At 42.4% G+C, this 137,532-nt stretch overlaps 4 protein-coding genes and 4 long non-coding RNA genes across 18 annotated transcripts; 1 reads left to right on the top strand and 7 right to left on the bottom strand.

Moving 5' to 3' along the window:
- The first annotated feature begins 10,133 nt into the window (after positions 1-10,133).
- On the top strand, positions 10,134-17,292 carry LOC115182741 (NF-kappa-B inhibitor delta). Of its 3 annotated transcripts, none has more exons than XM_029744203.1 (11): positions 10,134-10,278; positions 13,732-13,893; positions 14,023-14,264; positions 14,402-14,619; positions 14,790-14,895; positions 15,043-15,189; positions 15,302-15,353; positions 15,480-15,646; positions 15,943-16,059; positions 16,298-16,462; positions 16,552-17,292. In XM_029744203.1, exons 1-11 carry the CDS (start codon positions 10,263-10,265, stop codon positions 16,621-16,623), a joined length of 1,464 nt encoding a protein of 487 aa, XP_029600063.1. In that variant the 5' UTR covers positions 10,134-10,262; the 3' UTR covers positions 16,624-17,292. The 3 variants fall into 3 exon arrangements, with proteins under 3 accessions (XP_029600063.1, XP_029600064.1, XP_029600069.1); XM_029744204.1 differs by having other exon boundaries at positions 14,029-14,264; XM_029744209.1 differs by lacking the exon at positions 10,134-10,278 and having other exon boundaries at positions 13,828-13,893; positions 13,998-14,264.
- A 1,772-nt stretch (positions 17,293-19,064) lies between these two features.
- On the bottom strand, positions 19,065-21,400 carry LOC115182838 (uncharacterized). Its single transcript, XR_003873893.1, has 2 exons — positions 20,533-21,400; positions 19,065-20,359 (listed from the first exon to the last, which is right to left on the bottom strand). It is a non-coding gene; the product is annotated as an uncharacterized LOC115182838 (long non-coding RNA).
- Positions 21,401-24,165: 2,765 nt separating this feature from the next.
- Positions 24,166-42,982, bottom strand: LOC115182769 (FXYD domain-containing ion transport regulator 6). Of its 7 annotated transcripts, none has more exons than XM_029744236.1 (10): positions 42,931-42,982; positions 32,345-32,401; positions 32,149-32,175; positions 31,221-31,247; positions 29,474-29,494; positions 28,978-29,001; positions 28,322-28,396; positions 24,972-25,008; positions 24,639-24,679; positions 24,166-24,509 (listed from the first exon to the last, which is right to left on the bottom strand). In XM_029744236.1, the coding sequence occupies exons 1-10, from the start codon at positions 42,965-42,967 to the stop codon at positions 24,499-24,501; spliced, it is 357 nt and encodes a 118-aa protein (XP_029600096.1). In that variant the 5' UTR covers positions 42,968-42,982; the 3' UTR covers positions 24,166-24,498. The 7 variants fall into 7 exon arrangements, with proteins under 7 accessions (XP_029600096.1, XP_029600107.1, XP_029600079.1 ...); XM_029744247.1 differs by lacking the exon at positions 42,931-42,982 and adding an exon at positions 42,567-42,856; XM_029744219.1 differs by lacking the exon at positions 42,931-42,982 and adding an exon at positions 32,625-32,768.
- Positions 25,255-28,315, bottom strand: LOC115182828 (uncharacterized). The gene is made up of 2 exons (XR_003873891.1): positions 27,612-28,315; positions 25,255-27,579 (listed from the first exon to the last, which is right to left on the bottom strand). It is a non-coding gene; the product is annotated as an uncharacterized LOC115182828 (long non-coding RNA).
- An 8,438-nt stretch (positions 42,983-51,420) lies between the features above and the next one.
- On the bottom strand, positions 51,421-52,372 carry LOC115182858 (uncharacterized). Its single transcript, XR_003873902.1, has 2 exons — positions 52,322-52,372; positions 51,421-51,745 (listed from the first exon to the last, which is right to left on the bottom strand). It is a non-coding gene; the product is annotated as an uncharacterized LOC115182858 (long non-coding RNA).
- Positions 52,373-54,806: 2,434 nt separating this feature from the next.
- On the bottom strand, positions 54,807-57,588 carry LOC115182846 (uncharacterized). Of its 2 annotated transcripts, XR_003873897.1 has the most exons (5): positions 57,326-57,588; positions 56,637-57,182; positions 55,866-56,503; positions 55,459-55,755; positions 54,807-55,306 (listed from the first exon to the last, which is right to left on the bottom strand). It is a non-coding gene; the product is annotated as an uncharacterized LOC115182846 (long non-coding RNA). The 2 variants fall into 2 exon arrangements; XR_003873895.1 differs by having other exon boundaries at positions 55,866-57,182.
- A 496-nt stretch (positions 57,589-58,084) lies between these two features.
- On the bottom strand, positions 58,085-68,754 carry LOC115165024 (zonadhesin-like). 2 transcript variants are annotated; one of them, XM_029718041.1, is made up of 3 exons: positions 68,623-68,754; positions 58,509-58,715; positions 58,085-58,326 (listed from the first exon to the last, which is right to left on the bottom strand). In XM_029718041.1, the coding sequence occupies exons 1-3, from the start codon at positions 68,704-68,706 to the stop codon at positions 58,222-58,224; spliced, it is 396 nt and encodes a 131-aa protein (XP_029573901.1). In that variant the 5' UTR covers positions 68,707-68,754; the 3' UTR covers positions 58,085-58,221. The 2 variants fall into 2 exon arrangements, 1 of the variants encoding a protein (XP_029573901.1); XR_003870046.1 differs by lacking the exons at positions 58,085-58,326; positions 68,623-68,754 and adding an exon at positions 68,043-68,503 and having other exon boundaries at positions 58,513-58,715.
- Positions 68,755-109,266: 40,512 nt separating this feature from the next.
- LOC115182867 (intercellular adhesion molecule 1) lies at positions 109,267-124,077 on the bottom strand. Its single transcript, XM_029744270.1, is given in 10 exon segments — positions 109,267-109,822; positions 110,473-110,518; positions 110,661-110,735; positions 110,884-110,913; positions 111,941-111,991; positions 115,147-115,473; positions 115,560-115,659; positions 115,661-115,836; positions 121,284-121,329; positions 123,535-124,077. Coding segments are annotated over 10 exon segments (888 nt in total). The 5' UTR covers positions 123,547-124,077; the 3' UTR covers positions 109,267-109,797.
- Between the last annotated feature and the right edge of the window lie 13,455 nt (positions 124,078-137,532).

Here is a 137,532-nt window from a genome sequence, read left to right on the forward strand (position 1 = left end):
GTCCACCTTGTCTATAAACAGAAGGCATATTCAGACCCATTTTTCCATATGTTGCTACTTTAAAGCCGTATTCTAAAATGGATTACATTTTTTTTTAAACTCATCAATCTACACACAATAACCCATAACGACAAAGCAACAACAGTTTTTTAGAAATTAGTGCAAATTTATTACAAGTAAAGAACTGAAAAATCACATTTACATAAGTATTCAGACCCTTAAATCAGTACTTTGTTGAAGCACATTTGGCAGCAATTACAGCCTCTAGACTTCTTGGGTATGACACTACAAGCTTGGCACAACTGTATTTGGGGAGTTTCTCTCATTCTTCTCTGCAGATCCTCTGAAGCTCTGTCAGGTTGGATGGGGAGTGTCGCTATTTTCAGGTCTCTCCAGAGATGTTAGATCGGGTTCAAGTCCGGGCTCTGGCTGGGCCACTCAAGGACATTCAGAGACTTGTCCCGAAGCCACTCCTGCGTTGTCTTGGCTGTGTGTGTAACCGATGTGAAATGGCTAGTTAGTTAGCGGTGGTGCGCGCTAATAGCGTTTCAATCGGGTGACGTCACTCGCTCTGAGACCTGAAGTAGTTGTTCCCCTTGCTCTGCAAGGGCCATGGCTTTTGTGGCGTGATGGGTAACGATGCGTCGTGGGTGTCAGTTGTTGATGTGTGCAGAGGGTCCCTGGTTCAAGCCCAGGTTGGGGCGAGGAGAGGGACGGAAGTTATACTTTTACATGTGCTTAGGGTCATTTTCCTATTAGAAGGTGAACCTACGGCCCAGTCTGAGGTCCTGAGCGCTCTGGAGCAGGTTTTCATCAAGGATCTCTCTGTACTTTGCTCTGCTCATTTTCCCTCGATCCTGACTAGTCTCCCAGTCCCTGCCACTGAAAAACATCCCGACAGCATGATGCTGCCCACCACCATGATTCACCGTAGGGATGGTGCCAGATTTCCTCAAGACGTGACACTTGGCATTCAGGCCAAAGACTTTAATCTTGGTTTTATCAGACCAGAGAATCTTGTTTCTCATGGTCTGAGAGTCTTTAGGTGCCTTTTGGCGAACTCCAAGCAGGCTGTCATGTACCTTTTACTGAGGAGTGGCTTCCGTCTGGCCACTCTACCATAAAGGCCTGATTGGTGGAGTGCTGCAGAGATGGTTGTCCTTCTGGAAGGTTATCTCATCTCCACAGAGGAGCTCTGGAGCTCTGTCAGAGTGACCATCGGGGTCTTCGTCAGCTCCCCGACCAAGGCCCTTCTCCCCCGATTCCTCAGTTTGGCCAGGCGGCCAGCTCTAGGAAGAGTCTTGGTGGCTTCAAACTTCTTCCATTTAAGAATGATGGAAGCCACTGTGTTCTTGGGGACCTTCAATGCTGCAGACATTTTGTACCCTTCCCCAGATCTGTGCCTCGACACAATCCTGCACTGTCAACTGTGGGACCTTATATAGGCAGGTGGGTGCCTTTCTAAATCATGTCCAATCAATTGAATTTCCCACAGGTGGACTCCAATCAAGTTGTAGAAACATCTCAAGGATGATCAATGGAAACAGGATGCACCTGAGCTCAAATTCGAGTCTCATAGCAAAGGGTCTGAATAGTTATGTAAATAAGGTATTTCAGGTTTTTTTTTATACATTTGCAAAAATTTCTAAAAGCATGTTTATTCGCTTTGTCATTATGGGGTATTGTGTGTAGATAGATGAGGATTTTTTTAATTGAATCCATGTTTGAATAAGTTTGTAACATAACTAAATGTGAAAAAAGTCAAGGTTCTGAATACTTTCCGAATGCACTTTACACATCTGATTGCCATTTCAGTGGAACAGAAGTAGAACAGCTTGACTCTAAACTTTTTCTACAGAAAATGTACTTCGTAAAGGTCACCTACTTAAGAATGAGTCACATGGTTGTGGGCGAATTTGCAATTGTGAAGATAGGACTGGCTAATAAAAAGTTGTATATAAAAAGAAAATAACAGTTGGATATGCTACACAGATGGCAAATAATTTTTTATAATGTAGTTGAACTAAAGAAATAAACATTCAATTCAAAAATCTGAATTTACCGAGTTGAAATGTAACACATATCAATCAAATTATCTGAATTGAGACAAACATTTCAACATATGTCTTTTAGTGGAGTGCAATGGAAACAACACTCTAAGTTAAAAAAAAGTTAACCAGAAAAAACAAAATAATACATTGTAAACAAAATGATCTTACCTCAATGTAAACTTATCTACAGGACCTTCTACGATGATCAGTTACTGTCTTTCACTCAGGCTTGCTAAGAGTTTTCCCTTTTGAAAAGTAACAGGTTTCTCTGCTCCTCCCACTCCTCCTCCTCTGTTTCCTTTATATGTCTGATGCACTCCATTGCCTGTTTGTAGGCCTTTACAATTCTGAAAGTTATTTTGTAGTTTTTCCAGCCTGCACATTTTGAAGTTGGTTTGATGTTTATAGTTACAAAGCAAACAATAAGCATGCAAGAGCACAGTATTATTCATGGTGAACCAAGCACACTAATTATAAGTATTCAGAGAAGAGTATAACTGCAGAAATCTATGACCCTTGTACTGCTATTTTTTATAGCTCCACCCCTGACTCACCTGAGCAAGAGAGATCCAAGTAAAATGGATTAAAGAACAGAACAGCACTGTGACATTCAGCTATTCACCAATCAACTAACTTATATTGTATGACTTATTCATGGGCTTTGAAAATAATCAAGATTCCAAGCAACAATTGAAAACCAAAGGAGGACAACACGGTCAATACATCAAAATTGTGACATTTTATGTCTTCGATAATTCAATGTTTTACACCCAACTTCTATGTTTTTTCATTTCAGGAGAAGCTGAATGTCTTCAATGGCGTTAAACTGACCTGGGATCAAACAGCAGAGCACATTAAGGTAAGAATGCAGAATGATCACAGCCACATTTCCACCCTGTGGAATTATGGATGATAGACTGGTGACTGATGTTACTATCAGATACATTCTTATTTGCTAACTCCAGAGCCAGGCTCAGCACACAGAGAGGCAAATCAAGGAGGAGTTTGAGAAGCTTCATCTGTACCTACAAGAGGAAGAGGTCAGGATAGTTGCACTAAGGGAGGAAGAGAAGCAGAAGAGTCAGAAGATGGAGAAGAATGAGGAGATGATCAGAGAGAGATCATCACTTTCATCACGGCTAGCTAATTTGACACCCACCAAGTTTGGGACAACCTAAACTCAGAATTACTATTAGAAAAATTGGATTACCTTTGCTGTTCTTCGTCAGAATGCACTCCCAGGACTTCTACTTCAACAACAAATGTTGTTTTGGTTCCAAATAATCCATAGTTATATTCAAATAGCTCCGTTTTGTTTGTGCGTTCAGGTCACTATCCGAAGGGTGATGCGCGAGCGCATTTCGTGACAAAAAAATTCAAAATATTCCATTACTGTACTTAGAAGCATGTCAAACGCTGTTTAAAATCAATTTTTATGCGATTTTTCTCGTAAAATAGCGATTATATTCCAACCGGGCAACGTTGTATTCATTCAAAGGCTGAAAGAAAAAAATGGAGTAGTCTCATGAACGCGCATCTCAGTCTCACTGTCCCCAGGCTGACCACTAACAAATTCTGCTGCTGTTCTTTGCCCAGAGACAGCAGACACCCCATTCCACTTTCTGGTGGCTTTAGAGAGCCAATTGAAGCCTTAGAAAATGTCACGTTACAGCACAGATGCTGTATTTTCGATAGAGATGCAACAGAAGGACAACAAATTGTCAGACAAGGCACTTCCTGTATGGAATCTTCTCAGGTTTTGGCCTGCCATATGAGTTCTGTTATACTCACAGACACCATTCAAACAGTTTTAGAAACTTTAGAGTGTTTTCTATGCAAATCTACTAATTATATGCATATTCTAGTTTCCGGGCTGGAGTAGTAACCAGATTAAATCGGGTACGTTTTTTATCCGGGCGTGAAAATACTGCCCCCTATCCCAAAGAAGTTAACTCAGGAACACACGATGAGGTTGGGAACAGTACAGGACGGATTGTGGGTGTGATCACAGAGTCTTGCCGGAGGAAGGGAGACTTCAGCATGTGTAGAGGATCCTGCGGTGTGTGGTTTTTAAAGGATAGGTATTTAACATATGTTCTAATAGTGCCACGTGTTTACAGACTCGATCGCCTAACCATGAGACAGAAACCCAAGAGGGTCAGAGTGCAGCTGGACTGGTACAGAGGAAAGCTGTCATTCTCTGACCCAGAGAATAACACACATATACACAGATTCACGCACACTTTCACTGAGAGAGTCTTTCCATACATCAGGAATCACTGCATTCTCCATCCTCTGAAGGTGTTAACAGTGAAGGTCTCTGTAACAGTGGATACAGCCTCCATCTGAATTAGGGATTAGCATGTTGAATGAATCAGTAACACTCACCGATGCCCTTCACCTGCTGTAACACTCTCATCAGTCAAAGAATGATAACTCATCATTGTGTCCACATTGTCTATAAACAGCAGGTATACACATCTGGCTGATATTACAGTAGTGCAGAAATGGACCAGCTTGATTGGAAACTTTTCCCTTCAGACTATTTAGTGAAAAAGGTCACCTATAAAATAATCATTCACAGGAGGTTGTGGGTGTTCATTTAAAAAAACTGTATTTGCCATTGTGTACATAGATCACTTGCTGATAAAAAGTTATATATTCTTTAAAAAAGTCTGAGTTGGGATAGGCTACACAGATGCCACCTTATTTTCAAATCATACAGTTCAAACCTTCCAATGATAATTATCATGTCTTAATTAAGACTTCAATTCATGAAGTTAAAAAGACTCCATGGGCTGTCCTTGTCAAGAACGCTCCTCAGCCCTCCTAACACAGAGGAAAATGGTAGTTGAGCTTGCATTACACTAGATGGGGCGAGTGTATCAAAGTGTATCAAACAGACGCTAGAGGGCTTCATAGCCTTTCCACCCTGACAAAGAAACACTGAATCAGCTGTATAAAAAGATTCTCAAATCCTATGCCGGAGGCTCTGTCCTGTCCTGCAAAGCTAACAAGAGCTGCTAGTAGGCTCCAAGGTCTGGGTTGAATTACCCTTTGATTTTGTCAATCTAGGATAAATTGCCATTAAAAGTTCAAATAAATTACTGACTTAATTATTTTCCAATGGACTTGATCTCAACCATGAATGAGAAATGCTAAACATGTCAATATAAACCCATTGTGCTATAATAAGACAAGCCAGATTCATGTCTTTCCTAGCATGCATGTAGACGCTTATCAGTTTGATAAGGAATAGTGGGTGTATGCTTTGATGCTGGATTCCCCTCCTCTCATTGGTTTGAGACCAAAGCAGCCAATGAGATTGCTCAGTTAGATTTCCTCCTCATGCAGATACCAACCGCTGCAGTGGAGAGGAAGAGGAACTAAAGGTTTCTAAATAATACAGTAGTCCGTGATGATGGTATATAGGAAGATTCCTACTACATCAAGGAAATCTCTCTTTCTTATTCTCCCTCTCTTTCGCTCTCTCTCACTCTGTCTCTGCCAGCGTCGTCCCGGTTTGGCCGGTGTAGGCTGCCATTGTAAATAAGAATTTGTTCTTAACTGACTTGCCTGGTTAAATACAAATAAAATAAACACTTTCAAAATCTAAGCTAGCAGTCATCATCATGAATCAAGTCGGCAATCTACTGTCAAATTCTTTTTAATCCTTGTCATATGAAGAGAAATAATGAAGAGAAATTATAGATAAAACGTATCGTAATTCCCAAATTCAACAATGAGTGGTTTGGAAGGAATCAGTGACAGTGGCTAACTGCAACCATTGCAAAGCAATCACTTGCCTGCTATTCAGGGGAGTGGCTGTCTGGTCCCAAGTCTGGGATTAAGGAGCTCTTTTCCAAGTTTAAAATGATAAACACTCAACATTGGCCATGCTGTCAATGAAGCATGATGTGTGCCGTGCTCAAAACAACTGTTAACTTGGAACTGCGAAAACTTGACTTCGGTGAGTTCAAGACAACTGGGAATTCATGAATAAACGAGCTCCGACTGGGAAAACACCTTTTGAATGGTCATCCAACTCAGAATTGTAAATCTGACCTCTTTCTAGAGCTATGACCTTAAGATCAATGACATCATGATTCAACCTTGTTTTTTTCTGAGTTCCCAGTTGTTTTGAAAGCATCATAAATTCAGAGAATGCCAGACTTTGATGTCAAAATGTGTACATGAAGGACCGTCGCGCCACCTTTCTGTTCAAGTGAGCACAGCACAACAAGGTGAGTCCAAATATGTATTGTATGTTGCTGTATAAATGATGTCATATGCCAGGGAGATGTTTATACTGTAGCTAAGAAAGTAATACTAAGTGTATGTTGTGTAGTAAGATGTTAGTAGCCCATGTACCTCACTCTAATCATTTAGTCTATTTACCCCTCTTAATTTTGCCTACTGTTCTGCCTTGGTGGTGCACATGTAGCCTATAAGCTGTTTTAGAGAAATGTTATCATTGAATATTGTAAGAGCTTCCATTGTCTGCTTATATGCCCCCTTTATTTATCTTACGGTTCCGACTTGGGGTACAGGAAGAACACTAAGAACGACCCATGTTCTGATTTCTGTTGCTGTAGATTTCAAAAGTGCTAAACAAATAGTTATATTGACTACGTCCAGTGGCGGATTTAGGTACAAGCAACATGGACAAACGCCCGGCGGCATCTTGCCCTCACAACATTTTTTGGAATGGTGACATTTGCATGATCGGTTTTCTTTCGCTCATTTGCACATCACGTTAATGATATCATGTCACCCTGTGGGACTGTGGGTCAATTAACCATTGCGGAGTGGGCACCATAATTCTAGTTTGTAAACTAGGCAGGCTACTGCCTGGGAAGGTCTACCCACTCAGAAGTACAAGATGGGGAGGGGGGTGGGGGTAGGTTGACCTCAGGAGACCAGAGGTAAGGGGAGCAGGGGAAGCTATCAAATAGCGCAACTCTAACTTTGTACAGTACTAATGCAATTAGTCAAATCAGTCACACTACGAAATGCTACCAAATAAACAACAATTCCTTCATAATACTGTGAATATATTAGGTTGGAGTCATTTAAAACGTGTTTTTCAACCACTCTACAAATTTCTTGTTAACAAACTATAGTTTTGGCAAGTCGGTTAGGACATCTACTTTGTGCATGTAATGAGCGTCGTATAAAGGGGACCAAGGCGCAGCGTGTTGAGTGCTCATCTTTACTTTTAATGAAAACACTTAAACAAAGAAAACAAAATGACAGCCAACAGTTCTGTCAGGTTATACTAACAAAACAGAAAACAACTACCCACGAAAACCAAGGGGGAAAAAGGCTGCCTAAGTATGGCTTCCAATCAGAGACAACGATAGACAGCTGCCTCTGATTGGAAACCATACCCGGCCAAAACATAGAAACAAAACAACATAGAATGCACACCCCCTATCACCCCTTGACCTAACTAAACAGAGAAAAAACAGCTCTCTTAGGTCAGAGCGTGACAGTGCATGACAAGTAATTTTTCCAACAATTGTTTACAGACAGATTATTTCACTTATTATTCACTGTACCACAATTCCAGTGGGTCAGAAGTTTACATACACTAAGTTGACTGTGTAATTTAAACAGCTTGGAAAATTCCAGAAAATTATGTCATGCTTTAGAAGCTTCTGATAGGCTAATTGACATAATTTGAGTCAATTGGAGGTGTACCTGTCGATGTATTTCAAGGCCTACCTTCAAACGTAGTGCCTCTTTGCATGACATCATGGGAAAATCAAAAGAAATCAGCCAAGACCTCAGAAAAAAAATTGTAGACCTCCAAACGTCTGGTTCATCCTTGGGAGCAATTTCCAAATGCCTGAAGGTACCACGTTCATCTGTACAAACAATAGTACGAAGGTATAAACACCATGGGACCATGCAGCCGTCATACCACTCAAGAAGGAGAAGCGTTCTGTCTCCTAGAGATGAACGTACTTTGGTGCGAAAAGTGCAAATCAATCCCAGAGCAACAGCAAAGGAAATTGTGAAGATGCTGGAGGAAACAGGTACAAAAGTATCTATATCCACAGTAAAACGAGTCCTATATCGACATAACCTGAAAGTCCGCTCAGCAAAGAAGAAGCCACTGCTCCAAAACCACCATAAAAAAGCCAGACTACGGTTTACAACTGCACATGGGGACAAAGATCGTACTTGTTGGAGAAATGTCCTCTGGTCTGATGAAACAAAAGTAGAACTGTTTGGCCATAATGACCATCCTTATGTTTGGAGGAAAAAGGGGGAGGCTTGCAAGCCGAAGAACACCATCCCAACCGTGAAGCATGGGGGTGGCAGCATCGTGTTGTGGGGGTGCTTTGCTGCAGGAGGGACCAGTGCACTTCACAAAATAGATAGCATCACGAGGAAGGAAAATGATGTGGATATATTGGATAATGTATTGATGCTCGAATGCCAAATCAACACAAATGGATAAGAAAAGGTCTAAGGCGTCAGATGCCCAGTTTAGGAAAAAGAGGAAAGAAGAAGAGGAGAAACGCGCAAAAGATAAAGGTATGCAGCTATGTCATCTCTTTATGAGTATAATATTATGCATGTAATGAAATAGGCTAGTATAACACTTATGTTTGTTAGCCTATGTTGCTATGTTGCTTGCTAAGCTATTACACATAGGGGGACAATATTCAGTTTTCTGTCCAACTAACTTAAATAACATTGGATATAATTACACACAGTTTCATCATGATAATGTGTGTAGCCCAGTGGTGGTTTTAGACCATTTCAACTGGGGGGGCCAAGCTGGGGCCAGTTGTACTGTTAGAGGGGCCAGTTACATTAGATGTTATTGTTGTCGTATCGTTTTCTTCACTGCATTGCAGGCATTAGCAGGCAAAAGACCATGTTCATAATCATTAGTGTTCCGCGTTGCCACTGTCTAATAACGGATGTAAAAAAAGAACGATAGCAAAAATGTGTTATGTAAAAATTATTTCATACTCCACATTTAGGGGGGCCACAAGGGGGTCCAAAACTGTTGTCACAGGGGCACTGCCCCCCCCCCCCCCCGCCCCTGGTGTAGCCTGCAGGGAAACGATTACAACCGAACTAGCACATTATTGACTTGGTTAAATGTCAGATGACTTCATAAAGGTTTTCTGTGATTGTATTGACTAAGTCCTGAGTTCAGTAAGGGGAATTTCCAATGCTGTAAGGCTAAATTAAAAGAAGTCCATATTATGCTGATATTTTTTTTATCTTTAGTGATATATAGAGTCTTTTGGGGTGAATAAAAATTACAGTTAGTGCAGAATGGTGCCTTTTGGGGGGGGGGGGGGGGCGCTGAAGGGGGGTTCACCCAGGGAGCCATACAAGATGGAACCGCCACTGACTACGTCTGTCCTAGCTCGCTCTTTAATATCCTAATCGAAATTACGGATTGGCTCTCATCCGCTCTTATTGTTTAAGCAAGTCAGCCATATCAGCTGTGTGTTTTTAAAGGCAGTAAAAGAGGCTGACTGGACTGTTTCGCTGCCAGACAAGGCTTTACTGATAGCCAGGTGTAGCAGTGGTAAGATGTTGGGACTGCTGTTGGGACAGCTTTATGTAGGCCGTTTGTGATCACAGTTTGTCACCGTTATACTGCAATGAATGTATTGTTTAGTGTTGTGTTGTGTAGTGGCTTTGCTGGCATGCATCCCACTTTTTAGTTTTTGCCCCACCAAGATTTACATGCTAAAATCGCCACTGACACACACAAAACACATACAAACAAACTAGAATGTAACCTGGTCGCCAAAATCATCTCCACTCTTTGAATCAGAACATGCATTGTTAATTCAGAAAATATTCAGGAAAGTTAGTTGTCTAACATAACAAATATTATCTCTGTCTACACCCTCCTCTTCCCTCCCTCCCTCCCTCACCCTCCATCTCTGAGCAAGTGGAGTGTTGCGCAGCGCATTGATGTTGGGCTCTTTCGCCCCCAATTTTCACAGACTATAGTGGGCGTGGTGTTGGCAATGGGGATGGCGTCACCGGGAACGTGTTCTGTGTGTACATAGTAGCAAGACAACAACGTGCCTTTGACAGAAGAGACACAGGAGTCAGATCATCTAAGTCTGACACTTAGAGAAAGGACCAGGAACCGCTGCGAATTCAAACACCGAAGAAGAGACCAGAGGAGCTGACAAGGTGTTACAAAGAAAAAGGGATTCTGACATGCACTGGCAGAAATGTGAGTGTTTATTATGTTGATGATGAATATGACATTGACTCGCAGGCTACTAATAAGCCTAGATACGAATATTGTGATCATATAGCGGATGTTGTGACATTGACAATCAAATGCTATGTTTTGCATTCTCTTGCTGCTCAGTTTTGAACATCCATTCCTAATGTCTAAGTTACATTATTGTTTTGATGAATAAGTGACAAGTAGCCTACAAGTGAGGACTAACATTCAAAATAAATGAGGGTTGTTATAAAGTGGGTAGGCCTATATCATATCATACAACTGACTGCATCAAACTAATGTGAGATTATTAAAACGTTAATTCTAAGAAGTTAAGTCAACATTTACAGGCAATGATGAGAACAATAGCCTACTTTTGCGTATTGAAAACAGACAGCGGGGAAACCCTCTCAACCCTCGCCCTTGTTTGCGACATCTCAGTTCCCCTTTTAATGCTGGGTTTTGAAGGGGGAATCCGGATAGGCTATTTTACACAGGCAATAATGAACGTGATTTGCCAGTGCCGGCGATAGGCATAGTGTAGCAGTCAACTCTATGCAATATGTTAGTATACATAGTGCCACAGTCATTGAGGAAGTTCACTTAGTTTTCTCTGCTCGGCACCGCAGCATATTGAGCCAGCAAATAGAAAGGTCGTCGGAATCCCCGCCGCCCACGCGTATGACTAAATGGCCAGGGGTTTCCGCGATTGAAATATTACATTGCAACAACGTTCAGACAGAGTATCCCAGGCAGCACTGTCTCCTTGTCATGAATCGTTTAACTAACGTCCCAACTTTGACAACTGTAAAAATCGACCTTTGAAGATGTTTAGTTTAATAGGCTGATGTAAAGAACTTTCTGCACTGATATAACTATTTGTCTGCCTAATTATGTACTGTAACTCTAGGTTCAAATGGACTTGTAGAGTACTACATGTATTATTCTATACCCAAACTCAAGTAGCAATATGCTTTATAGAGCACTACATCACTGTGTAGGTGATATTACAGAATACATCTGGGACCTTTATTGCTTGCTTGGTGACAAAGAACATTGAGGACAGTTCTCCCTCTCTGTGGGTGTTTTAAAAGAAAGACTGATTTTGGACATGGACAGTAGACTGCCTTTAAGGGTTAATACCCGACTGTAGCCTATCCTGTATATGTAGGAGGGTTATTCTATCACCCAACATGCACTACTAGTCAAATATTTGCATGAGATTATTTTTGGGGAGGCACACCTGCTGTCTACAGTATGCACCAGTGGCCAGAGCTGCCCTTCCGTGTGTAGATGCCCTTTCTTTCTCACCCCTGTGAGGCATCCCCTCTATCAGTATTCATCCCTCCTACACTGTGGTGGAGGTTGAGCAATGACGTAAGGGGATTCACTAATGACTTTACAGTATCTGATGATGTATTGTATGAAGATGAACTCATTAGATACATTGGAATAAAGTCTTGAGATGGCCACAAGCCATTTTCAGTTTCATTTTACCAATATGTCATAGTTTGGCAAGTTGATTCTTATTTGGCCTATAACAGTAGTAGCAATACATTTTGAATAATATAATACAATAGGAGTCTCTTACAGTAATGTTTAAAATCTTTGTTATAAGGTATGAAAATTGCACATGTAATTGATGTAATTTTAGTTTAGCTAAAATTCCTTGGAATCTCCTCTTATTTTTAGTTGTGCAAGTGACAGTAGTCTGTTTTTTATTCCTTACTCAGCAAGACAGTAAACTGAGGAAAGAGAAAATAAATGAGGGAAAAAATTGAGAGACAAGTAAAACTCAAGTCCAAGAGAAGAGAGAGACTAGGAACAGTATGTTGATAACTTCTGGAGTTTCCACAACTGCAGAACAGAAAGGCAGTTCCTCCTTTGTATCCATTTGAGTGGCTTCAAGTGATACCAAACGTTCCTCGTTGTGAGAGGGATACGTAAAGTGATACCAAACGTTCCTCGTTGTGAGAGGGATACGTAAAGTGATACCAAGCGTTCCTCGTTGTGAGAGGGATACGTAAAGTGATACCAAACGTTCCTCGTTGTGAGAGGGATACGTAAAGTGATACCAAACGTTCCTCGTTGTGAGAGGGATACGTAAAGTGATACCAAACGTTCCTCGTTGTGAGAGGGATACGTAAAGTGATACCAAACGTTCCTCGTTGTGAGAGGGATACGTAAAGTGATACCAAACGTTCCTCGTTGTGAGAGGGATACGTAAAGTGATACCAAACGTTCCTCGTTGTGAGAGGGATACGTAAAGTGATACCAAACGTTCCTCGTTGTGAGAGGGATACGTAAAGTGATACCAAACGTTCCTCGTTGTGAGAGGGATACGTAAAGTGAAAACGCAACACACCCCTCACCCAGGCATTCACTATACTCTCGCTCTCAAGTCAGAGATTTCCACTGAAACTGTGTTGATGGCACTACAAAAGTATGTTTTTATCACTCCTTCCTATGTTCACCAAACCCCCTTGGGGAATAGATGAGACACCTGTAGCATTCAAATATGTTATTGCAACTAGACCAAAAACTCAGGCTCACACCCCAAAAAGCCCCCTTTCTATGGCTTGATTGTCTTCTAAGAAAAGGACAGGTGAAGTGAGATATCTGTGCGAAACTATCTACTCCATGACCACATTTATGAATCATCATGATAATAGTCAGACACTATGTTATGGGTACCAGCCCAGTCACACAGCAGAGCAGACATGGCCCACGTTTATATGTTCTCTCTTCACATCTGGCTTTGTAACGTGCTCTCGGCACACACAGCAGCGACAGGAAGGTGCTGTGGTTTACCACAGCCAGCGTAACGGAGCTAGACAGGAAAGAGTCACAGAAAATGTGCAGTGGCAAGCCTCCACATGGTAGGGGTTCTATTGAATCTATCTGTTAGTTCTGACCTCACAGCCTGTTTTCCTAATGGAATAGGTTCCTCAGAGCTCTCTCTCTACCTGTTTATGCTCCTCGGTGGAAATGTCGCTTTGTCTTTCACGTGCGGGGTGATGACTTCGAGGAAAAACTACCCTGCTTTGCCGCACACAAGCAATATCAAGCTGGAAACCTCAGATACCTATATTTTTCACCACTATCTCTCTTTCCTCTGGCTGCTGAATGGAACAGAAAGTGATGGGGAAAAGAGTAAAGATGATATCATAGATGAATCATGGGAAATCACAGAGCTGGAGGAGAATGGCCTCTTTTTGCCAATCCTTTCAATCCAAAAACTAAAGAATGAAGCGTTATCCAAAATTACCACATTACTTCATATTATGTCATAACACTATACCAAGAGCTTCAGCTGTGTCGCTTTGTAGTAATACATGTCTGATAAGAATAGTAGACCATTGTAGAAAAGCACCCCAATAGAGAACAAATGTCATGGTCGACTTCATGACTATCCACCAAAGATCATTCATTGTAACATTAACTCTGTCTCCACAGCACCGAAGGAGAAGCCGTGTTACACTCTTCCCACAGTGAAGAAACTCCTGGAGCAGAAGAGGAAGAGGGAGACCTCCTCGACGGCAACAACCAGTACCGGTGTCCCCACTGCCACTGTCCTCTCCCAACAGGTGTCAACACCAGAGAAGCCTACCTCAACAGGTGAGTACTGCTTGAAGCACCCATGTAAGCCCTTTGCAACCCAACCAGACCTGGGTCAAATACATTGTCAAATTATTCAAATACTTTTCCATTGACATTGACAGATGGGTTAACTTGTGACCCTCCCAGGTGTAGCCAGCAGCTACTCAGACATGGCAGTGGGGTATGAGAGATGGGGTCCTATGGATGAACACCAAGCCCTCTCGGCCATACATGAAGGTCCATTCTCCCCTATGGGGAACAATTACTTCTCCAGCCCATCCTCCTCAATGGACTACAGCCATACTCCAGCCTACAGCCCTCAGATGGCCTCCAGCTACAACACACAGCAGATTCAGGACTACCCAGACACCAGGATGCCTCAGCATTATGTAAGGAGGACTGGTTTCTCCAACAGAAGCATTTTGACATTACATCATTCTTTTGACTACTTGTTGTTCACGTGCTATTTAGTACATGAACAGTATGTGCTATAGCGTTTATGATGATACCAATTTTACCTTTACAGACGGAGTGTCCAGTGACCGAGGCTGTGTCTAGTTTGGTTCCTTCAGGGCCCCTGCAGACCGCTGTCTTCTCCTGGTCGTCGGGGGCCCTGGGCCCCACAGAGCCTGTCCAGCAGGTGTTTAGTGGCCAGATGGATGTCATTAAGCTGGAGGAAGCCAGGATGTTCCTCAGAGGGATGGACTACAGCAGAACCACCTGGCAGGATGACGACGGAGACACGTAAGTGTGTGTGACATCAGCTTGTGACCTGATGTTGAGAAAGTAGACATGACTAAGTTTAAGAAAATGTTAAGAGAAACCTGGCAAATGTCTTAGGTCTCATGACACTTGACATTTTCGACTGTAGGTGTCACCTGAAACCAGTTTCTCACGTTGTATTGTCTTGTCAGGATTCTGCATATCTACACAGCCAAGGGCCTGAGGGAGTATGCATTCGCTGCAGCAGAGAGACTTGCTGAGCTGGGCAGGCTAGACTCCAAGGAACACAAGGGGAAGGTATGCACCAAGAAGACACTTCTTTAGAGAACACAGGATTGAGTTCAACACAAATGAGATGCTTCCTCTAAAATAAATGTGTGGATGCCACACATAGTGAGCCTTAGTGTAATTGCATTAACCCCCCCCACCACTCCTGTATACCAGACTGCTTTGCTGGTGGCGGTGACTGCTAACCATCCGGAAATCGTCCAGGATCTGTTGACTTTAGGAGCGGATATAAATGCCTGTGATGTCAAAGGTCAAACAGCACTTCATCTTGCTGCCACCTATGGCTTCCCCAGGGTTATGCAGGTAAACCAGCAGCACTGCCTTCAACCAAATGTATCATCTGTTAGGGCTCAATCTAGATAAATAACAGAATGATGAGAATAACCAATTTCAATCTTTGGATCTGTATTTGTAGGTTATTCTCTCCATTGGGCCTGGAGTGAACCTGGAGGCTCGCAATTTTGAAGGTAACATCCAGCTTATGTCAAATGAGAACAACACATCCATTACTCAAAAGACATGACAAACGATATAATAAGACAACAGAATAAGTAATAACAATAGAATAAACTATTTTCCCACTCCTGTCTCAGGTCTGACTCCTCTGCACTGTGCAGCCATCTCCCACAGTAGCACCATGAAGACTCTCTCCTCCCTCTCCTCCACGGGGCTGGGTGATGCCAGCCTCCATGCCCTGGCAGAGGAGAAGCTCTCCTGGCTGCAGATGCTACTCAACACCGGAGCCTCTCTGACCAGCCAGGTACTGAATGAACTACTTAAATGTAACCTACAAGAGTTAGTATTTTAGAGCCAGTGATCAACAAGTGGTGCCAGTACTCAATAAGTAGAAAACACCATCTATACCTCCGTCCTCCCAAGACAATGGCATGGTTCATTTTGGTAGAAAATAAATCAACTCTGGAGCTATTAGTCAGATTTTTGTCTACCCAACCTCACACCTGCAAAAATCTTGAATGGGTTTTGAATATTTTCCTCACTTTCGGCGCGTTGCGGTTTCATTTCGAGGCTTCATACAGTGTTTTCCTCTGTTTCCAGGAAATCAAAAGTAACAAGACTGTTCTTCACCTGGCTGTGAAGGAGGGGAACATCCAGCTGGTTCGCCATCTGCTGAAGACCCCCCTGGACAACATGAGGGACTTTGTCAACATGAAGGTCAGTGCTGCTGTGAGATTGTCTGCTCTTCAAAGGTGTAGAGAAACTGACCTGTGTCCTGAGAGACTCCATGAAAAGAGAAAGGAGAGGTAGAACATCTTCAGCAGTGTGTGAAAAGGTGAAAGGAAAAGAGTGAAAAGAAAGGGAGACTCATCGACAGTGTGTGCATATCTAATTATTGCCATAGTGTTGGTCTATACTCACAGCTTCATGATTCCCTTTACCTCCTCACCGGCAGGCACATGGTCATACTGCGCTGCATATGGCTGCTGGTCTCCATGGCAGCCCACACCAAGAGGAGATGCTGAGGCTGCTGCTGGGCCGAGGGGCCGACCCCAGCATCCGCAACCTGGAGAACGACCAGCCTGCACACCTGCTGCAGAGTGGACCCCACGGGGAACAGGTGAGCAGTCAGACAGACAGACAGCAAATGGCCATTTTGTTTCATTCATGTAATCTCAGCTCACCTATCCCTGTCCCATCTGTTTTCAGCTCAAGCTCATACTGAAAAAGCGAAGTGCTTCCTCTCGTCGACGTGTAATGTCCTTACAGGACCAAGAGTGACCCGGACTAGTTTTTATGTCCCTGTGTATCCCTCCACCTCTTTTCAGAGGAAGTACTGAAGGTCTGTACTGTAGGTTGAATCCAGACATCTGTACTTCCAAGAGGGAGGGATTCTAGCGTATCTTCATGTGAGGATTTTTAAACACCACAAATCTCTAATATATACTAGGGCATTCACTTTGAAACTATATGTTTGATTGACATGATTTTGGTCACTATCTGAATTCAGTTCTGAATTTAATGGCTAGCTAGTAATGAGCAATGGTAACTGATATTACTGTCACTCAGTACAACCTTGATTTCTATGAAATCGTTTACATTATATTCAAAGCTGCACAGACTCATTGTGTGAGTACTCCCCAGCCCGGAAGCCCTCTTTAGAGGTATATCTGAGGAGGGTTTCTAGGCCACCACCCCCACTCATTCTCTTGTCAAAACTTCCCACCATGGTCAGAAATCATATTGGTTTGTTGAAAGGTGGTTGTTGTTTCACTAAGCATGTGACACAGTGTACCATTGTGCTCATGCTTTCAATGTCTTTTATAACTTAACTAGGTCTTTTCTTTTTATATTTGATATGCTCACAGTGCTCATTGAATAGCTAATGTATTGTCAGTGGTGGAAAAAGTGCTCAAAAGTCATACTTGAATAAAAGTCAAGATACCTTAATAGAAAATGACTCAAGTAAAAGTGAAAGTCACCCAGTAAAATACTACTTGAGTAAAAGTAAATATACTTAGGTATCAAAAGTAAATTGAATTGCTAAAATTTACTTTTTTTAAATTTACAGATAACCAGGGGCACACTACAGCACTCTGACATTAATTTACAAACAAATCATTTGTGTTTAGCGAGTTCTTCAGATCAGAGGCAGTAGGGATGACCAGGGATGTTCTCTGTTTAGTGAGTCCGCCAGATCAGAGGCAGTAGGGATGACCAGGGATGTTCTCTGTTTAGTGAGTCCGCCAGATCAGAGGCAGTAGGGATGACCAGGGATGTTCTCTGTTTAGTGGGTCCGCCAGATCAGAGGCAGTAGGGATGACCAGGGATGTTCTCTGTTTAGTGAGTCCGCCAGATCAGAGGCAGTAGGGATGACCAGGGATGTTCTCTGTTTAGTGGGTCCGCCAGATCAGAGGCAGTAGGGATGACCAGGGATGTTCTCTGTTTAGTGGGTCCGCCAGATCAGAGGCAGTAGGGATGACCAGGGATGTTCTCTGTTTAGTGGGTCCGCCAGATCAGAGGCAGTAGGGATGACCAGGGATGTTCTCTGTTTAGTGAGTCCGCCAGATCAGAGGCAGTAGGGATGACCAGGGATGTTCTCTTGATAAGTGCATGAATTGGACCATTTCTCTGTCAAAATATAACAAGTTCTTTTGGTTGTCAGAAAAAAAGTATGGAGTAAAAATAACATTATTTTCTTTAGGAATATAGTGAAGTAAAAGTAAAAGTAGTCAAAAATATAAATAGTAAAGTACAGATACCCCCCAAAACGACTTAAGCAGTACTTTAAAGTATTTTTACTTAATTACTTTACACCACTGTATATTGTCTCATTCATACTATGACTTATGGAAAGAACATTTTATATTTACTGTGTAAAGGGAATATGGTGATATTGACAACACATGCTATATAAAATTATATAACATATCAGTGTATACAATGTAGTACCAGTAGTATTTATTTCTTAAAGGGCATTATAGGAGGAGTATTTCAGTTATGACTTATTTCACCTTCAACCAATCAGGTATTTTCAAACATGACTCATGATTGAAAATACCACAACATGTTTTGTGGTGACAAGAAAACATCCATCACTTACTCATCTACCTTTTATGACTGTTTTTTTCCTTCTTTTTAATCTCCAATGAGGTAGCATGCATGTGCCCTTTGAAATAATGTTGTAGTGAATATACCACTTCATCACTGTCAGTGGCATTAAAAATGTAATAAAAAAAACATCTCATTGGAGATATGACACAACATTTCCCCAGACTTATAGAAGAAATGATTTTCAAATGTGATTTCCCCTAGTTTTGGTACCTGGGCAGTCAGTCTAGGAACATACAGAGATGTCTTTATGTGTTCCTAGGTCTAAATCATAGGTGAGTTAACATGAGGGAGAATAACTAATGTTATCATTTAAAATTGGTACTAGAGAATCTGTTGATTTTGGCTGCATGGTTCCATTTTGTTCAAAGTTTCTGGACTATATAGTACTTGGACAGTTTGTAACAGTGTAATACTGCTGTTACTATTCACTGAATGTATCCTTCTGATTTACTGAATTGCCTGATTTTCTGAACTTAACGCTGGCATTAAATCTGTTCTTCAAATATCTTTATTTGTCATCTATTTTATACTCCATTTTACATCACATGTATGTATTGATAAATGTTCAGATTAAAAAATATGGGAAATAACTGTAAACAATACATCAATAAGACCTGTGCATACAGGGTGATTTTTATTGCAGCAGCTGTCTTATTGGTTAGCTCTGGTGAGAATCACTCATTTCCTTTTGGTTAACTGTTACGCCATTGGCTCAGTATCAGGGATTACTAGTGCTACATACAGGTAAATAAAAATAGCTGAAGAAAACAGACATTGTACTTTCAGCAAGTTAGAAACAGCTCTAAATAATGATAATACAGACATTTTATTTGCAGGTAGTTACTGTGCCTTCTTATCTTAATGTATTGACCTTTTCATTATGCTTAAACTCATACACTTTTAAAATGCCCGCTCCGTCAACCCAAGGTAATACCTTTTTAGTGCTTTGAATGATTCTACTCGTGCAATGTAACTTAAAATGCAATAGAAGAAAGAAAAAGGCCATTGACATACAATACTATACTGGTAGCACCCTCTTACAGACCCCAGAGAATAACAGGAGACTTCATTCCTGCTTCTGTTTCAAATTGCTGTAAAATTAACATTTGACATGGGGTTGACATTCTTCTCATTGTTACCTAGAACACAACCACCCACGACAATCCACTTAATGCCATCACAAATGACAGCAGATCGATCCTGAGCCAACCGTCAGTAAAACACAGTGGGATAATGGGGTTGGGTTGATATCTTAATTCATGCTTGAGGTTATTAATAGGTCCAACGTGAAATCCTAAATGTAAAAGACCTGTCTCACACGACTGGATAATAAAATTGTAGATTTCTAAAGTGCATTGAGAGTACTATGAAGTAAAATGAGACATGCAATCAACTTTCTTGGGTGTGCATGAAGTCAAAAGCAAGGAACAGAGAGAGCACAGCATTCAGTTCTGTTTCAACACTACCCACATCATGATATACATTTACAGTGCACCTGAAAGCTGATCTTGGGCTAGGTATGTTTTTTTGCTTTTAGTGCAGATTGGGGTAAGGATTAACCCCAAAATCAGCACTGAAGGCTACTTTACATTCTCTCCTAGGCAAGGTAGATTGATAGCACCTAATACACAAGTAACAAAGACGGTTAAGAGTCACATCTTCATCTTGGCTTGATATACATTTTATTTAAATCAAGAATGACAATTCCGTCATTCTTCTGGTCAGCTTGGGCTGGGTGTGCACCATTACTTGATGTTCCAATGGGCGCTGGTGTGTGTCAGCCATAAACAAGTGAGTGTGTGTTATTGTGTGTGTTGGCCTCTCTCTGGCCTCTCTGCGGCACCTCCCATGATGACTCTCCCTCGCCTCCATGCACACTTTGTCTATACTGTTGGAGGTGGCACTGCAACACAAGAACACAAGAACACAAGATAGAGGACAGTGTGTTATTTTTCTCTCTCACTAAATATCACTAATATTTTGTATGTAAGAAAATGTTTGAGAACTCTAATGGGTTAGGGCTCTCTCTTTCTCTCTCTCTCTTTCTCTCTCTCTCTCTCTCTCTCTCTCTCTCACCATCTGTCTTTGGTATTTGGGTGCCTGCTGTATTAGAGCTGAAGATGAGAAGACAAGAGAAGACAGTTATTCACTCTGACACAAGGAGAGAAAGGGAATTAAAGGAAGCAATCCTGGATAGTTCTGACAGTTCAGTTCTCCTCAAAGCTTTGTGGAGACAACCACAACGTAACCAAGATCATGTGTGTTCTGACCAAAGAGAAGGTATTTTAGACGGATTAGGTCAACTGTATCCATGCACAGAAGGGGCTGTGGCCACAAAGCTTTGACAATCACAGGATTCAATTTGGGGCAAAATGCAGTGATCTGTCAGGATCTTCCCAATCAGTGTCCTCTCTCAAAGGGTAGGGGAGAGGGAGAGACTGGGTCGGCATGCCATTGGCTGTAAACATACACTCTTTGAGGCCATCCACCCACACTGCCAACCCATGCAACAACAACCTCCATTTTCAACCAGAGCCCCCCAAAAAGCCCTAATGCAGGACATTTCCTTAATATTGTTTGTTTGACAGGAACACTTGATTTTCAAAAATGCCAAAGATGGCATAGAGTTAGACTACTAGACTATCTTGAGACATTTGACTGTAATATGATGCTCTGTATAAGGGTGACTGCTTAATTAGTTGAATGGCTGGGCAGTGTTGTTGGATTTAGGGAGGGAGGGCGGGACTGTAATATCTTAACCAATAGGCAGCATTCAGACATAAGATCCACTGTGGGAGGGGAGAGAGGAGGAAAGGACAGACATGGTAACAGTAAAATAGTATTAGTAAAGCCATCCTGTATTTGGTGGGGACTCCTCTTCCAAAGTCTGATGCATTCCACATGCACAGGCGGAGCAACTGCCAAGCCATGTACAAACTCTTACTTGGAAGACGATTTTGAGCATGTGAGTTTTTTACCTGTTGAAGAGATGAAAAGTTACAGTAACCTTCAGAGAGTTACGGGTGAGCATGTGACGGACTAGGCGGAGTGTGTGGAAGTATACTTACTAAGAGCTATTAGGATACCAGACACAAACAAGATCACACCAATGATGACCCCTGTAGTTCGAAGTGTCTCATAATCTGAAACCACAAAAAAAATCTATAATCATGACCATTAGTAGTAGTAACATGGTACAACTCACATGCCATATATGGTGTGACTCAAATAACAAATGAATCCATTCAGATGAATTCACTCACCATATTCAAAGTCACTCTGATCATGAAGCATCGATTCTGTACAGAAAACACAAATTATTAATCAGAATCATCCACATTAGGCCTAATAACAAGGTTCTAACATTATGTAATATAAGTTATAAAAAATGTCAGAATCTTGCAGTGCTGGAGTAGTAAACAGCCAATAGACCGAGTCCAAACTCATGGGCACGCCCTTTTTGGGATGGGAGTCGGTTCAGCACCATGGACAGCAGAACTCGAACAGTTTTGGGAAAACGTCGGGATATGAGTAGCCTAATGTGGACAGATTTTGCTCTCGTATTTATTACTGATTCTAAATTGGCATACTCATGATAGCGATGAAAGCAATTGCAATTTGAGTTAGTGCGTTATTTTTTCTTAATGTGATCACACGAATAGACCAACTGCAAATAAAATCAACGCGCTACACCAACAGGAATATCTTATGCGTAAATCTTCCAGTTTACTAGGCGTTATCTAAAAGACGACAACAGCTGTCTCCGTGCTGCTTGACTGCGGAGCGCTGATCAATGCAGGGTCTTTGCTCAGCAGAAAAGACCGCCCACAGAAAGTGGGTTAGAAGCGCACGAGAGGCGTTCAATACAATGCGATTTACAAGACAATCAATCAAGTTGCATGTACCGATTATACATATCCGATGAGTTCAAAAATAGAACAATCCTAATAATTGTTAATACAATATTTTATTTTATACACTAAAGTGCTGTCCGCACCCCAGGTGTTGAACTATGCTAACATCTTCAGATGAGAGCTCCCAGCCACAGAACTAGTAAATATGCTAAATCTTGACTTTAACGAGCAGTAGGCTATAAAATCATCTTGGCAGCACTTAAACAGAGCGTCGACAATGCGGCTTTATGTTGCTGAACCCCCACTTTATGTAATGGCTTAGTTGGCGCTTTCAACTTCTCCCCAGCGCACTACCCCTCCCCTCTTGCACCCTGATGGGCAAGCCAACACACCATTCACAAATTATAAGAAAACCATACATTTACAAAAAATACAGTGAGTATTAGGTAATTTGAAAAATAATAAGCAATAGGTCCATAGATTAAATGGAAAGGGATCCAAAACATAGGAAAAGTAGCCTAGACTGTAATGGCGCTCTAGCAGCAATGCACCAATTGTTCATCAATTCCATGAAATAGAAATTGATGGAATGAGTCTAGGAGCAAGCTTAGCCTAAATAATTGATGTGCAAGAACAGCCTGAGCAAAAAACCTGTACATAAAACACTGAACTGAAGAACAAACAAAACATTATGAAACTCACTAGTAGTTTCAATTGTTTTGGTCTTTTTAAATGTAAAGATCCCTTAGCATAGGCTACATTCAGAAAAAGACAAACCTCCTTGAGTTGACATGACTGCAGTGTGGATATACTGTGTCTTTGTCTGCTGAGTCTCTCTTGCGCCCCGATGCAGGTTTTCAGGTCAGCGGACAGAAAATGGGAAGACGCGCACTTTTGAGGTGTGGAGTAGGATAGGAAGAAAAGAAAGAAAACTGCGGCTCAATAAAGTAAATTGCAAACACTTAGAACGCACGAGGGTCCTCTGGTGGTGACGCACAGACACTGCATTTGGTTATAGGCTATTCAATGCTGCAGCCTCAGTCTATTGAGGTATCCCCCAAAGACTGTGAAGAATAAAAATGTGCCTGCCAATGCCGATGGTTTTCTACTGCACTCGAGTAGCCTGCTATCATTATGCCCTGAGGAGGCGTGGGAAACTGCGAGGGGAGGAATGCGCTAACAGGTCTCTCCTCCTGTAATGCGGCACGAGGAGGGAAGATACCCCTAGCAACAGAGCAACAAGGGAGAGGCTGTGCACAAAGGAATTCCCATCTTCTCATCTATATAAAAATACACAGAGTAAATGTATAGTAAAGAAGAAAACATCTGCAAGTCCCTGATGGTGTAGGCAGAAAATGCATGTGATATTTTGATCATTTTGCCTCCAGTTTAATAAGCTACATTATTTCACAAGGTATGCCGTAGCCTATATTTGAGTGACCAAGATCATTTAGGGAAATTCTTAATTTCAAATATTTTTCTAATGGCATGATAAAAAGGTTTTTTATGCAGTCAACCCCCCTCTTCTTTTGAACGTGGCCACTTTCCGAGATAAAAATAAATCTAACACTATTGAAAAACTGTCTTTGAAAGGTCCCCTCCCTCATCCATTCTGCAGCTAGACCTCCTTTGGCCAAGAATATATCAATAACAGTTATTTTCATTATAAAATGATAGGCTACAGCATGTTTGATGTTGCTGCACTATTGCCTGCAGAAAGGTGCAACATCAGCAAAACGGGTGTGCTGCATACCCATTAGAACTGCGCTACTGGGACAAGACCGTGCCAGTGATTGACAGGGAGACTGTCTACGCCAGTGACTGACAGTGGGAAAAGTTGGAACACAACACACAATTACCCATGTACATCACTTTATTTCAGCGTGGAAATATTACAATTTAAAATAGCCATAGTCAAGTTATAACTTACAAAAATCGCTTGTGTCTATCACGTATGACAGGTGTAATATATAGCCTACAATTAAACAACCCTACTGCACCAACCAATTATGTCGTCAAAATACTGTCGCTGTAGATTAATTCATATAGAAAAAAAGAGAAAAGCAAAAAAAGATGTCAAGAGAACATATCAGCAGGATGGAATTTAAAAAAGGAGCCTTGTGCTCTGGGAGACGGCCATAGTAGCACTCTACTGTCCGATGCTGCCGCCTGGTGGCGAGACTTCACATCACTTGGGACCTGAGAGCAGATAGGTGTCATGAGGTGTCATGAGATGTATTGGTTTCATAAATAAAAATGATACATACAAATCAGACATTTGATAAAGACCAATATGGCAATGAAAACAAAGATATAGATGATTTTTACTTGTCACAGCCCCTGCCTCTGCCTCAGGTACTCCAGCAGGCCTAAGAGAGGAAAATTGAAAACAAACTAACAGGTAAACCACTAGAGCAAAATCACTACTTGGACAGTGATTAAAAAGTTTCCAGTACCTAACCAAGCCATCTAAACACTAAAACATATGGGGGAAATGTATTAAAAATCAAACTGAGTACTGAAGCTTCTAACTGTTAAGAAACTTCTAAAAAAGATCCTCTTAAGAGTCTAGAGATGACACTTTAATAGCCTTACAATGAATTCAGTCAAGGTCTTCTCTGCCATGTTATCAACACTGTATCTCTTCTTTGCCCAACTTACCGTGACTTCGGACTTGATTTGCATGGGCATTTCCGGCCTGCAGAGAGAGAGAGAAATTAGTGTGAAAAAGAGCTACTATGATGGAAAGCTGATATACTCTGATGATAGCCTGAGCTGACAGGACTCTCTCCATCCTAGATGTCAAAGACACATGCCTGCTAAACTAACACTAGAATCTGGAATGAAGATACTGCCTGCTAAACTAACACTAGAATGAAGATACCGCCTGCTAAACTAACACTAGAATGAAGATACCGCCTGCTAAACTAACACTAGAATGAAGATACCGCCTGCTAAACTAACACTGGAATGAAGATACCGCCTGCTAAACTAACACTAGAATGAAGATACCGCCTGCTAAACTAACACTGGAATGAAGATACCGCCTGCTAAACTAACACTGGAATGAAGATACCGCCTGCTAAACTAACACTGGAATGAAGATACCGCCTGCTAAACTAACACTGGAATGAAGATACCGCCTGCTAAACTAACACTGGAATGAAGATACCGCCTGCTAAACTAACACTAGAATGAAGATACCGCCTGCTAAACTAACACTGGAATGAAGATACCTCCTGCTAAACTAACACTAGAATCTGGAATGAAGATACCTCCTGCTAAACTAACACTAGAATCTGGAATGAAGATACCGCCTGCTAAACTAACACTAGAATGAAGATACCGCCTGCTAAACTAACACTAGAATCTGGAATGAAGATACCGCCTGCTAAACTAACACTAGAATGAAGATACCGCCTGCTAAACTAACACTAGAATGAAGATACCGCCTGCTAAACTAACACTAGAATGAAGATACCGCCTGCTAAACTAACACTAGAATGAAGATACCGCCTGCTAAACTAACACTAGAATGAAGATACCGCCTGCTAAACTAACACTAGAATGAAGATACCGCCTGCTAAACTAACACTGGAATGAAGATACCGCCTGCTAAACTAACACTGGAATGAAGATACCGCCTGCTAAACTAACACTGGAATGAAGATACCGCCTGCTAAACTAACACTAGAATGAAGATACCGCCTGCTAAACTAACACTAGAATGAAGATACCGCCTGCTAAACTAACACTGGAATGAAGATACCGCCTGCTAAACTAACACTAGAATGAAGATACCGCCTGCTAAACTAACACTGGAATGAAGATACCGCCTGCTAAACTAACACTAGAATGAAGATACCACCTGCTAAACTAACACTGGAATGAAGATACCGCCTGCTAAACTAACACTGGAATGAAGATACCGCCTGCTAAACTAACACTGGAATGAAGATACCTCCTGCTAAACTAACACTAGAATCTGGAATGAAGATACCTCCTGCTAAACTAACACTAGAATCTGGAATGAAGATACCGCCTGCTAAACTAACACTAGAATGAAGATACCGCCTGCTAAACTAACACTAGAATCTGGAATGAAGATACCGCCTGCTAAACTAACACTAGAATGAAGATACCGCCTGCTAAACTAACACTAGAATGAAGATACCGCCTGCTAAACTAACACTAGAATGAAGATACCGCCTGCTAAACTAACACTAGAATGAAGATACCGCCTGCTAAACTAACACTAGAATGAAGATACCGCCTGCTAAACTAACACTGGAATGAAGATACCGCCTGCTAAACTAACACTGGAATGAAGATACCGCCTGCTAAACTAACACTGGAATGAAGATACCGCCTGCTAAACTAACACTAGAATGAAGATACCGCCTGCTAAACTAACACTAGAATGAAGATACCGCCTGCTAAACTAACACTGGAATGAAGATACCGCCTGCTAAACTAACACTAGAATGAAGATACCGCCTGCTAAACTAACACTGGAATGAAGATACCGCCTGCTAAACTAACACTAGAATGAAGATACCACCTGCTAAACTAACACTGGAATGAAGATACCGCCTGCTAAACTAACACTGGAATGAAGATACCGCCTGCTAAACTAACACTGGAATGAAGATACCGCCTGCTAAACTAACACTGGAATGAAGATACCGCCTGCTAAACTAACACTGGAATGAAGATACCGCCTGCTAAACTAACACTGGAATGAAGATACCGCCTGCTAAACTAACACTGGAATGAAGATACCGCCTGCTAAACTAACACTAGAATGAAGATACCGCCTGCTAAACTAACACTAGAATGAAGATACCGCCTGCTAAACTAACACTAGAATGAAGATACCGCCTGCTAAACTAACACTAGAATCTGGAATGAAGATACCGCCTGCTAAACTAACACTAGAATGAAGATACCGCCTGCTAAACTAACACTAGAATGAAGATACCGCCTGCTAAACTAACACTAGAATGAAGATACCGCCTGCTAAACTAACACTGGAATGAAGATACCGCCTGCTAAACTAACACTAGAATGAAGATACCGCCTGCTAAACTAACACTGGAATGAAGATACCGCCTGCTAAACTAACACTAGAATGAAGATACCGCCTGCTAAACTAACACTAGAATGAAGATACCGCCTGCTAAACTAACACTAGAATGAAGATACCGCCTGCTAAACTAACACTGGAATGAAGATACCGCCTGCTAAACTAACACTGGAATGAAGATACCTCCTGCTAAACTAACACTAGAATGAAGATACCGCCTGCTAAACTAACACTAGAATGAAGATACTTCAGCAACTGATGTGTATAGAAGTTGGAATATTACAAGACCCTATCCTATCCAGTAAAAAATATCCAAACTAACTGCTTGATTATTCTAAATGATTATTTGGACAGAACACTAAAGACCCAAAGCCTTCTCTTTGCACATGTGCAGTAGCAGGAGAGAGGGCACTCCCTCTGTCCCCTGTGATGTCTATGACTAATGTATGGGCTGATTAATGTAATGGATGCCTGGAGTAAGAGTTAGGGTGGGTGGAGGTCTCCAGCTATGCCTGGGATGGGGTGGATGAGGTCAAGGGCAGGAGATGAGGAGGGAGGGGACAAGGCTGCATAGTGTCCAGGCCAGTTTTAGTCAGTGCCCTAGATGTGAAGATGTCTACAGGGTAGAGAGGTGTAGGGTGTCCTGGGGGTCTGGGCGTTGTGCAAGGCATGTTGGCCTGCATCCCAGCCCCCAGCAAGTAACTGATCCCAGGCTTGTTTATAAGGACTGGACTGGTAAAGAGGGGCTGTCCAATGGATCAGCATGTTGAACAGTGCAGAACTACAATAATTATGGAATGAGATTGGTACAGTAGAAATAAACGTATGGGACTAATCACATTTTATTTCAATGGGTAATTTCAATAGAAGTGTAATACTTCAAATGGTATTTTAAGTATAACCGTAGTTGGGCCGACAGACTTACTGACGATGAGGACAATGCCCATGACAAACAGTACCACAGCGAAGATCAGTCCACCGATCCTCAGAGATTCATAGTCTGAAACAGAAACACATTTTTATCCCTACACACTAAGGCCCATTACTACAGAACATGTGCAAAGCACAGTGTAACTTAAAACATCTTATTCAGTACATACGCAAAGCTATGCAATTATGACACCATCAATCACATTCCTGAGACAATTCAAACATACACTCCTACTGTATATGCCACGATTGATAAATCCATCAGGTTCACATCTATAGATATCTATATTCTGATTGATATTACTGCCTCAAACATAGAAGGATATTCACTGTAAGAGCTGATATCATATAATGTGTCTGTGAATGCATAGACCTACTGAAGACAGGATAGAGCAATGAACGGGTTTGATGGCAGAATCTCTATTATGGTTGTGATGTGTTTAGAAATGAGACTACTACAGCAGAGTGCGAGGGACTAGAACTGTTTGCCAGTTGAACTCCGGAAGCGTGGCCCGATGGGTCAATGTTTTCCGACGCTCCTGGAAAAATGGAGGGAAAACGCGAGCCCGTCTTGACCTCCCAGATATTTCCTGAGAAGTGTCACGTTCGCCCCCAGTGGAGTTAGTCCATGTTGATCCATCCCCCACTCACCGTAGTGAAACGCAGCATCATAGTCTGGGGCGGGGAATACATGAAAACCAGATACATTTAGTGAGTGACCGCATTTTGTAGAATGTTATTATTCACAGTTATTCAATCTACATTGAAATTGCAGCTATAGTATTAAAAAAGGGACATTAGACCACTTGTCCCCTCGCCAGCCAAAGCAGATTGAAGACAGAGCTGCGCATGAGGCCAGATGGAATGCATTGTAAAGGATCCACTGGGAGACTTCTAAAACATTGTGTCCCTAGTGGGAATTACATCTCCTTTAAAATCACACGCATTCATAGTGGTCCCTTTCAATAGAAACTTACACACCATGTTCGGAGCTAAACTAATTCAAACCTCAACTGAGTTGAGTGCAACTGGTGTGAAAAAGGCAAGTAACCAAAAAGTATGTGATTTAACTCTTTGCCAACATGCTCTTTAAAGTGAAATACAATTGGTACAATAATGTTCATTTGAAACAACAAGAAACCTTTACCTTTTTCATCCATCGTCAATGCTGGAAAACAAAAGACAGAAAGCATTAGTGATTGACAGACATTAACTCTGTGTGCTTGGTGTGAACTACGAAGCTTTTATAACTGGTTTTAGGCTCTATTTACTTTCAGAACTGTAGTCAAGTGTTCCAGAGGTTTACATTGAATGTAAATAATGACTACTATACACATGATAATAAAGACTGGTTGTACTTTTCTATGCCTTAAAAAAAAAAATGGTCCACTTGTACTGAAGGTTAAGGAATGGGGCATGCACTTACAGATTACACCACTGGGTGATGTGATACACAGTGCATGCTTTTAAATACAATCTGGCAACACTCAGGTGGCTCTCTCCTCATAAGAGTAAAGGGGAAGCAGCAAAATGCAGTGTACAATAAGCAGCTCTGTTGAAAGCAGTGGAAATGCTAATGCTACAATGATGCAGGACACCACAGAGTCCTGATGCATTAATAACCATACCCACTCTGCAGTCATTTCCTAAGGCGAGTGACCCATGTCAGCTCAAGTAGGTGCTGTAATAAAGCAGACTTCACTGTGTGTGTGTGTGCGCGCGCACACGCACGTTGGCTTGTGCAGAGCGAGTAACCACATCTTTCCTCACAATACCATTAAGAATCTAAATCACATGGATGTCACGTTATCTGGATCACCAAACAACAAATAAATGACTCCTGCTTCGTTGAGTACAGAGGTAATAGAACCACTTCTTGAAGATTCCAAGGTGTAGTACAATAATCACTGCTCAGCTCTAACAAGGAAATGCTCCTCTGATTGGCTCATCTCGTATCTGCTGACATTTTCATTTTTTCTTCTAAAGGATGTCATAGAACGACAACCCGAGCCAGCAGGGCTTTTTATGGTGCAGTAGATAAGCCTAATGTCCGACAAACACTTCCGTTTGGTGTCATTCCTCTCCATTACCAGGGGAACTCATATCCTGCCCAAATCACCCTGTTGACTGTGGAGAAAAACTACTAATGTAGGGCAATCTGCTCAGGAACAAGTCAGCACAACACAACCCAAAGTGCAGTGTAGGACTGCCTAGCGCCACATGCTACTACAATATGGGAGGCTTGGCTGCACACCAAATGACCGATTACTAAAATCCCTCACATGAGAAAAAGGCTAATCCTGGCCAGGAAAGCAAAGGCTCTTTCTTACACCAGTCTAGATGAGCCCATTTCAAATGAACTGGATTTAATCATAACTTGAAATCCTTACACAATAGTATGTAAATATAGTTGCGCAATATGTAAGTACAGACAGAGCAAAGCTAGTTACTCTGCAGAGAGCCATACTCTAGGGCAGGGGTATCAAACTCATTCTATGGAGGGCCTAGTGTCTGCTGGTCTTTGCTTTTTCCTTTCAATTAAGACCTAGACAACCAGGCGAGGGGAGTTCTTTACTAATTCGGGCGGAGTGAAAACCCAGACACTCGGCCCTGAGAAAAAGGCTAATCCTGATTGAAATGAGTTCGACACGTGTGCTCTATGGCAGAGTTTCCCAAACTCTGTCCTGATACCCCGATGATGAGATATTTCAATCAAAAACCAAAATGTGCACCCAGAGGAGACCCCAGGACTGAGTTTGATGAAACCCTGCTCTAGGGCAACTGACCAGCCAATAACAAATATGTCTATGCATTCTCAGTGCCCATTCCAAAACAGACAGCATGTTTCTCATTCCTTTATGACAACACTGAGGCATCCAATAAAACAAACTTACCTGGCATGTCCCTGCCTATAGATGACCCTGTTAGTATAGACAGACCAGCTCATTCTTTAAATCACTGGCACTCTTAAGACACTACAAGTTTGCTAAAATATGACACTACACACTTTCCTTTATCACACTGCAGTGTCTCCCCTACATGCATTGGCTGACACTGTAAAATAATAAATACATTATATATGCCCCAGGAACCACCCCCTCCCTCACTAACTCTGCCACCACTGCTGAAAAACACCACACTGTGAATGACCTCTCCAGTTTCTCTACAGACAGCCATACTCTAGGACAGGGTTTCCCAACCCCACCCACCCCCAGACATTTCACACTTTTGTTTTAACCCTAAATGGACACACCTGGTTCAATTAGTCAACTAATCAACAACTAATCAACAACTAATCATCAACTAATCATCAACTAATCATCAACTAATCATCAAGTAATCATCAAGTAATCATCAACTAATCACCAACTAATCATCAACTAATCATCAACTAATCATCAACTAATCATCAACTAATCATCAACTAATCATCAAGCCTTTGACTAATTGAATCAGGTGTGCCCATTTAGGGTTAAAACAAAAGTGTGAAATGTCTGGGGGGGCTAGAGGAAAGGGTTGAGAAACCCTGTTCTAGAGTATGGCTGTCTTGAAGCCCCGGACAAAAACACCAAGTTCAACTCATCGAGGATTCAATGTTTAGTTGACAAGTTGAATCCGGTTTGTTAGTCCAGGGCTACAATAAAAATGTGTAGTGTAAAAAACAAGGGTTATTAGAGGACTGGAGCTGGGAAACACTGCTCTTGGGCAACTGATAAGCCAACAACAAAGATGGCCATGCATTCTGTGTCCATTCCAAGGCTGACTGACTGCATTTCTCATTCCTTTGGCACAACTGAGGAATCCAATGCACTGCAAACTTACCTGGCATCTCCCTGCCAAATCCTGACCCTGTTAGTACAGACAGACCAGTTCATTCTTTAATCACTGGCACTCTGAATAAACATTACACTTCCCTCAACGACAATGTGAACGCTCCTCAGTCACCATTCAAGTGCTGGGGTCAAGTATTTTGAGAGAGAAGCTCAAACAAAAAAAACAGTGAGAGGGAAAAGCTCACCCAAAGCAGCAGGAACACAGGAGCAGAAGGCCACCAACAGAGAGAGATCCATGTCACCTGGAGACAAAGGGAAACAACCACCAGAAACATGAAGGACCTCCCAAAGACAAGAGACTGAAAGTGTAGGAGAAAAATGGCAAAACAGAAAGCAAATACTTTAGTTGAGAACCAAGTTCAATCCCCTGGGGGGACTCAAGTTGATACATGACAATTACATATTTCAAGCATAATGTAATGGAAAGACTTCTGGGCTCATAATGAGGAAACATAACAGGCTTACACAGTTGTCCTGACCAGAAGAGTGTTGAAGTTCTCCCACCACCAGTGTCTGACAGGTCTGGTTGTGGGGGGAATAGGTGCAGATCCCAGTGGTTTAACATCAGCCTTGTTGCTGAACACATACAGCTTTGTATCTGAGGGGACCAGCAGAGCTAGTCACAAAATCCTGCAACTTTAACACGTCACTATCAAAGAAAGGACTGTTCTTGAAATCACGCCAATCTCTCTCAAGAAATGAAACTACAGGGAAAAGGTACATCTATAGAATTATTCTTGACTTCACATTCCTTGTTTGTGCCCCTGACCGTGGGGAGGAATTAAACATTTAGGTGACGCTTTCAAACAACCCCAACATCTTGTGATCTTATAGCTGACCTGTTATGGAGGCCATGGTCTGTTGCTGCTGGACTTAAACAGTTCTCCCATGATCTCTTTATGTTATTAGCTCCTGACTCGGGGTAAGGGAAGAGGGGGCTATTTCAGTCTCTGCACCGTAGAACACGGGTGTCCTGTCCTGGCAGTTAGGGGTGCAGGGAGGAGAGACCCGGGTTGAGTTGCACTTGATATTTGGTCAGTGGGTTAAAGACATACAGTGCCTTCAGAAAGTATTCACACCCCTTTACTTTTTCTACGTTTTGTTGAGTTACAAAGTGGGGTTAACATTTATTTAATTGTAATTTGTTAACGATCTACACAAAATACTCTGTAATGTCAAAGTGGAAGACAAATTCTAACATTTGTAAAAAATATATATATAAAAAAATATTGTGAAATAAATTAATATCTTGATTAGGTAAGTATTCAACCCCCTAAGTCAATAAATGTTAGAATCACCTTTCGCAGCAATTACAGCTGAGTGTCTTTCTGGGTAAAAAGCTAAGAGTTTCCACACCTGGACTGTACAACATTTGCCCAATATTCTTCTCAAAATTCTTCAAGCTCTGTCCAATTGGTTGTTGATTATGGCTAGACAACCATTTTCAGGTCTTGCCATAGATTTTCAAGTAGATTTAAGTCAAAACTGTAACTTACTTGGCCACTCAGGAACATTCACTTTCTTCTAGGTAAGCAACTCCAGTGTAGATTTGGCCTTGTGTTTTAGGTTACGGTCTTGCTGAAAGCTGAATTAATCTCCCAGTGTCTGGTGTAAAGCAGACAACCAGGTTTTCCTCTAGAATTTTGCCTGTGCTTAGCTCCATTCCATTTCTTTTTTATCCTGAAAAGCTCCCTAGTCCTAAACGATTACAAGCATACCCATAACATGATACAGCCACCACTATGCTTGAAAATATGGAGAGTGGTACTCAGTAATGCACTGTATTGGATTTGCCCCAAACATAACATGTTGTATTCATGACAAAAAGTGAATTGCTTTGCCACATTTTTTGCAGTATTACTTTAGTGCCTTGTTGCAAACAGGATTATGTTTTGTAATATATTTATTCTGTACAGGCTTCCTTCTTTTTACTGTCAATTAGGTTAATATTGTGGAATAACCACAATGTTGTTGATCCATCCCCAGTTCTCTCCTACTGTATCACAGCCATTAAACTCTGTAACGGTTTTAAAGTCACTACTGGCCTCATGGTGAAATCCCTGAGCGGTTTCCTTCCTGAGTTAGGAACGACGCCTGTATCTTTGTAGTGACTGGGTGTATTGATACACCATCCAAAGTGTAATAAATAACTTCACCATGCTCAAAGAGATATTCATTGTCTGCTTTTTAAACATTTTATAAATGTTTTGACCCATCTACCAATAGGTGCCCATCTTTGCGAGGCATTGGAAAACTTCCCTGGTCTTTGTGTTTGAAATTCACTCTGAGGGACCTTACAGATAATTGTATGTGTAGGTTAGAGATATGAGGTTGTCATAAAAAAAATTATGTTAAACACTATTATTACACACAGAGTGAGTCCATGCAACCTGTTAAGCACATTTGTTACTCCTGAACTTATTTAGGCTTGCCATAACAAAGCAGTTGAATAATAATTGACATTTCCGCTTTTCATTTTTTATTAATTTGTAAAAAAAATAAATAGAAAAACAATTCCACTTTGACATTATATCTAGATATCATTACATCTAAGTTTCAACCATTTGAAATTCAGGCTGTAACAACAACATTTGGAAAATGTCAAGGGGTGTGAATACTTTTTGAAGGCACTGTAACTCAGCTGTTTTTTTTTTCTCAGCTGGAATGTGCAGTCACTGCTCACGACGGCATGCCGCATACCGCTACAGTCTGTTTTTCACACATAGGCCATTCTTTCTACAGATGTTCGTCCAAGCCCTTCTAGATTTTCACATCAAGTGTTAACTGGCCGTGGCTCTTAAACCAAACTCCCACACTGGAGTTTTGTTTGTGGAGGCATTGGCACCTTAGGCAGAAAGTGTCCTGAGTTTTGTTACAGACAGCAGATAAGCCTAAATGTTTCTTTAAACAAAATCTTGTTTGTTGGAGAGCTGCAGAAAAATGTACTCACCTGACACTAATCTCTAGGGAACTGTGAGCATATTTGATTCATGTGCAGAACATGATTGTGGGATTGTGGGATAATTGAACAGTGAACATACAAATTAGCCATATTATATATCTAATTATGTATTCATTGCATCACCTGTCAAATTAAGTCACTGTCCTCAGGACTTCTGTACAACTTCTGTACAACTGAAATATGATAATTAAGAACTACTCTGGCAGCAGATGAGGTGGCAGAACTCATACTATACATTATGTAGATTTCCATATGAAGAAATACCATACTGTGATGGGCATCAGATGGCCTGTAGTTAACATCATAATTTGACATAGCCATTAAAACGATTAGCCCCAATGACTCTGATCAGAGCCCGTCTTTTGGCACAGACCCTATCTGTTCCATCCCTAGCCCAAGGCATAGAGAAGCTGTTCCATACGGCGACTATAACTATTCATACTTTTGGTTTCTGAGTTGGAGCAGTGCGGCATGGTTTAGAGAGAAACAGGGATTTAAACACTCAAACCAGGGCTTAAGAACAGGACTAACAACAAAGGACTGCCAATCAATATCTTAATCTGCCAAATGCTGCAAGAGTTATAGCAAAGGCCAATAATCGTGTTTGTTACAGCATTCTACTATAAAGAAGACTAGGCTCACCTATGTGGACACATGCTCGTTGAACATCTCATTCCAAAATCATGGGCATTAATATGGAGTTTGTTCCCCCTTTGCTGCTATAACAGCCTCCACTCTTCTGGGAAGGCTTTCCACTACATGTTGGAACATTGCTGCATGGACCTACTTCCATTCAGCCACAAAAGCATTAGTGAGGTCGGGCATTGATGTTGGGCAATTAGGCCTGGCTCGCAGTCAGAGTTTAAATTCATCCCAAAAGTGTTCGATGGGGTTGAGGTCAGGGCTCTGCAGGCCAGTCAAGATCTTCCACACTGATCTCAACAAACAACTTCTGTATGGACTTCGCTTTGTGCATGGGGGCATTGTCATGCTGAAACAGGAAAGGGCGTTCCCCAAAAATGGTGAAGCGGGATTCATCACTCCAGAGAACTGCCAACTAGCAAGTGTATTCACTGATATTTTCAACCTCTCCCTGACAGAGTCTGTAATGCCTACATGTTTGCTCTTTAATTAACCATCTTATATATAAAACCTTATTTGTTCATCGAAAATTGTCAATATCTCACCACTGGTTAATGAGAAGGGTGTGCTTGAAAGGATGCACATAATTCTGCAATGTTGGGTTGTATTGGAGAGAGTTTCAGTCTTAAATCATTTTCCACACACAGTGCCTGTATTTAGTTTTCATGCTTGGTAGGGCTGAGAATCCACTCTCACATAGGTACATGTTTGCAAAGGCCATCAGTGTCTTAACAGCGCGATTTGCCAAGGTAAGATACTCTGAGCGCAGCCCAATCCAGAAATCTGGCAGTGGCTTCTGATTAAATTCAATTTTCACAGAACCACTTGTTGCATAAACGTAATGGACAAATACCAAAAGCTGTGCCAGGCCCGCCACGTCTGTTGACTCATACAGCAGTAACGCGGACGCTGCCACGGATATGGCTTGTATGCGAAGCAGTAATTGTTTTAAAACATCTCCTGCCATGTCACTGATGCATCGTGAAACAGTGTTGTTTGATGAAGGAATTGTCTGTATAGTTTTTTGGGCCTTTCCCCCAGCATTGTCCCAGCCATATCCGCAGCAGCAGGAAGAATTAAGTCCTCCACAATAGTATGGGGCTTGCCTGTCCTAGCCACTCGGTAGCTCACCATATACGACACTTCTAGCCCCTTCATATTAATGGTATCTGTTGCTTTTATACATGTCTTACTAATTGAAAGTCATCTTTATTCTCGCTCAAAAAACTCCCTTGGCTTATTTTTCAAATTGGCATGTTTTGTTTCTAAATGCCTGCGCAAGAGTGAAGGTTTCATTGAGTTGTGAGGTAGTACTTTTACACATATAACACACTGTGGCTGAGGAAAGGCACTACTCCCAATATAAGTGAACCCCAAATCAATGTAGTTCTTATCATATTTAATATTTGCACCTCTTTGATGGTCCAACGTCCCTGTCTGTTGTCCGGTGCTTTTCCGGGCTGCATCAGATTCACAACTGTCAGTGTCCATGGTAGCTGGGTTAACATCAAATGTAGAATTACTGGTGTTATCATCGGATGTGCTCGTGGAAGCAGAACAACTTGTGTCGTCGACAGGTGCAGGTGTAGTACTGCTGGTAGTACTACCAGTAGAGCTGGTATGCGTCTCTATGGACGCGGCCTTACTTTTTTTAACCATTTATCCATTTTCGAGCAAACGGAATGAGCAGCAGCTACGTTTAGCTACATACGGACCGTTAGTGGAATTCCCATGAGAGAGTAACGGTTAATGTGATTGGATGTTAATTATTTGACTAGGCTACCTGTATTTGACCTTGTGTTGTTATTTTGCTGAACACTAGATGGTTTCATTTTATTTTTTGGCAGTAAAACGAGGCTACTCAGGTGAGAAAAAAAACTCAACAAAATGTATAACCCATTGGAAAATATAAATGGACTGTTTGAATATGTGAAGATTTTAAATGTTTTTATTTGCATACCACCCCAACAGATCCACAGATGATGCAATCTCAATCGTATGCCACACTGCCCTTTCCCACCTGGACAAAAGGAACACCTATGTGAAAATGCTGTTCATTGACTACAGCTCAGCATTCAACACCATAGTGCCCACAAAGCTCATCACTAAGCTAAGGACCCTGGGACTAAACACCTCCCTCTGCAACTGGATCCTGGACTTCCTGACAGGCCGCCCCCAGGTGGTCAGGGTAGACAATAGAGGTCGACCGATTAATCTGAATGGCCGATTAATTAGGGCCGATTACAAGTTTTCCTAACAATCGGTAATTGGTATTTTTGGCCACCGATTTGCCGATTTGTATTTATTTTTTAAATATTTTTTTTTACACCTTTATTTAACTAGGCAAGTCAGATTAAGAACACATTCTTATTTTCAATGACGGCTTAGGAACGGGGGTTAACTGCCTTGTTCAGGGGGGATTCGGGGATTCGTTTTTGCAACTTTCTGGTTACTAGTCCAACGCTCTAACCACCTGCCTTACATTGCACTCCACGAGGAGCCTGCATGGCAGGCTGACTACCTGTTACGCGAGGGCAGCAAGAAGCCAAGGTAAGTTGCTAGCTAGCATTAAACTTATCTTATAAAAAACTATCAATTTTAACATAATCACTAGTTATCGACACATGGTTGATAATATTACTAGTTTATCTAACGTGTCCTGCGTTGCACATAATCGATGCGGTGCCTGTTAATTTCTCATCGAATCACAGCCTACTGCGACAAACGGGTGATGATTTAACAAGCGCATTTGCAAAAAAAGCACTGTCGTTGCACCAATGTACCTAACCATAAACATCAATGCCTTTCTTTAAAATCAATACACAAGTATATATTTTTAAACCTGCATATTTAGATAATATTGCCTGCTAACATGAAATTGTGTCACTGCCCTTGCATTCATTACCTGGCTCGTTGCGAACTAATTTGCAAGAATTTTACATAACTATGACATACCATTGAAGATTGTGCAATGTAACAGGAATATTTAGACTTAGGGATGCCACCCGTTAGATAAAATACGGACCGGTTCCGTATTTCACTGAAAGAAAAAAACATTTTGTTTTCGAGATGATAGTTTCCGGATTCGACCAAATTAATTTTACATTTACGTCATTTAGCAGATGCTTTTATCCAGAGCGACTTAATGACCTAAGGCTCGTATTTCTGTGTGTTTATTATATTATAATTAATTCTATGATTTGATAGAGCAGTCTGACTGAGCGGTGGTAGGCACCAGCAGGCTCGTAAGCATTCATTCATACAGCACTTTCGTGCGTTTTGCCAGCAGCTCTTCGCAATGCATTGCGCTGTTTATGACTTCAAGCCTGTCAACTCCCAAGATTAGGCTGGTGTAACCGATGTGAAATGGCTAGCTAGTTAGCGGGTGCGCGCTAATAGCATTTCAAACGTCACTCGCTCTGAGACTTGGGAGTGGTTGTTCCCCTTGCTCTGCATGGGTAACGCTGCTTCGAGGGTGGCTGTTGTCGATGTGTTCCTGGTTCGAGCCCAGGTAGGAGCGAGGAGAGGGACGGAAGCTATACTGTTACATTGGCAATACTAAAGTGCCTATAAGAACATCGAATAGTCAAAGGTATATGAAATACAAATCGTATAGAGAGAAATAGTCCTATAATTCCTATAATTACTACAACCTAAAACTTCTTACCTGGGAATATTGAAGACTCATGTTAAAAGGAACCACCAGCTTTCATATGTTCCCATGTTCTGAGCAAGGAACTTAAACGTTAGTTTTCTTACATGGCACATATTGCACTTGTACTTTCTTCTCCAACACTTTGTTTTTGCATTATTTAAACCAAATTGAACATGTTTTATTATTTATTTGAGGCAAAATTGATTTTATTGATGTATTAAGTTAAAATAAGTATTCATTCAGTATTGTTGTAATTGTCATGATTACAAATAATAATTAAAAAATAATTGTAAAACAAATCTGAAAATAAAATAATATATATATAAAAAATAAAAATAGGCCGATTAATCGGTACTGGCTTTTTTTGTTCCTCCAATAATCGTTATCGGCGTTGAAAAATCATAATCGGTCGACCTCTAGTAGACAACAACACGTCTGCCACGCTGATCCTCAACACTGGGGCCTCTCAGGGGTGCATGCTTAGTCCCCTCCTGTACTCGACTCCAACAACATCATTAAGTTTGCTGACGATACAACAGTAGTAGGTCTGATCGCCTACAATGATGAGACAGCCTATATGGAGGTCAGAGACCTGGCTGTGTGGTGCCAGGACAACAACCTCTCCATAAATGTGAGCAAGACAAAGGAGCTGATTGTGGACCACAGAAAAAGGCTGGCCAAACAGGCCCCCATTAACATCGACGGGGCTGTAATGGAGCAGGTGGAGAGCTTCAAGTTCCTTGGTGTCCACAAACACACCAAGACAGTTGTGAAGAGGGCACGACAACACCTTTTCCCCCTCAGGAGACTGAAAAGATTTGGCATGGGTCCCCAGATCCTCAAAAAGTTCTACAGCTGCACCATCGAGAGCATCCTGACCGGTTGCATCACCGCCTGGTATGGCAACTGCTCGGCATCTGACCGTAAGGCGCTACAGAGGCAAAGCTTCCTGCCATCCAGGACCTATATACCAGGCGGTGTCAGAGGAAAGCCCAAAAAATTGTCAAAGACTCCAGTGAACCAAGTTAAACTTCTCTCTGCTACCGCATGGCAAGCGGTACCGGAGCGCCAAGTCTAGGACCAAAAGGCTCCTTAACAGCTTCTACCCCCAAGCCATAAGACTGCTGAACAATTAATCAAATGGCCACCCGGACTATTTACATTGACACCCCCACCATTTGTTTTTACACTGCTGCTACTCGCTGTTGTTATCTATGCATAGTCACTTCACCTCTACATACATGTACAAATTACCTCGACTAACCTGTACCCCTGCACATTGAATCGGTACCAGTATTCCCTCTATATAGCATCATTATTGTGTTTGTTTTTGTATTATTTTTTACTTTATTTGGTAAATACTTGAACTCTTTCTTGAACTGCACTGCTGGTTAAGGGCTTGTAAGTAAGCATTTCACCATTTCACTGTTGTATTCGGCGCATGAGACAAATAACGTTTGATTTGATTTGAACGTGTTCCACTGCTCCAAAGTCCAATGGCAGTGAACTTTACACCATTCTAGAAGATGCTTGGCTTTGCGCATGTTGATTTTAGGCTTATAAAGCTCCCGACGAACAGTTATTGTGCTGACGTTGCTTCCAGAGGCCGTTTGTAACTCGGTAGTGAGTGTTGCAACCGATGACAGATGATTTTTACGCACCTTCAGCATTCGGCGATCCCATTCTGTGAGCTTGTGTAGCCTACCACTTCGCAGCTGAGCCGTTGTTGCTCCTAGACATTTCCACTTCACAATAACAGCACTTACAGTTGGCCGGGGCAGCTCTAGCAGGGCAGAAATCTGACGATCTGACTTGTTGGAAAGGTGGCATCCTATGACGGTGCAACATTGAAAGTCACTGAGCTCTTCAGTAAAGCCATTCCACTGCCAATGTTCGTCTATGGAGATTGCATGGCTGTGTGGTCAATTTTATACACCTGTCAGCAATGGGTGTGGCTGACCTAGCCAAATCCACTAATTTGAAGGGCTGTCCAAAAACACAATATATACAAAAGTATCTGTTTGGGCTTCTTGCGGTCTACAAATTATTTGTAATTATATTCCGGCCCACTGACCATACGCTCAAGTAAAAATTGTCCTGCAGCTGAATCTAGTTGATGATCGCTGCCATACAGTGGCTTATGTCATGTATGCTATTTCTAAACTGTCTTGCCTCGCTAAAATATTTGAAGCCTTGATGAATTCTTAGCTAAGATCTTTGTTACCTACCTTTCTTACCTATTCTAAATGTACATTAATTGGGTTTTAGACCAGGTCATAGCATTACCTCTGCTGCATCCCTAGTTATGTGGTTTACTGTATGGATAAAAGGCAACATTGTGCTGCCCTCTTCATTGACCTGTCAAAGGCTTTTGATATTGTTGATCACTAATTCAGAGTTAATTCAGAGTCTTTCTTCAATTGGCCGGAGACCAAGCTGCATGTAACTGTTTTAAAAATCACTTGACCGATAGAACTCAATGTGTATCTACTGATGTTATTAAATCAGGTTACCTGTAAATTACGAAAGGTGTCCCGCAGGGGTCGATCAGTTACCTAAAAGTTTATTTACTTTTCTTACACCGTATTTGTGGAACAAGCTTAAAAGCTCTTAAACTTGATATTTTGGTGTCTCTCGGGCAATCCAGAAACATGAGGACCTTATTGCTGATGAATGTGTTTGTTTTTATGACCATGTTTTTCTTTCTATGTGCATTTTGTATTTATATTTTGATGTGTGTATTTTATGTAATTTATGTAATTCAGGACTCATCTGTAAAATATACCTTCGTCTAAATCGGACTCCCTGATAAAATAAAGGTGAAATAAATAAATACAAAATGTATGGTCACGTGCTCTCAAAGATATTTAGAAATCGTTCAAATGTAATGATATGGGGAACATTCTATAGACTAAATGTTCTTAAACCAACGGAAAACATGGCTTACTTGCAAGGCTATTTAAATACATTTTGCAAATTATACACAAACTTTAAAGCTGTGCGCACAGGTCAATAACAGTTTCTTCCCCAAAGCACATGTATAACAGCCAGTCAGAGCAGTCACGTTGTTGTAGCCAAGTTGTTCATATGTTTTGACGGGGAAAATTGCCTTTTGGTAAACGATTTATGGCAAATGAAAACAAATTACCTGTCAGAAGTCCAATTAATGGAAAAGAGGTGACTGGAGATTAGATGAATAATAAAAAGGCTTAGGTCGCTGCCTTGCCTCCGCTCCTTCAGAAACAATGTTTCTTGTGTTCTAATTTATCGACACAAAAAGTCCGCTTTTGAAAAACTGATAAAACACGATTTAATGAGCGTACTTAATGTACAGAAATGAATGAAAATCTGGTCCTGAAATGTTTCTCCTGAAACATCCAGCAAAGTTTTCGTAGTCTGGTATATTTGAGCGTGGCGAGGGAAAGAGGGGGGAGGGGGTTAGGGGTTGGTCTGAGAAGAAATGCAATCTGCCCTCCAAAATTACCCTGCTACTGAGGGGTAAACAACCTTACCGCCAACTCTATTTTGATGTTTGTTTTTCACCACCATTTTCACATTTTCGGACAATTTGTTGTACACCATCCTAAAACGAAAATACATGCTATAACGCTTGCTTGTTCTGTCCACTATGATTAATTTGCTCCCATTGGAAACGACAGTCTGTGGTCTATCTTGGGTTAGTAATACAAATCTCTTATGATGCCTTTGCAGCTGAGTGGAGGACACTTTATGTACAACTACGCGCCGGTCCATGGGTGACACGAGTGCATTACCGGGAAGGCACGTCCATCCTAGACAATAGTGCAGATATAGCGCCCACTATCGGCTGTTTAGGCTACCCAGAATCGGTTTTAGGCTGTTTAATAAAATAACAATTGTGTGCCTTTATTTGGCATTTTGAAACTATTTTCCATATAATTATTTCACAGTTCAAAACAAGTTTAGCACTGTATGTTAGGTCTGAGTGAGGTAACATTTTCAGTGGGAGTAAAATTATTTCCTAAGCATGCAGAAAGTGGGGTATAGTCTTTTCTATTTCTAAGATTGGCCCAGCAGTTGTAAGGTTGGCCCAGCAGCTGTAAGTTTGGCCCAGCAGTTTCGAACAGAGACAACAGAACAGTCAGTTCCAAGTTAGTGGGAATTAGGCTAGAACAAAACAAGAAAATTACAAACCTTAGAAAAAAACTAAAGGCTACGCTTGGTTATAGGTTACGCCAACTTGGCTTGGGCCCTAAAAAGTTAGCTACATGCTATCCCACACATCAAGACTTTTCCATGTAGGCCTACTGCCATCAGTAGCCTGCCTAGCCCTCAAATCATTGAGTAATAGCCTCAAGTGGATGTTGAACTACAGGCGAAAGTTCTGAATCCAGTTCAACATACACTCAAGGGCTCACCATGGCGGGGCTGTCCATGTGAGCTATACATTCAACTTCTGCATAAAGTTCAACATCCACTCGAGGGCTCCCTTTTGCGGGCTGTCCAGGTGCACTATACAGTATATCTTGGAGCCCTCGAGGGGATGTTGAGCGGGATTCAAGGATGTCTCCGTCAGGGGGAGCCACTGCTCAACTGGATGCGAAAGTGTAACCAGATCTCAACAGATTCTGTGGTGGTTTGCATTTTGCCTGTACATTTCATAATAAAAAAATGGACTGTTTTTAAGACATTCATTAAGATTAAACTTGACTGTTATTGTTGCCAACAATTATTTTGTATGTAGCAGTCGAGCTAGCTAGCATGCTAGCTATCAATCATAATGGGTTTGGTTAGCTAGCTAACTAGTGTCGTCAACCAGATTAGCATCTGAATTCGAATTATTTTGAGTGTAATGTAGTTTGGTGACACTAACCACATTTCCATCCAGTTTTTATGGGAGTAAAGTCATACCTTATTAAATGAAACCATGACAGCTGTCATGGAAACAGGACGTTTCGGTACAATTTTACAAATACCGACACATAATTTGTTGGTTTGACATGGTGGGATCTGTTTGTGTCAATAACATTAATTATGCAAGAAATTACGGTGGAAACGCCTTTATGTGCAAATATTGAAAGAATAATCATCATTGAAGTAAATTTGGAGTCGTGATGACATGGTGTGTGGTCCTCCCACTACGACTGGAAAGCATGTAGTTTATTAGGCTACAGATTAAATAAATGATGATGAACTTCACAGGGTGGTGAAAGTGCATGGTATGAACTTTATGCTCCTTTCCAATAAATGTTGAGGGGTCTTATTCTGGTGACATGATGATTGATGCTTGACTGTCGTTTGACAAAGAAAAATATTCCTGCTCTTATCCACAATAATCTCATCATGTAGACTAACCTACCCGCAGAGCCTACCCGCACTGTATCTGCAAGCTGTTGGCTAGAGTGCACATGCCAAGAGTAAGCACATTTGCTATTTAATGCAACAGTTTGTGACAAAACTATCGGTAGAGTTGAAAATGCAATGGAAACACATTGAATTTTCAATTTTTATATGGTACATGAAAACTAAAAAGTGTGTGCACTATGTCATCACACACTTTTATCCTCAACGTGTCAGTTTGGTGGAAACATACCACTGGTGGGGAAAATGTGCACATTTTCTTTATGAGGATTTTAGAATATTCCCATGAAAATCTGTCGGCAGGTTTTAGATGGAAACCTAGCTAGTGTCCGACTTTTGGCTGTCACAGATGCACCTCCCCGACTTCACTTGCCGACTTTCATCTACAGTTGGCTTCCTTGAGCTTACTAATTGAACACACCCCTTTTCTATCTGTTCCTTCCATAGAGATAGATAGGGAACTCATTTTTGTATCTGTGCCATTATAGCATTTGTGACAGCATGGGCAGGGCCATTGAGCAGTCAACTGCCTTCTTCACGTTCGGCTGATCCCTCCTGGTTGGTAATAATAATGGCGCTGAAGGAGATGGCCGCCGTTTTATGATCCCGTAACCAATTGTGCTACTGTGTATGTTTTCTTTGCGTTATTTGTAACTTATTTTGTACATAATGTTTCTACCACCGTATCTTATGACCGAAAACAGCTTCTTGATATCAGGGCAGCAATTACTCACCCCGTACTGAAGGAATTCTTCTTCTTCAACGAGTTGGATGGGAAGGATTTACGCCAGACACTCGACAAGGCCCTCATCCCCGTCATTGGCAGGAGGAAAAGACGGAGTTATCGTGGATGACGGTCCGGATGCCTTGTAAGGATCCGTCGCCGAGAGGGAAATCTACCTTTGCCATCGGTCCTATTAGCCAACGTACAATCAATCCATAATACAATAGATGAACTACGAGCAAGTATATCCTACCAACAAGACATTAAAAACTGTAATATCTTATGTTTCACAGAGTCATGGCTGAACGACGACATGATTAACATACAGATGGCGGGTTTTAATTTTTTTCAGTAGGATAGAACAGCGGCCTCTGGTAAGACAAGGGGCGGCGGCCTATGCCTATTTGTAAACAACAGCTGGTGCACCGTTTTTAAAGGTTTTGCTCACCTGAGGTAGAGTATCTCATGATAAGCTGTAGACCACACTATTTACCAAGAGAGTTTACATAAATATTTCTCGTAGCTGTCGATATACCACCGCAGACTGATGCTGGCTTTAATGCAGGGAAACTCAAATCAGTTTTATCTAATTTCTATCAGCATGTTAAATGTGCAATCAGAGGACAAAGAACTCTAGACCACCTTTACTCCACACACAGACGCGTACAAAGCTCTCCCTCGCCCTCCATTTGGCAAATCTGACCACAATTCTATCCTCCTGATTCCTGCGTACAAGCAAAAACTAAAGCAGGAAGCACCAGTGACTCGGTCAATAAGAAAGCGGTCAGGTGAAGCAGATGCTAAGCTACAGGACTAACTTTCTAGCACAGACTGGAATATGTTCTGGGATTCTTCCGATGTCATTGAGGAGTACACCACATCAGTCACTGGCTTCATCAATAAGCACATCGATGACATCGCTCCCACAGTGACCGTACGTACATACCCCAAACAGAAGACATGGATAACAGGCAACATCCGCATGGAGCTAAAGGGTAGAGCTGCCGCTTTCAAGGAGTGGGACTCTAACCTGGAAGCTTATAATAAATCCCGCTATGCCCTCCGACGAATCATCAAACAGGCAAAGCATCAATACAGGACTAAGACTGAATCGTACTACACCGGCTCCGACGCTCGTCGGATGTGGCAGAGCTTGCAAACTATTACAGACTACAAAGGGAAGCACAGCCACGAGCTGCCCAGTGACACAAACCTACCAGAAAAGTTAAATTACTTATATGCTCGCTTCGAGGCAAATAACACAAACATGCATGACAGCACCAGCTGTTCCGGACGACTGTGTGATCACGCTCTCCATAGCCGATGTGAGTAAGACATTTAAACAGGCCAACATTCACAAGGCTGCAGGGCCAGACGGATTTCCAGGACGTGTACTCTGAGCATGCGCTGACCAACTGGCAAGTGTCTTCACTGACATTTCAATCTGTCCCTGACTCGAGTCTGTAATACCAATGTTTGTAAAGCAGACCACCATAGTGTTCTTGGGCACAGGAACTAAGGTAACCTGCCTAAATGACTACTGACCCGTAGCACTCACGTCTGTAGCCATGAAGTTGCCTCGAAAGCCTGGTCATGGCTCACATCAACATCATTACCCAGAAACCCTAGACCCCCTCCAATTTGCATACCGTCCTGATAGATCCACAGATGATGCTATTTCTATTGCACTCAATACTGCCCTTTCCCACCTGTACAAAAGGAACACCTACAGTTGAAGTCAGAAGTTTACATACACCTTAGCCAAATACATTTAAACTCTGTTTTTTTTTTTTTTTAGAATTATTGAAATTTAATCCTAGTAAACATTCCCTGTCTTAGGTCAGTTAGGATCACCACTTTATTTTAAGATTGTGAAATGTCAGAATAAAAGTAGAGAGAATGATTTATTTCAGCTTTTATTTCTTTCATCACATTCCCAGTGTGTCAGAAGTTTACATATACTCAATTAGTATTTGGCAGTATTGCCTTTAAATTGTTTAACTTGGGTCAAACATTTTGGGTAGCCTTCCACAAGCTTCCCACAATAAGTTGGGTGAATTTTGGCCCATTCCTCCTGACAAAGCTGGTGTAACTGAGTCAGGTTTGTAGGCCTCCTTGCTCGCACACGCTTTTTCAGTTCTGCCCACCAATTTTCTATAGGATTGAGGTCAGGGCTTTGTGATGGCCACTCCAATACCTTGACTTTGTTGTCCTTAAGCCATTTTGCCACAACTTTGGAGGTATGCTTGGGGTCATTGTCCATTTGGAAGACCCATTTGCGACCAAGCTTTAACTTCCTGACTGATGTCTTGAGATGTTGCTTCAATATATCCACATAATTTTCCTCCCTCATGATGTCATCTATTTTGTGAAGTGCACCAGTCCCTCCTGCAGCAAAGCACCCCAACAACATGATGCTGCCACCCCCGTGCTTCACAGTTGGGATGGTGTTCTTCGGCTTGCAAGCCTCCCCCTTTTTCCTCCAAACATAACAATGGTCATTATGGCCAAACAGTTCTATTTTTGTTTCATCAGACCAGAAGACATTTCTCCAAAAAGTACGATCTTTGTCCCCATGTGCAGTTGCAAACCGTAGTCTGGCTTTTTTATGGCAGTTTTGGAGCAGTGGTTTCTCCTTGCTGAGCGGCCTTTCAGGTTATGTCGATATAGGACTCGTTTTACTGTGGATATAGATACTTTTGTACCTGTTTCTTCCAGCATCTTCAAGTTTGAAGGTAGTCCTCCAACTGACTCAAATGATGTCAATTAGCCTATCAGAAGCTTCTAAAGCCATGACATCCTTTTATGGACATTTCCAAGCTGTTTAAAGGCACAGTCAACTTAGTGTATGTAAACTTCGGACCCACTGGAATTGTGATACAGTGAATTATAAGTGAAATAATCTGTCTGTTAACAATTGTTGGAAAAATTACTTGTGACATGCACAAAGTAGATGTCCTAAGCGACTTGCCAGTGGTTTAAAAACGAGTTTTAATGACTCCAATCTAAGTGTATGTAAACTTCCGACTTCAACTGTATGTGAGAATACTATTCATTGACTACAGCTCAGCGTTCAACAGGATAGTGCCCTCAAAGCTCATCACTAAGCTAAGGACCCTGGGACTAAACACCTCCCTCTGCAACTGGATCCTGGACTACCTGACAGGCCGCCCCCAGTTGGTAAGGGTAGGGAACAGCACATCCGCCACGCTGATCCTCAACACGGGGGCCCCACAGGGGTGCATGCTCAGTCCCCTCCTGTACTCCATGTTCACTAATGACTGCATGGCCGGGGACGACTACAACACCATCATCAAGTTTGCTGATGACACAACAGTGGTAGGCCTGATTACCTACAATGATGAGACAGCCTTAAGGGAGGAGATCAGAGACCTGGTCATGTGGTGCCAGGACAACAACCTCTCCCTCAACGTGATGAAGACAAAGGAGATCATCGTGGACTACAGGAAAAGGAGGGCTGGGCACACCCCTATTTTCATCGACAGGGCTGTAGTGGAACAGGTTGAGAGCTTCAAGTTCCTTGGTGTCCACATCACCAACAAACTATCATGGTCCAAACACACCAAGACAGTCGTGAATAGGGCACGACAAAGCCTATTCCCCCTCAGGAGAATGAAAAGATTTGGCATGGGTCCTCAAAAGATCCTCAAAAGCTTCTACAGCTGCACCATAGAGATTTCTGACTGGTTGCATCACTGCCTGGTATGGCAACTGCTCGGCCTCAGAACCGCAAGGCACTACAGAGGGTAGTGCATACGGGCCAGTACATCACTGTTCTCTCTGCTACCGCATGGCAAGCGGTACTGGAGTGTCAAATCAAGCTCCAAAAGGCTTCTATCCCCAAGCCATAAGACTCATGAACAGCAAATCAAAGGGCTACCCAGACCCCTCTTTTACGCTGCTGCTACTCTGTTTATAATCTATGCATAGTCACTTTAACTTTACCAACAAGCACATTTTACCTCAATTACCCAGTGCGCCTGCACATTGACTCTGTACCAGTGCCCCTTGTATATAGCCTCGCTTGTTATTTTACTGCTGCTGTTTAATTATTTGTTACTTACATTTTTTTTTTTAAATCTTAAAGCATTGTTGGTTAAGGGCTTGTAAGTAAGCATTTCACTGTAAGGTCTACACCTGTTGTATTCGGCGCATGTCACATAACATTTGATTTGGAACTGTTCAGAGACTGCGTGAATCAGGCCTTCGTGGTTGAATTGCTGCAAAGAAACCAATACTAAAGGACACCAATAAGAAGAAACTTGCTTTGGCCACGAAAGACAAGCAATGGACATGGAAATCTGTCCTTTGCTCTGATGAGTGCAAATCTGAGATCTTTTGTTCCAACCGTTGTCTTTGTGAGACGCAGATTAGGTGAACAGATGATCTCCGCATGTGTGGTTCCCACCATGAAGCGGGTGTGATGGTGCTTTATTGGTGACACTGATTTATTTAGAACTCAAGGCACACTTAACCAGCATGGCTACCACAGCCTTCTGCAGCGATAAGCCATCCCATCTGATTTGTGCTTAGTGGGACTATCATTTGTTTTTCAACAGGACAATGATCCAACACACATCTAGGCTGTGTAAGGGCTATTTGACCAAGAAGGAGAGTGGAGTGTTGCTTCAGATGACCTGGCCTCCACAATCACTCAACCTTAACCCAATTGAGATGGTTTGGGATGAGTTGGTCTGCAAAGTGAAGGAAAAGCAGCCAACAGGTGCTCAGTATATGTGGATACTCCTTCAAGACTGTTCGAAAAGCATACCAGGTGAAGCTGGTTGAGAGAATGCTAAGAGTGCAAAGCTGTTAAGGTAAAGGGTGGCTACTTTGAAGAATCATAAATATAACATTGATTTAATACTTGTGTTATTTCAGTTGTCTTCACTATTATTCCACAATGTAGAGAAAAACCCTTGAATGAGTAGGTAATTAAGCAAGTCAGCAAAGGTTTTTAAAAAGGCAGTAAATGAAGCTGAATGAACTATCTCGCTGCCAGACGAGGCTCCGCTGATGTCTAGGTGTAGCGGTGGTAAGGATTCACGCCATGGTGCTGAAAGGAAAGCTCCGCTGTCGGGACAGCTTTATGTAGGCAACGTTTGTCACCGTTCTAGTGCAATTAATGTATTGTATAGTGCTTTGCAGGCATGCGGCTAACAAAATTGGTGAATTAGCCCCACCAAGATTTACATGCTAAAATTGTCACTGCTCCGGCGGACTGTCTGTAGACCGTTGCTGCGACTGTCAGTTTCCTTGTCGCAGACATGAAAACAAGTTCAAGTCTCTGCAACTGTCCATTGTCGTGGTTACCAGACTGCCACAGCAAACAGACCAAATCCTCCTATGATAAGATGCAGTTCTAAAATTCTCAGACAGAATGAGCTACTTTTATTTTGTCACACTGTGGCAGTAAGCTGTTCTATAAACTCGCCATTACCTTGTAATTAATGTGGGTTTATTGTCCTTTAATAATTAATTAAAAGCTACAGTAATGTTGTCAGCTGTACTCTGGGTCATTAGAACTGGTTAGCCAGCTAGCAACGAACCAAAACATTCAGAAAATTGCATTTAGTTGCCTGGCTTGCTAGGTTGAAATTGACTGAAATCATTTTTAAAACAGATGGTTTATTGGTGTTGAAGTAGAGAAAGCACAGTATGCCAGTGTAGTGAGTGGCGTTATCACAATGCTACATATACTGGCCAAATATCTGCCTGCTCGAACAGCAATAGAGATACATATGGATTCCGTGGGTAAATTCATAAGAGGAAAACATTTTTTAAACTCAGATGAACAAAATAAAATCATAATGGGTGAATCTTTAAAGTAGTAAAACATTTGCATTTTGTATTGTTTATTAGCTGAAGTGGACACTTACTTGAGATATGTGAACAAAAGATTTGATGAAGTAGAAAGTATTGGAAAGTGATACTTTATTTGTGTATAAGCAATTTGAGTGGTACAATAGACTTCTACATTTGCATGATCATATGTAGGTGAAAGTGTTTAACTTCATAGTAAGATTTGACAAATCTTAAATGGTTATAGTCAAATTCATTTTTGCAAATCACTGTACATAGAAACGATACACCGAAGTTGAGTGACCTCAATTGTTACTATTGCTCTAAGCAAGTGGAAATGCAGGATTTCTTCAAGTGCAATATTCAAAAATTCAAGAGGAAATATCAGTCCTTCATTGTAGAGTTGAGTACTGATGGAGAAACAGCATTCTTACAGGCCACTGCAATTAAAGAGAAGGCAATTAGACATAACTTCAAGTTCCAGGCCACTGGAAGCGAGCCAGAAGACAAACATCCACCGATCGCGGTGAATGCAAACATGTAATAAGGAGAACACTGAGGGGACTGAAGTTTAGAGAAGAGCCAGCCTAATGCAGGCACTCAAGAGAAACAGCGCAGGACAATATACCTAAGACTACGCAGCAGAATGTCTTTTATAATGGAGATGCAATCCACAGTTTGCAATCAAATCAACGTTTATTTATCAGGTGCGCCGAATATAACTGGTGAAATGCTTACTTACAGGCTCTAACCAATAGTGCAATAAAGGTATTAGCTGAACAATAGGTAAGTAAAGAAATAAAACAACAGTAAAAAGACAGGCTATATACAGTAGCGAGGCTATAAAAGTAGCGAGGCTACATACAAACACCGGTTAGTCAGGCTGATTGAGGTAGTATGTACATGTAGATATGGTTAAAGTGACTATGCATATATGATAAACAGAGAGTAGCAGCAGCATGAAAGAGGGGTTGGGGGGGGCACAAAGAAAAAAGTCCGGGTAGCCATTTGATTACCTGTTCAGGAGTCTTATGGCTTGGGGGTAAAAACTGTTGAGAAGCCTTTTTGTCCTAGACTTGGCATTCCGGTACCGCTTGCCATGAGGTAGTAGAAAGAACAGTCTATGACTGGGGTGGCTGGGGTCTTTGACAATTTTTAGGGCCTTCCTCTGACACCGCCTGGTGTAGATGTCCTGGATGGCAGGCAGCTTGGCCCCAGTGATGTACTGGGCCGTACGCACTACCCTCTGTAGTGCCTTGCGGTCAGAGGCCGAGCAATTGCCGTACCAGGCAGGGATGCAACCAGTCAGGATGCTCTCGATGTTGCAGCTGTAGAACCTTTTGAGGATCTCAGGACCCATGCCAGATCTTTTTAGTTTCCTGAGGGGGAATAGGCTTTGTCGTGCCCTCTTCACGACTGTCTTGGTGTGTTTGGACAATTCTAGTTTGTTGTTGATGTGGACACCAAGGAACTTGAAGCTCTCAACCTGCTCCACTACAGACCCGTTGATAAGAATGGAGGCGTGCTCGGTCCTCCTTTTCCTGTAGTCCACAATCATCTCCTTAGTCTTTCTTACGTTGAGGGATAGGTTGTTATTCTGGCACCACCCGGCCAGGTCTCTGACCTCCTCCCTATAGGCTGTCTCGTCGTTGTCAGTGATCAGGCCTACCGCTGTTGTGTCGTCTGCAAACTTAATGATGGTGTTGGAGTCATGCCTGGCCATGCAGTCGTGGGTGAACAGGGAGTACAGGAGGGGACTGAGCACGCACCCCTGGGGAGCTCCAGTGTTGAGGATCAGCATGGAAGATGTGTTGCTACATACCCTCACCACCTGGGGGCAGCCCGTCAGGAAGTCCAGGATCCAGTTGCAGAGGGAGGTGTTTAGTCCCAGGATCCTTAGCTTAGTGATGAGCTGAGGGTACTATGGTGTTGAACACTGAGCTGTAGTCAATGAATAGCATTCTCACATAAGTGTTCCTTTTGTCCAGGTGGGAAAGGGCAGTGTGGAGTGCAATAGAGATTTCATCATCTGTGGATCTGTTTGGGCGGTATGCAAATTGGAGTGGGTCTAGGGTTTCTGGGATAATGGTGTTGATGTGAGCCATGACCAGCCTTTCAAAGCACTTCATGGCTACGGATGTGAGTGCTACGGGTCTGTAGTCATTTAGGCAGGTTGCCTTTGTTTTCTTGGGCACAGGGACTATGGTGGTCTGCTTGAAACATGTTGGTATTACAGACTTAATCAGGGACATGTTGAAAATGTCAGTGAAGACACCTGCCAGTTGGTCAGCACATGCCCAGAGCACACATCCTGGTAATCCGTCTGGCCCCGCAGCCTTCTGTATGTTGACCTGTTTAAAGGTCTTACTCACATCGGGTACTGAGAGCGTGATCACACAGTCGTCCGGAACAGCTGATGCTCTCATGCATGCCTCAGTGTTGCTTGCCTCGAAGCGTGCATAGAAGTTATTTAGCTCGTCTGGTAGGCTCGTGTCACTGGGCAGCTCGCGGCTGTGCTTCCCTTTGTAGTCTGTAATAGTTTGCAAACCCTGCCACATAAGACGAGCGTCGGAGCCGGTGTAGTATGATTCAATCTTAGCCCTGTATTGATGCTTTGCCTGTTTGATGGTTCATCGCAGGGCATAGCAGGATTTCGTGTAAGCTTCCGGGTTAGAGTCCTGCACCTTGAAAGCGGCAGCTCTACCCTTTAGCTCAGTGCGAATGTTAACTGTAATCCATGTTTTCTGGTTGGGGTATGTACGTACAGTCACTGTGGGGATGACATCCTCGATGCACTTATTGATAAAGCCAGTGACTGATGTGGTGTACTCCTCAATGCCATTGGAAGAATCCTGGAAGATGTTCCAGTCTGTGACAGCAAAACAGTCCTGTAGTTTAGCATCTGCTTCATCTGACCACTTTTTTATAGACCGAGTCACTGGTGCTTCCTGCTTTAATTTTAGCTTGTAAGCAGGAATCAGGAGGAGAGAGATGTGGTCAGATTTACCAAATGGAGGGCGAGGGAGATCTTTGTATGCGTCTCTGTGTGTGGAGTACAGGTAAATAAATAAATAAACACCCATGAAAAGTATAGCTGAAAACTCTCTAGGCAAGTAGTGTGGCCTGCAATTTATCACAATATAATCTACTTCAGGCGAGCAAAATCTAGAGACTTCCATAGATTTCGTGCACCAGCTGTTGTTTACAAATATGCACAGACCCCCCCCCCCACCCCTGTTCTATCTTGCCGGTGCAGCGTATATCCCGCTAGCTGAATATCCATGTCGCCATTCAGCCACGATTCCGTGAAACATAGGATATTACAGTTTTTGATGTCCCATTGTTGGATATTCGTGATCGTACCTCGTCTAATTTATTGTCCAATGATTGCACGTTGGCGAGTAGTATTGATGGTAACGGCAGCTTTCCCAGTCGCCTTCTCCGGGTCCTGACCAGGCATCCGGCTCTTTGTCCTCTGTACCTGCGTTGCTTCCTCTTGCAAATAACGGGGATGTCGGCCCTGTCGGGTGTTTGGAGAATGTCCTGTGCGTCCTACTTGTTGTAGAAAAAAGCTTTGTCTAATCCGAGATGAGTGATCGCTGTCCTGATATCCAGAAGCTCTTTTTTGCCGTAAGATACGGTTGCAGAAATATTATGTACAAAATAAGTTACAAATAATGCATAAAAAACACATAATAGCACAATTGCTTGGGCGCCTGTAAAACTGCTGCCATTTCTTCTGGTGCCATTTTATCATCAGGGCCAGCACACAAAGTAGCAAAACAGAGAAACAAAGACAACAGCACACTGAAGCAGAGGGGAATGGCTAACATTATGCCGTAGCAAGCTACAAGGTTGTCGAGAGTAACGAATAGCTCCTGGGAGATGGAGTAGGTGACACGCACACCAGAATCCCTCTCGATGACCACTGTCCTGTTGGCGATGCTGACAGACAGCTGTTTGGCTGGAGTGCTGGGAAGGGACACATTCTGACCGTTCACCTGGGAGATACAGGAAGAGTACGAAGACAGTCAGTCATGTCCATTACAGAATAAGGTTACCAAAAATATCTACATTTCTTTGCGCAAACTGCTACAGTAAATGTGCTCTGTGGAGGAAGTCTCATCACACATCGTTCCTCAGCCTTACTCACCCAGGTGTTGTGCTGGCTGTTGACAGTGACATACTTGAAGAAGACGTAGACTGTAGCCACATTGGGATAGGCTCCGTTACTGCAGACGTGTACGTCCACCACCACCCTGAACCACTGGGCAGAGGTCTGGTCAGAGGCTACCTCATAACCCCCTTCATGCAATCGAAGGTGGTGAAGTGGGCACCAGGGTGGACCATGCAGTGCCCCTGTTTGAGTTGGCATCCTCTGACCCCGTCCTTCACCCCACAGACCTCTCCGCTGGCACAGATCAGCTTCTCACACTTCACCAGCCGAGGCCTGGCACACACAGTGTCACAGCCTTTGGTTACCACCAGTTGGCCAATCTGGAAATATAGAACAGTGCTATTCATGTACAATAGACATAGTAGGGTGATCTATCGCTTCACCATCAGATACAGGCCGTCGTAGACGCATCCACACATATCTATGGAGACAAACTTGTCGCCGTCAGAGACGAAGCCCACGTCGCACTGGCAGCCCTCAAAGCAGCTAGAAGAGCAGGTGAAGGAGTCCACCAGGCTGGCACAGCTAGTACCACAGGTGTCAGCAAATAGCTCGTAGTGGCTGTTAACTGGGCAGAAGACAGCTGCAGGGGAATACCATGAGAGAGAGAGTTGACAGTGGATTTAAATATGCAAGACTAATACAGTATATCCCTTCTACATCACAATTTTCTGCAGGGTGGTTAGTAGTGTTGGATTCTAAAATTTGAGATATTAAAGACATGATAGATCAGACGCATAGTATATAAAGGAGTGAGATCTGTAGAAAGACTGTGCTGGGTGGATGGGAGGAGATCACAGGATTGCTATAGACATCTGTGGATTAGGTGAAGGAGGGGTTGAGGTCAGGAGGTCAGGTCAGATCCCCTGAAGGAAGTCAAAAGGGTTTAGTATCCTGTTACCCTCTTCTTGTGGAACCATAAGATGTAAGGATTGGAGAGAAGGAGGAGTGTCCAAAGTAGGGCTATATATACCTGTGATGGTGAGAAATGTTTTGTTGTCTGAATACAGCTGTAACGACCCTTTGGGAAGAATTAAACTTGGTTAAGCTTCTCTAGTGTCCGTGAGTTATTTACTCTGAAAAATAAGAAACTAACAGTAGAAATTAAACACGTAAACAGGTTACTGTAATCCCATCTGATGGTTCAAACTCACAGCAGAAGGAGCTGCTCCTCCAGGCCTGTATCTGGGCCCCAGCGTGCTGACAAGTGATGGCGTAAGCCTGGATGCTCTCACAGAGTCCCTCTGTCCCCGTCCATGGCACACACGTCAAACACACAGTGGGCCACGTATGCTGCCGAGTTCACCTTATTGTGGCAGGCCTAGAAGGGCCCGTTGTCTGCTGCCATGATGCCGCAGGAGTCTAGCCTGCCGTACTGGGATGCCTTGGCATGATCACATACCGGGCACTGCCCGCCGCAGCCTCCACACACTACCCCAGGGCGGTCCATCACCCACGCCTGCCCAAACTCATCCACGCTGCCCATTTGGTAGGCGGAAGTCGTCGTCTGGCTTGGTGTTGTTGTTGCCACAGATCTTGCTCTGGTAAGTGCAGGGAACGATGACTTTGACGTAGTACACGGTGTCATAGAGCACCCGCAGGCCGAAGTCTGTCTGGAGGATAATGTTACAACCCTCCTGAGTCACCATAACCCAGCCAGCACTGAGAGAGAGAGGAAGGTTCACCAGCTCCTCATCCACCTGTGTTGGATAGGACAAGGTCAAACAGGATCACAGAAAGGACAACTCCCAGGGCCACCACCTCTGGCGTGGACTACAGGTTATTTTAAGTATAGGAAAAAATAATAATAATCTAAAAGTTGTTCAAAAAGATGTTCACTTACAATCACTCTCCAGCTCATCCCCTGCACAATGCTGATGGCATAGCTGTGACAGACACAGCGATCATGTTGACAGCCACCTTCCCATTGCCGTACTTTTCATTCCCTTGAGTCACGGTGAAGCCGGTTAGTCTGCCTTTGTCGTCTTCACACACCTTGGCCAGCGTGTAGACGCAGGTGCCCTGGAAGTCGAACCTGCGTCCAAATGACATGTAGTGGAGGTCGCCTGACGCCAAACACGTGGCCTGCCCAATTGGGTGGCACCCCAACACCCCGTTTACTACCTTACAGGCCTCCCCGGCACCACACTTGGCCTTCTGGCAGGAGACTGCTCCGTTCTTCCCACAGGTACACTGTTTCAGACCCTGGGGGTAGAAGGTCTCCCTCTTCCTGTAGTAGTGCCCCCCGTAAGAGCAGCCGCACTGGGCCACGGGTACGCAGGCGTCACCACTCAGCAGGTAGCCTTTGTCACACTGGCAGCCCTCAGAACAGGACTGGTGACATGTGGAGAGGCTTACACAAGTGGCAAGGCAGCCTGGGGCACAGAGGCTATACAGTGAGGGAAAAAAGTATTTGATCCCCTGCTGATTTTGTACGTTTGCCCACTGACAAAGAAAGGATCAGTCTGTAATTTTAATGGTAGGTTTATCTGAACAGTGAGAGACAGAATAACAACAAAAATATCCAGAAAAACGCATGTCAAAAATGTTATAAATTGATTTGCATTTTAATGAGGGAAATAAGTATTTGACCCCCTCTCAATCAGAAAGATTTCTGGCTCCCAGGTGTCTTTTATACAGGTAACGAGCTGAGATTAGGAGCACACTCTTAAAGAGAGCACTCGCTCCTTCAGGAATGGACGGTCACCCCTTTGCTCTGAAAGGCAGCGACGTAGGCTGCTACCGCGTCGTGCACCGACCCTTGGTAATCATGATTATAACAGGCCTCGAAAACTGTCCTCCAGGTACGGCGCAGGGTTCACGTCGCCATGGCACTCTTTGAAGGGGCCGGCCTTGTCTGCTATGATGCCACAGCGGGAGCTGTACATGTTCTTCTCTGCGTCAGAGCAGGACTGGCATTATGTCCCCTGGCATCCAGAGGAGCAGCCAGGCACAAGGGCCACCCGCCAGCTCTCACCCAGCCAGGTGGCATCAGGCGCGGGATGACTACTGTCCCGCATAGTGAGGTCGTCCTGGGGCATGGCGTTGTAGTTGCCACACAGGCCGCAGACTGCCCCCTGGTAGGGGCTGGGGAGTTTGACGTGCACCGTGCTGTGCCAGTCAAAGGTCAGCGTGATGCCCACAGCAGTCTTCACCACCGCCCTTTGGCCACTGCAGAACACCATCAGCTGACTGTTCAGGCCCAGGGGCAGGGACACAAGCTGTCCATCCAACTGAGACGAAAGAGAAAGGAGAATTATATGGGAGCCTATAGATTTAATATTTTTCCATTGTTCACTAATCCAGAGTAATTCCCAATTAAATGTTAATTTCATTAAATCCGCAAGGATTAAGGACTTGAATGCTTAAACAGCTGTAACAGCACCATGTGTGGTAGAATTTAACACGTGGGGGAAAATAAACCACCACTTAGTATTTTAAGACTCTTGGTATTTAACACTAACTAACATAATTATAAATTCCTGTAAATATACAACCCCCCATACATTCTGTCCCTATACAGCAGGGGTTCTTAAACTTTTTCAGCCTGGGACCCAAATGAGAAATTCTGTGTTTTCCTGGGACCCAAGCTTAGGAATATATGCAAGTATACGTACATATTGGTACATTTCATTGCCCTTACGCCTAAAACATATGCAATATAGACAAAAACAAATAATGAAATAGCTAGTCATGTTTATTTCCCCACATTAACTCTTACATCTGTCTAGGTTGGAACTGTTGCTGTTAATTCAATAAATAATTTTTCATTCTGAACTGGAACAAACGGATTGATCACATCACACAAACAGAACAGACACGCAGGCTTTTTGATAGTGCAACCCTAAGTAACAGTATAGATGATGAAACATTATCAGACCTACTGTACAAATTATTGTCAAAAGAAAGTCTAGGTTGGAGCTGTTGATGTTAAAATAGAAGTCATCTTTTTTTCTGAACTGGAATAAACGGATTGATCCAGGCTGTATCACATCTGGACGTGATTGGGAGTCCCATAGGGCGGTGCACAATTATCCCAGCGTCGTCCAGGTTTGGCTGGGGTAGGCCGTCATTGTAAATAATGATTTGTTCTTAACTGACTTGCCTAGATAAAAAAGGTTCAATTAAAAATATATACATATATTTTTTTTAAATCACACGGATGTAGACTGGAAAACAAAAACACAGTCCTAATGAACCGAGGTAAAGACAGATTCAAGTTGGATTTTCGCGCTTTCAAACTTCAATAGCTTTCAAACCACTTGAGCCACAGACTCCAAATAAGTGTCATAATGTTGGAAAAATTGCACACAACATTGCACAGGTCTTATTTTCACGATTTGGACATTAATTCACTTTCCAAATCTAATACACATGTGGAAATGTGAGCAGCATTTTGTATTCCTAGTTGAATTAGTTAGTACAAAGTACAAACTTTTTTTACATTCGAATTTCAATAGCTCCTTGGTCATGTGACCTACTTGACTCAAACAAGGTTCAGAATGTCCACTGACTATCCTTCTATATTGCACCCCTTTTAGTTTGTCCATTTTCATCTCACATGATTTTACATGAATTTTTCAAAATGTAGAATGTCAATAGCACCTTGGTCATGTGACCTAATGACTTCAAACAAGGTTCAGAATGTCCACTCAGTGGGCCTACACATTGCACACCCTTAGTTTGCCCATTTTCATCTCACATGATTTTACATTCATTTTTCTAAATTTAAGTGTAAGCTTGCAGACCTTCATTTTACATGGGTGTTACATATATATTTTTTTAAGTTAACAAAATGTTCCAGCCTCGCAATAACCATCTTTCACATGGACACTGAAAAGATCCGCAAATGGCTGTATGTGGTATGGAACAAGGACAGGGTGTTCAAACAGAGGTGCTTAAAGGAAGGCGCACAGGTAGGCCTCATGTGTCACACCCTGACCTTAGAGATCCTTTTATGTCTCCATTTTCGTTGGTCAGGGCATGAGTTGGGGTGGGCATTCTATGTCCTTTTTTCTATGTTTTTGTATTTCTTTGTTTTGGCCTGGTATGGCTCTCAATCAGGGACAGCTGTACATTGTTGTCGCTGATTGGGAGTCATACTTGGGTAGCCTGTTTTCCTTTGGGTTTTGTGGGTGGTTAATTTCTGTTTAGTGTGTTAGGATACCTGACAGGATTGTTTGGCTGTTGTTTGTTTTTCTTTGTGAAGTGCCTTTTTTCATCCAAAATAAACGCTAGCGTCCCACCTCCCCGAGAGAGGTTAAATGCAAGTAAAACTAAATGCATGCTCTTCAACCCATTGCTGCTCGCACCTGCCCGCCCGCCTGCCTAGCATCACTACTCTGGACGGTTCTGACTTAGAATATATGAACAACTACAAATACCTAGGTGTCTGGTTAGACTGTAAACTCACCTTCTCCCTCAGACTCACATTAAGCATCTCCAATCCAAAATATAATCTAGAATCGGCTTCCTATTTCGCAACAAAGCATCCTTCACTCATGCTGCCAAACATACCCTGGTAAAACTGACTATCCTACCGATCCTTGACTTTGGCAATGTCATTTACAAAATATCCTCCAACACTCTACTCAGCAAATTGGATGCGGTCTATCACAGTGCCACATGTTTTGTCACCAAAGCCCCATATACTACCCACCACTGCGGCCTGTATGCTCTCATTGGCTGGCCCTCGCTTCATACTCGTCGCCAAACCCACTGGCTCCAGGTCATCTATAAGTCCTTGTTAGGTAAAGCCCTGCCTTCTCTCAGCTCACTGGTCACCATAGCAACACCCACCCATAGCACATGCTCCAGCAGGTATATTTCACTCGTCACCCCCAAAGCCAATTCCTCATTTGGCTGCCTTTCCTTCCAGTTCTCTGCTGCCAATGATTGGAATGAATTGCAAAAATCACTGAAGCTGGAGACTCATATATTCCTCACTATATTTAAGCATCAGCTATCAGAGCAGCTTACAGATCATTGCACCTGTACATAGCCCATCCAACTACCTCATCCCCATATTGTTATTTATATTTTTTATTTTCTTTGCACCCCAGTATCTCTACTTGCACATTAATCTTCTGCACATCTATCACTCCAGTGTTTATTTGCGAAATTGTAATTATTTCCCCACTACGGCCTATTTATTGCCTTACCTCCCTAATCTTACTTCAAGCCTTAAACACTAGATATCATCCTAACGAACTTGCCCTCTAAATACACCTCTGCTGTTTTCAACCAAGATCTCAGCGATCACTGCCTCATTGCCTGCATCCGTAATGGGTCAGCGGTCAAACGACCTCCACTCATCACTGTCAAACGCTCCCTGAAACATTTCAGCGAGCAAGCCTTTCTAATCGACCTGGCCCTGGTATCCTGGAAGGATATTGACCTCATCCCGTCAGTAGATGATGCCTTGTTCTTTTTTTTTTTAAATGCCTTCCTCGCCATCTTAAATAAGCGTACCCCATTCAAGAAATTTAGAACCAGGAACAGATGAGAGGCGTTGGAACCAAGACGTTGAGAAGACTTTGCAAAAACATTGGAATTACTTTGATGCTTGTCTTTACAGTACTATGGGAGTTGATTCACATTCTATATAAATAAATCCAGAGATCCCCAGACCTGACTGCCCTTAACCAACACAAAAACATCCTGTGGCGTTCTGCATTAGCATCGAACAGCCCCCGTGATATGCAACTTTTCAGGGAAGTTAGAAACCAATATACACAGGCAGTTAGAAAAGCCAAGGCTAGCTTTTTCAAGCACAAATTTGCTTCCTGCAACACAAATTCAAAAAAGTTCTGGGACATTGTAAAGTCCATGGAGAATAAGAACACCTCCTCCCAGCTACCCACTGCACTGAGGATAGGAAACTCTGTCACCACCGATAAACCCACTATAATTGAGAATTTCAATAAGCATTTTTCTATGGCTGGCCATGCTTTCCACCTGGCTACCCCTACTGCAGTCAACAGCACTGCACCCCCCACAGCTACTCGCCCAAGCCTTCCCCATTTCTCCTTCTCTCAAATCCATTCAGCTGATGTTCTGAAAGAGCTGCAAAATCTGGACCCCTACAAATCAGCCGGGCTAGACAATCTGGACCCTTTCTAAAATTATCTGCCGAAATTATTGCAACCCCTATTACTAGCCTGTTCAACCTCTCTTTCGTGTCGTCTGAGATTCCCATAGATTGGAAAGCAGCTGCTGTCATCCCCTCTTCAATGGAGGGGACACTCTTGACCCAAATTGCTACATACCTATATCTATCCTACCCTGCCTTTCTAAGGTCTTCGAAAGCCAAGTCAACAAACAGATTACCGACCATTACGAATCCCACCGCACCTTCTCCGCAATGCAATCTGGTTTCAGAGCTGGTCATGGGTGCACCTCAACCACGCTCAAGGTCCTAAATTATATCGTAACCACCATCGATAAGAAACAATACTGTGCTGCCGTATTCATTGACCTGGCCAAAGCTTTCGACTCTGTCAATCACCACATCCTCATCGGCAGACTCAATACTTCTCTGATAGAGTTCAGTGTGTCAAATCGGAGGGCCTGTTGTCCGGACCTCTGGCAGTCTCTATGGGGGTGCCACAGGGTTCAATTCTTGGGCCAACTCTTTTCTCTGTATACATCAGTGATGTCGCTCTTGATGCTGGTGAGTCTCTGATCCACCTCTACACAAACAACACCATTCTGTATACATCTGGCCCTTCTTTGGACACTGTGTTAACAACCCTCCAGACGAGCTTCAATGCCATACAACTCTCCTTCCGTGGCCTCCAACTGCTCCTAAATACAAGTAAACTAAATGCATGCTCTTCAACCGATCGCTGCCTGCACCTGCCCGCCTGTCCAGCATCACTACTCTGGACGGTTCTGACTTAGAATATGTGGACAACTACAAATACCTAGGTGTCTGGTTAGACTGTGAACTCTCCTTCCAGACTCACATCAAACATCTCCAATCCAACAAAGCATCCTTCACTCATGCTGCCAAACATACCCTCGTAAAACGGACCATCCTACCGATCCTCGACTTCGGTGATGTCATTTACAAAATAGCCTCCAATACCCTACTCAACAAACTGGATGCAGTCTATCACAGAGCCATCCGTTTTGTCACCAAAGCCCCATATACTACCCACCACTGCGACCTGTACGCTCTCGTTGGCTGGCCTTCTCTTCATAATCGTCGCCAAACCCACTGGCTCCAGGTCATCTACAAGACCCTGCTAGGTAAAGTCCCCCCTTATCTCCGCTCACTGGTCACCATAGCAGCACCCACCTGTAGCACGCGCTCCAGCAGGTATATCTCTCTGGTCACCCCCAAAGCCAATTCCTCCATTGGCCGTCTCTCCTTCCAGTTCTCTGCTGCCAATGACTGGAACGAACTACAAAAATCTCTGAAACTGGAAACACTTATCTCCCTCACTAGCTTTAAGCACCAGCTGTCAGAGCAGCTCACAGATCACTGCACCTGTACATAGCCCATCTATAATTTAGCCCAAACAACTACCCCTTCCCCTACTGTATTTATTTATTTTGCTCCTTTGCACCCCATTATTTATTTCTACTTTGCACTTTCTTCTACTACAAATCTACCATTCCAGTGTTTTGTTTGCTTTATTGTATTTACTTTGCCACCATGGCCTTTTTTGCCTTTACCTTCCTTATCTCACCTCATTTGCTCACATTGTATATAGACTAGAGTTTGTTTTACTCCATGTGTAACTCTGTGTTGTATGTTGTCGAACTGCTTTGCTTTATCTTGGCCAGGTCGCAATTGTAAATGAGAACTTGTTCTCAACTTGCCTACCTGGTTAAATAAAGGTGAAATAAAAATAAATAAAATTTGCACACACTGTATATAGACTTTTCTATTGTGTTAATTGACTGTACGTTTGTTTATTCCATTTGTAACTCTGTGTTGTTGTTTGTGTCACACTGCTTTGCTTAATCTTGGCCAGGTCACAGTTGTAAATGAGAACTTGTTGTCAACTGGCTTACCTGGTTAAATAAAAGGTGAAATAAAAAATATATATATATTTTTTAAATACTATATGTGGGAATGTCTTATGTCCGTCCTACATGTAGTGTTGGTACATGGAATATTCCTCAACTGCATATATCATAAATTGCTATTGCAAATAGAAGTATTATGTTCAACTGACATTTTCAGATATTATTTTGACAAACACACTTTGGCGCTTACAATTCATTCTCTATTGTCATAGATTTGATGGGCACTGTCATCTGTGATATAACTTTCTTTAAGCACGTACTGATGAAACTGTCACTTAATATTTTTTTCTTAAAGTCTACAAACGCTCTACATTTATTCACTCTGTGATAGGGTTGGATCCTATATGCTACTTTTATTATTGTCCTGTAAATGGTACCATGCCTATAATTTAGGCTGTGTGTAGAAGGAGGCATAAAGGAAATTACCTCTACTACTAAATTACCAATAGGTTATAGTGATAAGGAAAACAGCATACACATTTGGCCTGTGAATTCATTTGCCTATAACTAATCAGAATTCCATTATGTTTACATAAAAAAGAGAGAACTCCAAAATGAGAAGATCCTGCCATGAAAAAAACGACTGGGTGGACATAAAGTGGAAAGGAGGGGAAATAAGTCACACCATGCAGCAGGACACCTTCAGCTGCGGGGTATTTGTAATGCAGGTTTGATAGTTATATTTTCAATAATGAATGGTTAGTTTTAATGTGACAATTAGGTAAAAAACTATTTAATTTTTTGGTGTAGATGGCCTGTAAAGCTTACAGATTTAAGTCTAATAGCATGAGATGAAATTAGACAAACATCAGAGTGTGTGATATGAATGCATATTCAGTGGACATTCTGAACCTTGTTTGAGGTCACTAGGTCACATGACCAAGGACCTATTAAAATTTTAAATTTTGAAAAATTCATGTAAAAATGTGTGAGATGAAAATTGACAAACTAAAGGGTGTGCAATATAGAAGGGTAGTTAGTTGACATTCTGAACCTTGTTTGAGTCCAGTAGGTCATATGATTAATGAGCTATTGAAATTCAAAAATGTAAATAAATAATTTAAAATAGTGCGTACCATCGGGTTAGCTAGAACCAGTTTTGAAAGTTTTAGGAGTAATGGTTAAATAGCTATTGAAATGTTTCAAATTTGATTTGTCACTATGTTGACGGTCCCTAACTGCTGTTGGTGGAGGTAAGGAAAACTACAGGCGAATATCTGTCGAATATCCAACCTGAAACTGTCTTTACCTCGGTTCCTAAGGAGAGGTGTACGGCTGGTTGAAGTTTTCAGCAAGCATGTCTATTCTGGGCTCAGTTTTTGACAGTGCAACATTGAGGTCATGCTCAGCATTGAGACTAGAGGTCGCCCGATTAATCGGAATGGCCGATTAATTAAGTCCGATTTCAAGTTTTCATAACAATCTGAAATCGGTATTTTTGGACACCGATTTGGCCGTTTAAAAAATTTTTTTTTTTTACACCTTTATTTAACTAGGCAAGTCAGTTAAGAACACATTCTTATTTTCAATGACGGCCTAGGAACGGTGGGTTAACTGCCTTGTTCAGGGGCAGAACGACAGATTTTTACCTTCTCAGCTCGGGGATTCGTTTTTGCAACCTTCCGGTTACTAGTCCAACGCTCTAACCTTACATTGCACTCCACGAGGAGCCTGCGTGGCAGGCTGACTACCTGTTACGCGAGGGCAGCAAGAAGCCAAGGTAAGTTGCTAGCTAGCATTAAACTTATCTTATAAAAAACAATCAATCTTAACATAATCACTAGTTAACTACAGATGATTGATGATATTACTAGTTTATCTAGCGTGTCCTGAGTTGCATAAAATCGATGCGGTGCCTGTTAATTTCTCATCGAATCACAGCCAACTTCGCCAAACATGTGATGATTTAGCACTGTCGTTGCACCAAACCTAACCATAAACATCAATGCCTTTCTTTAAAATCAATACACAGGTATATATTTTTAAACCTGCAGATTTAGTTAATATTGCCTGCTAACATGAATTTCTTATAATTAGGGAAATTGTGTCACTTCTCTTGCGTTCCGTGCAAGCAGTCAGGATATATGCAGCAGTTTGGGCCGCCTGGCTCGTTGCGAACTGTGTGAAGTCCATTTATTCCTAACAAAAACCATAATTAATTTGCCAGAATTGTACATAATTATGACATAACATTGAAGGTTGTACAATGTAACAGCAATATTTAGGCTTAGGGATGCCACCCGAATACGGAACGGTTCCGTATTTCACTGAAAGAATAAACGTTTTGTTTTCGAAATGATAGTTTCCGGATTCGACAATATTAATGACCAACTGCTCGTATTTCTGTGTATTATTATGTTATAATTAAGTCTATGATTTGATATTTCATAGAGCAGTCTGACTGAGCGATGGTAGGCAGCAGCAGGCTCGTAAGCATTCATTCAAACAGCACTTTTATGCATTTGCCAGCAGCTCTTCGCTCTGCTTCAAGCATTGAGCTGTTTATGACTTCAAGCCTATCAACTCCCGAGATTAGGCTGGTGTAACCGATGTGAAATGGCTATCTAGTTAGCGGGGTGCGCTAATAGCGTTTCAATCGGTGACGTCACTCGCTCTGAGACTTGGAGTAGTTGTTCCCCTTGCTCTGCAAGGGCCGCTGCTTTTGTGGAGCGATGGGTAATGATGCTTCGAGGGTGGCTGTTATCGATGTGTTCCTGGTTCGTGCCCGGGTAGGGGCGAGGAGAGGGACGGAAGCTATACTGTTACACTGGCAATACTAAAGTGCCTATAAGAACATCCAATAGTCAAAGGTATATGAAATACAAAATGGTACAGAGAGAAATAGTCCTATAATTCCTATAATAACTACAACCTAAAACTTATTACCTGGGAATATTGAAGACTCATGTTAAAAGGAACCACTCGCTTTCATATGTTCTCATGTTCTGAGCAAGGAACTTAAAGGTTAGCTTTTTTACATGGCACATATTGCACTTTTACTTTCTTCTCCAACACTTTATTTTTGCATTATTTAAACCAAATTGAACATGTTTCATTATTTATTTGAGGCAAAATTGATTTTATTGATGTATTATATTAAGTAAAAATATAGAAGGGTAGTTAGTGGACATTCTGAACCTTGTTTGAGTCCAGTAGGTCATATGATAAATTTTTATTCTGAACTGGAATATACTGTGTGTGTTTGCCTCAAAAAGTATCTTGCTTCAAACAGTTTATTCCAGTTCAGAATAAAAATGACTTGTATTTTAACAGCAACGGTTCCAACAGACTTGTTTTCAACAAGAAATTCTACAGTAGACCTGATCATTTTCCATCTTCATCTGTACTGTTACTTAGGGTTGCACTATCAGTAGCTAGCTAACGTTAGCTATTAGCTGTATACAAGGCCAGAGGATTGTTTCAAAGAGAAACTCACATTTACTACTATGAGATATAGTACTCCCTTATTTCTGCTTATCTACTTTTATAAAATGACAGCAACGTCATGCTAGCTGACTTACTGTTTCCTGGAGAATTCGGTCCTGTTCTGAAAGAATTCCCTGGGTATACCGTCATACTGTGGATGTATGGTCAGGACGTGTCGTTATATGAATTTGTTAGTTTTGATTGACTTATTACTAAGCACTTCTCCGCACAAAACACTTTGAGGGAGGTCCTCGTTAATTCTCATAGTTTGTATGAAAGAGAGAAACTCATCGGTGTTTTGGCTTTTCATGACAGTTGAGCTCAGTCAATTTGTTTCGAGCATGAGTCCATTTGGCGAGTGGGAATGACAAATCAGTTGCTTACAGCGCATCATCTGCTGTTGAACGACAGCGCTGCAGCGTGTGTCGCGGAGTGATCTTCAAGAAAACTCCAGAAAAAATATCTGGTAAACCGCGAAGTACACGGGCATCTCCTTCTCGCGCAACTGTCAAACTGAGCAGACACCGCTGCTAAGCAGAGAGCGCACCGAACAGAGACCGCAGTTGCTCTTGGCCAAATGAAGTAATTAAATAATTATACATTTACTCTGACACGATCCCCACCATTAACAGGTCCGCGACCCATACTTTAAGGCTGCTATACAGAAACACTCACCAGTACCTTGAAGGGGGTAGTCCCTGCTGATGGTGAAGATGACAATCTTAGTGTAGGCCACGGTCTTGCTCCCGCCGTGGTCATTCTACATCGTCACCTTGAACGGCAACAGGCCCGGATTCTGGGTGCACAGCGCCACCAGCTGGTACACACAAGTCCCCTGGTAGCCAAACCGGTGCCCTTCGAAGGTACAGTTGTAGTCGGAAGTTTACATACACCTTAGCCAAATATATTTAAACTACGTTTTTCATAATTCCTGACATTTAATCTCGGTAAAAATCCCTGTTTTAGGTCAGTTAGGATCACCACTTTATTTTAAGAATGTGAAATGTCAGAATAAAAGTAGAGAGAATGATTTATTTCAGCTTTTATTTCCTTCATCAGTGGGTCGGTAGTTTACATACACTCAATTAGTATTTGGTAGGATTGCTTTTAAATTGTTTAACTTGGGTCAAACGTTCCAGGTAGCCTTCCACAAGCTCCCCACAATAAATTGGGTGAATTTTGGCCCATTCCTCCTGACAGCGCTGGTGTAACTGAGTCAGGTTTGTAGGCCTCCTTGCTCGCACACACTTTTTCAGTTCTGCCCACAAATGTTCCATGGGATTTAGATCTGGGCTTTGTGATGGCCACTCCAATACCTTGACTTTGTTGTCCTTAAGCCATTTTGCCACAACTTTGGAAGTATGCTTGGGGTCATTGTCCATTTGGAAGACCCATTTGCAACCAAGCTTTAACTTCCTGACTGATGTCTTGAGATGTTGCTTCATTATATCCACCTAATTTTCCTGCCTCATGATGCCATCTATTTTGTGAAGTGCACCAGTCCCTCCTGCAGCAAAACACCTCCACAACATGATGCTGCCACCCCCATGCTTCATGGTTGGGATGGTGTTCTTTGGCTTGCAAGCCTCCCCCTTTTCCCTCTAAACATAACGATGGTCATTATGGCCAAACCGTTATATTTTTATTTCATCAGACCAGAGGACATTTCTCCAAAAAGTACAATCTTTGTCCCTATGTGCAGTTGCAAACCTTGGTCTGCCTTTTTTAATGGTGGTTTTGGAGCAGTGGCTTCTTCCTTGCTGAGCGGCCTTTCAGGTTATGTCGATATAGGACTCATTTTACTGTGGATATAGATACTTTTGTACCTGTTTCCTCCAGCATCTTCACAAGGTCCTTTGCTGTTGTTCTGGGATTGATTTGCACCAAAGTACGTTCATCTCTTGGAGACAGAACGCATCTCCTTCCTGAGCGGTATGACAGCTGCGTGGTCCCATGGTGTTAATACTTGAGTACTATTGTTTGTACAGATGAACGTGGTACCTTCAGGCATTTGGAATTTGCTCCCAAGGATGATCCAGACTTGTGGAGTTCTACAATTGTTTTTCTGAAGTCTTGACTGATTTCTTTAGATTTTCCCATGATGTCAAGCAAGAGGCACTGAGTTTGAAGGTAGGCATTGAAATACATCCACAGGTACACCTCCAATTGACTCAAATTATGTCATTTAGCCTAACAGAAGCTTCAAAAGCATGACATAATTTTCTGGAATTTTCCAAGCTGTTTAAAGGCACAGTCAACTTAGTGTATGTAAACTTCTGAACCACTGGAATTGTGATACAGTGAATTTTAAGTGAAATATTCCGTCTGTAATTGTTGGAAAAATGACTTGTGTCATGCACAAAGTAGATGCCCTAACCGACTTGCCAAAACTATAATTTGTTAACAAGAATTTTGTGGAGTGGTTGAAAAACGAGATTTAAAAACTCCAACTCAAGTGTATGTAAACTTCCGACTTCAACTGTATGTATGTATGAATGAGTGAACAACCGCACACAAATACGTTTTCAGAGTTTTGTATTTAAGTTTTTACAACAGATTTGCAGACGTTAGTCAGTCGTAATCCGCTCTCTCCTATTAGTGGCTTCAATAGATAAAGAACGGTATTTAGTTATTTTTTATTTTACCTTTATTTAACCAGGTAGGCCAGTTGAGAAGAGAACAAGTTCTCATTTACAACTACGACCTGGCCAAGATAAAGCAAAGCAGTGTGACAAAACAGCAGAGTTACACATGGGATAAACAAACGTACAGTCAATAACACAATAGAAAAGGTCTATGTACAGTGTGTGCAAATGTAGTAAGATTAGGGAGGAAAGGCAATAAATAGGCCATAGAGGTGAAATAATTACAATTTAGCATTAACACTGGAGTGATATATGATGATGGATGATGATGATGTTCAAGTAGAGATACTGGGGTGCAAAATAGCAACAAAAACAATGACAATATGGGGATGAGGTAGTTGTGTGTGCTATTTACAGATGGACTGTGTACAGGTACAGTGATCGGTAAGCTGCTCTGACAGCTGATGCTTAATGTTAGGGAGGGAGATATAAGATTCTAGCTTCAGTGATTTTTGAAAATTGTTCCAGTCATTGGCAGCAGAGAACTGGAAGGAAAGGCGGCCAAAGCAGGAGTTGGCTTTGGGGATGACCAGTGAAATATACCTGCTGGAGCGCATGCTACGGGTGGGTGTTGCTATGGTGACCAGTGAGTTGATATAATGCGGGGCTTTACCTTGCAAGGACTTGGATGACCTGGAGCCAGTGGGTTTGGCAACGAATATGTAGCGAGGGCCAGCCAACGAGAGCATGTTGGGTAGTAGATGGGGCTTTGATGACAAAGGATGGCACTGCGATGAGACTACATCCAATTTGCTGAGTAGAGTGTTGGAGGCTATTTTTGTAAATGACATCGCCGAAGTCAAGGATCGGTAGGATAGTCAGTTTTATGAGGGTATGTTTGGCAGCATGAGTGAAGGAGACTTTGTTGCGAAATAGGAAGCCGATTCTAGATTATATTTTGGATTGGAGATGCTTAATTTGAGTCTGGAAGGAGAGTTTACAGTCTAACCAGACACCTAGGTATTCGTAGTTGTCCACATATTCTAAGTCAGAACCGTCCAGAGTAGTGATGCGAGTCGGGTGGGCGGGTGCAGGCAACAATCAGTTGAAGAGCATGCTTTTAGTTTTACTAGCATTTTATAATCAGTTGGAGGCCACGGAAGGAGTGTTGTATGGCATTGATGCTCGTTTGGAGGTTTGTTAGCACAGTGTCCAAAGAAGGGCCAGATGTATACAGAACGGTGTCGTCTGCATGGAGGTGGATCAGAGAATCACCAGCATAGAGAGCGACATCATTGATATATACAGAGAAGAGTCAGCCCGAGAATTGAACCCTGTGGCACCCCCATAGAGATTGCCAAAGGTCCGAACAACAGGCCTTCCAATTTGAGACACTGAACTCTATCTGAGAAGTAGTTGGTGAACCAGGTGAGGCAGTGATTTGAGAAACCAAGGCTATTGAGTCTACCGATAAGAATGCGGTGATTGACAGAGTCAAAAGCCTTGGCCAGGTCGATGAAGACGGCTGCACAGTACTGTCTTTTATCGATGGCGGTTATGATATCATTTAGGACCTTGAGCGTGGCTGAGGTGCACCCATGACCAGCTCGGAAACCAGATTGCGTAGTGGAGAAGGTACGGTGGGATTCAAAATGGTCGGTGATCTGTTTGTTAACTTGGCTTTCGAAGATTTTAGAAAGGCAGGGCAGGATGGATATAGGTCTATAACAGTTTGGGTCTAGAGTGTTTCCCCTTTTGAAGAGGGGGATGACCGTGGCAGCTTTCCAATCTTTGGGGAACTCAGACGATAGAGGTTGAACAGGCTAGTAATAGGAGTTGCAACAATTTTGGCGGATCATTTTAGAAAGAGAGGGTCCAGATTGTCTGGCCCAGCTGATTTGTACAGGTCCAGGTGTTGCAGCTCTTTCAGAACATCTGCGATCTGGATTTGGGTGAAGGAGAAGCTGGGGAGGCTCGGGCAAGTAGCTGCGGGGGCTGCGGAGCTGTTGGCCGGGGTTGGGGTAGCCAGGAGGAAAGCATGGCCAGCCGTAGAGAAATGCTTATTGACATTTTCGGTTATCATGGATTTATCAGTGGTGACCGTGTTGCCTAGCCTCAGTGCAGTGGGCAGCTTGTTCTCCATGGACTTTAATGTGTCCCAAAACTTTTTGGAGTTAGAGCTACAGGATGCACATTTCTGTTTGAAAAGCTAGCCTTTGCTTTCCTGACTGACTGTGTGTATTGGTTCCTGACTTCCCTGAACAGTTGCATATCGCGGGGACTATTCGATGCTATTGCAGTCCGCCACAGGATGTTTTTGTGCTAGTCGAGGGCAGTCAGGTCTGGAGTGAACCAAGGGCTATATCTGTTCTTAGTTCAACATTTTTTGAAAGGGCCATGCTTATTTAGGATGGTGAGGAAATTACTTTTAAAGAACGACCAGGCATCCTCGACGGACGGGATGAGGTCAATATCCTTCCAGGATACCCGGACCAGGTCGATTAGAAAGGCCTGCTTGCAGAAGTGTTTTAGGGAGCGTTTGACAGTGATGAGGTGTGGTCGTTTGACCACGGACCCATAGCGGATGCAGGCAATGAGGCAGTGATGGCTGAGAGCCTGATTGAGGTGTATTTGGAGGGCAAGTTGGTCAGGATAATATCTATGAGTGTGCCCATGTTTACGGATTTAGGGCTGTACCTGGTGGTTTCCTTGAAAGTTTGTGTGAGATTTAGGGCATCTTGCTTAGATTGTAGTACTGCTGGGGTGTAAGCATATCCCAGTTTAGGTCACCTAACAGAACGATCTCTGAAGATAGATGGGGGGCAATCAATTCACATATGGTGTCCAGGGCACAGCTGGGAGCTGAGGGGGTCTATAACAGGCTGCAACAGTGAGAGACTTATTTCTGGAGAGATTGATTTTTTTAATTAGAAGCTCAAACTGTTTCGGCATAGACCTGGAAAGTATGACAGAACTTTGCAAGCTATCTCTGCAGTAGATTGCAACTCCTCCCCCTTTGGCAGTTCTATCTTGACGGAAAATGTTGTAGTTTGGTATGGAAATCTCCGAATTTTTGGTGGCCTTCCTAAGACAGGATTCAAACACGGCAAGGACATCAGGGTTGGCGGAGTGTGCTAAAGCTGTGAGTAAAACAAACTTAGGGAGGAGGCTTCTGATGTTAACATGCATGAAACTAAGGCTTTTTCGATTACAGAAGTCAACAAATGAGAGTGCCTGGGGACACGCAGGGCCTGGGTTAGCCTCCACATCACCCAAGGAACAGAGGAGGAGTAGGATGAGGGTATGGCTAAAGACTAGCAAAACTGGTTGTCTAGTGCGTTGGGGACAGAGAATAAAATGAGCACATTTCTGTGCGTGGTAGAATAGATTCAGGGCATAATGTGCAGACAGGGGTATGGTGGCGTGCGGGTACGGTGGAGGTAAGCCCAGGCACTGAGTGATGATAAGAGAGGTTGCATCTCTGGACACGCTGGTTATGCTGGGGGAGGTGGTTTACCGCATGTGTGGGAGGTGGGACAAAGGAGGTATCTAAGGCATTTACAGTGGGACTAGGGGCTCCGCAGTAAACTAAAACAATTATAATTATCCTAAACAACAGTATACAAGGTATATTGACATTTGAGAGAGACATAAAGCGAGGCATAAAGCAATCACAGGTGTTGATTGGGAGAGCTAGCTAAGACAACAACGGGTAAGACAACAACAGCTAATCAGCTAAGACAACAACAACAGGTAAAATGGCGATGAATGTGCAGAGAGGGTTGGTTAACTACACACAGGGCCTGAGTTCGGGGCTAGGGCCGACAGATAAACAAAGGTAAACAAAGTGGAGTACCGTGATAAATGAACAGTCCAGCAGGCATCAGCTATGTAGCCAAGTGATCATAGGGTCCAGTGTACAGCAATAGATGGAACAGGGAAGCCGCGGGGTAGTCATTGCTACACTAGCACGCGGGAGACACGGCGTTTAAAGTTAGCAGTCCGGGGTAAGTAGAAGCATCTGCTTCGACGTCCGGCAAAGGCCGGTTGAAGGCACAGCTGATGGAATTATGTCTGCGGACCAGTCGTGGTGGTACGGCGGGGTGTCGTGTCGACGAAGGGACCGGGCCACATGGCGAAAGAGGTATTGTAGTTGTGGTAATTACATTTGCTAGCCGGAGATGCGCCTGGCTGGCTCAGGGCTAGCTTCGGGGCTGGGTCACTTAGTGGCAGCTAGCTAGCTGTGATGATCAATGGTCCAGGGTTTACGGCAGGAATCCGGCGTTGTAGTGGAGAAAAACAGTCCGAGGCTGGCAGGTATTATCCAGGCTAAAAAACGGCTGGTGCATGAGCAGAGGGTAAAGGTCGCTAGCAGTGGCTAACAATGACTAAATAGCTAGTAGCTAAGTAGCTGGCTAGCCACTGATGCAAGATTTGGCTATAAGGTCTAAAAAAAAATTGCGGATCCGTGTCACATTGAGTGAGGCAGGTTACCGGAAGGTATATTTAATTTAAAAATGGAAAAAGAGATTGAAAAATAAATTGGAATATATATACAAAAAAGACGAAAAATACAAAAGTAAACGAGAGGACGACAAACCACGTCTGCACTGCTACGCCATCTTGGATCAGTACAGCCACACTGCTCTGGACGCACACACCCCTTTGAACGAAGCCGGTAATACAAAAGCAGCCCTGCACACAGATCTGGATGTACATTTTGGAGTTGGACTCACAGGTGTGTGAATAGGCTGAGCCACAGTCATCATAGTAGCTGATCACTGGACAGATCACATCTGGGGAGAGAAATCAATTTGAGATGTTTTATTCTGTAAATAAGAAAGACATCCTAGTGTACTCCAACAAAGGAAGTGAATGTAGTACAGGGTTGTCCATATTTCCAATTCTCTCCATATTAACTTAGCCTAACAGTCCATATTGCTGACTACAGTAGATGACTAAGCTGGTGCAGGGACCAGAGCAGTAATGTTACCTACTGTACCTGTGCTGTGTTAGCTGAGGACTTCATTTGAGACAGTGCAGCCATGCTGGTCAGGGCAAGCAAATGGTTCACAGACCAGGGAAGCCCCACAGGTGCAGATCATAGAGAGCGGGCTTCTCCAGAATTGCACTGAGGCCAAGAATAAAGACACAGGTTTAAATAAACAAACTATACCCAGTAATTAAACATTACCAGTTCAACCATTGCATATACTTATGACTTTGATATGCATGATGTGCTGTTTGAGTGAGTTTTTATTTTATACTTAAACAGGGAAGTATATTGAGATTGACATTTCAATATTTGAATAATCAGCTCTGCTTATTCCATCAGTAGGCTTTTCTATAAACGTACCTAAACCTCCTCCTGTCCACATTGGCACCCCTCCTCACAGCCATCTGGGCACGGCACAGACCCCGCCACTCAGGGCACAGTGAGGAACAGGCGTTGGCACACAGGCTGTAGTGGCTGAACTGGGGGCAATGAGCTGAGGAATAGAATATTCATGATTAATACATGCATTTGTAAATAGGACCAGATTAATGTTAAACAGATCTCCAGTGAAGACCTAGATGACTAATTAGACATTTATGGCATCTTGTTCACCTTCATTAGTGAGAATTTACATTTAGCTTAAGTTTCTGTATTCTAATTATTAAAGGGCAATCAACAGAGTTTTATAGATTGAATGCATTGTGAGGGCCATATTTGGGCAATATGATGCCATTTTCTGTCAGAGGGGAAACTTACCACAGCCAGCGTTGGTTCCTCCATGGGCCCACCTTGACTCCTGCCTCCTGACACTCCACATGATAGGCCTGCAGCTGCTCACACAGCGGCTGCTGGGTCTGGTTCCCTGCCACACACAGGTCAGCCATGCAGTGGGAGTAGTGGGTCTGTGGCTGGACTACAGAGTGACAGGAGGAGAAGGCTCCGCCAGGCAGTGTGAGTAGGCCACAGTAGAGCTCACAGTCATGCAGGGGCACTGACGGAGGAGGCAGTTAGCCCCAAACTCATCACTGCAGTGGGATGCAGGCCTGCGCATGACCCATCTCAACGACGACACAAAACACATCGGGGTCAAAGATCAGGGTTCCATTGGGCAGCTGTAGGTCATCCATGGGGACATTGTTGTAGTTCCCACACAGGCCACAGGTCATGCTCTTGTAGGATGAGTCAGAGATCTTTACTAGGAGCAGGTTGTGTAGATTGGAGATGACCTGGACTGACCCCAGGGCCTTGATGGTTACCAGATGACCATTCTGATGCCGACTTATATCACTGTGGGAGAAGGGCAGGTTCTCAAGGACTCCACTGACCTGGTAGAAAAGGGAAAGTTGATCACTATTGAATACATATTGTACAGTAAGTCCATGCTATGTAAAGCTCATTGTAAAATAATACAATAAAAAAAGGCAGTATCTGCACCAAACTACATAAAAGATTAATACTGATGGTGAAACCCATCCTTTACCTGAACCTCTCCAAGATGGTCAGAGAACCATCTTCCTCTTATTGATGACCATGTGTATTTCCCAGGATGTATTCTCACTGCCATGACGCACAGCCACCACAAATCCTCCACAGTTTTAGAGTGCAGCAGGCAGGTACTGAGCAGCATGTTGTCACATGTCCCATGGAACTCAAATGCCTGCCCATCAAACATGGCCAGTGTGCCCCTCTGGGCCTTGGGTAGCAGCCTTTTATGGCAGGACATGTGTCCACCGGCACGGCGCGCATCTATTCACACAGGTCAACACCAGGGAATCTCCAAGGTGGAAGTGGCCGCAGTCCTCGGGTTGGACACCGAGGGAGCCACTGAGCATCAGGCCTGGTTCACAGAAGTAGTTCTCCAAGTGGTCTGCAGGCAGCGCCACAGTTTTGTTGAGCAAACCTTCGCAGATGAGAGTAGGACTAGAGGAGTGTTAGATGTAGCTTGTGCCTTTTGGACGGGCTCTGTCTGTGAAGGGAGAATGACATTGTTTAGTTGTTATACAGTGAATAGGCATGAGTGATTTTGGCTCCACTGGGTAAATCAGTTGTGTTACTCCCATCTAGTGGTAAAGAGGCAGCAGAGGCACCAGCCTGAATAATAGTAACCGTTTACTGAACAAGCACCTGCTATTCATTTTCAGCCTTATAAAACCCATCAACATCTTAGCTGGAGAATAAACTGCATATAAAAAAATCCATGGTGCAAAACTACAAGGTATGTATCAATGTGAATGCAAATAATACCACAGCTCAGTTATTTCCCTTCGATGTGTGTCCCAACGATGTGTGATCAATATCAACTAACCAAACACAATGAAATGTTAATACCGCACTTTCAGAAGAATCTACAAGCCGTCCATATTTCATTTGGTACACAGCAATGCTCACCGCCAAACTGCAATTCCAGATAATTTTTATTTGTTTTTGCTCGTGGAACAAGCTGATAGAGGTGCATAATATCAGCAGAAGCTGGGGCTCCTCCGGGCTTGAACCTCAGCACCGTCCATCTTACAGGCTTCAGCGTATTCAGCCAGCCACCTACATAGAGCAAGCTGGTGGTCTTTGTGATGACACAGAGGTCACCAATACAGCAGTTGAAGAATCTTCCCACACACCCCTGAGCTGGAGTAGAGGGCCAGCTGCTCTGGGGAACATTTCGGACAGTTTCCAAAGCTGGGGTCCACACCATGGGAAGTCTTTATTCTTCCACAACTTCAAGAACTTTGTGGAAACCTGCCCTGTTAGCTCATCAGCAGGGTCAGAGTTCTAGTTGCCACACAGGCCGCAGGTGGGGTTGGAGTATTTTCCAGAGAGGATGATGGCGATATTTGCCTTTACTTTCAAGCTGATGGAGAAGCCCCAGTCTGTGTGGATGTAGATGATCAGACCAACAGCATGAACCACTGTGGAGGGACTGAAGAGGAAGGGCATGTTCTTCTGGACTCCATTCACCTGTAGGGGGAGGGGGACACTGCACTCAAATGTTTCAGAATGATGACTGTAACAGGCCCATTCACAGATTAGGCCTGGAATTTCTGCCTGAAGTGTCAAATCAAATATACTCCTTTTATATATAAACACACAATGACTGAAAAACTGTTTGGTCAAAGACACCACAAATAAATCAGCCTGTTGTCAGCGTGCTTTGAATAGATGTAGGCTATACAGGCAATGTATAATTTAACTATTAGCAATGTGAAAACCTACCTGTACAGTTTCATCATTTTTTTATGGTAATCTCCACGATGGTGCCGTTCACCTTGACCAGTAAATTCATAGGAGAGTCTTGATGCCTGTCAGTCTGGAAATGCACTTCAATTGGAGTCAGGCTATCCCTGTCCCCACACATTCCCACCAGCTGGTACCTACAGAACCCCTGGAAGTCATACACAACCTGGTCAAAGTTGGACAGGTGGTTGCTGCTCTGCCAGCACATCTGCCAGAGGTAAGCCATGCAGCCCCTGACCCTGTCCTCACTTATACCACAGTTCTCATTGCCACAGGAGGCCGGATAGCACAGGACATGGTGGGTGTATGGCATACAGACACAGTGCTCAGCACAGTTGACATGGGACCAGATGGGGTCATTGGCATGGTAGAGGAAGCCATTGTGTGTGCAGCCCACTGGGACACAGGAACATAGGCGTCCCCCTCTAGAACAAAGAGAACTACATGAGCACAAACTGCCGCCATGACACCATCTAGACCAGAGGTTCTCAAAGTTTTTTACTCGGGGCCCCCCTTCCAACATTGGGGAACTCGCCTCTTGTAATATAGTAGATTTAAAGCTCATTTCCTGCAGTTCAATAACATTTTGTAATGGGGTGAAATTGAAATGTTGTGTTTTAAAGAAACATTTCTTGCAATTCTTTACATTTTGCCATGTCTAATGTGTATTCATATAATATTTGAGTGACAATTTACAACCATATTTATGGGCTAAAAAAAACAAAATAAAAAAATGTTAGCTGACATGGCTAGTTGATCTGGACATTTCTGACAAATTATAAATTAATATAAATTAAGGTACGCAATGACCAACATGACAAGAGGAACTGATGCACTACCCAATTTTGAAATTGCACTGTGTGTGTGTGTGTGTGTATATATATATATACATATACATATATATATATATATATATATATATATATGTGTGTGTGTGTGTGTGTGTGTGTGTGTGTGTGTGTGTGTGTGTCTGTGTGTGTGTGTGTGTGTATTGGTATATACAGTAACAGTCAAAAGTTTGGACACACCTATTCATCCAAGGGTTTTTCTTTATTTCGACTATTTTCTACATTGTAGAATAATAGTGAAGACAACAAAACTATGAAATAACACATATGGAATCATGTAGTAACCAAAGAAGAAGTGCTAAACAAATCAAAATCTATTTTAGATTCTTCAAAGTAGCCACCCTTTGCCTTGATGACGGCTTTGCACACTCTTGGCATACTCTTGGCATTCTTTCAACCAGAGTTCCCACATATGCTGAGCACTTGTTGGCTGCTTTTCCTTCACACTGCGGTCCAACTCATCCCAAACCATCTCAATTGGGTTGAGATCGGGTGATTGCGAAGGCCAGATCATCTGATGCAGCACTCCATGTCAAGAGTGTGCAAAGCTGTCATCAAGGCAAAGGTGGCTACTTTGAATAATCTCAAATATAAACTATATTTTGATTTGTTTAACACTTTTTTTGGTTACTAAATGATTACATATGTGCTATTTCATAGTTTTGATGTCTACACTACTATTCCACAATGTAGAAAAGAGTAAAAACAGAAAAACCTTGGAATGAGTAGGTGTCAACTTTTAACTGGTACTGTGTATATATATGTATATATATATATACAAACAATGCATTCGCAAAGTATTCAGACCCCTTGACTTTTTCCAAGTTTTGTTACGCTACAGCCTTATTCTAGAATTGATTCAATTGTTATTTTTTCATTGATCTACACACAATACCCAATAATGGCGGAGCAATAACTGTTTTTTAGATTTTTTAGCAAATATATTAAAACATATTTTTTTGAAATATCAGGTTTATATAAGTGTTCCGACCCTTTACTCAGTACTTTGTTGAAGCACCTTTGGCAACTATTACTGCCTCAAGTCTTCTTGGGATTGACACTACAAGCTTGGCACACCTGTATTTGGGGAGTTTCTCCCATTCTTCTCTGCAGATCCTCTAATGCTCTGTCAGGTTGGATGGGGAGCGTCGCTGCACAGCTATTTTCAGGTCTCTCCAGAGATGTTAGTTCAGGTTCTAGTCCGGGCTCTGGCTGGGCCACTCAAGGACATTCAGACACTTGTCGCGAAGCCAAGACAACGCAGGAGTGGCTATATGCTTATGGTCTTTGTCTTGTTGGAAGGTGAACCTTCGCCCCAGTATGAGGTCCTGAGCGCTCTGGAGCAGGTTTTCATCAAGGATCTCAGTACTTTACTCCGTTCATCTTTGCCTCGATCCTGACTATTCTCCCAGTCTCTGCCACTGAAAAACATCCCCACAGCATGATACTGCCACCACCATGCTTCACCGTAGGGATGGTGCCAGGTTTCCTCCAGATGTGACGCTAGGCATTCAGGCCAAATAGTTCAATATTGGTTTCATCAGACCAGAGAATCTTGTTTCTCATGGTCTGAGAGTCCCTTTTGTGCCTTTTGGCAAACTCCAAGCGTGCTGTCATGTGCCTTTTACTGAGGAGTGGCTTCTGTCTGGCCACTACCATAATGGCCTGATTGGTGGAGTGCTGCAGAGATGGTTGTTCTTCTGGAAGGTTCTCCCATCTCCACAGTGGAACTCTGGAGCTCTGTCAGAGTGACCATTGGGGTCTTGGTCACCTCCCTGACCAAGGCCCTTCTCCCCCGATTCCTCAGTTTGGCCGGGCGGCCAGCTCTAGGAAGAGTCTTGGTGGTTCCAAACTTCTTCCATTTAAGAATGGAGGCCACTGTGTTCTTGGGGACCTTCAATGCTGGAGACATTTTTTGGTACCCTTCCCCAGATCTATGCCTCGACACAATGCAGTCAATTCCTTCAACCTCATGGCTTGGTTTTTGCTCTGGTATGAACTGTCAGCTGTGGGACCAATCAATTGAATTTACCACAATTGGGCTCCAATCAAGTTGTAGAAACATTTCAAAGATGATCAATGGAAACAGGATGCACCTTAGCTCAATTCTGAGTCTCAGAGCATGGGGTCTGAATACTTATGTAAACAAGGTATTTCTGTTTTTTAGAAATGTGCAAACGGCTTTCACTTTGCCATTATGGGGCATTGTGTGTAGATTGATAAAAAAAGAATAATAATAATTTTAGAACAAGGATGTAAGGTAAGAAATTGTGGAAAAGGGGAAGAGGTAGGAATACATTCCTAATGCACTGTATACATACAGACATACAAATACTTTCAAAAAACTGCAAGAGGCACCAGTTTTGGCATGGTCCCTCAAATCCTCAAAGTTGTACAGCTGCACCATTTAGAGCATCTTGACTGGCTGCGTCACTGCTTGATATGGCAACAGCACTGCCTTCGATCGCATGGCGCTACAGAGGGTGGTGCGGACAGCCCAGTACGTCACTGAGGCCGACTTCCCTTCCATTCAGGACCTCTATATCAGGCGATGTGAAAGGAAGGTATGAAAATCTTTAAAGACTTCAGCCACCCAAGCCATAGACTGTTCTCTCTGCTTCCTCACGGCAAGTGATGCAAGCGGTAAGTCTGACACCATCAGGCTCCTGAACAGCTTCTATCCCCAAGCCATTAGACTGCTAAATTGTTAACAGAATGGCTACATTGTAGAATGGCTATAAGTTAACCCTTGTATTTTATTTCTGCACTGTCTCTATGCACACTCAAAAACATAACAGGCACACATTTATACTGACTCTACACACACTAATATATGCTGCTGCTACTCTGTTTATCATATATCCTGATGCCTAGTCACCTTACCCCTATACATACATTATCAACCTCTATCACTCCAGTATCCCTGCACATTGTAAATATGGTATTGGATCTTATTTATTGTGTGTTTTTGTTCTACATTATGCAGTGGTGTAAGATACTTAAGTGGAACTGTAAAATGTTTACTTAAGTACTATTTTTGGGTATCTGTACTTTACTATTTATATGACAACTTTTACTTCACTACATTCCTTAATAAAATTATGTACATAATACTCCATCCATTTTCCCTGACACCCAAAAGTACTCGATACATTTTGAATGCTTAGCAGGACAGGAAAATGGTCAGATTCACGCACCTATCAAGAGAACAGTCCTGGTCATCCCTATTGCCTCTGAAATGGCGGACTCACTAAACACAAATGCTTTGTTTGTAAATGATTGCCTAAGTGTTGGAGTGTGGCCCTGGCTAGCCATAAACAAATCAAATCAAATGTATTTATATAGCCCTTCTGACATCAGCTGATATCTCAAAGTGCTGTACAGAAACCCAGCCTAAAACCCCAAACAGCAAGCAATGCAGGTGTAGAAGCACGGTGGCTAGGAAAAACTCCCTAGAAAGGCCAAAACCTAGGAAGAAACCTAGAGAGGAACCAGGCTATGAGGGGTGGCCAGTCCTCTTCTGGCTATGCTGGGTGGAGATTATAACAGCACATGGCCTAGATGTTCAAATGTTCATAAATGACCAGCATGGTCAAATAATAATAATCATAGTAGTTGTCGAGGGTGCAACATGTCAGTAACACAGAGTAAGTGTCAGTTGGCTTTTTCATAGCCGATCTTTGAGAGTATCTCTACCGCTCCTGCTGTCTCTAGAGAGTTGAAAACAGCAGGTCTGGGACAGGTAGCACGTCCGGTGAACAGGTCAGGGTTCCAGCAGGTCTTCCTGCTGGAAACATAAAACATAAACATAAAATAAAATAGTAAATTGTGCAGTCTGGTTTGCTTAATAAGGAAGGTGAAATGATTTATAATTGTGATACTTAGGTATATTTTAAACCAAATACTTTTAGACTTTTACTGAATGACTCACTTTTACTCTGATACTGTACATGAATAGAAAATGATCAGATTTTTTCTGTGCTACATTAATTACTGCATTGCTGGGTTTGGAGCTTGCAAGAAAGGCATTTCACTGTACTTGTGCATGTGACGTTTAAAACGACATAAAAGACAACCCTGCAGAGCCATGTAACATACATTTACATGCCTGAATGTAACACCAGTCTGAATGCTTACGGCAGAAGGTGCTGCTACTCCATGATTTGATGGGGACCTGGGAGGACTGACAGGCAGCGGTTTAGGCCTGCAGAGCCTGGCACAGGACTTCCTGGTTCTTGCCCTTACTGATGACATTAGACCCTAGGGTCCACCACATCATGGCACCAACTGAGAGGGTTTTTCTGCGACCAGATCCCAGATGTCCTGTAACTATCCTTGTTGTACTGTAGATCCGTGTCGGAGAAGGGGCCTCCACAGTCCGCATGGCATGACTGACCCTCCTTGTCCAGGACCCTCCTCCATCTCCAGCCGAAGGCCGCCTCATCCACAGCAGTAGCACCCTTTGGTGTGCGGAGGTCATCGTCCTTGTTGCCATGGTTGTAACCACACACGTCAGAGCGGCTCTTGGGCAGGCTTACCAGGATGTGTGGAACCAGTCGTATTTGACATGGAGGCCGAAGCTGGTGTCAACGACCGAGAACAGACTGCTCTGATGGACCTTCACCGAGCCAGAATGGAGAGTCACAGGCAGGAGCATTCTCTGGCCATTCACCTTCAGAGAGAGAAGAGAGAAAGGAGACAAAGAGTCATTTCAGAGTAGAGGGTTGATGTATTTCATGTTAACATTTACTTGTGTGGAATAATTCATATAATCAAATGTGTCAATAGGCAATGGTTAACTAAAATGGCATCGGAACATGTGATTGGCAGTTCTCAAATTATGTGCAATCAACCCGAGTAAACATTCCACTTCCGTCATTCCACTGAAACATAACTTATTTTTATCTTATTAAAAATGACCTCCCTGCAAGGCTTTGTACAATTCTGTATTCTCAATTTTTCACCCAGTCTGGCTAAAATGCCATACAGACATGCACTTGAACTTGACATGAATTACTATTCAAACAGCCCATCAGCCATCCAGAGAATGACCCAGTGAACTCCTATTACAAAAGGGATGTTAAACAATCACTCGATGGAAAACAATTCCAGAACGGTTGACAAATAGACATGCCCAGAGGAAAATCACTGCATGGTCTATATAGCCTGACCGACTTTATTGTAACATTATTTTGAATGTAAAGTGCATGTGTGTATTTGTAACGTACCCAACAACAGCCTAGCTTGCCTCTCTGGATAACAGTGTGGTCATTGTACAAAGTGAGCTGTAGGGCTTTAATAGATGGAAAGTGATTCTGAGCATGGTCGTTTTGCACCATGACCAAGAAGGGTTCTGCAGTACTGGCGTGGGTGCATTTCTGGACCAGAGTGTAGCTTCCATGGTAGTTAAACTCCAGGCCATCAAAGGTGTAGTAGTGGTGGCCTCTGAGCACCCAGCAATCAGCTTTCTGGGCCAGGTCAACAGATTAGGCTTGGACTGGAAAGACAGGTGACAAGAATTAGGCTCTTGAGAGAATTCACACAGATTTGACGACTACTGCGGTTGACAGTGTTCCTAATTGAATGTATAAAATTTCAAAGCATATCAAAATTGTCCGTTAATGTTGTGATTATTAGTCTGTTAGTTTAAACTAGATGAATTATAAATGCATCGACTTTTGGGTGGCATCAAATGTTCTGAACAGGTATTCTAATCTGCACAGAAGAAAAAGCTGCGCTGTTGGAATCTTTCTAAAGTTGATGTATATTCAACCAGCAGTGTGATAGACATTGACATGCATTCCATTAGCTTCGGAACAATTGACAGGTTAATTAATTCTGAACAAGCTTCTGATTGACAATAACAATTCCACTAGCCCCTGTAGGCTGTTATTCAAGATTTGGTGTAAAGTGTGTGCAAAATGGTGAAATAAATAAGGTCATTGCCAACTCGGAGAATGAAAGCATTGAGGAAGTATGAATCATAGGTATATTACAAATCCTTGTAAATACGTCAGGCTGAATACATCCAATGTATACGGAACAAAAATATAAATGCAACATGAAACAAAGCTTATGAGAAAATCAGTCATTTTAAGTAAATTCATTAGGCCCTAATCTATGAATTTCACATGACTGGGAATACAGATATGCATCGGTTGGTCAAAGATACCTTAACATTTTTAAATGGCCCTCAGGATCTCATCATGGTTTTTCTGTGCATTCAAATCGACAATCAATAAAATGCAATTGTGTTTGTTGTCCGTAGCTTATACCATAACCCCAATATGGGGCACTCTGTTCACAACGTGGACATCAGCAAACCCCTCGCTCACACAACGTCATACACGTGGTCTGCGATTGTGAGGCCGGTTGGACTGCCAAATTCTCAAAAACAATATTGGAGGTGGCTTATGATAGAGAACATTAAATTATCTGGCGACTGCTCGTGGACATTCCTGCAGTCAAAATTACAATTGCACACTTCCTAAACTTGAGACATCTGTGGCATTATGTTATGTGACAAAACTGCACATTTTAGACTGGCCTTTTATTGTGCCTAACACATGCTTTTTAATCAGCTTCTTGATAATCCATCCACCTGACAGGTATGGCTTATCTTGGCAAAGGGGAAATGCGCACTAACAGGGATGTAAACAAATGTCACAAAATGTGTGTATGGAACATTTCTGGGATCTTTTATTTCAGCTCAGGAAACATGGAACCAACACTTTACATTTTTCTTCACTGGTACAACACCACAACGCAAAAAGAAAGTGAATCAGAGAAGTGGTTTAGTTCAACTAAACAACCAAGCCCTGTTTGGTAACTTTGGAGCTTCTGGGTGTGTCAGTGAATCCAGCTGACCCAGCAGGGCAGTGATTACCTTTCCCAACACAGCCCAAGGAACCTTCAAGAAGGGTGCAGCTCGACCCTTAGGGCAGAGGCAGCCTCTCAGCGCAGGGAGCCAGGGGTGGAACATGTGCACCTCAGAGCACCCATCCAACCAGGAAACCTCCCCCTTCTGCAGAAACACAATGAGTCAGTGTGTGTTCGTTACACAACCCTCCCTCCAACTGACACCCCACAAAGGTTTTGGGATTAGTCAAGCCCTGTACACAGGTGTAGTGACTAACATACAGTTAAGACATTAATCATTGGGCTGTTTGTGACAGCCTGGGCTAAATGAAGCATGGCACATTTTGCTCTGTGGTGTAGTTGTGGCAACATGTCAGGGATTACAGCTGCATAAATTCAGGTTTGGGAATTGATGATAAATAATGTGTCATAATAAATGTGACAATGTGTCATTACTGACTACACCCTCAGAGTAATCAAACCTCTAGTCTTGGAACATGATAAAAGAGTCAAATGTTCTGGTCATTTTGGAGAGGTGTGTACCAATGACTACAACCCAGAAAATGCATACTGAACACAAATATAAACGGAACATGTAAAGTGTTGGTCCCATGTTTCATGAGCTGAAATAAAAGATCCCAGAAATGTTCCATATGCACAAAAAGCTTGTTTCTCTCAAATTTTATGAATACATTTGTTTACATCCCTGTTAGTGAGCAGTTCTTCTTTGCCAAGATAAGCTATCCACCTGACAGGTGTGGCATATCAAGAAGCTGATTAAACAGCATGATTGTTGCACAGGTTCACCTTGTGCTGGGGACAATAAAAGGCCACTCTAAAACGTGCAGTTTTGTCACAACACAATGCCACAGATGTTTCAAGTTGAGGGAGCATGGAATTGGCATGCTGACTGCAGGAATGTCCACCAGAGCCGTTGCCAGAGAATGTAATGTTAATTTCTCTACCATAAGCTGCCTCCAACTTCGTTTTAGAAAATGTGTCAGTACGTCCAACCGGCCTCACACCGCAGACCACATGTAACCATGCCAGCCCAGGACCTCCACATCCATCTGAGACCAGCCACCCGGACAGCTGATTAAACTGAGGAGAATTTCTTTCTGTAATTAAGTGCTTTTGTGAGGAAAAACTCATTCTGATTGGCTGGGCCTGACTCCCAAGTGGGTGGGCCTATGGCCCACTCATGGCTGCGCCCCTGTCCAGTCATGTGAAATTCATAGATTAGGGCCTATTTAATTTTATTTCAATTGAACTGTAACTCTGTAGAATTCTTGTATGTTGTGTTTATATTTTTGTTCGTTATAGTTTGGGATTGGAGATAAACCAGCTACATATAGAGTAATTTGGGAGTACAATACAAAGGCCAGTCTGACTGAACCATTAAACCATTGCTACTGCCAGTTCCACACACACCTCATAGTAGCATCCAGTCTGGAATCAGCCACACTACTCAGGCTTGATGCAGTGACCATGACTGAGCACATTACCCAGCCTCACACTGGCACCCGTCCACACAAGTCGAAGGACTGGTGACCAAACCAGAAGTATTGGCACAGGTTTCAGGGCAGGCATTGGTACACACCTTGTAGTGAGAGTTCACTGGGCATGAGATGGCCGTATGGAGGGGAAAGACATTTAGTCTTTGTAAACATAATACATGTTGAATTCAGTTTTAAGCCAGAAAGGATCTTGCATCATCCACTTACAGCATTCGTCTCCCCTCCATGGCTGGACCTTGGCTGCGGCTTCTTAAAATACAAACGTATAAGCCTTCAGGCTGCCGCAGTACTTTGCCATATCCCTTCCAGACACATACAGGGGCCTTTACACAGTTGTCCAAGAAAGGTTGTGGGTCTACCGTGGCGTGGCAGTCTCTGAATAGGCCAGCAGGAGCTGAGAGGACTCCACAGAAATGCTCCGACTTGAACTCAGCCTCCAAGGTCCAGTTACACTCTGGGCAGATGACCCCAGACAGGAAAACGTCACTGACCATCTGAGTGTCATCTGTAGCAGCGCTGTTGAAGTTTCAACACCAACCACATGCCTTGCCAGTGTAGGCAGGAGGAGATAACAGCTGTATGAAGTCAGGACCACTGTACGTGATCACTGCCCCATTGTCCAATTCCACCTGTGTTGTCAGACCAGAAAGCACAGTACTGATACTCTCCTGGTGGACCGGAAGGTTCCAGGAAACCCTTTTCACCTTGAGACAAAGGTCAGACCTGAAACATCACATCAACGTTTAAACAGTTTTATTATAGCTCAAGATGAATTCTATCATTAGGATAAAGGCCACTACTGTAAAACACACCTCAACCATCTCCCTCTGTCATTCAGTCCCTTGTACCTCAGGTGTAGCCGACCTTGCTGGATATATGGAAATGTATCTGCTCCATTCTTGGCATATGTCTGGTTTTAGGAAATAGGGGCTTCTTGATATGCCCATATGGAGATCAAAGTTATGCCCATCATAGGTCCGCAAGTGCCTGCCTCCCACCACTTTGCACTTCCCTGAAACTGGCGCTGGATAGCAGTCACAGGGGCCATTTTGGATCCTACACTCTGTTCCACTGGAACAGGTGGTGTCAGTGCATGGTAGCTAGCCGTGACCGACAAGTGCAGCAACCTGGCAGTGGTCATGGGGGTAAAACACCTCCTTGATCTTGTGGCACAAACTGTCACAGACAGCCACACTCAGTGTTGGGGACACACTTCCCACCACTATGGAAGAACCCAGGTTTACACGAGACTCCACACAATTGTTGGGCACAGGGATGGAGCACAAGCTGTATTCAATGTTGGCTGGACAGTACAGACCTGTACAGGACATAGGAAGGGAAATTTAGCAAAACATGTCCATGTATAGATCATGCAGAGTTTCACATCAACTGATGACAGACTTAGTTGAAATAGTCATCAATACAGAGCAAAAGTCACAGCTCAACCTACTGTATATGTTTCACGCCAAGCTAAGAGCACTGAGCAGTGTGCAAGTACTTGAAAACAGATAACACTATCAGGGCAGGTGTCAGATTGCACCTGGCTCAGCAGCCAATGAGAGAATTCAGAGCACAGTTCCTAGTTCCTGACCTCTGTCTGATGTGCACCTGTGTGCACATTCTCAGGAAGCTCCCATGTTGCCAGGGATCACAACAGCAGTGGAACAAAACATAGCAGTGGTGTAGAATCAACTCAGCACAGCTAGAAGTGTCAACACGACTTGAGGTGAGTGATGCTTTCCAGTATAAACTTAGAATATAGCAAGAGCCTTGATAAGATGTCAGTTGTAGCTAAGTACATTAAAACGATCCACTTTCAGCACTGTCTTGTATAATTTAGGAGGTGGGGCTGTGAAGAAACCGCTTTAGTATTTTTTGCATGAGCAATTAAATAAAACTCTGCAATACTTTTTTTGTAAGAACACAGGTCCGGAGCAAGACTAGTTAATGATTGACAGTTAACAAGGGGGTTATAATGCTTAAAGAGGGATAACAACTACAGAAAAGCTTTGTTTTAATATGGACATTCCCTAAAGCATAGCTTACAGACAAAGGTGCTCTGTTAACAAGTATGTTCAATTTAAACCCAAACCTCAGTTACTGCACTGCCAACAATCCTAAATAGCTTCGTTTTAATCAACTCCAATGTGAATAAGACAGAGAGGGAAGAGAGGTGACTGTTTTAACTGTAGCTTCAACACTTTCTATTCTGCATGTCAAAAGCCATTATAAGCTGCCAGACAATGCACTAATCTAGCATTGCTTGTCAGATGGTCACAAGCTTCCATTGGAGGACCCATGACCACCTGACTAACAAATGGGAGAGAAGGGCCTAATTAGGAGTCTACTAAGGTGGCCCCAGCACTACCATGACATTAAATGGCACTATGCTAAGGGATAGAATATCCACTAACCAGGGGAGGCTGGCATAATATCCAGGGAGGTCAATGTCTTCATTATCTCAAGAACTGAGACACAGGTAGCCCCACCTCACTAATAACACAACACTATACAAATAGTTACTCAACTGTTGAGTCTTGAGTGGTTTAAGGGAGAGGCAACATAACAGTTTGTTGCATGTGTGCATTACATGAGATAGTTCACAAGGTATTTCATGTTAGTTTACCCTGAGTGATGATTCACACAACACATACCTGCCCTTACCCGATTCAGTGCAGTCCCATTTTAAGTCCATTCAAGTGATACCTTTTAAATAAGGTATATATAGGAATTTGTTCTTAACTGACTTGCCTAGTTAAATTTTTAAAAAGTTTTAAAAATGTGTTTTATTAAATAGTCAATTGATTGTTAGTCTTGTAGCATAGGTGCCCCATCTAACAAAAACATCTCAAGTAGCTATGGTATAACTTATTAAGAGAAGGTTTACAACTCAGTATTGGCATACAGTAATTGGCCTGCATGTCAATCCAAGGCTTGGGCCAAGACCTGCGACTTTCGTCTTGCATGATCAAACAAACAGAGTGATATTTCACTAACAGGTAAAGGCAGCATGAGGGAACCAGGCGTAGCCTTTTGGGGGCCCACACCTCATGCCCTCTTGACGTGCCCAGTCAGTAATTCAGCCATTATTATTACAAGTTTAGAAAGCTGGGTAAACAAATTTACCAATTTATATATATAAAAAATGTATTCCTGACATGGGCTAATTCAGTGACTCATAAAATAATAGGAAACTACTGATGCCCAACCAAGTTTCGAAATTGCACCTTGTGTAGTCTACTACTCTAACGCTCAACAGTAAGTTGAGACCCCGACTGAGTTCTTTAAAAAAAATGAAAAAACACAACTCAGGCCCTAGGCGACCGCCTGTGTCACATATTGTCACGAGAATTGTCAATCCCAATGATAATAACAATCACTATAGCTTTGACCAATTCCCCAGAGGTTGTAAGGCCCTGGTTAATAGAAGAATTTGACAAAGTCCCAGAATTCTGCAAAAGGTTAGTTCTTTATTCAGAGAGCTCTAAAAATCATACAATGCACATAGCCTTTTATACCTCACATTTGGTCATACCATACCCCTTATAAAAGCCCCTCCTCTTCTCTAACACTGTCAATGCTATTTACAAGAATTTTCCAACACATACATTGCTTATCATATTTTGCCACTGCAAGCCTAACGGTTTCTCCCCTCCCTGGGTGGGGAGACCTTTCTGTCATCAGTTTCACAGTTGTCATAAGCTGTCTTGTCACAAGTTGTCTGTCGACAGTTCCTCTTTTCCTTGAATGTCTCACTTACATTGGTAAATCTTAAAGTCTTAACTTGTCCTATGCACACACATTAGAGAATTACAGTCTTATAATTCTAATTCTTTACACAGTTATACGTTTCAGGGTGGAATCCTTTAGTCATTACCTTGAACATATAAATTCCATTATCACATGTCCAGGGCCAGCCCACGAGGGAACACAGAAATAGCCTGAAGGGCTCCATCAATCTATTATTTCAAGAGTTTTCCAATGACTTTGCACACAGAAGTCACATACACATTGCATGGAAATATACAACAGGCCAAGGCTTGCTAAACCATAAGAGAGATGCAGTACTTACACCTGTAACAGCAACATAAACGTAATTGTTCTGAACAAAAACAGTTGTTTAGTTGGATCAAATTAACAGAAAAACAACTGTATTTAAATGGTCGTATTTGCTGAAGAAATACGCTGCTAACCCCAAATTCACACACATGAGCATCATTAATGATATTTATTTGAAGCATTTGCACAGGTAGCCCAATTCTGATAGTTCTTTCACTAATTGGTATTTTGACCAATCACATCAGATCTTTTCACTTTCAAAATAACAATTAGTGAGAATAAAAAAATCTGCCTGTCTGAATTGGACTGAATTGGACTGAATTGCAGTTGGTAACTGATCTACAAATAACCTTGCGTTATAAATAACTATTCATTATTATTTATAGATCAGTCAGACAGTGACACTTTGCCCACAATGTATCACGTATTTGACGCTCTCGAACACCGGTAAGGTGTTGACAGCTGGCCCTAAATTAGCTCAGATTGACAGATGAGTGTGAGCTCATGGAGGGAACAACATGACCACATGTCACACTGTAATACCTCTCTCTGTCGAAGAAGGGCTGTCAAATTGACTTCAATGTTACAACCAAATGATAGCACTTTCAATTCAGAACATTGCAAAGGAAAATTCCAACTTTCAGACAACTGCCGCGTCCGCATATGTGTCTGTGTATTGTATAGGGCTAGGCGTACTGTAACACAAGGGATTTTTTCATATCTTCCCTGTAAAACATCTGCGCAAACATGTCAATGACGTATTTGGGGTATTTCTTTCTACTAAGCGATGTGACAAATCGCTAGTGAATTCCCTTTTTGTTTCGAACAAGTTTCTCTGAACTTGGCCCTTGCAGCATCACAGTGCATCCTGCCACCGGCGCGTGAACATCTTGCAGGTTCATTTTAGTCTCATAATAGCCTATTGTGAAACACAGCCCGCCGCACGGTGCAGAAAGTCAGTGTAGGTGAGTACCTTTTGAGTGGGCGGCAGACAGACCCAAATGTATCATTTTAAGACAACCCTATAATTTATAGACTATGACATTATAGAAGAGAGTATGGGACTATGAGACTACATGAAAATGCTTTATTTAAAATATTTTGGTGCTATTGGAATATTTAGTTTAAATGGTCTTGCAATGCCTCGACACAAGTTGAGTATATGTCAGCTCATGTTCTGTTGGTTGTCTGGGGCTGATATATTAATACAAACATGATCAATTAGTCTACAGTAGCCTCAGTCTTGCCTACATAGGCGACCAGGAAACCTTTGCACAGATTCTGTAATGTGTTGGCTACCTGAACAAGGTGAACATCTTTTTGCATCTTTTATGATCATTTTCATATGAGATCAAAAACATTGGCGAAGGTTGGAGGAAAGGGTATTATGGATTTCTACCTAAGCTAAATAGGCTTGTTGATATGTGTTTTGTTGTCTTGGCAATATTGCTCTCAGTTGGAACAGAAACCATTCACCCTGCATGTGCACTGCAGTGTACTGTCTTTTCTTCTGCACAGCTGCCAAGCAGAACGAGTTTGCCTTTTTAACTATCTTATCAGCCAACTAATGACTAAGATTGGGAATATTTTTTCCAACCACCAGGCAGACTACTGAACCTAACCGTTGTTTGTAAGCGGTCCTAACTGTGTAATGATAATGAATCACAGAAATGTTCTCATTCAAAAAGTGTCTGGATTGAAACTCTGAAGCAGTTATTACATTTTTGCATATTTATTCTCAACCACATAGTTGAGGTGATACTAGTGTTTTGTGAGGTTTGTTTATTAGCAGTCATTAACATTGGACCTATAGGCTGCTACCTACCTCACTGCCCTTTATATGATGCACTCCAAATAGTTACAGTAAGCTACATTTGCAATTCAAATGTAAAGACTAGTCCCATAAGGAAGCAGGTTTATGGTCTGAACTTTTGACTTTAACCAGTTGTGTTGATAAGGGCTGTTGCATCAAACAGATAAGGAGCGATCACACAGTCAGGCTTTATGACTTAGCATGAAACACAGACAAGGCAGTCATTTTCTCACTTCCTGTCTCGTACACACGTATGGTGTGCCTGTGTGTATGCCTGACCTCATTTTTTCTCAGATCAAACAATTCTGTTTTTAGAGACCTTTAGTTCTACTATACTAACTCAAGTTTCCCCCCCAAAGAGTGGTGGAAGCCCACATTGACATCAAATGGTTTAAACTTGGTGGGAGAAGTCTGTACACATAGCAGCCAAGGCAGAAGATTTTGAACATTTGTTTTAATCAAGTGTATTTCTGAGAGGCATATGAGACCCAGCTGTGAAGGTCTAGATTATGGAGAGGCTCGGATGGAATACTGAAATCTGATTTCAAGCTCACTGTCTAGGTCAGTGTTTATACTAGATCATTTTCCAGGCAGGATGCAAAGGCCCATAAATCAATATACAAGTCTTCTAATAGTTTCAATTGAAATCACTTGAAGACTTCTTCTCTTAGGGAGCAGAGCTAGGCTGAGGAGCCCGCCACAGCTTTACAGGTGTAGGGAAAACACTGGTCTGCTGTTGCATTAACAAAACAAAGAACAGCAGCAGCATCTCTCCATCAGATGGCTGTTGAAGATGTTTTGTCTAATTGAATAGCACTAAAGTTTCCCCGAAAGAGACACAGTATAATCCTGTATAACACTGCTACGCAAGCCAGCGTGCCATAGGCCAACCGCATCACATGTACATTGTGCTGTACTTCAGTAATGGTGGTAGTGGCAGTCGGCACAGTGGTCATCATCATGTCAGAATCACTTCCTTAGTCTTGTGACTGTCTCTGTTGTCTGTAGTTCCTTTTGTTGGTCAGACAGATGCTCAGACAGAGATTCAGGCAGACAGACAGCAGAATCTGGAGCCTTCTTAAAAATGTTCCATTTGGTTCTGTGATGATGATGATGATGATAGCATGTCTGCAAAAGGATGGTCACATCCTCTCTGTGTACTTTGCTACTGTGGGTTTCATTTCTTAATTTGGTTCACACACGCAGCCAGCCCAATGCCACACTCTTATGTTGCCTGATGCTGAATTGCTTCATGGCAACCTGTGTGCATGCTCTCAATAGCAGGTCATGTGCTCTGACTGTACTGTTTGTGTTAATGTGCGTATTTACCTGCTCCATAATTGCTATTTGTGGCCTGTTGCCATAGTGTAAGGGACATTTGTTGTTTATGGGTTCTAGAAAGAATCTATTTGCATTCAACTCACCTAGATAAACGTTTTCTGTGGAGGGGACAGTTGAGTAAACATTTCAATATGAATATTTTCTCCCTTCGCTGAACAATAGAAAGCAGAGCTACCACATTTTGCAATTGAATGGCATTGAATAACAAATCATCAGGTAGCGTTCACTCTTTCTCTCCCTCTCCCTTTCCCCCTCTCTTGCTCACTTGGTTCGTTCTGTCTGTTATTCTTTTGCTCTCTTTTTATATTTATGTCTGTTTGTTCTTACTGTGCTGTATGATAAAAGTTTAATCTAGCTTCTCTCTCTCTTTCTGTCTCTCTCTCTCTCTCCCCCTAATTTCTTAGCTATCTTGCCACATCAGGGGTTTTTTTCACCCACGTCAGTCATGACAGCAGTGTGTGTTCGTGAGAGACAGAGATAGTGGCATTTATTCACCTAGCTGCCTGTATGGGAATAATGTATGTATATGTCTGTGTGCATTATTTTTATTTGTGTGTTTGTTGGATTATGTGGTAGTGATGTTGGTGGGGTGGGGGGGGTGGGGAGTGTTATCATTCAGAATTAAACCCTGTAAACAAGATCAAGATGTTCTCTGGGACGGGCTTAGCCAGTGAGGTATGCTGCTCTGCTCAACGTGCGTGTGTGCTGGGAAAAAACATAAGGGAAACAAATGGCAGAAAAACAAGGCCAGTTTACAAAACACCTTTCCATGACAGACTGACCATATTAATCCAGGTGAAAGCTATGATCCCTTATTGATGTACCTTGTTAAATCGACATCAATCAGTATAAATGAAGGGGAGGAGACAGGTTACATAAGGATTTTTAAGCTTTGAGACAATTGAATCATGGATTGTGTATGTGTGCCATTCATAGGGTGAATGGGCAAGACAAAAGATTGAAGTGCTTTTGAACGGGTATGGTAGTAGGTGCCAGGCGCACTGGTTTGTGTGTCAAGAACTGCAGTGTTGCTGGGTTTTTCATGCTCAACAGTTTCCTGTGTGTATCAAGAAGGGTCTACCACCCAAAGGGAAGCATTGGAGTAAACATGGGCCAGCATCCCTGTGGAATGCTTTCGACTCCTTTTAGAATCCATGCCCTGACGAATTGAGACTGTTCTGAGGGCAAGTCAATATCAGGAAGGTGTTCCTAATGTTCTGTACACTAAGTGTAGGTTGCAGAAGAAGCTTCCGCTTAGTGCTGCACTCTTGATTTAGGATGCATAGATTTATGATAGTGTATGATCGTTGTAGCTCTGTGACTTCTGGGCAGGCCTCTTCTCTCTCCTTCATTGGGAGGCCACTGCTTATGAGAGGGTGCAAATTGGGGCCTAGTAAAATCCTGCATGGATACCAACACAAATTCAATCGCCATTCAAATATACAAGAATATATTACCCAATTTAGAGAAATAAAACCATCTCACAGGAGACGTTTTGATTCTGAGGCAATGGACTGTGTTGATAAATGTTTCCAAATTGGATCAGCTTATTATTTCACCCAAAGCATCTCTGACTAAACTAAATTGGAAACAGAGGGGATTTTATTTGGGGCTGCTGCTTAGGTTGTCGAGAGATTTACTGCAGCTCTCTGTGAGGCCTGAGCAGAACGCAGTACACTGCAGCACACTGGTCTCCCACTGAAATCAGTCTCTCTCCTGTCATCTGATTAACACCTTAAACTAACATATGTCTCCCTCCATGACCCGCTTATTCAAGCCTGGTAATTTAGAAGCCCAATCCACGTAACTCTCCCTCTGCGGCCCTCCAGGATGGTGATTTATTTACCATGGCAGTGTGAAGACATCTGAAGCCAAGGCAACACATGCAAATTAGATTATAGCCCATAGACTCCCGATCCTCAGGTCTTTCTCAAGCATCAAATCCCCTGCTGAACTAGTGAACTGAGATGGAGGAGACTCAGTTACTCTCCACTCCCTCCCCCGCCACCACTACAGTCCACCTCTCCCTCTTTCTTTTTACTGACTTCCCCTCACCATTATGGTTCGGGAGTCTATGGGCCATAATCTCATTTATACCTGTTGCCTTGACTCTTGATGTCTTCACACTGCCATGGTAAACAAATGTACGGCAACACTGTCCCAACTGGAAGTTCAACTGGACTTCAGTAACATATTAATGGTGTAGAGGGCAGTGAGGATAGGGGGTAGGAGGTTGGTGGAAACCCCTGGTGTACAGCCTGTCCAATGTCCCAACAATGCAGTTCACCTCCGTTCACTTCCCAGAGCCCTCACATAGTAGTGTAGTCATTAGCTAAAGGAAGTAGGGTCCCTGTACACAATGGGCATCACTGACAATGAGAGGGAGGGCAGTAGCAGCAGTATTTGCTCCAGTTCTCTAAGGGGGAATTCTCCCACCACTCTAACCCTGGTTCCCTGGTAGAGCAAAGGCTTCTGGGCCCGTGCCAGGGAGCCGTGTTATATTTGACCACCGAGGCGTCATCCGCCCAGTCGGACATCGACTAGGGAAGAGGTCATTCCCAAGCCTGGGCCCGTTTTAAAAATACAGCCAATTGTACTGCGGCTGGCCAGCTGGTTGTCGAGGCTTTGTTTAGCTAGGAACAGCTGTGTTCCACATCTGTGTGTTGGGGAGATGAGCGAATAGAGCAAGAGAACAGACTCTGTTCTGGGCCCGCTGCCACCAGGAAGTAGTGTGAGGTTTCTCAAGAAGGCGGCAGGAAAAAATCTCCCACTCGCAGCCAGACAAAACGAATGTGACTGTTGGGCCATCTTCCAAAGTGGAGCTGACAGAAACTTAAATATTTGTTTAGTTACAAATAACTTTTTAGTGTCTAAACAGAGGGTGACAGAGTTTAATGGCTAACACGACGTAAATCCTAATGATTAATAATGGCTGGTTAGAACAAAGCACTGTGGCCTTACGCACCATTCAAACCGTTACACACACAGTACACACAATCACACAATACAAAATGTAAAAGTACACCGAGTCACACACAGTCCCACACCGTTACCCAGATGGGAGGGGAAAGTGTTGAAAAGGCAATTCATGCCAGCTGGCTGTGACTGAGTGGGACAGGGTTACTTTCTGCTGAGCACTGGGAAACACAGTTTACATCCACCCCTACCCCTGAGACAAGATATACATCGTCCTTTAACATCAGGGCAGTGCTTGTGCCACCTGTATGGAGTTGTGTCATCATGGTAGTCAGTGTCGTTATTGCAGAAGATAGTGTTCCCGATACCTGTAATTTTCCATTGACTACCTGTGGTTCTGAGGTAAACCTAAATGTTTGAGTAAACAACAGACAGCCTCAACAACAGACTATAGATGACTCTTTCACGCCATCTCACTTTTGCTTTTTCAAACGGGAAGATTTTCATTTTTCACACACATCAATAGCAGAATATTAATGACCGGTATTTATAACTTGGTTTCTTCTCTTCTCTCCCCTCCAGCATTGGAAGATGTTGCGATTGCTGTTTCTGTGTTTGATTGTGACTCTGCGAGGAGCTGCTGGTACGTATCGCATGTTCTCACCTTCCCACAATGCTCTGGCAGCAGACACTGAGACACTGATAAAGATCTAATCACACAGATCACCTTTTTATTGTTTTTATGCCTGTATGTGTTAAACATGAGAAATATACACCGTCTCTCTCTGAGTCCTATAGCTTCCAGAGACAGCAGAATATTAAGTGGAAAACTTATTAGATGAACCTAGGCTGATACTTAAGATAGCCTGCAAAGTTCTGTCATATTCTGTCATACTTTCCAGGTCTATGCCCAAACAGTTCGAGCTTCTAATTTTAAAATAGTCTCTCCAGAAATAAGTCGCTCACTGTTGCCACCTGTTATAGACCCCCCTCAGCTCCCAGCTGTGCTCTGGACTCCATATGTCAATTGATTGCCCCCCATCTATCCTCAGAGATCGTTCTGTTAGGTGACGTAAACTGTGATATGCTTAACACCCCGGCAGTACTACAATCTAAGCTAGATGCCCTCAATCTCACACAAATGTTCGAGGAACCCACCAGGTACAACCCTAAATCCGTAAACATGGGCACCCTCATAGATATTATCCTGACCAACTTGCCCTCCAAATACACCTCTGCTGTTTTCAAATCAGGATCTCAGCCATCACTGCCTCATTGCCCACGGTCAAACAACCACCCCTCTTCACTGTCAAACGCTCCCTAAAACACTTCTGCGAGCAGGCCTTTCTAATCGACCTGGCCCGGGTATCCTGGAAGGATATTGACCTCATCCCGTCAGTTGAGGATGCCTGGTCGTTCTTTAAAAGTAATTTCCTCACCATCTTAAATAAGCATGCCCCTTTCAAAGAATGTAGAACTAAGAACAGATATAGCCCTAGGTTCACTCCAGACCTGACTGTCCTTAACCAGCACCAAAACATCCTGTGGCGGACTGCACTAGCATCGAATAGTCCCTGCGATATGCAACTTTTCAGGGGAGTCAGGAATCAAAACACGCTAGCTTTTTCAAACAGAAATTTGCATCCTGTAGCTCTAACTCCAAAACGTTTTGGGACACTGTAAAGTCCATGGAGAATAAGAGCACCTCCTCCCAGCTGCCCACTGCACTGAGGCTAGGTAATACTGTCACCACCAATAAATCCATGATAATCGAGAATTTCAAGAAGCATTTCTCTACGGCTGGCCATGCTTTCCTCCTGGCTACCCCAACCCCAGCCAACAGCTTCGCACCCCCCGCAGCTACTTGCCCATTGATGCTCGCTTGGAAGTTTGTTAACACAGTGTCTAAAGAAGGGCCAGATGTATACAGAATGGTGTCGTCTGCATAGAGGTGGATCAGGGAATCACCCGCAGCAAGAGCGACATCGTTGATATATACAGAGAAAAGAGTCGGCCCAAGAATTTAACCCTGTCGTACCCCCATAGAGACTGCCAGAGGTCCGGACAACAGGCCCTCCGATTGGACACACTGAACTCTGTCTGAGAAGTAGTTGGTGAACCAGGCGAGGCAGCCAAACATACCCTCGTAAAACTGACTATCCTACAGATCCTCGACTTCGGCGATGTCATTTACAAAATAGCCTCCAACACTCTACTCAGCAAACTGGATGCGGTCTATCACAGTTTGTCACCAAAGCCCCATATACCACCCACCACTGCGACCTGTATGCTCTAGTCGGCTGGCCCTCGCTACATATTCGTCGCCAGACCCACTGGCTCCAGGTCATCTATAAGTCTATGCTTGGTAAATCTCGACCTTATCTCAGCTCACTGGTCACCATAACAACACCCACCCGTAGCACGCGCTCCAGCAGGTATATCTCACTGGTCAACCCCAAAGCCAACACCTCTTTGGCCGCCTTTCCTTCCAGTTCGCTGCTGCCAATGACTGGAACGAATTGCAAAAATCACTGAAGCTGGAGACTTATATTTTCCTCACTAACTTTAAACATCAGCTATCTGAGCAGCTAACCGATTGCTGCAGCTGTTCATAGCCCATCTGTAAATAGCCCATCCAATCTACCTACCTCAGCCCAATATTGTTTTTATTTACTTTTCTGCTCTTTTTCACACCAGTATTTCTACTTGCACATCATCATCTGCACATCTATCACTCCAGTGTTAATGTGCTAAATTGTATTACTTCGCTACTATGGCCTATTTATTGCCTTACCTCCTCACGCCATTTGCGCACACTATATATAGACTTTCTTTTTTTCTATTGTGTTATTGACTGTACGCTTGTTTATTCCATATGTAACTCTGTGTTGTTGTTTGTGTCGCACTGCCTTGCTTTATCTTGGTCAGGTCACAGTTGTAAATGAGAACTTGTTGAGAACAAGCCTACATGGTTAAATAAAGGTGAAATAAAAAAATTAATGTATATTTTGAGGAAAGAATACATACACATTATATAAACCACAGTTCAACATAAAGAAGATATGAACCTGTGTATGCTACCGTAGTGTTTTACTACCTATCTAAAGGTATAGTTAGTTATTCCCATAAAACTCTGAAACTGGTAATATTAAGATGGCTACCTTTTCCATGAGCTAAATGCCCTAGCCACAGAGGTATAGAGTTCATGAGTGAGTATACCATTGAATGGATGGCAGCTCAATCATTCCGTATATCCCACAGTAGTAGTTCATAGGAGAGTAGCTCTGCTCCAGTATAGTGCAGAGATGTAACGAATAACCTTAGTGATGTACAGTAAGAAGCTGCTGTGAGTTAATCTGGTCCCATCCTCCCCATCTCTATTCCCATACAGTTTCCTCAGAGGAGGAGAGTGAAGGATCAGCAGACGTAGCAGGTATGGAATACATCTTAATCTGGAAACCAAAGGGGACAAAATCACAAGTAGCATGAAATCAAGAGTATATGAAACATTTTTTAAAATGTTATAAAAGTGATGATTATGTTTAGGAGTACCATGATGATCCAATAATGTTCCATGAGTGAACCCTCAAATGAAGCACAGCAATATAACTACAGCTAATCTTTAAATGTAATACAAGCTACTTTATATTGATGCTGACTGGGCTTTCCCCTCTTCCTCTGTTCTGAATGTCCCACAGATGGAGACGATGAAGATCTATTCACGCAAAACGGTGAGTTTAACCCTTTAACTCGCCCCCTGTTAGAAATGTGATGGGCAAGCAGCCCAGTCAGCAGAGTAAGAGAGGTCACACCTCTGTTACACCACCATTCCCCTCATCATTACCCCCAGAATGGAATCAATTATCTGTGGGGAGAACCCCCCCTGTGTATCCATCAAGCAGAAGTTAGACTAGACAGACACGTAGAGATCCCCCCCCCCCCCCCCCCCCCGTCAGAGCACTAATCCACATTGGCATTCTCATTTTCTCTCGGCGTCGCTTGCTGTCACTCTTCATCTTCCCCATGATGTTGCTTTGATATAATTACAGAGCTATTTAGGACAGGGAGGGCTGCCCCACAGGCAGGCAGGCCACATCTTCTGGAGAAACACCTTCTCTCAGCCAGGCCAGGAGAGGAGCTGCACTGCCGAAGCCCTTCTTCCTCCCCCTCATCAGAATACTGGAGTGAATGTTGAATGCTTAATGATTGGCTGGGAGTGAAATCGATCCAATCAGAATAATGATCTGTTAAATCTGCCAGTTCTGTTCCTCCTCTGCCACGTTGATCAGACAGTGATAGAATTAGTCCATGAAGTCAGTGAGCAGATGAATGAATGTTTGTTTGTATGTGTCTGTACTGTTGATATCCTTCTGAATGGAAATGGAGGTCGGAGAATAATTAGGTGTGTTCTTGCCTGTTTCAGTGATCCCAAATCTCAGGAACAATTACGTGGTTATCGAACCTGAAACTAATGATATTGTGGACACAAACAAGGCAACAGGAGAAAAAGTAGCGGAAGGTAGGAAAAACTTTGTTTACAACTTGTTCTACTCTTACAGTATGTAGAATTTAAGTAACCTTATTTCTGCAAGTCAGTAGGCCCATAGGTACCTTCTTACTTGATGAACTGTAATTTCAATGTGTTATAAATCCATTTATAAGTAAATATTTTAGCAAATTCATACTTCTTGGTTTGTATGAACATTAGCCATGTCATGCTAAAATAATTGTGTTAATTAAGTTTGTACGTTAATTTCATCCCAGTGTGTTGCAACCATCAACTCCATTTGTCGTGTGTTATCTGCTCTCAGATGGATTTACTACCATTGTCATCATCGTAGCCGTGAGTGTGGTGGCACTGTCAATCGCAGTGATAGTAGGTAAGGATTAAAAGTCAAGATAAGACCTCTTTTCACACCTCACAACACATTACAGGGCCTGTATCTGGCACATTATTACTGATGGTTTGATCAGGGACCAGATGTAGCAACCTTTAGAAAAGTGGTTTGTTGAAGTCAGTGAGTTCGCAAGCCTACGGCTGTTAGGCTCTTGAGTCAGGTACTTGACCTGATTTACTCCACTTCCAGGGTGTCATGTAAGCTCTAATACTTAAGCAAATGTGAACTATTCTCTAGCGGCAAGGAGGAAATGGTGACCTTTTCCCTTTTCTGTTTGGTTTCAGCCGTAGTGCTGGTCCGGCGCCGCATGCACAACCGACCACAAGGGTAAGACCACACTTCTCCATTCACTCTGTTTGACTGAAAGTCTTACAATATGTTGTGCATATTTTGTCTCAGTGTAACCTAGTACCCCTAATTCCTCCATTGACACCATCTTCCTGATAAAGCCATCAGGGCTGCAATTTTTGTCCATGGGGGATTCCATTGAGCAGTTATGGAAATTGAGTTCAATTAGAGTTTTTAAAGCACGTTGAACTGTAAGTCACTCTGCCTTGTCTCTTCATGTTATTCCTCTCGGAGTGTTTACTTTCCCTAAGAGGAACAGGCCTTGATATAATAGACATAATAGAAATCAGTGTCTCTCAGAGAGATGTTCCACTTAGTCTCCCGCTACCTGCCTGCCCGGCTGGAAGGAAGCGACAGAACCAGTCGAGTGAGTAACAGTCAGTCCATCCACCACACCGCTGGCTTGGCAACACGCTCCACTACGGCATCATGCCAGCGTCATGTAAAACCAGACAAACTCTTGCTGAGGTTGCGAAACTCAATCAGGAGGAGCAGATCCACCCAGCCGCTGAGCCGTCGAGCCCGTCTGGACTTGTGCTGCAATTACCTGCACAGCCTGAAGCCATCCAGCCCACTCCACTGCTCTACCATGCCCCACCCTGTCAACTGTTAACAATAACCCAGAGAGAACGGTCGGCCCTTCATGACCCCTACAGGGCAAGACCCAGCCTGCTCCCAGAGCCCAGAGCAGGAATAACATGTCCATAGAAATCTAGAGTATGAAGCACATTGCACAGTGAGCAGTAAATCCCAGCTCTGTCTCTATGGTATGATGACATTATCTGACAACAACAATCAGAGCACAGAGAACAGCCTGAACCAGTTGAACAGACAGTGAGAGATAGTCAGTTAGTCATTCTCCTGGGGCCTCTGAGGGAGGGGGGGGGGGGGGGGGGTAACTGAGGGCTCTACCTGTCTCTTTCTCTTTTTTTCTTTCTTTCTCTGGGTCTGTCTTTGGGGTTGTGTAACTGTGCTGAGTGCTGTGGGCTGGCGTTCTACAGAGTAATCAGTTTCCTTTGTCCCATGCTAGCTGCTACGTGACCTAACCAACGATAGAGGTTAGAGAGTTTACCTAGCACGTAGCCACCTCGGCACTATAGAATTGATGATGCAGGCTTAGAAAGAAAAAGGGGTTAAATTCCTCAGGATTAACGCTTGGCTCCTAGGGCTGCAGTTAGCTCTGGCTGTGTTGTGTGTTGAGTGATAGGTGTGCTGAAAAGAGGCTTATTCACACAACAACCCTCGGCTTGTTGGATCAACAGGGAGACTTGCCAGGGCCATAAGTCCCACCTGGGGAGGGGATGTGTGGAGATAATGCAGTCGCCATGTAGCATGCCAAACCCCTGCAGCGCGCTATAAACCGACATGCATTTCCTGGATTCCGACAAACAAGGATTGTAGCTACCTGCTTTCCATGTGCGAATGTGAACAGGCTGTCTTATGGGAAGGATCTCAAAAATTGTAATCCCCAATTCTCCAAAACGTGTAATGTTTATATGCTGTAGTCTGTACATTTCCCAAGGACATCCAATGTTTCTAAATGTATATATCCCCCATAAACTCTTAACAAGGAAATAAATATCACTATCGTATGTTTTTAATATTTTATAGTAGTGAATTAATAATATTTCAGATGTGTAAAGTCCCACCAGTTTTTTGGATTGGTATAATACAATTTCCCCTCTCACTCTTCTCTTCTCTCCTTTCTTTAGGATCTACTCAGTGCCTGCAGAACAGGGAATGAAAGGAACGGTCTAACCACAGGATGAGCTCCAGTCCCATTGGACGCCTGCAAGGGAGGACCAATGGACTGAGCTCTACAACACACTGCCCATTGACTCAGGAAGGGAACACTTTCCACCCCAGCCTGCTCTTACTGAACCACTCCCTACTGCTCTCCTCTCTGGGACCATCTGTTACTGTGTCATGGGTCCCCTCCAAAGACCGTGTAACTTAGTTTCCTATATTTGGTCTCTTGTTCGTTTCTGTGCCACATATCCCAAAGTATGTGTGTATATTTAAAGGGGCATTCTGCAGTTGCTACATCCATTTCTGGATGTACTCATTGATTCTTGAATACTATATATGCCTCAGCTTAGTTCAACTGCCATGCCCCATCAGAACCCAAAACATAAGCTTGTTTTACTCCAATGTTTACAAACAAAGTATGTTTAAACAAATGCTATATAGCCTCAAAACATGGTTAAAACTATAATTTTGATATCAAGGATGGTCAGTCCTTGCATCCATAGCTCATAGCCTATGAGTTTGAGAATGGTTCCATTTCTCCAGCCCCATCCCAGTTCTTTACCAAAATAGGGAGAGAACGCTTTATTGTTTCAACACGGATTATCCCTTTAAGCTTGGGACGCATAGCAACATTTGGAACCAAAGTTTTGTCATTGGATTCTATTGAGAAACCCTGAAGCCAATGAATGTGACCAAATGTGACAAACTCCTTTTGTCCAATGGCATATTTTACAAGAAAAACAAGTATTGCTAAAAGTAATTTGCAATTGTTCCCGACAGGTTTCTCCGTCGCTAAACTAAACTGTATTCGGAGTTGATTTGGTGCATTCAGAACAGGCTTTTTTGCATGAGAAAAGCAAGTTTAAACCACCCTAAACCAACTCAGTCCTCGCTAAATTTCCCCATTCAACTCTGTGACATATCCTGTCCTTGGCCTATTAGTGACAACAGCCAATACAGTTCAATGATAAAGCTTGTTCTCCCATCTTCTCAACCTCTGAAGGGGAAAAAGCCAGTCAGGTCTGTTTGAAAATTCACTTGAGCTGGAGAATTAATCAACCATAGTGAATGATGTTTTCTTTTCAACCCCCCCATTCTCTTTTTCTTTTTGAAATGCTTTTGTTCAATCCGTCAACGACATCACCGATTGTAAATAGCTCTTGGATGGCTGAGGAAAGTCTGATTTTAATGGTTTATAGTGCTGGGACGGGGGTATGGGGGGGAGAAATCGAGAGGATAAAATAAAGTGTGGGGGTAGGTAGGGTGGGGGGTGAGTGGGGAAATACCCACGATGCCCATGTTTCATTCATACTGAGTATAGGGCCGCTCCACCATCGCTCCCTGGCTCTAGTTTCATTTAAATGGAAATCAATCGTGCCCGGTGAACAAAAGCTTTAGGGCCGAGGTGCTGGCTGGCTTATTTCTTACTCTGCATTACAGAGAAAGGATTTTTTTGGCAGGGGTCAGTGGAGAGGGGGAGTTGGACATGATGTGCTTTGGCATGACAGGGCTATTCATTTGTTGCGTTATCATGAGGGAACAAGGGTTGTTGTGAGTGTGAGCGAATTACACCCAAGATCAAGTAGTGTTGAAATCACTGGGTCTGTCAAAACAGCGTGCGCACTGTCTTTCTCCACTCAACCTTACCGCTGTGATGTCATCAGCTGGGGATGGGCTTGGCTTGGCTCCAGGCTGTACAGAAACACCTGTGTGTTATTAGCGCCTCCATCACATTTTGTGTTATCTGGTTCACTCAATCAGAATTGTCCCAATCTGTTTAAGTTGATGAAATTCAATTAGTAGCTGGTGCTACTAATAGTGAGAAACAGATTTTAAATGCACACGGTGTGGTATGTGTGTGTCTGCACTCTGCAGGTGTTTGCGTTTGGGGAGATTGTGTATGTGGGGTTTGATTGAAGCGTCACAACTAGCCCTGTAAGCCTTTCTTAGATGTAGTCTAGCTCTGACAGCATTTCAAAAGGAGAATAATTTGCCATACATTTAAAAGAACAAAACAACTTTCACTTACCCTTTGTTTACTGACCACAGTCACATTCAAGAAAGCCTTTTTCCATACTCAGAAATACCTTGAGAAATACCCTTCACCTACAAAAGCAGATGTTGTGGTTACGAGTCCGCGACTAGTCTCACTATGAGATGAGGTTTGCATAGAACAGTTTTTCTTGTTCACGATACAAAGTACATCCAAAAACCGTTCAAGAAAGCATGTTGAATAAGCCATGAACCAAACAAAGTGCAAAAATCCTAAAAGAATTGGTTTGACCTGTGTAATGCTCTGTACATTCCGCTACACTCGCACATCTCCATGGCATTATGCTCCTTCAAAGCCACAAAGCATTGTTATTGTGAATGCATCAAAACTGATTGTCCTCCGTTTATTTCTTCCAGGCCTTACTTTGAAAAGGGGATGAAATGTTCAAATATTGGAAAACATATTGTATTTTCAAAAGAGCTCCATGGGCTTTTTCAGCTGTGCCAAAGTTTCTCTAGGCCCATTTTTCATCTAATCTTCATTTTTTTGTCAAGAGAAAGCATGACCGATTTCAGCCAATCCCTGACACTGTCAGACATGGCTCTCCAAGAGCCTTAACTTATACAAAAGTCCTTACACCACCCCCTCTCCAAAAAAACTGTTGTGCATTCTGTCTTTTGATGAAAATAGGAAAATGTATCAACCAGCAGATTTTGTTTGAGGAGCTCGATGCATTTCAGGGATGATGCGTCCTCTGCACAGCAATACATTATGCAAATGTATTCCAATTAATTTTTTTTGACAAGTAGCTTGGTGTATTATTATATTGTTATGAAATGTCCTATTGTAAACTCAATATTCAAATGATAATTTTGTCTTTTAGTTAAGCACACTTCTTCATCAGTACTCATAATCAATGGTGATAAACCCTGTACATTCTGTTTGCTCAGGATCATTAACTGTTAACGTACAGTAGCAAAGTGTTTCTACAATACTCTATATCTCATCCATTCCTATGTCTATGAATCTGAGTGTGTTTTAGAATAACGAGACCTGCACTAAAAGTGTAATCTTGCTGTTCTACTTGTACTGTAGGTTTCCACAACCCACACATTCTCCAATCATTCAATTTGGACTAGCATTACTCGTGTTCTGTATATGGCTCTTCTATATCATGGGTTATGACTATTTTTACATTAAATGTGTTCTGCTATGCTTTGTCTCGGCGTGAATGCTTCACAATATGCCATATGGACACAGAGCTGGTACACTATGTGGCATAATCCAGAGTTTTGCTCATTTAAATTGTAAATTATACAATGAAAAGCCACTAAGAAGCTTAAAATAACTTTCTACTAAAACATTTTGTCTGTTTTCTGAGTAAAGAACATGCTGGAACTACTGTCCATCTGTTTTCTTTGTGAGTTATACAATACAGGAAAGGGAAGTGAACAGGTTTTATTTTTACATCCTGATAACTTTAGGGGTATTTTGAAGATTAACAGATAGTGGAATGTTTTTCAGGGCCATTTTATTCATGAGGCTTATTGTATGAGGCTCGGCCGTTTCTGAGGTAATGATTTTAAACGTTTTCATAGAAACAGCTTGGCTAGAGTTGAGCAGGCTGTTCGAAAGAGGTGGAAACCTGATTTCAAACATGACTCATCTTGTCATTATCCAGCCAGACTCGCAATTAATTTTAATTTCAAAGTTGAATTCGGTAATGGAAGGTAATGGAAATAACATTTAACAAAGACTAACAGGATAATAATGCCCCTATTCTTCACTTGTCAGCGTGACTCATTTGTCCATGGTTTATTCTGGAGATTTTTTCTCTCTCCACCTTTCTGTTCTGTTTTAAGGACAATCATGATGTGGCCAGTGACACTTTGCTTCTTGAAAGTCCAATATCTTGAAAACTTGACTGCTGACATGCAAAATATTTTGGAACTGTATTAACAGTGCATTAATGAAAAAATTCCCAAATATAGTTTGAGTCGAATTTCCATTTAAAGGTAGAACAGGGAGCTTCTCAGACACCTATGTCTGTATTGTGCCTTTGGCATGTAGTATTGGCCATTCCCTACCTGGAACCAGAGGGACTGTTGGGTTAGATGAGGCTGTCAGAGGCATGATGGACCTGCATAATATCTGTGGAAATGAGACCATGAACAGGACATGTATGTGATTTATTAGAGAAAATGTCATCCACGTTGGTGACAAATCTACAGATAAAATCTACATGAAAATCTGTGAAAAGCTAGGCATGAAATTGCCATCTCTGGAATATCAGAGAAAAAAGGATCAGTACCTCTTCCAGTGCTCTTGGGGGCGCCTCTGAGCTACGTAACATCTACAGTATGTATTCTGTAACATTTTGTAAGCATTTGAAAATATACATAGAAACATGAGTGCCAAAGTATAATAAAACTTGCATTCAAAACTACAGGTAAGTCTTTAGAAGAGTGAGGGAGGGGTAATTTCATAATGTTGAGTGAGTCTGTGGGAAAGGCACATGAAACACATCTCACATTCTTATCTCTGAAATGAGAGACTCAGAGATTAGTCCAACAACGTTTTCACACACACATACACACGCACATGGTCGATAAGGTCTGTTGTATCAGTGTTGTTTCACCATGTCCCTCTGATGAACTCTTCTGGTGTCTTGAGGCCACTCAGTAACACGTTTGTCCCCTCACTACTCTCTGGCCACTTGGTACGACCTGGGAAAAAACACACATGACGTCAATTAATGAAATGTCCGATTATCCAGGGTCAATTCATCTAAGGTCAGATAATCAAATTTAAATTAATCAAACATTGATTATTCTAACAATGAAAACAAATATTTACATAACTGTACATGGCTGACGAACCAATCGAATACAGCCGAACAATGCTTTATGCCATTTGTCAACAATAGGATCTAAGTCAGCAGTCCATTCAGTGATTATGACTGATGTCAAGACTGACTTTAGACACTTACTCTATACAGTGATTTATCCATGTTCACAGTACTGTATCTACATAAACTCATTTAGGCACACAGATACTCACTCATGGTATAGATAGAATACAATAGCATTCAATACCAACACAGAATGATATCCCTAACCATTGCAACCCTGCTGGTCCACTTGGCTTTTTACGTTGTCCCTTTATAGTCAGTCACTTCACTGGAACACTTCCATTACAAATACTGTTGCATGATTGGGCCTGTGTTCCATAATGAGGTCACAGCCACAAAAGCGTTGCCACAGTTGTGTCAGTTGTAGTATATGAAGCTGAAGGTGACGTGTGTGGTTGGGTGTATACTGAATGTGTGTGTGAGTGTGTGTCACATTGATATAAGTGGCTATAGAGGACTACTCACTTCCCTGTGCCCACATGACACCTAGGCATCCGGCATACTTTACCACCTGTGTGATAGAGAACGAGAGAGAGAAAGAGTGAAAGACAATAAGAGGGATAGAAAGAGCTGTTTTTATGATAACAGTACAGTACTAACAGCGTGACTACAACAAAGCAAAGAAACACGGAGGGTTAATGTTTTCTACTCACAGCTAATGACCATAACACCCAGGATGAAGAGCACTGCAGCCATAGACAGACCAACAACACGGAGGAAGTAGTAGTCTGAGCACAGACACAGTGACACATAGATGAGTCTATTACCATGTGATTGTAACCCATGTTTGGAGGCATTGTGGTATTGATAAGTGGATTTTAGCTGCTTGGTTGATCATTATATTTGTGCACTTTGGAAAAAGTCAGATCCTCTTACCATAATTGAATGCTTCATCCCACTTTGCATCTGTGATCAAAGAAAAATACAATATCACTTAGTTGTTGAAAGACACTACTTGCATTGTGTGTTTTTAGAGCATAATAGGTGTAGCCTATATTCCTGCAACAAAGAGAGAGGTGGGTCACATGGGAACAACAACACAATGAGATGACAACAGAGCGGTCTGGTCCAATTGATGTGTTGTTGAAGCCACATCTCAACCCTTACGTGAGCCTGCACAGTGCAGAGGGACACACTCAGAGACTTCTTATCTCTTACATCAGCCACAATCAAGCATTAATCTGAGGACAAGTTAGAGACATCGAGCTGAGGTGCTCTGTTTCACAACTCCTCCAAGGGTTTTGTTTGGGAGATGGGGAATTGTGATACTGTCAAATTTGCTGTGAGATAACAATAACAAACCTCAGAAAACCCCTCCAGATGTAAGGAAAAGTTAGGCTAGGAAAGGCCTTTGTTACCCCAGGCAACAAGAGGAGCGATGGTTTTCTTGATGGTATTTTCAGAGGTGGTTGGAGAGGGTGTCACTACGGACAAAGAGAGAGAGAGCGAGAGATTTAAAAAAATAAACATTTTCTCTGTCAGCATTTTGAGTCCTTATCTCTGTCATATGGACCTGTACATAATTACATCTCATTAAATTCCAGGTGCATTCCTTTTATGTAACACTCACTTTTTTATAGAATTTCAGCATATTTCAATGGCACGACTCTCATAGGAAATCGGGTCAGTCTAATTACACTTTTTAAAGCATATCAGTGGTGTCCTTGTCAGGTGCTGTACAATCCACTGCCTGTCTATCTTAACGAGAAAGGGGAATGTAACATTTGCTAATTACAGAGCTAATTCGATTTAAAATTGCATGCACCCTTGACGTGAAAGACAGAACTGGTTATGGGAGATTCTTTATAGCAAAGCATCCATTCACTATAGCGCTGTTGCAGTGTTTTTCAGGGATTACCAATATGGGTGTTTATTTTTCAGGGAACAGGTCATTCCAATATGTCAAGGAGGGAATAAGAGGTTTGTTATTTACCTGTGTTGGTTAAGGACTTAGTCGTAGGTGTTGTTGACTTGTTTGTGTGAGCTGAGGGGAAAAGCAAAGAGGATGACATTGAGTTAGACGTGTGGCCTTGGTCTGTGGCAGAAATGTTGTAAACACACAATTTAAACTAGAAATGTAATTTTATATGAAATAATATTGTGTGACTTGCTTCAGCTCTTTAAAATGATTTGTGTGGTAGTTGAAGTTTAAAAAGTTTTAATTAAGTGAAGCAGTGAAATATAGTCAAAGTTAAATATATTAAAATATCAGGTCTGGTTACTTTGATAGACTACTATATCAACTGTATTACTGGAGTGTGTTATGTCATGTAAAAATGCCCACAGCGTGACACAGCTGACATTCAATGATTACTGTGAGCAAATCTTTATACTTGTGATTTGCTGTGATTGTGACATCACAGCATGAAAAAGCTCACTTTTTGAGAATTCTCACTGGTCAATTGGATATCTGTGTTTCTTAGGTAGATAACCTCAGTGCCTGATTGAAATTGACACTAAAGTAATGACTACTTTTTAAATATATTATTGTATGTTTTGTGCTTCTGTCTGGGCTGACTAGTTAGCTCGCGTCAGGTAACTTCAGCAACTGGGTGGAATGGCGAGAGTTAGCTGTTTATGTGTTAACATAGCGAGTTCTGCATTGCCTCTTTGCTGGAGCAATTTTGATTGGTAGAAGTTCTGATTTCAGATTTATATAGCAGAGAAATTAGACTAAGATGTCATAGCCTCTAAGGTTTTGTATAAATTGTTGGGATAGTAGCTGACTTGTGTCAAAAGGTACATTGTTTACAGTGAATAGAATGTTGGAAGCCATGGGAGTTTTCAACAATGGGAGCTTTAGAATGTTGAAGAAATGTCTTTAGAGTGGATGAAGTTGTTTTAGGAGGACAGAAAGTTTAATAGTTTAAAAAGTCCAAATGTTATCAAAAAGTTGTATGAAAGAAACTTAATCCAGATGGAATGGCATTTCTATCTTAAACGGTGTAAGAGGAGTGGTGTTCCAGATAACTATAACAAGTCAGTAATAAGTGGTACATCCTTTAAATTGTGGCATTTAATAAATGTTTTACTTAAGTGAATAGGTGAAATATAGTCAGAAGTACAGTCGTGGCCAAAAGTTTTGAGAATGACACAAATATTAATTTCCACAAAGTTTGCTGCTTCAGTGTCTTTAGATATTTTTGTCAGATGTTACTATGGAATACTGAAGTATAATTACAAGCATTTCACAAGTGTTAAAGGCTTTTATTGACAATTACATGAAGTTGATGCAAACAGTCAATATTTGCAGTGTTGACCATTCTTTTTCAAGACCTCTGCAATCTGTCCTGGCATGCTGTCAATTAACTTCTGGGCCACATCCTGACTGATGGCAGCCCATTCTTGCATAATCAATGCTTGGAGTTTGTCAGAATTTGTGTTTTTTTTTTGTCCACCCGCCTCTTGAGGATTGACCACAAGTTCTCAATGGGATTAAGGTCTGGGAAGTTTCCAGGCCATGGACCCAAAATATCAATGTTTTGTTCCCCGAGCCACTTAGTTATCACTTTTTCCTCATGGCAAGGTGCTCCATCATGCTGGAAAAGGCATTGTTCGTCACCAAACTGTCCATGGATGGTTGGGAGAAGTTGCCCTCGGGGATGTGTTGGTACCATTCCTTATTCATGGCTGTGTTCTTAGGCAAAATTGTGAGTGAACCCACTCCCTTGGCTGAGAAGCAACCCCACACATGAATGGTCTCAGGATGCTTTACTGTTGGCATGACACAGGACTGATGGTAGTGCTCACCTTGTCTTCACTGGACAAGCTTTTTTCCAGATGCCCCAAACAATCTGAAAGGGGATTCATCATAGAAAATGACTTTACCCCAGTCCTCAGCAGTCCAATCCCTGTACCATTTGCAGAATATCAGTCTGTCCCTGATGTTTTTCCTGGAGAGAAGTGGCTTCTTTGCTTCCCTTCTTGACACCAGGCCATCCTCCAAAAGTCTTCACCTCACTGTGAGTGCAGATGCACTCACACCTGCCTGCTGCCATTCCTCAGCAAGCTCTTTACTGGTGGTGCCCCGATCCCGCAGCTGAATCAACTTTAGGAGACGGTCCTGGTGCTTGCTGGACTTTCTTGGGCGCCCTGAAGCCTTCTTCACAACAATTGAACTGCTCTCCTTGAAGTTCTTGATGATCCGATAAATGGTTGATTTAGGTGCAATCTTACTGGCAGCAATATCCTTGCCTGTGAAGCCCTTTTTGTGCAAAGCAATGATGACGGCACGTGTTTCCTTGAAGGTAACCATGGTTGACAGATGAAGAACAATGATTCCAAGCACCAATCTCCTTTTGAAGCTTCCGGTCTGTTATTCGAACTCAATCAGCATGACAGACTGATCTCCAACCTTGTCCTCATCAACACTCACACCTGTGTTAACGAGAGAATCACTGACATGATGTCAGCTGGTCCTTTTGTGGCAGGGCTGAAATGCAGTGTAAATGATTTTTTGGGATTCAGTTCATTTGCATGGCAAAGAGGGACTCTGCAATTAATTGCAATTCATCTGATCACTCTTCATAACATTCTGGAGTATATGCAAATTGCCATCATACAAACTGAGGCAGCAGACTTTGTGAACATTAATATTTGTGTCATTCTCAAAACTTTTGGCCACGACTGTACATATTTCATCATAAATAACTACAGTCAGACTACTACACTTTTAGTCATAAGGAATTAGAAAAAAAATTAGGCTATTATTTTGCATCTAGTGGAAGAAGTTTAGAAGTTTGTTAGTTTTGACAAATTGAGGCTGGTATAGTAGAGGCAGTGACTGTTTTATAAATAGTTGTTAGTAGACTTTAGTGGGGGACTAGGACGTAGTAAGTAACCCAGAAGTACTAGTAGCAAAACATTGCAGTAGTAATTCAGAATGTTTTAGGTAGGTAGGCCATGGGTTAGCTATAGTAAGTGGGGTCACTATTGTAGTTTGGTTAGTGAGTGTGGGAGTTGTTATAGTGGGTTAGTTTAGTGGGTTGGGGTGAGATGTGTGTCATAATCAGTTTTATGTGCTCCCCGAGTGCTATAATCAGATTTTTTAGAAGATAGTATGTGGAATGGAATAGCTCCGCAGCCCGTTAAAAAGTCCCTTTATTCCACCAACCCCCAAAAGGAAACAAAAAGACTAGCAGTAAACAGTAACTATAAGAGGTTTTGATGAGAAGGCAGAAGGTTTTGGTTCCTCTGGTCCCAGGTCCAGCTCTGCCTCACATCTGTACTCTACTTCACCCTCATATCTTCTGTGGGTGATGGTGATAGTGGAGGACATATCCATTGGTTTCTTTGTGGAGTCATTAAACCTTTGAGTCTCTATAGTTTCATTCCCTTTGTACCACCTCACAACCAGGTTCTGTAAAGGAGCGATGTTCTGGATGTCACACTGCAGCTGGTACTCCTTCCCCTCCATCATTGGACCAGAGTGGCTCAGAGGAGAGATAGACACACTGTCTGGAGCCTCTAGAGACAAAATAGTTACACTTAGTGAAATATAATGGATTTTACTGACAAAACTCACAAATATAAGAAAAACAAAAACAACTTACTGTAGAGAACGACAGGGAGAGTCTCAGTACACTGACTTCCATTTTGTGGATTGATGTAGCATTTAGGTTTTATTGTCCAGTCTATGAGGCTTCCCACAGTCCGTCCAGGTGACAAAGTTGACATTTTCATGCAGATCTGTACCTCCGAACGTGGCCTCCCACCCCATCCCTTCGGGGTCTGTGGATGATGTGCAGTTGACTGAGACGGAGTCTCCATGTCTCACCACTACTCTGGGAGGGTTGAGCTCAACAGGACAGGAGGCATGTGTAGGCGCACCTACAGTTCAGAGCATGACAGAGACCATAATCATATCATTTACTTTCTCAAGCAGACTTAGCTTTAAACAGAAAATATATCCCAAGTATAGGCCTAGAATACAGAACAAATTAAAAATAGGCTACAGGAAGTGCCTTTTTCAGAAGGCAGTTTCTAATCAGTAACGTTAAAGCAGCAAAATGCTAACTTTTGGGCAACCTGACCAAATTCACATAGATATGCGAGTTATACTGTAGGTCTGTCATTCTTCATTGAAAGCAGGTCTAAGAAGTGGTAGATCAGTTCTGTGTGCTCTATTTCTTTGGTTCAGTTTTTGCATCTCTTACTTTCAGTTTTGTACACCAGCTTCAAACAGCTGACAATACAAGATTTGTGGCTGTGGAAAATATATTTCACATCGGTTTAGATGGTAAAATGATTCTCTACAGTATACAGTGCATTCGGGACGTATTCAGACCCCTTGACTTTTTCCACATTTTGTTACGTTACAACCTTATTCTAAAATTGATTACATAGTTTTAGACACCTGGGAGCCAGAAATCTTTCTGATTGAGAGGGGGTCAAATACTTATTTCCCTCATTAAAATGCAAATGATTTTATAACATTTTTGTTTTTCTGGATTTTTTTTTTGTTATTCTGTCTCTCACTGTTCAAATAAACCTACTATTAAAATGATAGACTGATCATTTCTTTGTCAGTGGGCAAACGTACAAAATCAGCAGGGGATCAAATACTTTTTCCCCCTCACTGTAGGTTAGACAGTCCAGTGCAATATGAATGTTCAATACGCACAATAAGCTGACTGGTTAGGTGATTTGTGAAATTAACAAATTATTGTATTTTGTTAAATTTACAACAACATTCCAACCTTTTTTGCCTTATCTAGTACATTTATGGCATGATTCCACTATTTGTATCCGTTTGCATCAGTTTCAATGCAGGACTTTTATTTTGAAGGCGAACTGTCGATTCTACTATTGTAGCTAATTGTTATTGTGGCTCAGTTCACATAGGTGCTACAGTACGTGGGGTCGCTATTGTAGTTTGGTTTGTGCCAGTGGGGTTTCTTATAATGGGTTAGTTAGTGGGTTGGGTTGGGTTGAGCTGTGTGGCATAATCAGTCTTATTTGCTCCCACAGTGCTATAATTTCATTGGTAAAATACATTTATGTTCTGATTTTAGATTTGAAAAGCAGAGAACTAGAAGATTTCATATGCTCTACGTTTTTGTCCAAGTTGTTGGGAAAGTGGGCAAAAATGTAGTTCTGAAAAGTTGGGAGAAAGTTGTCAATGTTGTTACTAAAACAGCTGTATCGTTTGACTGGTATAATATATTCTATTCTGATTTCACATTTGTATAGCAGAGAAGTAGACTAAGATTTCATACGCTTTGCGTTCTTGTCTAACTTGGGAAAGTGGTCAAAATGGCAGTTCTTTCAAAAGGTTGAGAGGAGAAGTACTTGATGCTCTTACTAAAACAGCTTCATCGTTTGATTGGTAGAAGATATTTATGTTCTGATATCAGTTCTGATATCAGATGTTCTGGTGATGTGCAAGGAATGTTTCCAAGAAACCATTCCCTTAATGTCAAATATAACTTACCCAGAATGGGGTTACCATGTTCTCAGAAGTAAAGATATCAATGTTCTAGACATCTTTCATGGTAAGGTTGCAAGAACAGTCATGTGTCCAGTTTTCTGTGTTATGAGAATATCCATCAACGTCCCATCAAACATGGTTGCCATGTTCTCAGAACATAAGACATTGTTCTAGACACTTTTTATGGGAACGATGCAGGAACATTTCTGTGTATCATTTGTCAGGATGTCGCCTGATGGTCCTAAATAAATGTTTCCCCCCCAAAAAGTTGAATTACACATCACGCCTTGTTAATGTTGCATATACACAATTATTCAACATGTCTTCCCCTAGGATTTGAATTCACAACCTCTTGGTTCACGGTACGGTAATCTCAATGATTTCATTGACTTATTTCAGTATTTTAAGAGCTTTTTCTATAGTTGTCTAATGTTATTGGGGCATGTTAAGCTGTTTTAATGATACTCCTGAATTACTATGATCAATGATATAGTTTTTGTACTTTAACAGAGCTGAGATTTACTCCAAAGTGCACTCAACCTATTGTGTACACCTATTGAGCTGTTTCATATTCATGAGTGCCAAAGGAGGAGGGGTTAGGGTTTCTTCTGGACAGGGCCTAACTATACTGTACCCAAAGTAAATCATAGGAACTCAGTTGGGGTCTCAACTTACTATTGAGAGTTAAAAATAGTAGTATACACAAGGTGCAATTTTGGTTGTGTGTAAGCAGTTTCTCTTGTTATGTCAGTCACTGACAGTCACTAAATTATCCTATGTCTGCATATATATTTTGTTAAGTCTAGCGGCCAGCTATCTAAACTTGTAGTAATCATTGATTTTGTTAGTCGATTCTCACTCAAATACACTAGAAGACCAAAAGTAAAATATTTAATTCCAAAATCATGGGCATTAATATGGAGTTTGTTTCCCCTTTGCTGCTATAACAGCCTCCACTCTTCTGGTTGGGCATTCCACTAGATGTTAGAATATTGTTGAGGGGACTGGCTTCCATTCAGGTAGAGCATTAATGAGGTTGGGCACTGATGTTGGGTGATTAGGCCTGACTTGAGTCAGCGTTCCAATTCATCCCAAAGGTGTTCGATGGGGTTGAGGTCAGGGCTCTGTGCAGGCCAGTCAAGTTCTTTCGCACCAATCTCAACAAACCATTTCTGTATGGACCTCGCTTTATATATGAGGGCATTGTGATGCTTAAACAGGAAAGGGCCTTTCCCAAACTGTTGCCACAAAGTTGCAAGCACAGAATCATCTAGAATGTCATTGTATGCTGTAACGTTAGGATTTCCCTTCACTGGAACTAAGGGGCCTAGCCCGAACCATGAAAAACAGCCCCAGACCATTATTTCTCCTCCACCAAACTTTACAGTTGGCACTATGCATTGGGGCAGGTAGCGTCCTCCTGGCATCCGCCAAACCCAGACTTGTCTGTCGGACAGTCTGATGATGAAGCGGGATTCATCACTCTAGAGAAAGTGTTTCCACTTCTCCAGATGGCGGCGAGCTTTACACCACTCCAGCCAACGCTTGGCATTGCGCATGGTGATCTTAGGCTTGTGTGCGGCTGCTCTGCCATGGAAACCCATTTCATGAAGCTCCAGATGAACAGTTCTTGTGCTGACGTTGCTTCCAGAGGCAGTTTGGAACTCGGTAGTGAGTGTTGCAACAGAGGACAGTCCCGTTCTGGTGGTCCCGTTCTGTGAGCTTGTGTGGCCAACCACTTCGCGACTGAGCCGCTGTTGCTCATATATGTTTCCACTTCACAATAACAGCACTTACAGTTGACTGTGGCAGTTCTAGCAGGGCAGAAATTTGACGAACTGACTTGTTGGAAAGGTGGCATACTATGACGGTGCCACGTTGAAAGTCACTGAGCTCTTCAGTAAGGCCATTCAACTGCCAATGTTTGTCTATGGAGATTGCATGGCTGTGTGCTCGATTTTATACACTTGTCAGCAACGGGTTTGGCTGAAATAGCCGAATCCGCTAATTTGAAGGGGATCTACATACTTTTGTATATATAGTGTATGTCAAAGTGTGTCAAATATTTAAGTTTACTTTTTTTTTTAAAAGCACTGTGTGTGAGTATCACTTGCGAACAGACAAGGAGCTATCAGTGGTTCACCAATCAGGTCCTTGATTGGCTCGGTAACAAGGCGGGATGTGTAGTGTTCTGGGTATGTTTTGTTTGACATTAAGGGAACGTTGTCCTTACTATAACGCCAAAACATGCTGAAAAGGTTCTCAGAAGGTTTTTGCCCACAAAGATAGAATGTTACCCTAAATAACGGAAAACTGGACACTCAAACATTAAAGGAACATTAAGGGTAACATCATAAAAACATTATCTCTCGCTAGAATTGTTAGCTGGGTAGATAGAGTGGTGTGAATGTATTCAAAGTCTGTCATAATAATTGTCTTGTGAGCGGGCAGTGCAGCGTTGTTATGAAGGGGCTGCTCTGGCCAACACAGAGGTGGATTTTCCTGGCCCTGAGAGACGGGAAAAGCAGGCCTTTGTACACACTCCACTCCCCATCAATACCTTCCAATTAACCACTCCATGATGAATTGCTACAAGCCCGCTATTGGCCCACAGGTTTCCCACAAGGAAACGTGATTAGAACTGAATCTATTTTCTATCAGGGAAATCGGTTCTGTTGCTGAATTCCTGTGAGGTCATTTTAGATATTTACAATGTGGTTCATAGGAGGAGAGATGTCACTGAAAAAAACTGTGGCTCGAGACTGTTTAGACCCCTAGGGGTTTCGCAGAGGTAGGGCAGGTGGTCCGCAAAAATATATGGCAAAAATGTATAGATTTGTATGAAAATCACTAGCAACAAGAGACTGAACAAAATTTTAAATATATACCTACTTTAGAAAAGAGGGGAATATCTTATTTTTTAATGATGTCTTTATTTCTCAACTCCTAATATTGAGCAAATGAAACTCATTGGAGCTCATTACACTCACTGGAGTATCTGACATAGGCTTTGAAAAAACTCCAGAGAATACCAGTCGCGGTGAATGACGCTAGCTGCTGGCAAGCTTTCTTGACTTGGACATACATTTTTGTCAACAAATTGCTAACCTTTGTTTAACCAGCTAAACAGCTGCTAGCAACATGTATGTGAAGTAGGGCTGGCACATCTGTCGTATAATAATCATCACAATTATTGTAATAGATTTATTTTAGGAGAAGGGAGAGATTGAACTTTATATTCAAGTAGATATGGCTCACCCAATAGCAGTTTTCATTTTTACATGGAGAGGGTGAAGTTAGTAATCATTTTACGAGCAGAACGGCCCAGTTGGGAGGAGAAGCTTGGTTTCCAAAAGTTCAAAGTGGTCAAAACCATTTGTTTTTGAGACAATTATGACAACTGTGGCCATTTGCATTACATTTAATTGTTACCCAAAATTCTATAATCATTGCAGCCCTAGCTTGGAGTTACCTTTCTAACTAATAGGCTATGTTAGAGTTTACACTTTTCCAATTATAATGTGTGGAGGTCAAAATAATGAAAACCTATCTACCAAATCTACCAAATCTATTCATTTTGAAATGTTGATTACTTGTCCTTCTCATTATCATTCACCGGATGATAGACAAAACATCTGAAGAAAAAAAACATGTTTTGATAACATATAATGGGGGTCCCTGGGCAAGGAAAGGTGAAGACCTCTGGATTAGACACATTTTAGTTTGAGATGAGAAAGGGAGAGAGTGTGTATGCAGTATGTTTATATATGAGAACAGTGTGTGTGACCGTGGGTGCACGCATGTGTATGTGTGAGAGAGAAATAAATTGTTATTTTTGATGACTTACCTGGTAGCGTGAGAAACAGACATACTTCCGTCCAGCTCAGCTGAATCTGAAAGACGGAGCACGTGAAGAAGTGAGAGATAGAAATGAGTGAGAGATTGATTGTGGTACAGAGTCTCAGCAGGGTCTGTAATTAATACAGCGTTAAGCTGACTACTACTTCAGCTGGAAATCTGCAAGATAAGCAAAGGCCCTTAAGCAGCAAAGGTGACACTGCAATGAATACAGATCACTTAGAGACAGCCACACAGGCACATCTGTTATACCGATAATAGATTACAACAGACACATGACAAGCACACATCTATCAACCTTCATTAACACCCTGCTTGTTTGTGTGCTCCTGCTGCACGTAAACACACACTCTCTAATCTTCTCTCTGCCCATTATAGGGCTGAGTAACAGGTTTCAGAACCAGCTCCTATCTTTACAGTAGCTGTAATGGTTTTGTAATGATTCTCTAATGGCTTTCTAAAGGTACTCTACACAACGAGACAGACACTACGAGCTACTGTGTGGAACAAGGAATGCGATCATGTAGGCCCATGACTAATATCAGTATAAAGAGGAAGTAGCCGTGTTACTGGTTTCATGTCAGTCACTGAGGGTACATGTGTCACACCCTGATCTGTATCACCTGTCTTGTGATTGTCTCCACCCCCTCCAGGTGTTGCTTATTATCCCTGGTGTATATATCCTTGTGTTTTCTGTCTCTCTGTGCCAGTTCGTCTTGTATGTTTTTCAAGTCAACCATCGGGTTCTCCGTACTCCTGCTTCTATTCCCTTTTGCTAGTCCTCCTGGTTTTTGACCCTTGCTTGTTTTCTGGACTCTGTACCCGCCTGGCTGACCATTCTGCCTGCCCTGACCTCGAGTCTGCCTGCCACTCTGTACCTCCTGGACTCTGAACTGGTTTTGACCTTTTGCCTGTCCACGACCATTCTCTTGCCTACCCCTTTTGGATTGTTTAATAAATATCAAGACTCAAACCATCTGCCTCCCGTGTCTGCATCTGGGTCTTGCCTTGTGCCGTTATAACATTTCTTTTGAAACACAGGAAATTGTACTCATAACGGTTGTTTCTACCACTTCTCACCCCCACACCAAAGTGCAGCCAAGCACATTTTTCACACAATAAAGATGGCTGACAATATCAAACGAAACGTATAATATGATATACAAACTGGATGAGTGCACTCACATTTTCTAATCCATGGAATTATACTGAAGCCCTGTTTCCATTTTTCCAACTGAAAGCCATGATCTCTGTATAGTTACACATATCATCACACAGCACACGGCCCTAATTTAGCTGAGGGGGAAGTTTGAGGTCGCTACCGCCGCTCCTTCAGCCATCACACTGTAAATCCTTTCTGAACTCCTTAGTGTTGCCAACTAAAAATCTAGTTGCAGAATGAGGATCTGTCATAACAACAACACTTACAGCAATCAGGTGATACTCTCAGAGCTTTCTCTGAGACACACAACTAGTGTACAGGGTCATAATAGCTTTTTCTAATCACTCATCTGCACCATATGGTAATCATAGACATAAAATAACAGGCAAACAAGTAAACACATTCATTCTGAGGAGAATCACAATCACCCTGACAACCTTTTAGTTCTGAGAAAAAGCAGTTGTGGATACAGAAAAATAACATCATCAGTAAACCAACGAGGAACCCAATGATTATTTGTTCTAGAGGGATGGAGAGCAGAGAGCAAGGTGGATGAATCAGGAAAGGAGGGAGGGATTGACAGCCAGAGGAGTGTTTTGGTGTTGTATCAGTACCTAGCTGAGATCCCCTGACCTATTCTGATGGCAGCATGTCCTCAGGGGAGGCTGTGACAGGTGAGCGTCAGTGGGCATCATGAGGCTTGACAGCTCAGATTAGCGGGTTACGCCAGTCCTAATTTCACTCTGAAGCCTCTGAAGCATATGTCAAGGCAAGGGCCTGTTCGCCTGGGGCTGTCCCAGCCTCCCTACCAGACTCTCTCTCACCCAGCCTCCCTACCAGACTCTCTCTCACCCCTCTAACCCCCTGTCTGGCCTTCTCTATCTCTCTCACTCACTCACCCATTGTCTGTTTATCTTTCTGTGTATCTGTTTGTCTGTCCATCTCGAACATCCGCCACATGCTCTCTCTCTCTCTGTCTCTCACTTCACATATCTTACTCTCTCCCTTTCTCATGAGTACCAATGTCCCTCCCTTCCTCATTTCCTCTTTGAGCCCCAAAGAAAGCCATTCAGCTCACCTTGGTGTCCATCCTGAGTTGTTGCGTAGTTCCAGAGCAGCATACACGGTCCCTTTCCTCTGTGTGTCAGTCAGGAACCATTAGTTAGTCGATCACACCCTTCTGCTCAAGACTTCCTTGTTCCATCCCTTGCGCAATACACTTTTTTCTCTCTCTCTGTTTGCTGGCTCTCACACGTGGGCCACGTCACTTCCTTTTTTGTTCTGTCTTCCAGACTAGTCTCTCTCACTGTCAGTCAGTCTGCCTCAATCGTCTGTGTTAGTGTCTTATAGCCAGACGGCTGGTGTTTGCGGCTGGTGTCTGTCTGTCTGTCTGTCTGTCTGTCTGTCTGTCTGTCTGTCTGTCTGTCTGTCTGTCTATTTCTCTCTGTTGGTGTTTGCTTGTCTTTGTCTGCTTGTCTTTTTGGCTGCCTCTCTCCATATCTGTGTTTCTGCGTCTCTCTTTTGACAGCTTCTCTCCATGTCTGCATGTGTGTCTGCATGTCTCTCTTTTGCATTGTACCCCGTCTCGTGCTCGCCAGTCAGTCTGTCTTTCTGTACTCCCACATTGGCCTTACAGTACTCAGAATAAAGACCAGATAGACAGACACTAAATACATCTTTCGAATTCTTCAGAAAATGTCCAAATGTGACCCTGGAGACTTTTCAATGCTGTCGCCTTTTCAATGTATTGTACACCTTTAAACGTAGGGAATGCAGCCAAAAATTGTACGCAAAAAGTTTCAATAAAAAGAATACTTAATTCTCACAGTACTCATACATTTAAGCATCATCAAAGATTAGTGGGAAGGGAACTGTCCTTCACAGATTCAATTAGCGCAGAACTTCCAGTAAGAAAGTGCATTGAAGAAGCATAGTACTGTACTGAGAAACACAATAAGGAAAATAGCCCCACTGGACACAGATGTCAGCTCAACGTCTAGTTTTGATTTACATTTGTTTGACTTGTCAACTAACGAGTATTCAAAGTGAAATCAACAAATACAAATTACAGTGTCGTTCACTTAGGTTAAAAGTTAGTTGAAAAAAGAATAAATACTCTTACGTTTATGATAATTTTTTTCAAATGCAATTAGATTTCCATGTTGATTCAACATCACATTTATTTTTGTGGGTTGAAATTACAGCATTGATTCCATCAGTTATAGCCCAGTGGGGTGATGCTCTTGGAGAGTTGTCAGCACAGCCTCTCCAGCCACTACAATATTACACAACAGTGATTCCAGTCCAGGCCGGTCACAATGGACAATGGGGCCAAATCAGGCCCTCAAACAGAGGACACAGTCTTCGTTGCAGGAGTTGGGGTGGCTTTTGGACTGTCCCCATCCAGTCACGTTCTTTACTTCTCAACATGCTGTACATCCTCCTCCTTCTCCTCCTCACAATACATGCCACTGGCCACACTGCACCAGACCACTGGATATAATACTGTTTTTAAAACCTTTTCATCTCTTTTAGATTTCAGCAGGTAGTCTTCAAACAGGTGAACACAATCCAAATCAAATTTGATTGGTCACACCTCTCTTTGTTAGCGATGGCTGTTTACAGTCTGATGGCCTTGAGATATAAGCTGTTTTTCAGCTTTGATGCACCTGTACCTGCCTTCGGGATGGTGCAGGGGTGAACAGGCAATGGCTCAGGTGGTTGTTGTCCTTGATGATCTTTTTGGCATTCCTGTGACATCTGGTGCTGTAGGTGTCATAGACGGCAGGTATTTTGCCCCCGGTGATGCGTTGTGCAGACCGCACCACCCTCTGGAGAGCCTTGCGGTTGTGGATGGTGCAGTTGCCGTACCAGGCGGTGATGCAGCCTGACATGATGCTCTCAATTGTGCATCTGTAAAAGTTTGTGAGGGTTTAGGTGACAAGCCAAATGTCTTCAGCCTCCTGAGTTTGAAGAGGCGCTGTTGCGCCTTCTTCACCACACTGTTTGTGTGAGTGGACCTTTTCAGTTTGTCTGTGATGTGTACGCCGAGGAACTTAAAACTTTCCACCTTCTCTACTGCTGTCCCATCAATGTGGATAGGGGGGTGCTCCCTCTGCTGTTTCCTGAAGTCCACTGACCATGGCTGAGAATCACAGGCACATACTCTACTGCAGTGGTCCCCAACCCCCGGGCCGCGGACCGGTACCGGTCTGTGGGTCATTTGTTACCGGGCCGTAGAGAAAGAATAAATAACTTACATTATTTCCGTTTTATTTATTATCTGAGTCTGAACAATGTTTTACTTTGAAAAATGAACGCGGAGCACAGACACCTTCTCTTATACACAGAAATAAGATGGTTATCCCGAGGGATATCGCTGGCCAGTGTTTAAATTACGAGAGCCGCTGCAGAGATTTCTCTCAGAAAAAATGTCACCGCTGGCAGCACATTTCAGTGACGAGGAATGGGTCGCAAAACTCGCTTACTTGTGCGACATATTCAACCTGCTCAATGAACTCAATCGGTCACTTCAGGGGAAAATGACAACTGTCTTCAAGTTGGCAGATAAAGTAGCTGCATTTAAAGCCAAACTGGATTTGTGGGGACGGCGCATGAACAGAGGTATATTTGACATGTTTCAAACATTCGCAGGGATTTTGGAAGAGACTGAGCCCGAGCCTTCATTGTCCCAGCTGGTGCACGATCACCTGTCTTTGCTTTTAAGAGTTTGAGCGCTACTTCCCAACCACAAAAGACCCACAAACTGCCAAGGAATGGATTCGCGACCCATTTGTCAACAAACCAGGTGAATCCAGCATGTCTATGCAAGAAGAAGATCAACTGCTGGAGATCGCAAATGACGGCGGCCTTAAAAGTATGTTCGAGACAACAACTCTGCCGGTGTTCTGGATTAAAGTCACGGCAGAATACCCTGAGATCGCCACAACAGCATTGAAAACCCTGTTGCCATTTCCGACATCCTATTTGTGTGAAGCGGGATTTTCTGCAGTGACAGCAACCAAAACAAAATTACGGAGTAGACCGGACATAACACATAAGCAACACACTTCAGGTGTCATTGTCTCCCATTACCCCTAGATGGGACCGTCTCGTTGCAGAGAAACAAGCTCAGGGCTCCCACTGATTTAGCGTTATGGTGAGTTGTATTTTTCATGCACTTTATATTTGTTTTTGTGTTGTATCTTATTTTTAAGGCATGTTTAAATGTTACCATAGCGACCAGAGTGTTAGGGGGCAGAGAGGATGTTACTCATGTTATGTTGTTGGTGCGATGTTACGAGGACGCTGCTAATAAAGTTGCATACGAATACACAGTGGATTCACGTTTATTATTATATTTAAAAAATACCACCGTTTTTATGCCGGTCGTATCATTTTATTTTGTGTATTTATCCGCCACACCTTAAAGGCCGGTCCGTGAAAATATTGTCTGACATTAAACCGGTCTGTGGCCCAAAAAAGGTTGGGGACCGCTGCTCTACTGTATTCTACAGATGTCTTCAGCAAGCTTACAGTAATGCAATGCTGTCAACATATTGTACAATGGTGAACATTGGACACTGAAATAATACTTTCTGTCGGTTAAACATTGTTTTTCTATTACCTCCATGGCTATTAAATGGCAATAGACATACCTCAATGCATGTTACACAGCTTTAAAAGCGCTGTGCTGTTATAGCCTACCCAACATGCAAATGTTACTGGTTTTATTGTATTCTGGTGTTCTTTATTAACCACGTGGTCCAGACAGGGAGGAACGTGTATGCCATGCCATCAAAGCCATTAGCTAACATCAATAGTTAAAGAGGTTCACCATACTCTTTTAGTTTTAGCATGTATTCAAATCAGCCTTCATCAAATATTAACCATTAATTCTGTTTTTATTTCAAAGCTGCCTTTCATAAGACAACTCTTCTATTTTTTTTGGAGTTACATCCAAATCTAAAACTCACTTTGCATTCTCTTTGCTCACATAACCCGCTCCAGGAAACTGCGCTAAAGATGTCTGTATGTGTCACAGGGATTGGACCAAAACGCAGCGGGAACATGTAAACTCATCTTCTTATTTTATTAAAGAAGGAAAACAAAAAGAAACACGTATAGAAAAACGACACTAAACAGACCCGTCAGGTGCACAAACACAAAACAGGAAACAACTATCCACAAATTCCATAGAAAAAAACACCCCTCTTAAATAGGACCTTCAATTAGAAGCAATGAGGAGCAGCTGCTTCCAATTGAAGGTCAACCCAATAAACACCACATAGAAATAGACATACTAGAACTAACATTGAAATAGACTAACAAGACCCCGAAACACTAAACAAACACCCCCTGCCACACCCTGACCAAACTACAATAACAAACAACCTTTTTTCTGGTCAGGACGTGACAGTATGTACTCTCAGGTTTCTGTAGAGCAGGACTAGGGTAATTTCAATTTCATCTCTACTGTACTTAGTTCAGGAAGTGAAAATGTGATGCAGCATATAGGGTAAGGTTTTACTGATTGTATGGTTTGTGTTACGGCATTGGTTCAGCAACCTTATTAGCCACCTGGGATTGACAAAGGTCTATTCACTTTTATTGCAGTGTATTTTGTTCTATTGTGTAGAAAAAGGGTATAGAAAAGAGGTGTATAAAGAGGAAAAAACATATTGTACTTTTAAGCTAATTCATTTCTCCATTTGTTTCCTGTTCCTACTCGTACCGTTGGGACCTTCTTCTGCACATAATACATCAAACTACCCATGACATGAGAGAAGAGAAATGGACGTTGACGTGCCTGTATTAGGCTGTCAAACCTTCAATTTAGCAGATTATAGTTCCTCTCCACTCCTCCATGATGCATCGGCAGCAGGAGAGAATAGGCTTTCATTTGAATACCTGCTTGTCACTTTGACTGGAACTTAAACAATTGTTCAGTAATGAGACAAATGTGTCTTGACAGTCCATGATGGAAAATAACACACCTTTTATTTAAACTAGGCAAGTCAGTCAAGAACAAATTATTATTTACAATGACAGCCTAGGAACAGTGGGTTATCTGCCTTGTACAGAGGCAAAACAATAGATTTTTACCTTGTCAGCTCGGGGATTCAATCCAGCAACCTTCTGGTTACTGGCCCCACGCTCTAACCACTAGGCTATCTGTCACCCCTAATTGAGAGACAGCACCAGCAGTCTGGTGAATCATTGGGATTCATCTCTTTCATATCTGGGTAGCTGGGTAGAGACAACCGCAGATTCCTGGCAATGTGGGGGAAACGCATATAGAATAGACGATAGAAGAACACAGACTTCATCATTATCAGTCAAGTGCTTGATCTCAAATAGACCCTAACTGTAAATATTTCCACAACTGTGTTCACAACAGTTACGTTTTCAGGCCAATTTGGTTAGAATTTTCCCAATACAGAGTAGTAATAATAAATAATATCTGAGATCTCCTGGGAGACCTCCTCCAGAAATAGAATAGGTCTTAAAGCAGGCGGAATGATCCTCATTAAAATAGAACCAGTGGCTTATTCTATTTTTCCCCTTGGAATGAGTAAATCAAGATGATGTTTTCGACTCTGTCTGTGTGTATTTGTCTGTGTGTGCACTCGTGACTGATATGAAAAATCAAGCTTAAGGGAGAACGAGGAAGTAGGGTGTTGGTTGGTTGTGTCTGTGTGTATAATATTGTATGTGTTTGAGTGTGTAAGTGTGTGTTCAATGTGAGTTTTATGCAGAGGGCTATGAGGAAGTAGTGTTGTTCTTTGTCCTCCTGGGACACACACACACACACACACACACACACACACACACCAGATATTATGGGAAGTGGGAGGAGGAACATCTCTGTGTGTGTTTGTGTAGATGCTATGCTCTCAGGACAATGTTTGTAGGACAATTCCTAATCTGAACCCTCACCTGAATAACACCACCAAGTCAGGTACATTTATAACCAGGTACATTGTCAAAATGTTCATATCAGTTAAATTTGTACAGACCAGGGATAAATATCCTAACTACCCAGCTGCACAATAAAACCAAGTTAGAGGGCTATCTGAGGGTAGACTTTCTACCTAGATCTTAAATTACATCTATCTGTCATACTCTCTCTCTCCACTCGCTTACCCTCTCTCTCAGCCTCCCTTCCTCTCTCTCTCGTCGCAGAGTAGGACTAATGGCCTGCATGGTCTCTGTCTACAATGATGAGTTGAAACTGAAATGTGAAAGACAACAGGATTAGCGGGAGGGAGGCAGACTGTTGATACAGTGTGGTGGTTTTACCTTTACAACACATTACCACGCTCAATTACTGCCTTCATGCCCGACCTTCAGAGGCTCACCCCAGGGCTGGAGGGGTGAACCGGGAGTGCTCAGGGTCTCTTTGTTTCAGAGGAGGGGGGAGGAGGTTGGGGTGAGAGGGTGGGATGGGGGAGGTTGAGGGGGAGGTAGGTGGAGGAGGTTTGGGCAGTGACCATGTGTTGTAATAGTCCCAGGCTTCGTCTGCCGCTGTGAGGGACGTGTGTCACAGACAGACAGATTGTTCAAAAGGGCAAGGTGCCCGCGGCAAGCAGGCGCATGGAAGATGGTTTCCGTTTGGGCGACGCTGCGAGTCCTGCTTCACATATGGCCCAAAAGTGCCAGCGGATGTCTGACTGTCTCCCTTGACTGTCTGTGTCCCTGTCTATCTGTCTGTCTTTCTGCCTTTCTGAGTGCAGGGTCTGTAGGATGTAGTACTGACTGGGCTAAAGGGAAGTGGAATGGAGGAGGGTGGGAAGGAAGAGTAGAGTGGAGTGGGAGGGAGGAGGGTGGGAGAGAGAAGGGCGGAGTGGGAGGGAGGGAGGAGGGTGGGAGAGAGGAGGAGAGGGATGTAGGGCATTGGGGTAGGAAGCTGGTCTGGGGAGGATGGAGGGAAACCTGTGGCCCCACATGACTGAGAACTTGATTGAAGTTTACGGTCATCTCTGTCCACGCACTTCGAGGCTGCGTTAAAACAATGACTGCTAAATGATCCAAGACCAGCTCAGTTAATCCCTACCATTGTTACAATGAGTCATCATAATGCTGCATCAAATGTACATGATCTTAGGGGCATTGGCAAACATGATGTAAGTAATTGAATTTATGTACCCCTAATTGCACCGAATACATCTGTTTATCCTACAGCTATTGTAAGCAGTAATCATGAGGCTATAAACCAGTTACACTGTTAGCACTGAGGCGGTGTGCAATTGTAGGAAGACCACTTTATGTAAATAACATGAGCTACCTCTGATAAGTTTCCCAGTAAAGCATTAAAAACAATCAAGCAACCCAGAAAAGTGCTAAAAATAGCCCATATTAACATATGTAGCCTAAGAAACAAGGTCCATGAAGTCAATAACTTGCTTGTAACAGATGACATTCATATTCTGACTATCTCTGAAACTCACTTAGATAATACCTTTGATGATACAGTGGTAGCAGTACATGGTTATAACATCTACCGAAAAGACAAATGCCAACGGAGGCGATGTTGCAGTTTATATTCAGAACCACATTCCTGTAAAGCTTAGAGGCGATCTAATGTTAAATTCTGTTGAAGTAATATGGCTACAGGTTCATCTGTCTCACCTAAAGCCCATTCTTGTGGGAAGCTTCTGTAGACCACCAAGTGCTAAAAGTCAGTATCTGGATAATATGTGTGAAATGCTTGATAATGTATGTGATATCAACGGAGAAGTATATTTTCTGGGTGATTGAGGGATCGGCGTCCCGTCAACGGGACAGTGGTAAATCACGTAGCGCCTTTTGTCACCATCGCAGATTTTAGAGAAACAACAAATGTCGGTACATATAAGTGTCTTATATCGGCTGAAAGCTTAAATTCTTGTTAATATAACCGCACTGTCCAATTTACAGTAGCTATTACCTAACAACAAAACATTTTTTTCACCGCGATATGTTTGATAAATTCACCTCTGAAGGTGAAATGTATACTTACATTCTGAAATCTTGCTCTGATTTATCATCCAAAGGGTCCCAGAGATAACATGAAGTGTCGTTTTGTTAGATAAAAATTATTTTTCATATCCTAAAAAGGTCCATATAGCATGCACGATCGATTTTGTATTTCCACTCGTTCAATTTGCAAAGAAAGGAATCTGTGAAAATCTAACCCTAAACATCGTTTCAACCAGTCAAATCACATTCGTATGTATTCCTCGGAGATCCTAGAATGTAACCAGACTTCACTCTATCATTAGGGGTGTAGTATATCCTATAGGAAACCAAATTTGGTCAGAGAGCGACGCCTTCATGGCACTTCGATGACGTGGCCGGTCTTCATTTGATCAACTGTATCTTTGTCAAATAAGCACCAATCGGGGTCAAACAAAGCTAGCTAGATAGCCAATGAGCTGGGCGTTACGGGAGTATCCAGTGTCTGTCGCAAAATGTAGATGCTAACCTTTTGCGTCAGCATGCCTTTTCCTTTTGGACAAAAATTATAAGAATATTCAGAGTTATGAAGTTATGAAAACTGGTTGTTTTGCAAATGTTGAACTTATAATATGGCTACTAATACTGGAAAAGCTTAATCAAAGTCCAAGTTTACAGATTTGCCGATATTTTTGCAACATAATGTAATATGAATGCCAATGTCTCCTTTACGATTTACCCAAATGTCCCTGGGTGACTTCACACTAAATGTCATGTAGTTCGCTCATACTTCAAGTTATCCTACGGATACTTTGCACATACATTGCTGCCATCTTGTGGACACAATCGGCATTACAGCCAGAATGATGGCTAGAACTGGGACCTTTCTCTTGTATTTCAAAGATGGTGGTAGAAAAAAATAGTTTTTTTTCTTTGTATTGTCTTCTACCAGATCTATTGTGTTATATTCTCCTACATTCAATTCACATTTCCACAAACTTCAAAGCATTTCCTTTCAAATGGTACCAAGAATATGCATATCCTTGCTTCAGGGCCGGATCTACAGGCAGTTAGATTTGGTATGTCATTTTAGGCGAAAATTGAAAATAATGGTGCTATCCCTAAGATTTTTATTGACTGGCTATCATCAAGCTGCCCACTCAGTAAAAAACTTCAAACTGTAACCAGTGCCTGAAACCTGGATCAGGTTGTCTGTCAACCTACCAGGGCAGTTACAAACAGGAATTAAATCATCAACATGTATTGATCACATTTTTACTAACGCTGCAGATATTTGCTTTAAAGCAGTATCCAAATCCATAGGATGTAGTGATCACAATATAATATCCATATCTAGGAAAACCAAAGTTCCAAAGGCTGGGCCTAATACAGTGTATAAGAGGTCATACAATAGGTTTTGTAGTGATTCATATCTTGATGATGTAAAGAATATTTGCTGGTCTGTGGTGTGTAATGAGGAGCAACCAGACGCTGCACTTGACACATATATGAAACTTCTTGTTCCAGTTACTAATAAGTACGCACCCATTAAGAAAATGACTGTAAAAATGGTTAAATCCCCTTGGATTGATGAGGAATTGAAAAATTGTACAGTTGAGAGGGATGAGGCAAAAGGTATGGCAAATAGGTCTGGCAGCCCAACTGATTGGCAAACGTACTGCAAATTAAGAAATCATGTGACTAAACTAAATAAAAAGAAAAACTACACTATAAAACAAAGATAAATTATATAAAGAATGATAGTAAAAAGCTTTGGTGCACCTTAAATGAAATCTTGGGAAAAAAGCCAACTCGGCTCCTTAATTTATTGAATCAGATGGCTCATTCAGCACAAAGCCCACTGATATTGCGAACTACTTTAATTACTTTTTCATTGGAAACATAAGCAAACTTCGGGACGACATGCCAGCAACAAACGCTGACACTACACATCCAAGTATATCGGACCAAATTATGAAAGACAAGAATTGTACTTTTGATTTCCATGAAGTCAGTGTGGAAGAGGTGAAAAAATGATTGTTGTCTATCAACAATGACAAGCCACCAGGGTCTGACGATCTAGATAGCAAATTACTGAGGATACTAGCAGACTATTTTGCCACATCTTCAATTTAAGCCTACTGTCACGTCCTGGCCAGTATAAGGGTTAATTAGTATTGTAGTTTGGTCAGGACGTGGCAGAGGGTATTCGTTTTATGTGGTTCGGGGTGGTGTGTTTTGTTGAAGGGGCATTTGGTTTAAGTATTCCGGGGGTTTTGGGCACTGTTTGGTTTTCAGGTATTCTATGTTTAGTCTAGTATGTCTGTTTCTATGTTTGGTTAATTGGGGTTGGGACTCAGTTGAAGGCAGGTGTTGTCTATCTGCCTTTGATTGAGAGTCCCATATATTAGGGTGTGTTTGTTATTTGTGGGTGATTGTTCTGTGTTTAGCCTTGTGCCTTACCAGACTGTTTTTTTGTCGATCGTATTTCTGTTTGTTATTTTGGTGTTCATTTTGATAGTTAATAAAAGTCAAGATGAGCCTGCACATACCTGCTGCGTTTTGGTCCTCCTTCACCGACAACAACCGTGACACCTACTAGAGAACGTGTGCCTTCGGGCCTGGAGGGAAGCTAAAGTCATTCTGCTACCCAAGAATAGTAAAGCCCCCTTTACTGGCTCAAATAGCTGACCAATCGGCCTGTTACCAACCCTTAGTAAACTTCTGGGAAAACGTGTGTTTGACCAGATACAATGCTATTTTACAGTAAACAAATTGACAACAGAATTTCAGAATGCTTATAGGGAAGGACACTCAACAAGCACAGCACTTACACAAATGACTGATGATTGGCTGAGAGAAATTGATGATACAATTATTGTGGGTGCTGTCTTGTTAGACTTTAGTGCAGCTTTTGACATTATCGATCATAGTCTGCTGCTGGAAAAACGTGTGTGTTATGGCTTTACACCCCCTGCTATAATGTGGATAAAGAGTTACTTGTCTAACAGAACACAGAGGGTGTTCTTTAATGGAAGCATATCAAATATAATTCCGTTAGAATCAGGAATTCCCCAGGGTAGCTGTTCAGGACTCTTGCTTTTTTTCCATTTTTACTAACGACATGCCACTGACTTTGAGTAAAGCCTTTGAGTTTCTATGTATGCGGATGACTCAACACTATACACGTCAGCTACTACAGCAACTGAAATGACTGCAGTTAGCTTCAGAGTGGGTGGCAAAGAATAAGTTAGCCCTAAATATTTCTAAAACTAAAAGCATTGTATTTGGAACAAAACACTCACTAAACCCTGAACCTCAACAAAGTCTTGTAATAAATAATGTGGAAATTCAACAAGTTGAGATGACTAAACTGCTTGGAGTAACACTAGATTGTAAACTGTCATGGTCAAAATATATTGATGCAGTAGTAGCTAATATAGGGAGAAGTCTGTCTATAATAAAGCAATGCTCTGCCTTCTTAACACTATCAATAAGGCAGGTCCTACAGGCCCTAGTTTTGTCGCACCTTGACTATTGTTCAGTCGTGTGGTCAGGTGCCACAAAAAAAGGACGTAGGAAAATTGCAATTGGCTCAGAACAGGGCAGCACGGCAGGCCCTTGGATGTACACAGAGAGCTAATATTAATAATATGCATGTCAATCTCCCCTGGCTGAAAGTGGAGGAGAGATTGACTTCGTCATTACTTTTATTTATGAGAGGTATTGACAAGTTGAATGCACCGAGCTGTCTGTCTAAACTACTGGCACACAGCTCGGACACCCATGAGCTCAGAGGTCACTTCACAGTCCCCAAGTCCAGAAAAGACTATGGGAGGCACATAGTACTGCATAGAGCCATGACTACATGGAACTCTATTCCACATCAAGTAACTGACGCAAGCAGTAAAATTAGATTTAAAAAAACATCTTATGGAACAGCGGAGACTGTGAAGCAACACAAACATCGGCACAGACACATGCACACACACACTATACATACACATGGATTTAGTACTGTAGATATGCGGTATTGGTGGCGTTGGGGCCTGAGGGCACACAGTGTGTTGTGAAATCTGTGAATGTATTGTAACTTTTTTAAATTGTATAAACTGCCTTAATTTTGCTGGACCCCTTTACAGTTTTTTTCAATTGTTTAAGCACAATTTTGAAAACAGGGCCCGGTTTGTCAAAACACTACACACAATTAGCACAACCCTACGCCAAAGTAGCACAACACTTCGGATAATTTGCAAAATGGAACACTTTTGTCAAAACTATACACCACTTCATAAAAACAAGATTTTGTTACCATACGAAACACATTTCATATGACTTCAATCTTTTTGAACCAGTTACACACTGCTGTTGCTAACCTAAAACACCTTTAGCAAGTCTAATTGTCAGTGATTAGAGTACTGTAAATGAAGTACAGAGAAAGTGCAACTATACAAACACTACACAAGACCAATGCTGCAGACTGAGGAAAATATTTATTTCTCTCCATATACCCAAATCAGTCAACATGGAGAATCACAACAAAACATGTCCCAGTTTTCATGCTACTACAGTAGTGTGCATAACACTGTTAGCTCAGCAAACAGACAAACGTAAAATACTGTATCCAGTACAGGTTACAATTACAATAAATAACAACAACAAAAAATAATCTGAAAAAAACGGACAATATTGTACAGAAAATACTACAGTAAACATACTATACATTATCTCTTCGCCTAGCTGGATCTGGCCAGAGAATTTCATCAACATCACAAGCAATATCCTCATTAGCAAGACAACGCGGTAAGAACCGTCTTGAATGTCGAATCCATCCTTGCACAGCTGCGGCGTCAACTTGGTCACAGGCGTCCTCCATGGCCTGAATGAGGGGTACCTGAGCCTGGGGCTGGAGATCGTAAACCTTCCACCGCCATGCAGAGAAAAACTCTTCCATAGGGTTTAGAAACGGAGAGTATGGTGGAAGGTATAGTACTGTCAACTGTGGATGGTGTTGAAACCAGTTCTGGACCAAAGCAGAGCGGTGGAATGTCACATTGTCCCAGATGACAGTGTATTGCATCTGGTGCATTTCATTACCTGCTGTGACGATGTGGTGCAATCGGTCCAAAAATGCGAGAATGTGAGGTGTGTTGTAAGGGCCCATTTTGGCATGACGGAGGAGAACCCCATGCTGTGAAATGGCAGCGCAAAGGGTGATGTTACCCCCACGTTGCCCTGGGACATTGATTATAGCCCTGTGGCCAATGATATTTCTGCCTCTCCTTCTTGCTTTTGTGAAGTTGAACCCTGCCTCATCAATATATATGAATTCATGCAGGATTTCCTCAGCATCCATCTGCAAACCTCCCTGAAATACAGTGTAAGACAAGATTGTGTAGTTCAGGATAGGTCTAGTATACAGTCAATGTAAAAAAGTCATGTCTGCAGTATGTAACATCACAGTGCTAAAGTGAACAATACAAACCTCCACATACTCATGCCGCAGCCGTTTGACCCTCTGAATTCCGCTCAAAAGGCACTCGATAAAGTTGTTTCATTTGAACCTGATGTCTTTTCAGGATGCGTGCCAGTGTTGACTGAGACCTGATGGACATTATTGAAAATGGCATGGTCACCGATAATGTTGGCTTGTAGTTCTCTGAGCCTGATAGCATTATTTGCCAAAACCATGTTTATTATCTCTCTCTTGTTCTTGCATGAATATGGGCCCCCTTCCTCCTTGTTGTTCCCGACCCTCAATCCTATGTAGAGAATAATACATGTAACTTACTGTACAATGTCACAGGAAGGGGTATCACAAGTGCTGATATGGTGCATACAATAAGCGGCTCATTACTGTAACTGTAGACAGATCTTCTTTTACCTGTTTTCCTGTCAATGTCCTTATGACAGATGCCACTGTATATCTGCTAAGATTTGGCTGAACTCTCAGTCCAGCCTCCCTCAGCGTCAATCCGTGGTTCACAACATGGTCCACTAGTGTTGCACGAATGTCATTTGATAAGTTCGGTCCTCTTCTTTGTGCACGTTCTCCACCTGCTTCAGGTCTTCCTCGACCTCTGGCTCGGCCTCTGCCTCTTCCTCTACCTCCTTCTCCTCCTCCTCCTCCTCTCACCCT

This window comes from Salmo trutta, chromosome 3 (genome assembly GCF_901001165.1).
Source record: "Salmo trutta chromosome 3, fSalTru1.1, whole genome shotgun sequence".
NCBI lineage: Eukaryota > Metazoa > Chordata > Actinopteri > Salmoniformes > Salmonidae > Salmo > Salmo trutta.

Bases quoted from the DNA above. Each gene is read 5' to 3' on its own strand.
- LOC115182741 (XM_029744203.1), top strand. The intron at 14,620-14,789 runs GTAAGTGTGTGT...TTGTCTTGTCAG, and splicing joins CAGGATGACGACGGAGACAC to GATTCTGCATATCTACACAG. The intron at 14,896-15,042 runs GTATGCACCAAG...CCTGTATACCAG, and splicing joins CCAAGGAACACAAGGGGAAG to ACTGCTTTGCTGGTGGCGGT.
- LOC115182769 (XM_029744219.1), bottom strand. From the start codon at position 32,745: ATGTGTTCAGCAACAAGGCTGATGTTAAACCACTGGGATCTGCACCTA. The intron at 31,248-32,148 runs GTAAGTTTGCAG...CTATACTAACAG, and splicing joins ATTTGGCAGGGAGATGCCAG to GGTCATCTATAGGCAGGGAC. The intron at 24,680-24,971 runs GTAAGTTGGGCA...TTCCTCTCTTAG, and splicing joins AAATCAAGTCCGAAGTCACG to GCCTGCTGGAGTACCTGAGG.
- LOC115165024 (XM_029718041.1), bottom strand. From the start codon at position 68,706: ATGACCACGGCGGGAGCAAGACCGTGGCCTACACTAAGATTGTCATCT. The intron at 58,716-68,622 runs GTGAGTGTTTCT...CTTTCGTCTCAG, and splicing joins CTACCCCCTTCAAGGTACTG to TTGGATGGACAGCTTGTGTC. The intron at 58,327-58,508 runs CTCACTATGCGG...CAAGGCCGGCCC, and splicing joins ACGCCATGCCCCAGGACGAC to CTTCAAAGAGTGCCATGGCG.